At 43.8% G+C, this 144,179-nt stretch overlaps 3 protein-coding genes across 4 annotated transcripts in view; 1 reads left to right on the plus strand and 2 right to left on the minus strand.

Annotated features, from left to right (window-relative positions):
* Positions 1-1,794: 1,794 nt before the first annotated feature.
* Positions 1,795-24,271, minus strand: LOC110510930 (uncharacterized). Its single transcript, XM_021592081.3, has 3 exons — positions 24,082-24,271; positions 3,566-4,146; positions 1,795-2,490 (listed from the first exon to the last, which is right to left on the minus strand). Exons 1-3 carry the CDS (start codon positions 24,178-24,180, stop codon positions 2,034-2,036), a joined length of 1,137 nt encoding a protein of 378 aa, XP_021447756.2. The 5' UTR covers positions 24,181-24,271; the 3' UTR covers positions 1,795-2,033.
* A 10,092-nt stretch (positions 24,272-34,363) lies between these two features.
* LOC110516815 (synaptophysin) lies at positions 34,364-76,585 on the minus strand. Of its 2 annotated transcripts, XM_036947802.2 has the most exons (7): positions 76,443-76,585; positions 51,498-51,563; positions 41,447-41,571; positions 41,071-41,269; positions 38,422-38,613; positions 35,389-35,700; positions 34,364-34,803 (listed from the first exon to the last, which is right to left on the minus strand). In XM_036947802.2, the coding sequence occupies exons 1-6, from the start codon at positions 76,458-76,460 to the stop codon at positions 35,431-35,433; spliced, it is 870 nt and encodes a 289-aa protein (XP_036803697.2). In that variant the 5' UTR covers positions 76,461-76,585; the 3' UTR covers positions 34,364-34,803; positions 35,389-35,430. The 2 variants fall into 2 exon arrangements, with proteins under 2 accessions (XP_036803697.2, XP_090057789.1); XM_090201663.1 differs by lacking the exon at positions 76,443-76,585 and having other exon boundaries at positions 51,498-51,584.
* Positions 76,586-100,453: 23,868 nt separating this feature from the next.
* LOC110512152 (membrane-associated guanylate kinase, WW and PDZ domain-containing protein 3) overlaps positions 100,454-144,179 on the plus strand; it is a 153,043-nt gene continuing 109,317 nt past the window's right edge. The window contains exons 1-3 of the mRNA XM_036945804.2: positions 100,454-100,837; positions 136,045-136,334; positions 143,690-143,806. Of these exons, the coding sequence (XP_036801699.2) occupies positions 136,055-136,334; positions 143,690-143,806 (397 nt within the window). The 5' untranslated portion in view covers positions 100,454-100,837; positions 136,045-136,054. The remainder of the gene's footprint in view (positions 100,838-136,044; positions 136,335-143,689; positions 143,807-144,179) is intronic.

The following is a 144,179-nucleotide window of genomic DNA, read 5'->3' on the forward strand; positions in this document are numbered from 1 at the left end:
GGAGGAGGGGTTTCAGAGGGAGGGAAGGTTGGGGGGAGGCGGGGTTTCAGAGGGAGGGAAGGTTGGGGGGAGGCGGGGTGTGGAGTTGTCAGTTTCACATCCAGTATACAGTGTCTTTTTCATGGGCAGTACTGTACCTTAACCCACTGGCAAAGCAGAAGTGGGAGAGAAGTACATATGAAGAACGACTATCCGAAACAAGACACAGTAGCAAAGCTAGGATATGTTATTAGAGATGCTGTAGCCATGGTAGCGAGCCAAGAAGAGTTGCCAAAGCAACACAATCAGGATGAGTTAGCGATAACATATATCCATTACCATCAGTTCTGCAGACTTAAGACTGAACCTTTCCTATCGATCACAGAAAAATTCACAGAGAGAGAGAGAGAGAGAGAGAGAGAGTCATCTCATTAGCAACCATACCTCAAACAACAAGTGCCATGGTGAGTGTACCGTTGTCTTGACGATTGACAGGCAATGACGCGATACAGCTATTCAACGTGTTGGGTCAGGCGTGACCCTTGTGCATACCTCTTCCTGTCTCTACTGTACAAAACAGAGAGGATAAATCAGAGGAGCCTATCTCTACTGTGCCAAACAGAGAGGATAAATCAGAGGAGCCTATCTCTACTGTGCCAAACAGAGAGGATAAATCAGAGGAGCCTGTCTCTACTGTGCCAAACAGAGAGGATAAATCGGGAAAGGAGCCTATCTCTACTGTGCCAAACAGAGAGGATAAATCAGAGGAGCCTATCTCTACTGTGACAAACAGAGAGGATAAATCGGGAAAGGAGCCTATCTCTACTGTGCCAAACAGAGAGGATAAATCGGGAAAGGAGCCTATCTCTACTGTGCCAAACAGAGAGAATAAATCGGGAAAGGAGCCTATCTCTACTGTGCCAAACAGAGAGGATAAATCGGGAAAGGAGCCTATCTCTACTGTGCCAAACAGAGAGGATAAATCAGAGGAGCCTATCTCTACTGTGCCAAACAGAGAGAATAAATCGGGAAAGGAGCCTATCTCTACTGTGCCAAACAGAGAGGATAAATCGGTAAAGGAGCCTAACATCTGCAGCACAACAATTAAAATACACATTTTGAATGAAATCACAACATTTCTTGTCGGAGTGCCTAGTCCGTTTCCGATCTCTTGTCAACTCCTTATAGTTATGCCAAACAGGCTTGACAACACACAAAACAGATATGGGACCTGTTGTTCAACAGTTCTTCTCTGTCAAAATCTCCCGTGTTTTTTTTCCCTTTCTTCTTCTCAGCGCTAAACGGTCGTGTGGACTCTGGGTCTGGAAGGAGACCAATAACGAAGCTGTTAGCTGAGTACTGCTGGACTATGAGGTGATTTAAACCGTGGGGATTTACGGTGTGCGAACAGTGATTTGCGACCTGTGCGACAGAACATTTAACACCAGATATTTTCACTGCAAATTATATTAGAAAAATAAATGATATTAGCACTACTGAGCTGCATTATTTCTTATTAGAGGGCCTGCCATAAACCTTTATATTTCACACATTTACGCATCACTATAACCAATTCTTGTCACCGTAGAAACGTAGCCATGTCTGACGCCTGGTGTCGTGGTATTCCACGAATACAACAGGGAAAGATTACTTTGTGTTGTGACACTTCTTATTTGGTCTATTCTATTCTTCACTTTCCAAACAACTCAAGTCAAATAATGATATCAGAACACTTTGATTGAAGCTACATGTTTTATACACTGTTTATGAGCATTAGGTTATTCATCTCTCTCTCTCTCTCTCTCTGTCTCTCTCTCTCTCTGTCTCTTTCTCTCTCTCTCTCTCTGTCTCTCTCTCTCTCTCTCTGTCTCTCTCTCTCCCTCTCTCCCTCTCTCTCTCTCTCTCTCTCTCTCTCTCTCTCTCTCTCTCTCTCGCTCTCTCTCTCTCTCTCTCTCTCTCTCTCTCTCGGTCTCTCTCTCTCTCTCTCTCTCTGTCTCTCTCTCTGTCTCTCCATCTGTCTCCCTCTCCATCTCTCCCTCTCCATCTCTCCCTCTCTACTGTGGCAGGTAGTGTAGAATGTGTTGGATTAGCAGCTCGGGGTCATAGGTTATGGGGTCGTAGTTCAGGGCTCGTCTCCTGCGGCTGGGTCTCCCACCAGGCTGGGGCTGCAGTTCGTTGTCGATCCTCTTCATTCTCTGAAGCTCCACCATGTGGTCGGGGGTCCTGTGGCCCTCCCTCTCTCCCCCCGGCCCACCAGGCCCCTCTACCACCACCCCTTCCATGTCCCCCAGCCTCTTGACCCTCAGCAGCCCCACAGAGTGCTCCCGGTTTAAGGAAGGGGAAGGAGGGGAGTCGAGGGAGCGACGGGACCTGTGGAGGACTGGGCTGGAGGAAGCTCGGACCCTTCCACCACCTCCAGACACAGACACCAGGTCTCTCCTTGCCCTGCGGCCTGATGAACCCTGGGGCTTGGTGGGACTGATGTTGGAAAGGACCTTAGATACCAGGTATCTAGAGCAGGGAGCATGAAGAACACATGAACAACGTTTTACATTTACAACGCAAACATTATACCCTGCTAGCTACTCTATATTCACTAACTACATATGTCGTTTTCTTTCTTTACGCTCCCCTCTCTCTCTGCCCCATCTCTCTCCTCTCCTCACTCTCTGCCCCCCTCTCTCTGTCCTCTTCCTCTCTCTCTGCCCCCCCTCTCCTCTTCCTCTCTCTCTCTGCCCCCCCTCTCCTCTTCTCCTCTCTCTCTGCCCCCCCTCCCCTCTCTCCTCACTCTCTGCCCCATCTCTCTCCTCTCTCTCTCTGCCCCCCCTCCCCTCTCTCCTCACTCTCTGCCCCATCTCTCTCCTCTTTCTCACTCTGCCCCCCCTCCCCTCTCTCTCTGCCCCTCCTCCCCTCTCTCTCTGACCCCCCCCCCCTCTCTCCTCACTCTCTGCCCCATCTCTCTCCTCTCTCTCTGTCCCCCTCCCCTCTCTCCTCACTCTCTGCCCCATCTCTCTCCTCTCTCTCTCTGCCCTCTCTCCTCACTCTCTGCCCCATCTCTCTCCTCTCTCTCTCTCTGTCCCCCTCTCTCTGTCCTCTTCCTCTCTCTCTCTGCCCCCCCTCTCCTCTTCATCTCTCTCTCTGCCCCCCCTCCCCTCTCTCTCTGCCCCCCCTCTCTCCTCACTCTCTGCCCCATCTCTCTCCTCTCTCTCTGTCCCCCTTCCCCTCTCTCCTCACTCTCTGCCCCATCTCTCTCCTCTCTCTTTCTGCCCCCCTCACCTCTCTCCTCACTCTCTGCCCCATCTCTCTCCCCTCTCTCTCTCTCTCTGCCCCCCTCTCTCTGTCCTCTTCCTCTCTCTCTCTCTCTCTCTGACCCCTCACCCCTCTCTCCTCCTTCTCTGCCCCCATCTCCCTCCTCTCTCTCTCTGCCCCCCACCCCTCACTCCTCACTCTCTGCCCCCATCTCTCTCCTCTCTCTCTCTGCCCCCCTTTCTCTCCTCTCTTCCTCTCTCTCTGCCCCCCACCCCTCTCTTCTCACTCTCTGCCCCCATCTCTATCTCCATTCACTCTCCGTTCTCTCTCTCCTTACCTCAGAGCCTCCTCGTCTCGGTCCTGGCTGCCTGTTTCAAGCCTGTTGATGGCGGTTGGTAGTCCTGGTAACCCGGCCTGCTGCTGCAGCCTCTCCTGCCTGTATCTGTTGAGCAGAGCCTGGGTGAGCTGGGGGTCCAGTAGGCCCTGCCATGGAGCTGCAGCCTGGGGCTTTCCCATTCTCATCCCCTGCTCTGTCTCATCGTAGTCTGGGGGATAGGGCACCTGGAAGTCCCCTGGCCCCTGGATCTCCTCACCGCCCTCCTCTCCGGGCCCCTGGACATCGACTTCACTGAGGAGGCGGAGCAACCCGGCCAAGTATGCTGTTTCTTGCTCCCGCCTCTGGTCGTTCTCCACCAATTGCTGCAGAGCCTGTCCTAAGCCCTGCCCCCTCCACTCCTCTGGTTGGTAGATCAGCTCGTTACCCCCCCGCCGGGTCAGGACGTCAGCCGACTCCCCAGGATAGGACATCATCCCGGCCTCGTACGGCAGCGAATCACGGAGGTCTCTGCGGAGACGCCTGACCCCGCCTCCTGTGGCGTCCAGACCTTGTCCCTCCACGCCACGGGCAGCAGACAATGACTGAGAGAGTAAGAGAGAGTGAGAGAGAGAGAGAGATTAGGATTTGGCTAAAAATACTTGAATCAGTCATAGAGCCCATTGCCCTTTATGGTTGTGAGGTCTGGGGTCCGCTCACCAACCAAGACTTCACAAAATGGGACAAACACCAAATTGAAACTCTGCACGCAGAATTCTGCAAAAATATCCTCCGTGTACAACGTAGAACACCAAATAATGCATGCAGAGCAGAATTAGGCCGATACCCACTAATTATCAAAATCCAGAAAAGAGCCGTTAAATTCTACAACCACCTAAAAGGAAGCGATTCACAAACCTTCCATAAAGCCATCACCTACAGAGAGATGAACCTGGAGAAGAGTCCCCTAAGCAAGCTGGTCCTGGGGCTCTGTTCACAAACACAAACACACCCTACAGAGCCCCAGGACAGCAGCACAATTAGACCCAACCAAATCATGAGAAAACAAAAAGATAATTACTTAACACATTGGAAAGAATTAACAAAAAAACAGAGCAAACTAGAATGCTATTTGGCCCTACACAGAGAGTACACAGCGGCAGAATACCTGACCACTGTGACTGACCCAAAATTAAGGAAAGCTTTGACTATGTACAGACTCAGTGAGCATAGCCTTGCTATTGAGAAAGGCCACCGTAGTCAGACATGGCTCTCAAGAGAAGACAGGCTATGTGCTCACTGCCCACAAAATGAGGTGGAAACTGAGCTGCACTTCCTAACCTCCTGCCCAAATATATGACCATATTAGAGAGACATATTTCCCTCAGATTACACAGATCCACAAAGAATTCGAAAACAAATCCAATTTTGAAAAACTCCCATATCTACTGGGTGAAATACCACAGTGTGACATCACAGCAGCAAGATTTGTGACCTGTTGCCACAAGAAAAGGGCAACCAGTGAAGAACAAACACCATTGTAAATACAACCCATATTTGTGCTTATTTATTTTATCTTGTGTCCTTTAACCATTTGTAAATTGTTAAAACACTGTATATATACATAATATGATATTTGTAATGTCTTTACTGTTTTGAAACCTCTGTATGTGTAATGTTTACTGTTAATTTAATTGTTTTTCACTTTATATATTCACTTTGTATGTTGTCTACCTCACTTGCTTTGGCAATGTTAACACATGTTTCCCATGCCAATAAAGCCCTTGAATAGAGAGAGAGAGAGAGAGAGCAAGAAGGGCCTTCTATGCCATCAAAAGGAACATAAAATTCGACAGGATCTGGGTAAAAATACTTGAATCAGTTGTAGAACTCATTGCCCTTTATGGTTGTGAGGTCTGGTCCTGGATCTCTGTTCACGAACAAACAGACCCCAACAGAGCCCCATGACAGTCACAAAATTAGACCAAACCGAATCATGAGAAAACAAAAAGATAATTACTTGTCTAATATGCCCAATGTATGACCATATTAGAGACACATATTTCCCTCAGATTACACAGATCCACAAAGAATTCCAAAACAATTTTGATAAACTAACGAATTTGCAAAACGTATGATATGTTACGAATTCCAATTTGTTCTGGCTAACGTTAGCTAGGTGGCTAATGCTAACGCTAATATATATACTTTTGTCGTTAAACGTAATCATATATGTTGACAATAAGACAGTGACATATAGCATTGCTCAGTAGCTTTTTTATTTAACCTTTATTTAACCAGGAACGACCCTTGAGGTTAGAAACCTTTTGAGAGTTCAACCTACGTGTGGAAGAAGAGCTCTCACTTTAATGACAGGCTTTAAACTAGTTTTTCCCATCGCTCCTCCCTTCCTCTCCTCTTTTCCTATCGAACTCTCCACCCCCCGTCCCCCCTCCTCTCTTCCTCCCCTCCTCCTCCTTTACCCTCATCTCCTCTCTTCCTCGCCTCCTCCTGTCTTCCCCTCCTATACTCTTCTCCACTCCTCTTTTCCATCCCTCTTCCTCCTTTACCCTCACCTCCTCTCCTCCTCCTCATCTCCTCTCTTCCTCCCCTCCTCCTTCTTTACCCTCCTTTCCTCTCCTCCTCTCCTCTCTTCCTCCCTTCCCCCCATCTTCCACTCCTCTACTCTCCTCCCCTCCTCCCCCACTCCTTTACCCTCCTCTCATCATCTGCTCATCTCCTCCCGTCCTCATCTCTCTTCCACCCCTCCTTCTTCTTTACCCTCCTGTCCCCTCCTTCTCTCCTCTTATTGCTTGTCCTGTCCCCTCCTCCTCTCCTCCACCCCTCCTTCTCTCCTCTTATTGCCTGTCCTGTCCCCTCCTCCTCTCCTCTCCTCCTTCTCTCCTCTTATTGCCTGTCCTGTCCCCTCCTCCTCTCATTACCCCTCCTTTTCTCCTCTTATTGCCTGTCCCCTCCTCCTCTCCTCCTCTCCTTCACCCCTCCTTCTCTCCTCTTATTGCCTGTCCTGTCCTCCCCTCCTCCTCTCCTCCACCCCCCCTTCTCTCCTCTTATTGCCTGTCCTGTCCCCTCCTCCTCTCCTCCACCCCTCCTTCTCTCCTCTTATTGCCTGTCCTGTCCTTCCCTCCTCCTCTCCTCCACCCCTCCTCTTATTGCCTGTCCTGTCCCCTCCTCCTCTCCTCCTCTCCTCCACCCCTCCTTCTCTCCTCTTATTGCCTGTCCTGTCCTCCTCCTCTCCTCCACCCCTCCTTCTCTCCTCTTATTGCCTGTCCTGTCCCCTCCTCCTCTCCTCCACCCCTCCTCTTATTGCCTGTCCTGTCCCCTCCTCCTCTCCTCCTCTCCTCCACCCCTCCTTCTCTCCTCTTATTGCCTGTCCTGTCCCCTCCTCCTCTCCTCCTGTACAATCCTCACTTCTCCCACACACATCCTTTCATTTGTAGAGTGAGTCAGAGGAGTGTGGGGTCAGTGCTGCTCAACAAACAGTGTGCCCTTATTCACATACACACACACACACACACGGGTGAGGCTGGATCGGGGTCTCAGAAGTTCCCACCTCCCCAACCTCTATCTATCTATCATCCTCTCCTCTCTTCCTTAGGGGAAACTGCCAGCCAGGACTGTTTTCACAACTCAGGATCTGCTGACTACAGCACTAGGGCTCCAGCCAGAACGTTATCCTGTGATTTATAAAACCTTACCTATCATCCTTGATCTCGCACAGAATGTTCTTCTGTAGACAAATAATCACGCTATTTCTTCTTAAAAGTGTTTAGAATGCTGCTACTTCTGTTGGTTGTAAAGCAGGTGGTATGATCTATGTTAGGGATGTCGGTGGCTACACTAGTATAGATTTTCATTGAATTATTTATGAGTACAGATTTGTTAGAATTGAGGTGAGTCACCCCTATAAAATGTAAAGCGGACTTCTGAGACCTGATGGAAAGTGCTGTATGTGTTAATAACATCCATTACGTTGTCCAGTGATTATGGATTCAACCTATGGTTACCTATGACTCCGAGGAGATTTGATTGGCTAGCTAGGTGGTTAATAATGAATAAAGGCTTGACGTGGCTTGATTGGTTGGCTGGGAGAAGACGTAGTTTGATTGGCCAGCTAGGTGGTTAAAGGTCTGACCAGATTGGTTCGGTGTGTTTCATCCAGCCAGGGCCCTGGGGTCTGTATGTACTGAATGAGTCAGAGAGTGTTGCCAGAAATACGACTGTGATGGCGTTAGTGTTATGACTCACAGAGTTAGTGTTATGACTCACAGAGTTTGTGTTATGACTCACAGTGCTGCTGCTGCATTGTGAGGTCTGTGAGTGTTGATGGTGCTGAAGTTTTTTGTGTGTTTTTTAAGGCGAAGGGATGAATCTGGTTGAGAGAATTCCAAGAGTGTGCAAATCCGTCATCAAGGCAAAGGGTGGCTACATTTTAAGAAGCTCAAATATAAAATATATTTTGATTTGTTTAACACTTTTTTTTGGTTACTACATGATTCCATATGTGTTATTTCATAGTGTTGATGTCTTCACTATTATACTACAATGTAGAAAATAGTAAAAATAAAGAAAAACCCTGGAATGAGAAGGTGTGTCCAAACTGTTGACTGGTGCTGTATAATCTGGTGGGCTTCTCCATGCATCGTCGAGACCAGATGGTTTAAGGGAGGAGGTGTTTTAAGGGAGGAGGTGTTTTAAGGGAGGAGGTGTTTTAAGGGAGGAGGTGTTTTAGTTTTTTTAACAGAAGCTGGTGCACGATCTCTAATGTTAAGGAAGTGTCACACTGAGTTAGGATACCTCATGATACGCTGCAGACCATACCTCATGATACGCTGCAGACCATACCTCATGATACACTGCAGACCATACCTCATGATACACTGCAGACCATACCTCATGATACGCTGCAGACCATACTGCAGACCATACCTCATGATACGCTGCAGACCATACCTCATGATACGCTGCAGACCACACTGCAGACCATACCTCATGATACGCTGCAGACCATACTGCAGACCATACCTCATGATACACTGCAGACCATACCTCATGATACACTGCAGACCATACCTCATGATACGCTGCAGACCATACTGCAGACCACACCTCATGATACGCTGCAGACCATACCTCATGATACGCTGCAGACCATACCTCATGATAAGCTGCAGACCACACCTCATGATACGCTGCAGACCATACCTCATGATACGCTGCAGACCATACCTCATGATAAGCTGCAGACCATACCTCATGATACACTGCAAACCATACTGCAGACCATACCTCATGATACGCTGCAGACCATACTGCAGACCATACCTCATGATACGCTGCAGACCATACCTCATGATAAGCTGCAGACCATACCTCATGATACACTGCAAACCATACTGCAGACCATACCTCATGATAAGCTGCAGACCATACTGCAGACCATACCTCATGATACGCTGCAGACCATACCTCATGATACGCTGCAGACCATACTGCAGACCATACCTCATGATACACTGCAGACCATACCTCATGATACACTGCAGACCATACCTCATGATACACTGCAGACCATACCTCATGATAAGCTGCAGACCACACCTCATGATACGCTGCAGACCATACCTCATGATACGCTGCAGACCATACTGCAGACCATACCTCATGATACACTGCAGACCATACCTCATGATAAGCTGCAGACCACACCTCATGATACGCTGCAAACCATACCTCATGATACGCTGCAGACCATACTGCAGACCACAACTCATGATACGCTGCAAACCATACCTCATGATAAGCTGCAGACCACACCTCATGATACGCTGCAGACCATACCTCATGATAAGCTGCAGACCACACCTCATGATATGCTGCAGACCATACCTCATGATACGCTGCAGACCATACCTCATGATACACTGCAAACCATACCTCATGATAAGCTGCAGACCATACCTCATGATACACTGCAAACCATACCTCATGATAAGCTGCAGACCACACCTCATGATACGCTGCAGACCATACCTCATGATAAGCTGCAGACCATACCTCATGATACACTGCAGACCATACCTCATGATACGCTGCAGACCATACCTCATGATAAGCTGCAGACCATACCTCATGATACACTGCAGACCATACCTCATGATACGCTGCAGACCATACCTCATGATAAGCTGCAGACCATACCTCATGATACACTGCAGACCATACCTCATGATACGCTGCAGACCATACCTCATGATACACTGCAGACCATACCTCATGATAAGCTGCAGACCATACTGCAGACCACACCTCATGATACGCTGCAGACCATACCTCATGATACGCTGCAGACCATACCTCATGATACGCTGCAGACCATACCTCATGATACACTGCAAACCATACTGCAGACCATACCTCATGATACGCTGCAGACCATACCTCATGATACGCTGCAGACCATACCTCATGATAAGCTGCAGACCATACCTCATGATACACTGCAAACCATACTGCAGACCATACCTCATGATACGCTGCAGACCATACTGCAGACCATACCTCATGATACGCTGCAGACCATACCTCATGATACGCTGCAGACCATACCTCATGATACGCTGCAGACCATACCTCATGATACGCTGCAGACCATACCTCATGATACGCTGCAGATCATACTGCAGACCATACCTCATGATACACTGCAGACCATACCTCATGATACACTGCAGACCATACCTCATGATACACTGCAGACCATACCTCATGATAAGCTGCAGACCACACCTCATGATACGCTGCAGACCATACCTCATGATACGCTGCAGACCATACTGCAGACCATACCTCATGATACACTGCAGACCATACCTCATGATACGCTGCAAACCATACCTAATGATACGCTGCAGACCATACTACAGACCATACCTCATGATAAGCTGCAGACCACACCTCATGATACGCTGCAGACCATACCTCATGATACGCTGCAGACCATATCTCATGATATGCTGCAGACCATACCTCATGATAAGCTGCAGACCACACCTCATGATATGCTGCAGACCATACCTCATGATACGCTGCAGACCATACCTCATGATACACTGCAAACCATACCTCATGATAAGCTGCAGACCATACCTCATGATACACTGCAAACCATACCTCATGATAAGCTGCAGACCACACCTCATGATACGCTGCAGACCATACCTCATGATATACTGCAGACCATACCTCATGATACGCTGCAGACCATACCTCATGATAAGCTGCAGACCACACCTCATGATACGCTGCAGACCATACCTCATGATACGCTGCAGACCATACTGCAGACCATACCTCATGATACACTGCAGACCATACCTCATGATACGCTGCAGACCATACCTCATGATACGCTGCAGACCATACCTCATGATATGCTGCAGACCATACTGCAGACCATACCTCATGATAAGCTGCAGACCACACCTCATGATACGCTGCAGACCATACCTCATGATACGCTGCAGACCATACTGCAGACCATACCTCATGATATGCTGCAGACCATACTGCAGACCATACCTCATGATAAGCTGCAGACCATACCTCATGATAAGCTGCAGACCATACCTCATGATAAGCTGCAGACCATACCTCATGATATGCTGCAGACCATACCTCATGATACACTGCAGACCATACCTCATGATACGCTGCAGACCATACCTCATGATACACTGCAGACCATACCTCATGATACGCTGCAGACCATACCTCATGATACACTGCAGACCATACCTCATGATACGCTGCAGACCATACCTCATGATACACTGCAGACCATACCTCATGATACGCTGCAGACCACACCTCATGATACGCTGCAGACCATACCTCATGATACGCTGCAGACCATACCTCATGATACACTGCAGACCATACCTCATGATACGCTGCAGACCACACCTCATGATACGCTGCCTACCATACCTCATGATATACTGCAGACCATACCTCATGATGCGCTGCAGACCACACCTCATGATGCGCTGCAGACCATACTGCAGACCATACCTCATGATGCGCTGCAGACCATACCTCATGATGCGCTGCAGACCATACCTCATGATACACTGCAGAACCATACCTCATGATAAGCTGCAGACCACACCTCATGATACGCTGCAGACCATACCTCATGATGCGCTGCAGACCATACTGCAGACCATACCTCATGATACGCTGCAGACCATACCTCATGATACGCTGCAGACCATACCTCATGATACGCTGCAGACCATACTGCAGACCATACCTCATGATACGCTGCAGACCATACCTCATGATACGCTGCAGACCATACCTCATGATACGCTGCAGACCATACTGCAGACCATACCTCATGATGCGCTGCAGACCACACCTCATGATGCGCTGCAGACCATACTGCAGACCATACCTCATGATACGCTGCAGACCATACTGCAGACCATACCTCATGATGCGCTGCAGACCACACCTCATGATGCGCTGCAGACCATACTGCAGACCATACCTCATGATACGCTGCAGACCATACCTCATGATACGCTGCAGACCATACCTCATGATACGCTGCAGACCATACTGCAGACCATACCTCATGATGCGCTGCAGACCACACCTCATGATGCGCTGCAGACCATACTGCAGACCATACCTCATGATATGCTGCAGACCACACCTCATGATACGCTGCAGACCATACCTCATGATACGCTGCAGACCATACTGCAGACCATACCTCATGATGCGCTGCAGACCACACCTCATGATGCGCTGCAGACCATACTGCAGACCATACCTCATGATACGCTGCAGACCATACCTCATGATACGCTGCAGACCATACCTCATGATAAGCTGCAGACCATACTGCAGACCATACCTCAGGATGCGCTGCAGACCACACCTCATGATGCGCTGCAGACCATACTGCAGACCATACCTCATGATGCGCTGCAGACCACACCTCATGATGCGCTGCAGACCATACTGCAGACCATACCTCATGATATGCTGCAGACCACACCTCATGATACGCTGCAGACCATACTGCAGACCACACCTCATGATACGCTGCAGACCATACTGCAGACCACACCTCATGATGCGCTGCAGACCATACTGCAGACCATACCTCATGATACGCTGCAGACCATACCTCATGATACGCTGCAGACCATACCTCATGATAAGCTGCAGACCATACTGCAGACCATACCTCAGGATGCGCTGCAGACCACACCTCATGATGCGCTGCAGACCATACTGCAGACCATACCTCATGATACGCTGCAGACCATACCTCATGATACGCTGCAGACCATACCTCATGATAAGCTGCAGACCATACTGCAGACCATACCTCAGGATGCGCTGCAGACCACACCTCATGATGCGCTGCAGACCATACTGCAGACCATACCTCATGATACGCTGCAGACCACACCTCATGATACGCTGCAGACCACACCTCATGATACGCTGCAGACCATACCTCATGATACGCTGCAGACCATACCTCATGATACGCTGCAGACCATACCTCATGATACGCTGCAGACCATACCTCATGATACGCTGCAGACCAACACTGTACTGACTTCTCTCTATCCGTTATAATCCTAACACTGTATATATGTCTCATCTGATTTGTCTCTAGTCGTATCTTTACTGTACTATGTGTTGTTTAGTGATTTGATGTTTTATTCTTGTGGCACTTTTAAAAAAAATACACAATACAAATAAAACATATTATTATGATTATTATTATTATTATTATTATGATTATTATGACTTCTACATCATGCTGACTCACGCTACAAAAACATTCTGCACTACGGGCTGTTCTGGTTACATCTTATACAGCAGTACTTCCCTTCCAATAGCATCTCCTTCATATTACACCCTCCTTCAAAATGTCCCCGGCTACTAGCCAATCAATCTCTTGGGTGACTCAAATTCATGAAAAATGTCCCCCACTTGTCTTTTCGCCACATAATATATTATTTTAAAGACATCTACACATCTTTAAAGACATCTACACAACTTTAAAGACATCTACACATCTTTGAAGACATCTACACATCTTTGAATGGAACACGTTAGTCTAAGATGAACAGTTTCCCTGCCAAATGTGTAGAAACTGTCATTAATAAAGGCAGACTAGAGAGAGAGAGGGACAGAGAGCCAGAGAAAGAGAGAGGGACAGAGAGCCAGAGAAAGAGAGAGGGACAGAGAGCCAGAGAAAGAGAGAGGGACAGAGAGCCAGAGAAACGCTATACAGCAAAGGCTCTGGAAAACAACAGAAACCTGAAAACACCGTCCAACCTGGAACTGAGTGAGTAATGTTCAGTCTGAAGCTATATTTTATTTCCAACAGCCAAGAAGAAAAATACATTACATTATGACCGAATGCTAAATGAAGGCTGCTAAAGCTTGATACAACTTCAATTAGCACTGACGTGTCAGGTAAGAATGTCGAAGCCCTTTAGCCCAACAATGGCAGGAGAGTCGCACAGTCTACTCCAACCAAATGGAGAGGCCTTAGAAGCTCCCTCCCGCTGTTCAGAGGTAATTAAAATACAGTACCTTGTGTATGTAATGAATGATAACACACGAAAAGATCACAAAATAAAGCTCATTATGCGAAATCAAGAGACACTTTTTGCTGACTATTATAAAAATGGGAACATCAGCAACCTTATCTTCCACACAAACCATCCCCTGGCATGGCACAGTGCTATATTAGCACACTACCCCTCTGTTAATTAGAGCTCTAGGGGCGCTATTTCATTTTTGGATAAAAAACGTTCCCGTTTTAAGCGCGATATTTTGTCACGAAAAGATGCTCGACTATGCATATTCTTGACAGTTTTGGAAAGAAAACACTCTGAAGTTTCAGAATCTGCAAAGATTTTGTCTGTAAGTGCCCCAGAACTCATTCTACAGGCGAAACCAAGATGATGCATCACCCAGGAATTAGCAGAATTTCTGAAGCTCTGTTTTCCATTCTCTCCTTATATGGCTGTGATTGCGCAACGAATGAGCCTACACTTTCTGTCGTTCGCCCAAGGTCTTAGCAGCATTGTGACGTATTTGTAGGCATATCATTGGAAGATTGACCATAAGAGACTACATTTTCCAAGTGTCCGCCTGGTGTCCTACGTCGAATTCGGTGCGCAATTGCCAGCTGCTTCCACTTTACCATTTGATTCAGGGGAGAAAGCATGTGTCCAAGAACGATGTATCAATGAAGAGATATGTGAAAAACACCTTGATGATTGATTCTAAACAACGTTTGCCATGTTTTCAGTCGATATTATGGAGTTAATTTGGAAAAAAGTTTGCGTTTTGAGGACTGAATTTATGGATTTTTTTTGGTAGCCAAATGTGATGTATAAAACGGAGCTATTTCTAATACACAAGGAATCTTTTTGGAAAAACTGAGCATCTGCTATCTAACTGAGAGTATCCTCATTGAAAACATCAGAAGTTCTTCAAAGGTAAATGATTTTATTTGAAGGCTTTTATGTTTTTGTTAATGTTGCGTGCTGGATGCTAACGCTAATGCTAACGCTAAATGCTAACGCGAAATGCTAACTCTAGCTAGCTACTTTTACACAAATGATTGTTTTCCTATGGTTGAGAAGCATATTTTGAAAATCTGAGATGACAGTGTTGTTTACAAAAGGCTAAGCTTGAGAGATGGCATATTTATTTCATTTCATTTGCGATTTTCATAAATAGTTAACGTTGTGTTATGCTAATGAGCTTGCTGATAGATTTACACAATCCTGGATACAGGGGTTTTTTCATAGCTAAACGTGACGCAGAAAACGGAGCGATTTGTCCTAAACAAATAATCTTTCAGGAAAAACTGAACATTTGCTATCTGAGAGTCTCCTCATTGAAAACATCTGAAGTTCTTCAAAGGTAAATGATTTTTTTGAATGCTTTTCTGTTTTTTTGTGTAAATGTTGCCAGCTGAATGCTAATGCTAAATGCTACGTTAGCCATCAATACTGTTACACAAATGCTTGTTTTGCTATGGTTGAGAAGCATATTTTGAAAATCTGAGATGACAGTGTTGTTAACAAAAGGCTAAGCTTGAGAGCTAGCATATTTATTTCATTTCATTTGCGATTTTCATGAATAGTTAACGTTGCGTTATGGTAATGAGCTTGAGTCTGTATTCACGATCCCGGATCCGGGATGGGGAGATCAGAAAGGTTAAGAGGTGGGGTGTCACCGAGGGGTGGCAACTCAGGATACTAGACAACGAGGACTCTGAGTCAGCTAATATAAACCTCTATAAGTCTGGAACAGTATTGGTACAGGGTAACCCCAAACAGTTTCAGCTGGACTTTCACCTTATTAAAGAATTAGCCCAACAGGAGAAGCTCTCCCTTGAGAAAGATACCCCCACCCCGAGCGGGTCAGACCAAACCTCTTAATTATATAACCCCACAAACAAGCAACCCCAAGCGGAAAGTCAACCTCCCAGCACAGATTACTACTCCCTCATTGAAATGAAGGATACATTCACCCAGCTGGTGGTAAGGCAGGTGGAGCTGGAACAGCAGGTGATTACATTCTAGTCAGCACAGACCTAGACAACAGTCCAGCACAACAACACCCCCTTAACCAGACCCGGAGAGCTGGAGGTGGAGAGAGACATAGCTGCACTCTGGACTGTGGTGAGACAACATCTACAAGAGAAAGAGCTGGAGCAGGAGAAGAACCGAGCACTAGAGGAGAGGATCAGACTGCTGGAAGAGAGGGTGATGGGGATGGCGTGTGACAGAGAACAACCCATTAGAGAGGTGGCCACCCCCCGCAGAGAAGCACGCAGAACAGCCCACCCCAGACCCTGAACACATCGATATCACAGCGGGACAGACATATTAAGAACCCCAAGCCCAGGGGATCTCACCCCCTCTGAGCACCCCCCCTGTCAGCCACCCTGATAGACAAGAACAACCCCCCCCCTCACACCCACTGAGGACATACACAAGACACAGACACTCCTTATGGACTCAAACGGGAAATATCCACAAGAAAGACCCTTTTCCCCAAACACAGTGTGTCTAAACTCTGGTGTCCATACACCCATAGCGCCCTAGACCTTCTGTCTGAGGACCAACTAGGGTCACCCAGTCACATAATAATACACACAGACACGAACGACCTGAAAACACAGCAGGAAAGGGTGGCCACAGCACTGAAGGGAGTGATTGAAAAAGCTTCTTCTACTTTCCCCAACAAGTGGTTATCTCCACCCTGCTACCACAAAAGCAACCCAACGTACATGTGGTTATTTCCACCCTGCTACCACAAAAGCAACCCAACGCACATGTGGTTTTCTCCACCCTGCTACCACAAAAGACTTCCACCCTGCTACCTACCATACTGCGGGTAAACGCAAGTATTTCCCATGACTGTGCCTCAGAACCAAATGTTTTCCTGGCCCACCACTCCACCCCGGACAGCCTTTATGACCAGGTCCACCTCTACAAGGCAGCAGTGCCCACCTTCGCTCGGACCCTAAAGGACATCGCTCTCAAACGCAGCCCCAACACTTCACACAGGAGCAACAGATCAATAGCCACCCCGCCCAGACCAGCGAGACACTCTCCCAGACCTGCTGGACGCCCCCCTCCCCAGACCCACGCCGAAAGGACCTACATCCAGACCACAACACCACCAGCCACATCCGCACCCCAACCAATCAACACCCCCCCCAAGTCAACCATGCCCACACGCCATTTAGGCCCCCTCAGATCAGACCTATGCCCCTCCTGCCCACCCCATGCACCCCACCCCCGCAAAGAGGGCCCCAACATGGAAGTCACACATATGCCCAGGTAGTGAGAGGCTTTGAGGGGACTCCTATGGTAGGTACACCTATAGCTCATCTCTTGGCAGTAGTACTGTAGACTACTTTATCACTGACCTCAACCCAGAGTCTCTCAGAGCGGTCACAGTCAGCCCACTGACACCCCTATCAGACCCCAGCAAAATCACACTCTACTTGAACAGAGCAATACTCAATCATGAGGCATCAAAGCCAAAGGAACTGAGTAATATTAAGAAATGCTATAGATGGAAGGAATGCAGTTTGGAAACCTACCAAAAAACTATTAGGCAGCAACAAATTCAATCCCTATTAGACAACTTCCTGGACAAAACGTTCCACTGTAATAGTGAAGGTGTAAACTTGGCAGTAGAAAACCTAAACAGTATATTTGACCTCTCAGCTTCCCTATCAAATCTAAAAATCTCAAATAGAAAACCGAAGAAAATTAACAATAATGACAAATGGTTTGATGAAGAATGCAAAAACATAAGAAAGAAGTTGAGAAACCTGTCCAACCAAAAACATAGAGACCCAGAAAACCTGAGTCTACGCCTTCACTATGATGAATCACTAAAACAATACAGAAATACACTATGGGAAAAGAAGGAACAGCATGTTAGAAATCAGCTGAATGTAATTGAAGAATCCATAGACTCTAACCACTTCTGGGAAAATTGGAAAACACTAAACAAACAACAACACAAAGAATTATCTATCCAAAATGGAGATGTATGGGTAAACCACTTCTCCAATCTTTGTGGCTCTATAACAAAGAACAAACAGCAAAAACATATACATATACAAGTCTGCTAAAATATCCTCCATGTACAATTTAAAACATCAAATAATGCATGCTGAGCTAAATTAGGCCGATACCCGCTAATTATCCAAATCCACAAAAGAGCCGTTAAATTCTACAACCACCTAAAAGGAAGTGATTCCCAAACCTTCCATAACAAAGCCATCACCTACAGAGAGATGAACCTGGAGAAGAGTCCCCTAAGCAAGCTGGTCCTGGGGCTCTGTTCACAAATTCAAACACACCCCACAGAGCCCCAGGACAGCAGCACAATTAGACCCAACCAAATCATGAGAAAACAAAAAGATAATTACTTGACACATTGGAAAGAATTAACAAAAAAACAGAGCAAACTAGAATGCTATTTGGCCCTAAACAGGGAGTACACAGTGCCAGAATACCTGACCACTGTGACTGACCCAAACTTAAGGAAAGCTTTGACTCAGTGAGCATAGCCTTGCTATTGAGAAAGGCCATCGTAGGCAGACCTGGCTCTCAAGAGAAGACAGGCTATGTGCACACTGCCCACAAAATGAGGTGGAAACTGAGCTGCACTTCCTAACCTCCTGCCCAATGTATGACCATAATTAGAGAGACATATTTCCCTCAGATTGCACAGATCCACAAAGAATTCCAAGAAACCCCATTTTGATAAACTCCCATATCTACTGGGTGAAATTCCACAGTGTGCCATCACAGCAGCAAGATTTGGGACCTGTTGCCACAAGACAAGGGCAACCAGTGAAGAACAAACACCATTGTTCATTTTTATTGTTTATTTCACTTTGTATATTATCTACTTCACTTGCTTTGGCAATGTTAACATGTGTTTCCCATGCCAATAAATTGAATTGAATTGTGAGAGAGAGGAACAGAAAGCCAGAGAGAGAGCCAGAGAGAGGGAGAGAGAGAGACAGAGAGCCAGAGAGAGAGATGGAGAGAGAGCCAGAGAGAGAAAGGGAGAGACAGAGAGCCAGAGAGAGAGAGAGAGGGATGGAGGGCCAAAGAGAGAGAGAGGGATGGAGAGCCAGAGAGAGAAAGGGAAAGACAGAGAGCCAGAGAGAGAGAGAGGGATGGAGAGACAGAAAGAGAGAGAGAGAGAGAGAGAGCGCGACAGAGAGAGAGAGAGCGCCAGAGAGAGAGCGACAGAGCCAGAGAGAGAGAGACAGAGAGCCAGAGATAATGTGTGAGTGTGTGTGTGTGTGTGTGTGTGTGTGTTGTATTTTACAGTGATGGACATAGCCTGCGCCCTCAGAAGCCTGTTGCCATAGCAGCTAGCTCCTCTTCCCAGCAGCAGTAGGTTCTGCTAATTAGATTGTGTGCCGCACCATCTATTGATTCTATTGAACCACGTATTACCAAGCTGAGGTAGCGTAGCTAACGTTACCTAGCTAACTATCTAGCTAGAGAACTACATTTGTTTATGGAAACCAAGCACCTTTCATAATACACTGCCTTAATCATCAGCATCCGGGGAGCAGTTGTTTGGGGTTTAACCTCTTAGAGCTCTAAGGGCGCTATTTCATTTTTGGATAAAAAACGTTCCCGTTTTAAGCGCGATATTTTGTCACGAAAAGATGCTCGACTATGCATATTCTTGACAGTTTTGGAAAGAAAACACTCTGAAGTTTCAGAATCTGCAAAGATTTTGTCTGTAAGTGCCCCAGAACTCATTCTACAGGTGAAACCAAGATGATGCATCACCCAGGAATTAGCAGAATTTCTGAAGCTCTGTTTTCCATTCTCTCCTTATATGGCTGTGATTGCGCAAGGAATGAGCCTACACTTTCTGTCGTTCGCCCAAGGTCTTAGCAGCATTGTGACGTATTTGTAGGCATATCATTGGAAGATTGGCCATAAGAGACTACATTTTCCAGAGGTCCGCCCGGTGTCCTTTGTCTAAATTTGTGCGTAATCTTCAGGTGCGGTCATTTTCTCCTGGGATTCAGGAGAGAAAGCATGTGTCCAAGAACGATGTATCAATGAAGAGATATGTGAAAAACACCTTGAGGATTGATTCTAAACAACGTTTGCCATGTTTTCAGTCGATATTATGGAGTTAATTTGGAAAAAAGTTTGCGTTTTGAGGACTGAATTTATGGATTTTTTTTGGTAGCCAAATGTGATGTATAAAACGGAGCTATTTCTAATACACAAGGAATCTTTTTGGAAAAACTGAGCATCTGCTATCTAACTGAGAGTATCCTCATTGAAAACATCAGAAGTTCTTCAAAGGTAAATGATTTTATTTGAAGGCTTTTATGTTTTTGTTAATGTTGCGTGCTGGATGCTAACGCTAATGCTAACGCTAAATGCTAACGCGAAATGCTAACTCTAGCTAGCTACTTTTACACAAATGATTGTTTTCCTATGGTTGAGAAGCATATTTTGAAAATCTGAGATGACAGTGTTGTTTACAAAAGGCTAAGCTTGAGAGATGGCATATTTATTTCATTTCATTTGCGATTTTCATAAATAGTTAACGTTGTGTTATGCTAATGAGCTTGCTGATAGATTTACACAATCCTGGATACAGGGGTTTTTTCATAGCTAAACGTGACGCAGAAAACGGAGCGATTTGTCCTAAACAAATAATCTTTCAGGAAAAACTGAACATTTGCTATCTGAGAGTCTCCTCATTGAAAACATCTGAAGTTCTTCAAAGGTAAATGATTTTTTTGAATGCTTTTCTGTTTTTTTGTGTAAATGTTGCCAGCTGAATGCTAATGCTAAATGCTACGTTAGCCATCAATACTGTTACACAAATGCTTGTTTTGCAATGGTTGAGAAGCATATTTTGAAAATCTGAGATGACAGTGTTGTTAACAAAAGGCTAAGCTTGAGAGCTAGCATATTTATTTCATTTCATTTGCGATTTTCATGAATAGTTAACGTTGCGTTATGGTAATGAGCTTGAGTCTGTATTCACGAACCCGGATCCGGGATGGGGAGATCAGAAAGGTTAACTGCATTGCTGAAGAGAAGAACAGCAGATTTTTCCACCTTGCGGGCTCAGGGATTCAAACTGGTGACCTTTCGGCTACTGGCTCAACGCTCTTAACCGCTGGGCTACCTGCCGCATGATTATGTAGTTGATGGGAGATGGTCTTCTAGAATCTACATGATGATGTAGTTGGTGGGAGATGGTCTTCTAGAATCTACATGATGATGTAGTTGGTGGGAGATGGTCTTCTAGAATCTGCACGATGATGTAGTTGGTGGGAGATGGTGTTCTAGAATCTACACGATGATGTAGTTGGTGGGAGATGGTGTTCTAGAATCTACACGATGATGTATTTAACAAGTGTGCAAGACCCTAAATAAGGCAATGTAATGTCAATAACCTGAAAAGCCAGGATCCTAACTAGCAGTCGTAACTGAATGATGCATGTTTATGCGATGCAAGCCAAATAGGTCACATTTTGTGCCAACTCGGATTCATGCCACTTGGAAAACATGAATAGTTGTCTGGTTTGTGCGCCTCTCATCCCCCACCACCAGTGTTTTACCCCCATAAAGACAGGGCCATGTCCAGTAAAACCTGGACGTGTTTCTCTCATTGAGAATGGTGCACGTCCCTCACTGGAGGCAGAAACTAAAAGGCATCTGCATTTCCTGTGCATCATTTTCAAGAGGCTTCGGTGTTAACAGGAGCAATGACGCACTCTCATCCCTGCGTTAGGCAGGTGGACATCTTGTGTGATGAACATCTTGTGTGATGAACATCTTGTGTGATGAACATCTTGTGTGATGAACATCTTGCGTGATGAACATCTTGCGTGATGAACATCTTGCGTGATGAACATCTTGCGTGATGAACATCTTGTGTGATGAACATCTTGTGTGATGAACATCTTGTGTGATGAACATCTTGCGTGATGAACATCTTGCGTGATGAACATCTTGCGTGATGAACATCTTGCGTGATGAACATCTTGCGTGATGAACATCTTGCGTGATGAACATCTTGCGTGATGAACATCTTGTGTGATGAACATCTTGTGTGACATCTTGTGTGACATCTTGTGTGATGAACATCTTGTGTGATGAACATCTTGTGTGATGAACATCTTGCGTGATGAACATCTTGCGTGATGAACATCTTGCGTGATGAACATCTTGCGTGATGAACATCTTGTGTGATGAACATCTTGTGTGACATCTTGTGTGATGAACATCTTGTGTGATGAACATCTTGCGTGATGAACATCTTGCGTGATGAACATCTTGCGTGATGAACATCTTGCGTGATGAACATCTTGCGTGATGAACATCTTGCGTGATGAACATCTTGTGTGATGAACATCTTGTGTGATGAACATCTTGCGTGATGAACATCTTGTGTGATGAACATCTTGCGTGATGAACAACTTGCGTGACGTAGTCAACCAGGCACAGATAGATGGTTTAAAGTGGTTCTGGCTCTATTTTCATAACAAATAAATTACATTTTGCGTTGACAATACGTTCACCTAGAAATTATAGAATTGCCAGTAATAATCACAATTTTAAGCATTTCATTAACTAAATATAATTACATTCAGGCTGCAATGTTATTGGTCAAGCGGGTCTGTAATGGTAGCCTAGATAAGGAGAAGAGAGGACCCAATCAAAAATCTGAGGGAACGGATAAACAAACTGGGGGAACGGAGAAACAAACTGAGGGAACGGATAAACAAACTGGGGGAACGGAGAAACAAACTGAGGGAACGGATAAACAAACTGAGGGAACGGATAAACACACTGAGGGAACGGATAAACAAACTGGGGGAACGGAGAAACAAACTGAGGGAACGGATAAACAAACTGGGGGAACGGAGAAACAAACTGAGGGAACGGATAAACAAACTGAGGGAACGGATAAACACACTGAGGGAACGGATAAACAAACTGGGGGAACGGATAAACAAACTGGGGGAACGGATAAACAAACTGGGGGAACGGATAAACAAACTGGGGGAACGGATAAACAAACTGGAGGAACGGATAAACAAACTGGGGGAACGGATAAACAAACTGGGGGAACGGATAAACAAACTGAGGGAACGGATAAACAAACTGGGGGAACGGATAAACAAACTGGGGGAACGGATAAACACACTGAGGGAACGGATAAACAAACTGAGAGAACGGATAAACACACTGGGGGAACGGATAAACAAACTGGGGGAACGGATAAACACACTGGGGGAACGGATAAACCTGACTGTTTTTTCTTCTTCGCCATCACCCCTAAGGGGCTAATTAGCAAAAAAAATAAAGTAGGTTAGCAAAAAAAAAATACTAAAAAAATGCAACAACAAAACACTTAAAAGTTAAAAACATGTAGCAATGTCTGCAATATTTACAGAGCTCTGTGTCAAGGATTCCTCACGGCACCATGGCAACTACAGAATAATCAGTTAGCTTATTGATGACTCATCATCCCTGACACGCAACAAACGGAGAAAAACATGCCTCCAAGGATCAACAGCGCATTCAAACAACATAACCCAGCCACAGGAGGCTGGTGAAGGGAGGACTGCTCATCATAACGTCCGGAACGGAGCGAATGGAATGGTATCAAACACATGAAAACCATGTTTTTTTTTAATGTATTTGATACCATTCCACTAATTTCGCTCCAGCCATTACCACGAGCCCGTCCTCCTCAATTCAGGTGCCACCAGTCTCCTGTGAACCCAACAATACATAAATATATGTGTCAAGGGTGGTAACGCTGATTCCAACAGAATCTAATAGAATTATGTGATGTGATTATGAGCTGTTAGTGATGCTAGCGTGTCTCGGACTGTCTCTGTGAGTCCATCTCTCTTTTCTTACCTTAGCGTCCAGCCGCAGCGGTGGGAGGAGGACCACGGAGAGAGACAGCAGGAAGAGCACAGAGCTAAAGCTGCAGCTGTTAGTCAGAGGGCCCGACATCCTTCAGGAGAGATGAGGCTGCCCCAACGAGGAGAAAACCAACACTGACTGTCACCCTGTGAGCAAGGAGAGATGAACACAGGAGGGAGGGAGGACACGAGAAAGAGAGGGCGGGGGGAGGAGCTTAGCATACAGAGAGAAGGGGAGGGACATGAGAAAGAGAGGGCGGCGGGAGGAGAGAAAAGGAGAGAGGGATAATGAGAGCACAGAGATGGTGAAGAATACGTGAGGAATATAATAAATGAGTGTCTGAAGAAACACAGATGCTGGATGCCCTATTTGTGTAGGATGGAAACACCATGACAATGCTGTTCCACAGCAGGCAGTGAAATCCATTACGTAGAATCATCGTCTAGACAACCACGAGTCAATCTAATATGTGTACAAGGAGACATACAGCAGATAGGGGAGTGCATGACATCGATAAACGATGAGGAAATGTATGGTTTCGGCGTGCGTGAAAGCTATATTACGGTTTTGACGCCAGGCCTTTGTGAAACTAACAACCACATGTTAAACCACAAACGAGACAGGCACTTCTCTCATGGTTCTGTAAAGGTTCTATAATGGTTCTGTAAAGGTTCTGTGATGTTCTGTAAAGGTTATGTTATGGTTCTGTAAAGGTTCTGTGATGTTCTGTAAAGGTTCTGTGATGTTCTGTAAAGGTTATGTTATGGTTCTGTAAAGGTTCTGTGATGTTCTGTAAAGGTTCTGTGATGTTCTGTAAAGGTTATGTTATGGTTCTGTAAAGGTTCTGTGATATTCTGTAAAGGTTATGTGATGTTCTGTAAAGGTTCTGTGATGTTCTGTAAAAGGTTCTGTGATGTTCTGTAAAGGTTCTGTTATGGTTCTGTAAAGGTTCTGTGATGTTCTGTAAAGGTTCTGTTATGGTTCTGTAAAGGTTATATAATGGTTCTGTAAAGGTTCTATGATGGTTCTGTAAAGGTTCTGTTATGGTTCTGTAAAGGTTCTGTGATGTTCTGTAAAGGTTCTGTGATGTTCTGTAAAGGTTCTGTAAAGGTTATGTGATGTTCTGTAAAGGTTCTGTGATGGTTCTGTAAAGGTTCTGTGATGGTTGATGATTCTGTGAAGATGATGATAAAACTCAACTGAGCCACTACTGCCACCATGTGTCACTATAATATCCAACTGCATACTGCATACTGCATACAAACAGCAAATAACCACAACGTGATTATTAATATTTTATAATTAAGGGCCAATTACATACATTACACCAAATATGCTATAGCTAAAAATAGAGAAAGAGATGGAGAGAAAGAGAGACTGTCATATATATATATATATATACAGTGGGGCAAAAAAGTATTTAGTCAGCCACCAATTGTGCAAGTTCTCCCACTTGAAAAGATGAGGGAGGCCTGTAATTTTCATCATAGGTACACTTCAACTATGACAGACAAAATGAGAAAAAAAATCCAGAAAATCACATTGTAGGATTTTTAATGAATTTATTTGCAATTTATGGTGGAACACAAGTATTTGGTCACCTACAAACAAGCAAGATTTCTGGCTCTCACAGACCTGTAACTTCTTTAAGAGGCTCCTCTGTCCTCCACTCGTTACCTGTATTAATGGCACCTGTTTGAACTTGTTATCAGTATAAAAGACACCTGTCCACAACCTCAAACAGTCACACTCCAAACTCCACTACTAGTTTTTTCCCCTCATCAATCTTCACACAATACCACATAATACGCCATAATGACATCACAATACACCATAATGACATCACAATACGCCATTATGACATCACAATACACCATAATGACATCACAATACTCCATAATGAAACAGTTTAGTTAGATTTTAGAAATGTTTGCAAATATATAAAAAAAAAAGAAATATTACATTTACATTAGTATTCAGACCCTTTACTCAGTACTTTGTTGAAGCACCTTTGGCAGCGATTACAGCCTTGAGTCTTCTTGGGTATGATGCTACAAGTTTGGCACACCTGTATTTGGGGAGTTTCTCTCAAGCTCTGTCAGGTTGGATGGGGAGCGTCACTTCATAGCTATTTTCAGGTCTCCAGAGATTTTCGATCGGGTTCAAGTCCGTGCTCTGACTGGGCCACTCAAGGACATTCAGAGACTTGTCCTGAAGCCATTCATGTGTTGTCTTGGCTGTGTGCTTAGGGTTGTTGTCCTGTTGGAAGGTGAACCTTCTCCCCAGTCTGAGGTCCTGAGCGTTTTTCATCAAGGATCTCTCTGTACTTTGCTCTGTTCATCTTTCCCTCGATCCTGACTAGTCTCCCAGTCCCTGCCGCTGAAAAACATCCCCACAGCATGATGCTGCAGCACCACCATGATGCTGCCACCACCACAGCATGATGCTGCCACCACCACAGCATGATGCTGCCACCAGCGCCAGGTTTCCTTCAAACATTACGCTTGGCATTCATCAGACAAGATAATCTTGTTTCTCATAGTCTGAGTCCTTTAGGTGCCTTTTGGCAAACTCCAAGCTGGCTGTCATGTGCCTTTTACTGAGGAGTGGCTTCTGTCTGGCCACTCTAGCATAAAGGCCTGATTGGTGGAGTGCTGCAGAGAGATTTGGGTTGGCAGGGTAGCCTAGTGGTTAGAGCATTGGACAAGCAGCCGAAAGGTTGCAAGTTCAAATCCCCGAGCTGACACCAATCTACCAATCTGTCATTCTGCTCCTGAACAAGGCAGTTAACCCACATTCCTAAGCCATCATTGAAAATAAGAATTTGTTGTTAAATATATATATGTTTTTTTGAAGAGTGTCCTTCTGGAAGATTCTCCCATCTCCACAGAGAAACTCTGAACGCTTGGCCGGGCTGCCAGCTCGAGGAAGCGTCTTGGTTGTTTCAAACTTCTTCAATTTAAGAATGATGGAGGCCACTGTGTTCTTGGGGACCTTCAATGTAGCAGAAATGTGCCTCGACACAATCCTGTCTCTGAGCTCTATTCCTTAAACCTCATGACTTGGTTTTTGCTCTGACATGCACTGTCAACTGTGGGACCTTATATAGACAGGTGTGTACCTTTCCAAATCATGTCCAATCAATTGAATTTACCACAGGTGGACTCCAATTAAGTTGTAGAAACATCTCAAGGATGATAAATGGAAACAGGATGCACCTGAACTCAATTTTGAGTCTCATAGCAAAGGGTCTGAATACAAATATGAACATTTGTAGAAACCTGTTTTCGCTTGTGTGTAGATTGATGAAGAAATGTCTTAATTTGATCACTTTTAGAATAAGGTTGTGACGTAACAAAAGGTCAAAAGGTCAAAGGCTTTGAATACTTTCCGGATTCACTGTTATTATCACTGTAAGGTAGTAGTTTCCAGATGTACCGGTTTGTGTCAGGGAATAGGAAACGAGTCTAGAACTAGAAATATTGGGTATTCTGAGAACATTGTAACCGTGTTCGACATTTAGGGAATGTTTTCCTAACTCTTAACACAAAAAAAACACGCAAAATAAGTTCTCAATATGTTTTAAAAAAAAAACAGAACAGTACCAGTCAAAAGTTTGGACACATCTACTCATTCAAGGACAGGTTTCTCAGGGACATATAGAGCGGCAGGTAGCCTCGCGGTTAGAGGTCGCTAGTTCAAATCACTGAGCCGACAAGGTGAAAAGAAATCTGTCGATGTGCCCCTGAGCAAGGCACTTAACCCTAATTGTTCCAAGGTTTCTGTTGATAGAGAGGACTGCAGTGTGAAGGTAAGAGGACAGGACGGAGAGAGGAGGAGAGAGGAGAGGACTGGCCAGATGAGAGTGGAGAGGATGGTAAAGGGGAGAAGAGGAAAGAGGAGGGGAGAGGACTGGAGAGAGAGGACTGGAGAGAGGAATGGATAGGAGGGGACTGGGGAGAGGAGGGGAGAGAACTGGATAAAGGAGGGGACTGGAGAGAGGAGGGGAGAGGAGAGGACTGGAGTGAGGAGGGGAAAGGAGAAGACGGGAGAGAGGACAGAGAGAGGAGAGGACTGGAGAGAAATGAGGAGAGAGGAGAGGACGGGAGAGGACTGGAGAGAGATGATGATGATGACTGCTAGCTAAGATTTTGAAAGTCTGATGTTGACATGATCAGTCCAATCAATGCTACGGCAGATATAACGTGATTTGACGTAATTCTATCTGTGGCCAATGACCTTGAGCCTTCTTGGATGGGCACTTATAATGTAACTCTAACCCACAGAGCTTGAATGTTAAAGCTCTCCCCGTAGATTTTGCAGTGACGCAGTGTCCCCATGAGTGACAGAACACTGAGCCAATCACGGAGCGACTAGAGAACATTACCAACCCCTTCGCTCTGTATTTCCCGATGGCTGCCCCTCCACCACAGAAAGCACTGAGCTGAAACACCTGCCTTTTGTAGCTGCTTTACTCAAGAAAACAAAACAAGAGACCATGTTTTTATGCCGCTTTATTAACTCAATGATTAAAAAACAACAACATTGTATATGCAAACGGTTATGTGACACGTATTAATGCTATATCTGGATCAGTATTGGTCTTTTAGGACATTTTTAGGAAATGGCTACTGTTGACATGGATACTGCAACTGTTATGACTGTTTCTATGGAAACGGTTATCGAAGAGCAAGGTCGGCCTCCCTTGGTGTCATGGCAACACATCCCTGGCGGAAACATCAAATCCACATCCATTTCTGGTTAGTACTATAGATTTTAGTTGTAAACCCAACATACCTTCAACTTGAAATAAACCAACCATAAAGTACATTACACTAACCAATGATCAAAGTTGATGAGATGTTGGCCTGTATGAGTGTCTGTATGTTTGTGCTATCATGCAGTCACTCATTGTCATGGCAAACTGGTTAGCTTAACATTGACAATGACAGCAAGAAATGGAGTTGTCAAGGGAACAACAGATTTAGGACCAGGTTAATAAGAGAACAACAGATTTAGGTCCAGGTTGATAAGAGAACAACAGATTTAGGACTAGGTTGATAAGAGAACAACAGATTTAGGTCCAGGTTGATAAGAGAACAACAGATTTAGGACCAGGTTGATAAGAGAACAACAGATTTAGGACCAGGACCAAGAGAACAACAGATTTAGGTCCAGGTTAATAAGAGAACAACAGATTTAGGACCAGGTTGATAAGAGAACAACAGATTTAGGTCCAGGTTAATAAGAGAACAACAGATTTAGGACCAGGTTGATAAGAGAACAACAGATTTAGGACCAGGTTAATAAGAGAACAACAGATTTAGGACCAGGTTAATAAGAGAACAACAGATTTAGGTCCAGGTTGATAAGAGAACAACAGATTTAGGTCCAGGTTGATAAGAGAACAACAGATTTAGGACCAGGTTAATAAGAGAACAACAGATTTAGGACCAGGTTAATAAGAGAACAACAGATTTAGGACCAGGTTAATAAGAGAACAACAGATTTAGGACCAGGTTAATAAGATAACAACAGATTTAGGACCAGGTTGATAAGAGAACAACAGATTTAGGACCAGGTTAATAAGAGAACAACAGATTTAGGTCCAGGTTAATAAGAGAACAACAGATTTAGGTCCAGGTTAATAAGAGAACAACAGATTTAGGTCCAGGTTAATAAGAGAACAACAGATTTAGGACCAGGTTAATAAGAGAACAACAGATTTAGGACCAGGTTGATAAGAGAACAACAGATTTAGGTCCAGGTTAATAAGAGAACAACAGATTTAGGACCAGGTTAATAAGAGAACAACAGATTTAGGACCAGGATAATAAGAGAACAACAGATTTAGGACCAAGTTAATAAGAGAACAACAGATTTAGGACCAGGTTAATAAGAGAACAGATTTAGGACCAGGTTGATAAGAGAACAACAGATTTAGGTCCAGGTTGATAAGAGAACAACAGATTTAGGACCAGGACCAATAGAACAACAGATTTAGGTCCAGGTTGATAAGAGAACAACAGATTTAGGACCAGGTTAATAAGAGAACAACAGATTTAGGTCCAGGTTGATAAGAGAACAACAGATTTAGGACCAGGTTAATAAGAGAACAACAGATTTAGGACCAGGTTAATAAGAGAACAACAGATTTAGGTCCAGGTTGATAAGAGAACAACAGATTTAGGACCAGGTTGATAAGAGAACAACAGATTTAGGACCAGGTTAATAAGAGAACAACAGATTTAGGTCCAGGTTGATAAGAGAACAACAGATTTAGGACCAGGTTAATAAGAGAACAACAGATTTAGGACCAGGTTAATAAGAGAACAACAGATTTAGGTCCAGGTTGATAAGAGAACAACAGATTTAGGACCAGGTTAATAAGAGAACAACAGATTTAGGACCAGGTTAATAAGAGAACAACAGATTTAGGACCAGGTTAATAAGAGAACAACAGATTTAGGACCAGGTTGATAAGAGAACAACAGATTTAGGTCCAGGTTGATAAGAGAACAACAGATTTAGGACCAGGTTGATAAGAGAACAACAGATTTAGGACCAGGTTGATAAGAGAACAACAGATTTAGGACCAGGTTGATAAGAGAACAACAGATTTAGGACCAGGTTGATAAGAGAACAACAGATTTAGGTCCAGGTTAATAAGAGAACAACAGATTTAGGACCAGGTTAATAAGAGAACAACAGATTTAGGTCCAGGTTAATAAGAGAACAACAGATTTAGGACCAGGTTGATAAGAGAACAACAGATTTAGGTCCAGGTTGATAAGAGAACAACAGATTTAGGACCAGGTTAATAAGAGAACAACAGATTTAGGTCCAGGTTAATAAGAGAACAACAGATTTAGGACCAGGACCAAGAGAACAACAGATTTAGGACCAGGTTAATAAGAGAACAACAGATTTAGGACCAGGTTAATAAGAGAACCACAGATTTAGGTCCAGGTTGATAAGAGAACAACAGATTTAGGACCAGGTTGATAAGAGAACAACAGATTTAGGACCAGGTTAATAAGAGAACAACAGATTTAGGACCAGGTTAATAAGAGAACAACAGATTTAAGACCAGGTTAATAAGAGAACAACAGATTTAGGACCAGGTTAATAAGAGAACAACAGATTTAGGACCAGGTTGATAAGAGAACAACAGATTTAGGTCCAGGTTGATAAGAGAACAACAGATTTAGGACCAGGTTGATAAGAGAACAACAGATTTAGGACCAGGTTGATAAGAGAACAACAGATTTAGGACCAGGTTGATAAGAGAACAACAGATTTAGGACCAGGTTGATAAGAGAACAACAGATTTAGGTCCAGGTTAATAAGAGAACAACAGATTTAGGACCAGGTTAATAAGAGAACAACAGATTTAGGTCCAGGTTAATAAGAGAACAACAGATTTAGGACCAGGTTGATAAGAGAACAACAGATTTAGGTCCAGGTTGATAAGAGAACAACAGATTTACGACCAGGTTAATAAGAGAACAACAGATTTAGGTCCAGGTTAATAAGAGAACAACAGATTTAGGACCAGGTTAATAAGAGAACAACAGATTTAGGACCAGGTTAATAAGAGAACCACAGATTTAGGTCCAGGTTAATAAGAGAACAACAGATTTAGGACCAGGTTGATAAGAGAACAACAGATTTAGGACCAGGTTAATAAGAGAACAACAGATTTAGGACCAGGTTGATAAGAGAACAACAGATTTAGGACCAGGTTGATAAGAGAACAACAGATTTAGGACCAGGTTGATAAGAGAACAACAGATTTAGGACCAGGTTAATAAGAGAACAACAGATTTAGGACCAGGTTGATAAGAGAACAACAGATTTAGGACCAGGTTAATAAGAGAACAACAGATTTAGGACCAGGTTAATAAGAGAACAACAGATTTAGGACCAGGTTGATAAGAGAACAACAGATTTAGGACCAGGTTAATAAGAGAACAACAGATTTAGGACCAGGTTGATAAGAGAACAACAGATTAAGGACCAGGTTGATAAGAGAACAACAGATTTAGGACCAGGTTAATAAGAGAACAACAGATTTAGGACCAGGTTAATAAGAGAACAACAGATTTAGGACCAGGTTGATAAGAGAACAACAGATTTAGGACCAGGTTGATAAGAGAACAACAGATTTAGGACCAGGTTGATAAGAGAACAACAGATTTAGGACCAGGTTAATAAGAGAACAACAGATTTAGGACCAGGTTAATAAGATGTCACTGGATTGTTATTTTAAGGCTCAAAACAAAAATACTCATGACAGGGATCAATCCGATCACGTGTTGTAGACAATTTATTTTAAAGGTTCCTGCGTTCGCCGAGATCACATTTACGGTAAACGCTGCATAAGTCCGCTCAATTAGAAATGACCTGTAAAATGACAACGGTGGCTACAACGTGCAACGGGATTGAATAACGACCCCATAGTCTGGAGGACTCAGGAGACTGAGAAGAGGAAGGGGAAAGAAGAATGACAACCGTTCCCATGACAACATCCTCTTTATTGAAAGTTTGATTCCATAGAAGAAAACAACAACATTTGAATGATTATTTTTGGTCAACCTGTTGTTTTCTCCATTGTCATCTTCATCATCATCATCATACAAGAAATACAGCACAACCCAAAGGCATTGAGAGTAACACAGGACACATCAAACACCAACAACAGAGTGTCAGAATAGCATATTTAAGAAAAGAGACACTTACATGGGGCAGAACATTGTGTGAGAGAGAGATAGAGAGAGAGAGAGAGAGAGAGAGAGAGAGAGAGAAAGATAAAGAGAGAGGAAGAGAGAGAGAGAGAAAGAGAGAGAGAGAGAGAGAGAGAGAGATGGAGGGAGGGAGAGGGAGAGGGGGAGGGAGAGAGAGAGAGAGAGGGTGGAGAGACAGAGAGAGAGAGAGGAGTCAGGGAGAGAGAGAGACAGCGAGAGAGAGAGAGAGAGAGAGAGAGAGAGAGAGAGAGAGAGACAGCGAGAGAGACAAAGAGAGAGAGAGAGAGAGAGAGATAGAGAGAGAGGTGTACTGTATTGCTATGGGATAGAAATTAACATAACCATCTGCCCAAACATCATCTCAACGCACAGCTGATTATCTCAGTCTGGGTCACACTCATAACCAACCAACTTGCATAAAATACCAATTTAACATGAACAGGAGGGGCATAGTACTAGATGGAACATTCAACCATGCTTCTCTAGTAGCTCATACTGTATTCCTACTGGGATGCATGGAATTTACTGTATTCCTAGTGGGATGCATGGAATTTACTGTATTCCTACTGGGATGCATGGATTTTACTGTATTCCTACTGGGATGCATGGAATTGACTGTATTCCTAGTGGGATGCATGGAATTGACTGTATTCCTACTGGGATGCATGGAATTTACTGTATTCCTACTGGGATGCATGGATTTTACTGTATTCCTACTGGGATGCATGGAATTGACTGTATTCCTACTGGGATGCATGAAATTTACTGTATTCCTAGTGGGATGCATGGATTTTACTGTATTCCTAGTGGGATGCATGGAATTTACTGTATTCCTACTGGGATGCATGGAATTTACTGTATTCCTAGTGGGATGCATGGAATTTACTGTATTCCTACTGGGATGCATGGAATTTACTGTATTCCTACTGGGATGCATGGAATTTACTGTATTCCTACTGGGATGTATGGAATTTACTGTATTCCTACTGGAATGTATGGACTTTACTGTATTCCTACTGGGATGCATGGACTTTACGTGTTCAACACAGTTCTCATAGCTTTAGACTGAGGAAAGAAACCTATTGGTCTACTGTTCGATTTATTTCACTGTGAGAGATAGAGTGAGAGATAGAGTGAGAGATAGAGTGAGAGATAGAGTGAGCGATAGAGTGAGAGATAGAGTGAGAGATAGAGTGAGAGATAGAGTGAGCGATAGAGTGAGAGATAGAGTGAGAGATAGAGTGAGAGATAGAGTGAGAGATGGAGTGAGAGATAGAGTGAGAGATAGAGTGAGAGATGGAGTGAGAGATAGAGTGAGAGATGGAGTGAGAGATAGAGTGAGAGATAGAGTGAGAGATAGAGTGAGAGATAGAGTGAGAGATAGAGTGAGAGATAGAGTGAGAGATAGAGTGACAAAACCAAGCGAGAACACAACAGAACAAGCAGATGAATAAAATACAATTGTAACGAAACATATATTTTTAAGTTGTTGCACGGAGGAGGAATTGGAGTTTGTCAGAATTATTGTTTACGAATGATTTATTTACTAAACTCTGAATCTGAACATTAGAATAGTTCCATACATAACATTACAAAATGTTTGTCTATTTAGTTGTTCATAGTGATATCTATACAGCACATACGTTCTCTCAACAATCTAATATTACTATTGTCAACATTATAATCCATTTTTAAATAGATGTGTTTTTTATAATAACATTTTCCATATGGTACTATGTTCAAGTTTATATTCATATGTACTCTTTTTTTTCACCACAATAACTAACATCTAATCTCTCCCCCTCCCTGTTCCCTCACTTCTTTTTGTTTAGGTAACTCTCCCCCCGTCCCCCATTTACTCAGCACACAGATAGATGCGCAAACAGACACACAGGAAGGAGTGCGGCATTGTGGGTACTGTAGTTTCCAGGCACCACACTCCTCCCCCCGTCACTCTGCTGACTCTCTGTGGAGAGGAAAAGAAGACAGGAAACATTAAGAGAGAGGGGTGTTTTAAATCTGACCCTACGAGGTCCGCTGTACTGTTCTACCTGATAACTAATTGCATCCACCGGTGTCCCAGGTCTAAATCAGTGTCTGATTACAGGAGAACAATGGGAGAGAGAGAAAAAAGCAGTGGCACTGGCTTGTAGGTCCAGATTGTGAATTTGAGAGTTAAAGGAGATGAGCTGCAACGCCACCAACACTCCATTCTAACCTCCTGTTGCTCCTGACTGAGTGGAACTAAACACGTGGAGGTAGTGAACAAAACTAAATAATGGAGAATCCTATTTGGGTTCACATACAGTATATATTTATTATGCTAAAGCTTTAAATGAAAACCAAATCAACTGAGTTTAAAGTAAAAAAAATAAATCAATATATATATATATGAATATATAATAATATAATATATAAAATAAATATAAAATATTCTTCATAACATCTCATAATAATTCCTCATAATATCAGTAAGGCTGTCTAATAAAATATATTAAAGTAAAATAATTATAATAAAATAACAATGTGAAAACAATATAATGTGACTCGCCAGCCGTCAGCCGCCTCCACACTTCCTATTTCCTCCTCCCCCTCACATCTGATTGGCGAAGGAGGTGGGTGTGTGTCCATACTCTCCGCCCTCCTGGTTGTAGCCCTGCTGCTGGTTGTATTCTGGCTTGTAGTCCCCCTGGGCGCTGGCGTAAGGGTCCTGCTCGTACCCCGCCTGCTGGCCGTACGAGTCTGGGGCGGGCTGCTTCTCCTGGGGAGGAGGGGCGCGCATGAAGGGGGCGATGATGCCGGTCTCCTTAAAGACGAACCACAGGTTTCCTCCCCACAAGACCAGGTTCATGAAGCCAAAACACTTGTGGGAGAGAGAGAGAGAGAGAGAGGCAGAGAGCGATAGGCAGAGAGAGAGAGACAGAGAGAGAAAGAGAGAGAGAGAGAGAGAGAGAGAGAGAGAGAGAGGTAGAGAGAGAGAGGCAGAGAGAGAGAGAGGCAAAGACAGAAAGAAGTAGAGAGAGACAGAAAGAAAGGGAGGCAGAGAGAGAGAGAGAGAGAGAGAGAGAAAGAAAGAGTGAGAGCGGGGGTCAGTTATATTACTATTAGATATATAAGACTAGATATGTGGGGGACGGGGACATTCTGAAATTGCATTTTTGTGCCCCCCAGTTTTATAATTGGAATGCGATACACAACGAGGCAACGGTGTGCTTTAGGACCATGCGGACGCCTCCAAGCAGTCGGGGAAGCTGTTTGGAGTGTTTATCCGACTGGATAAAAATAATAATAAAAATAAGTTACGTCCCCCCCAATTCTAAAACCAATGTTGCGACCCTGGGTCTAGATACTGGATGGGAAGGAGAGGAAGGGAGGAGAGGAAGGGAGGAGAGGAAGAGAGGAGAGGAAGGGAGGAGAGGAAGGGAGAGAGAGGAAGGGAGAGAGAAAGAGGAAGGGAGAGAGAGAGGAAGGGAGGAGAGGAAGAGAGAGAGAGGAAGGGAGGAGAGGACAGGAGGAGAGGAAGAGAGAGAGGAAGGGAGAGAGAGGAAGGGAGGAGAAGATGGGAGGAGAGGAAGAGAGGAGAGGACGGGAGGAGAGGAAGGGAGGAGAGGAAGAGAGGAGAGGAAGGGAGGAGAGGAAGAGAGGATAGGAAGGGAGGAGAGGAAGAGAGAGAGGAAGGAAGAGAGAGAGGAAGGGAGGAGAGGAAGAGAGGAAACGTAGGGAGGAGAGGAAGGTAGTAGAGGAAGGGAGGAGAGGAAGAGAGGAGTGGAAGAGAGAGAGGAAGGGAGAGAGAGGAAGGGAGAGAGAGAGGAAGGGAGGAGAGGAAGCGAGGAAACGTAGGGAGGAGAGGAAGAGAGGAGAGGAAGAGACATAGGAAGGGAGGAGAGGAAGGGAGGGGAGGAGAGGCAAGGACAAGGGGAGATCTCTCATGACATTAACAGGGATCCAGGGAGATCTCTCATGACATTAACAGGGATCCAGGGAGATCTCTCAGGACATTAACAAGGATCCAGGGAGATCTCTCAGGACATTAACAAGGATCCAGGGAGATCTCTCAGGACATTAACAAGGATCCAGGGAGATCTCTCATGACATTAACAAGGATCCAGGGAGATCTCTCAGGACATTAACAAGGATCCAGGGAGATCTCTCAGGACATTAACAAGGATCCAGGGAGATCTCTCATGACGTTAATAAGGCTCCAGGGAGATCTCTCAGGACATTAACAAGGATCCAGGGAGATCTCTCATGACGTTAACAAGGATCCAGGGAGATCTCTCATGACGTTAACAAGGCTCCAGGGAGATCTCTCAGGACATTAACAAGGATCCAGGGAGATCTCTCATGACGTTAACAAGGATCCAGGGAGATCTCTCATGACGTTAACAAGGATCCAGGGAGATCTCTCAGGACATTAACAAGGATCCAGGGAGATCTCTCAGGACATTAACAAGGATCCAGGGAGATCTCTCATGACGTTAACAGGGATCCAGGGAGATCTCTCAGGACATTAACAAGGCTCCAGGATCCAGGGAGATCTCTCATTACGTTAACAAGGATCCAGGGAGATCTCTCAGGACATTAAGAAGGATCCAGGGAGATCTCTCATGACGTTAACAGGGATCCAGGGAGATCTCTCAGGACATTAACAGGGATCCAGGATCCAGGGAGATCTCTCATGATGTTAACAAGGATCCAGGGAGATCTTTCAGGACATTAACAACGATCCAGGATCCAGGGAGATCTCTCATGACGTTAACAAGGATCCAGGGAGATCTCTCAGGACATTAACAGGGATCCAGGATCCAGGGAGATCTCTCATGACGTTAACAAGGATCCAGGGAGATCTCTCAGGACATTAACAAGGATCCAGGATCCAGGGAGATCTCTCATGACGTTAACAAGGATCCAGGGATATCTCAAAGGACATTAACAGGGATCCAGGGAGATCTCTCAGGACATTAACAAGGATCCAGGGAGATCTCTCAGGACATTAACAGGGATCCAGGGAGATCTCTCATGACATTAACAAGGATCCAGGGAGATCTCCCAGGAAATTAACAGGGATCCAGGATCCAGGGAGATCTCTCAGGACATTAACAAGGATCCAGGGAGATCTCTCAGGACATTAACAGGGATCCAGGATCCATGGAGATCTCTCAGGACATTAACAAGGATCCAGGGAGATCTCTCAGGACATTAACAAGGATCCAGGGAGAGCTCTCATGACGTTAACAAGGATCCAGGATCCAGGGAGATCTCTCATGACATTAACAAGGATCCAGGATCCAGGGAGATCTCTCATGACATTAACAAGGATCCAGGGAGATCAAAAAGACATGGGAGAAGTCAACAGTGATTGATTGCAGATCAATCATTAATATCTCACTTCAATTAATATAATGTAAGATCTCTGTTACAATGAATGCCTATGGAAAGGTATTGCTTTGACAGAGTGATCGCCCACCGGAACTATTAATAAGTAGACAATATTATTGTAATGCAACCGAACACAGCAGAGACACTCACATTGTAAAATCCCTGCTACAATAAACTGTTATAGTGAGCCAAAGCAGACACTCACAACGGAGGTGTTGAGTCCAGACATGACAGGGTCGTGAACTTCACGACAGAGGTTCCCCTCCTCATCGCAGGCTGAGATCATATCCACCACCTTCTCAGGGTCCGTGGATGCCTTGACATCCGACAGGCCCTTAGCCCACGCAGCGGAGCTGACCAACCACATGAAGGTGAACACACACGTCACGCCAAAATCCTGCGGTAAACGGGGAATGAGAGATCAAACTCATAGAATGACATATTGAACACCTGACCAAGATGGCCACCGTTATCCTTCTAGAGCTATGCAGTTCTATGACATCAGACCCTTTATAGAACACCTGACCAAGATGGCCACCGTTATCCTTCTAGAGCTATGCAAGTCTATGACATCCTTCCCTTTATAGAACACCTGACCAAGATGGCCACCGTTATCCTTCTAGAGCTATGCGGGCTATGACATCAGATCCTCAAGAGAACACCTGACCAAGATGGGTGGGGTAGGGGTAGGGGGTGGGGTAGGGGACGGGGTGGGGTGGGGTAGGGGGTGGGGTAGGGGTGGGGTGGGGTAGGGGTAGGGGGTGGGGTGGGGTAGGGGTAGGGGGCGGGGTAGGGGGTGGCGAACTTGACGATGTTACCACGACTTGCGGGCAGAACAATAACGACAAAGACGGTATAGACACTGAACACAAACATTTGCAACAATTACAGTTCATATGAGGAAATCTATTGAAATACATTCATTAAGCCCTAATCCATGGATTTCACATGACTGAGAATACAGATATACATCTGTTAGTCGCTGATACCTTTTAAAAAAGGTAGGGGCGTGGATCACAAAACCAGTCAGTATCTGGTGTGACCACCGTTTGCCTCATGCAGCGTGACACATCTCCTTCGCATACAGTTGATCAGGCTGTTGATTGTGGCCTGTGGAAACTTGTGGAATGTTGTCCCACTCCTCTTCAATGGTTGTGTGAAGTTGCTGGGAACTGGAACACCCTGTGTTACACGTTGATCCAGAGCATCCCAAACATGCTCAATGGGTGACATATCTTATGGGTATACAGGCCATGGAAGAACGGAGACATTTTCAGCATCCAGGAATTGTGTACAGATCCTTGCGACATGGGGCCGTGCATTATCATGCTGAAACATGAGGTGATGGCGGCGGATGAATGGCACGACAATGGGCCTCAGGATCTCGTCATGATTTCTCTGTGCATTAAAAATTGCCATCGATAAAATGCAATTGTGTGAATTTTCCGTAGCTTATGCCAGTCCATAGCACAGGAGGCTGAGAAAGGCTCATAATAATATCCGGAACGGAGCAAATGGAATGGTAGCAAACACCTGGAAACCATGGAAACCATGTGTTTGATGTATTTGATACCATTCCACCTATTCCGCTCCAGGCATTACCACGAGCCCGCTCTCCCCAATTAAGATGCCACCAACCTCCTGTGGCCCATACCATAAACCCACCATGGGGCTCTCTGTTCACAACACTGACATCAGCAAACCGCTCGCCCACACAACGCCATACACGCTGTCTGCCATCTGCCCGGCACAGTTGAAACAGGGATTCATCCGTGAAGAGTACACTTCTCCAGTGTGCCAGTGGCCATCGAAGGTGAGCATTTGCCCTCTGAATTTGGTTACAACACCGAGCTGCGGTCAGGTCACGACCCTGGTGAGGATGACAAGCACACAGATGAGAGTCCCAGTGACTGTTTCTGGAAGTTTCTGCAGAAATTCTTTGATTGTGAAAACCCACAGTTTCAACAGCTGTCCGGGAAGCTGGTTTCAGATGATCCGCAGGTGAAGAAGCCGGATGTGAAGGTCCTGGGCCAAATTCTCTAAACTGACATTGGAGGCGGCTTATGGTAGAGAAATTAACATTAAGTTCTCTGGCAACAGCTCTGTTGGACATTCCTGCAGTGAACATGCCAATTGCAATCTCCCTCAACTTGAGACTTCTGTGGCATTGTGTTGTGTGACAAAACTGCACATTTTAGAGTGGCCCAGCACAAGGTTTACTTGTGTAATGATCACGCTGTTTAATCAGCTTCCTGATATGCCACACCTGTCAGGTGGTTGGATTATCTTGGCAAAGGAGAAATACTCAGTAACAGGGATGTAAACACATTTTTGCACAACATTTTAGAGAAATAAGTTTTTTTTAAAACTTTTTCTTCCCAACTTCATGGTATCCAATTGTTAGTAGTTACTATCTCATCGCTACAACTCCAATACCGGCTCAGGAGAGACGAAGGTCTGGTTAACCTTGGTTAGCGTGCACTGCGCCCGGCACGCCACAGGAGTCGCTAGTGCGCGATGAGACAAGGATAACCCTCCCTAGCCCGGACGATGCTAGGCCAATTGTCCTCCCGGTCGTGGCCGGCTGCGACAGAGCCTGGGCGAGCGCCTCAGTGCAGTGCCTTAGACCACTGCGCCACCCGGGAGGCCAAATAAGCTTTTTTTTTGTGCTTATTTCAAACATGGGACCAACACTGTTGCGTTTATATATTTTTTCAGTATATATATTTAAAAACAAATTCATTCACCACCCAAAGGGCACCTGGTGAATGGGAGTGCAAGGGGCAGCAGCTCTTATCTGTCTTGTCTTATCATGCCTGTACACACTATTCCCTTGGGACTCTCCCCCACTCACGATGAGTGGTCCCTTGTTGTTCTCTCGGTACTTCTCCAGGGCGAAGACGTAGACGCTGAGCGCAGCCATGGAGTAGAGGAAGGCAAACACACCGATGGTGACGAAGAACTCTGCTGAGGAAGAGTAGTCACCAACCAGGAAGAGACGCTCGGGTGGACCCCCTTTACAGGTTGGGGCGTCAAAGTATACTTGATGAAGCCTGAAGAAAGAGAGGAGCAGGAGGATAGTCACGGACCTTGTGATATGGAATAGTGTTTTGGAGGAAGTTCCATCATTAACCATACTCGCATGATGAACAATCCTTGAGTCTATAAGTCAGCAGGCCATAACAGTCCTGTTCCTGATCAACAGAGAGAACAGAGAAACCTTGACTAACCTGAAAGGATACTCAAATTCCACCCATATACTCAGGTCGCTCTCGGTCCTGTTTTTACACTCCACACTCATCTTGAACATCCCGGAGTAACTCCCACATGTTGAGAATGCAAAGATGGCAAAGATCTGCAGGAAAGGAGAGAATAGAAGAGATAAGAGGATAGGAGAGGAGGAGTGAAGAAAATAGAGAAGGAAAGGAGAGGCGACGCGAGGAGAGGAGAGGAGAGGCGAGGCGAGGAGAGGAGAGGAGAGGAGAGGAGAGGAGAGGAGAGATAAGAAGAGGATAGGAGAAGAGAGGAGAGAAGAGAGAAGAAGAGGATAGGAGAGGAGAGAAGAGAGAAGAAGAGGATAGGAGAGGAGAGAAGAGAGAAGAAGAGGATAGGAGAGGAGAGAAGAGAGAAGGGAAGAGAGAAGAAGAGGATAGGAGAGGAGAGAAGAGAGAAGAAGAGAATAGGAGAGGAGAGAGAAGAAGCGGATAGGAGAGGAGAGGAGAAAGAAGAAGAGGATAGGAGGAGAGAGAAGAAGAGGATAGGAGAGGAAAGAGAAGAAGAGGATAGAAGAGGAGAGGAGAGGAGAGAAGAGAGAAGAAGAGGAGGGAAGAGAAAAGAGAAGAAGAGGAGAGGAGAGGAGGAAAGAGAGAAGAAGATGAGGAGAGGGGAAGAGAAGAAAAACTCAGGGCCAGGAGAATAAAGAATAACAGTGTGATTTCAACACTCAGAGACACTGAGGGACTGATATGTGCAGTGTGAAAGCCAAGTTAACACTCTCCAAGTTCAACACACTTCAATTCATTTGAAAGTTATGGTTGACTAATTGACAATAAAACTCACAAACAAGGGATCAACAACACCACACAACACAAAAAAACATGCCTTCACAAGTACAACTGTCTCTTTCACTTTTGATTCTAACATAAACTCAGCAAAAAAAGAAATGTCCTCTCACTGTCAACTGCGTTTATTTTCAGCAAACTTTAATTAACATCTGTAAATGTTTGTATGAACATAACAAGATTCAACAACTGGGACATAAACTGAACAAGTTCCACAGACATGTGACTAACAGAAATGTAATAATGTATCCCTGAAAAAAGGGGGGGTTCAAAATTAAAAGTAACAGTCAGTATCTGCTGTGGCCACCAGCTGCATTAAGTACTGCAGTGCATCTTCTCCCCATGGACTGCACCAGATTTGCCAGTTCTTGCTGTGAGATGTTACCCCACTCTTCCACCAAGGCACCTGCAAGTTCACGGACATTTCTGGGGGGAATGGCCCTAGCCCTCACCCTCCGATTCAACAGGTCCCAGACGTGCTCAATGGGATTGAGATCCGGGCTCTTCTCTGTCCATGGCAGAACACTGACATTCCTGTCTTGTAGGAAATCGCGCACAGAACAAGCAGTATGGCTGGTGGCATTGTCATGCTGGAGGGTCATGTCAGCATGAGCCTGTAGGATACCACATGAGGGAGGAGGAAGTCTTCCCTGTAACGCACAGCGTTGAGATTGCCTGCAATGACAACAGGCTCAGTGTGATGATGCTGTGACACACCGCCCCAGACCATGACGGACCCTGCACCTCCAAATCGATCCCGCTCCAGAGTACAGGCCTCGGTGTAACGTGCAATCCAAGATGGCGTAGCAGTGCAGACGTGTTTTGTCGTTGTCCTGTGTAAATATTTTTTTGTTGTTTTTGTATATATTTCAATATTTTTCAATATCTTTTCCATTTTAAAATTCAATATACCTTCCGGCAACCCGCCTCACCCAATGTGCTATTTTTAGACCTTATAGCTAGAACCTCCATCAGAAGCTAGCCACCAGATGCTAACCAGCTAATTAGCTACTAGCTATTTAGTCATTGTTAGCCACTCTTAGCGGCCTTTACCTTTAGCTCAGACACCAGCCGCTTTTAGCCTGGATAATACCCGCCAGTCTGCACAGAGCGATATCAACGGGACGGCTTTTCTCCACTACATCACCAGATTCCTGCCGTAAGCGCTGGACCATTACTCCAGATCATCGCAGCTAGCTAGCTGCCCCGAAGCTAGCCTTCAGCCAGGCCCATTCTCCCAGCCTGCTCAGTGGACACTATGATCACTCGGCTACACAGCTGATGCCTCCCAGACTCTTCACTAACACGACTAGAAGCCACTACATCACCGGATTCCTGCCGTAAGCTCTGGGCCTTTGCATCGGATCATCGCAGCTAGCTAGCTGCTACCGAGTGGCTATAGTGGCTAACACCCTTTTCCGAAGCTAGCACCAGTTAGCCTCGAGCCAGGCGCATCTCCCGGCTAGCAAACAAAATGACTCCAGCTACAATACCTCTTTTGCCAATTGGCCTGGACCCTTTGTCGACACGGAGCCCTGCCGATCCGTCACGACTAGTCTGCCAACGTAACTCCGTCTGATGTGTCCTCAACCGGCCTTTGTCGGACGTCGGTGAAGTAGCTTCTGCTAGCCCCAGCCTGCTAACTTTATGAACACTGTGTCTCCCACATGCCTAGCGTAGTAACGACTACCCAGCGGCTTCCCTGTTTCATCTACTGCTGACCCCTGGACCCTATGATCACTTGGCCACATAGCTGATGCCTGCTGGACTGTTCATTAATCACAGTACTCCATTTTTGTTTATTTTGTTTATCTGTCGGCCGCAGCCTCGAACTCAGGCCCTGTGTGTAGTTAACCAACCCTCTCTGTCCATTCATCACCATTTTACCTGTGTGTTGTCTTAGCTGATTAGCTGTTGTTGTCTTTCCCATTGTTGTCTTAGCTAGCTCTCCCAATCAACACCTGTGATTGCTTTATGCCTCGCTTTATGTCTCTCTCTAATGTCAATATGCCTTGAATACTGTTGTTTAGGGTAGTTATCATTGTTTTATTTTACTGGGGAGCCCCTAGTCCCACTCAACATGGCTCAGAGGGCTCTTTTGTCCCACCTCCCACACATGCAGTGACCTCACCCAGCATAACTACTGCCTCCAGAGATGCAACCTCTCTTATCGCCACTCAATGCCTAGGTTTACCTCCACTGTACCTGCACCCCACCATACCCCTGTCTGCACATTATGCTCTGAATCGATTCTACCATGTCCAGAAATCTGCTCCTTTTATTCTCTGCCCCAACGCACTAGACGACCAGTTTCGATAGCCTTTAGCCGTACCCTCATCCTACTCCTCCTCTGTTCCTCTAGTGATGTAGAGGTTAACCCAGGCCCTGTGTGTCCCCAGGCGCTCTCATTGGTTGACTTCTGTAACCGTAAAAGCCTTGGGTTCACGCATGTTAACATCAGAAGCCTACTCCCTAAGTTTGTTTTACTCACTGCTTTAGCACACTCTGCCAACCCTGATGTCCTTGCCGTGTCTGAATCCTGGCTTAGGAAGGCCACCAAATATTCTGAGATTTCCATCCCCAACTACAAAGAGAGGAGTTGCAATCTACTGCAGAGATGGCCTGCAAAGTTCTGTCATACTTTCCAGGTCTATGCCGAAACAGTTTGAGCTTCTATTTAAAAAAATGAATCTCTCCAGAAATAAGTCTCTCACTGATGTCGCCTGTTATAGGCCCCCCTCAGTTCCCAGCTGTGCCCTGGACACCATATGTTAATTGATTGCCCCCCCATCTATCTTCAGAGTTCGTTCTGTTAGGTGACCTAAACTGGGATAACCGGCCATCCTACAATCTAAGCTAGATGCCCTCAATCTCACACAAACCCACCAGGTACAACCCTAAGTCCGTAATCAAGGAACCTACCAGGTAAAACCCTAAATCCGTAAACATGGGCACCCTCATAGATATTATCCTGACCAACTTGCCCTCTAAATACACCTCTGCTGTCTTCAACCAGGATTTCAGCGATCACTGACTCATTGCCTGCATCCATTATGGGTCCGCGGTCAAATGACCAGCCCTCATCACTGTCAAACACTCCCTAAAACACTTCTGTGAGAGGGCCTTTCTAATCAACCTGGCCCGGGTATCCTGGAAGGATATTGACCTCATCCCGTCAGTAGAGGATGCCTGGTTGTTCTTTAAAAGCGATTTCCTCACCATCTTAAATAAGCATGCCCCATTAAAAAAAAATTGAACTAAGAACAGATATAGCCCGTGGTTCACTCCAGATGTGACTGCCCTCGACCAGCACAAAAACATCCTGTGGCAGACTGCAATAGCATCAAATAGTCCCCGCGATATGCAACTTTTTAGGGAAGTCAGGAACCAATATACACAGTCAGAAAACTTAAGGCTAGCTTTTTCAAACATAAATTTGCATCCTGCAGCACTAATTCCATAAAGTTCTGGGTACTGTAAAGTCCATGGAGAATAAGAGCACCTCCTTCTGTGACACTGTAAAGTCCATGGAGAATAAGAGCACCTCCTTCTGGGACACTGTAAAGTCCATGGAAAATAAGAGCACCTCCTCCTGGGACACTGTAAAGTCCATGCTAGCTCTGAGGCTAGGAAACAATGTCACCACTGATAAATCCACGATAATCGAAAGTTTCAAGAAGCATTTCTCTACGGCTGGCCATGCTTTACTCCTGGCTACCCCAAACCCGGCCAACAGCTCCGCACCCCCTGCAGCTACTTGCCCAAGCCTCCCCAGCTTCTCCTTCACCTAAATCCAGATAGCAGATGTTCTGAAAGAGCTGCAAAACCTGGACCCGTACAAATCAGCTGGGCTAGACAATCTGGACCCTCTCTTTCTAAAATTATCCGCTGCCATTGTTGCCACCCCTATTATTAGTCTGTTCAACCTCTCTTTCGTATCGTCCGATATTCATAAAGATGGGAAAGCTGCCGCGGTCGTCCCCCTCTTCAAAGGGGGGACACTTTAGACCCAAACTGTTACCGACCTATATCTATCCTAGCCTGTCTTTCTAAAGTCTTCGAAAGCCAAGTTAAAAAACAGATCACTGACCATTTCAAATCCCACCGTACCTTCTCCGCTGTGCAATCTGGTTTCCGAGCTGGTCACGGGTGCACCTCAGCTACACTCAATGTACTAAACAATATCATAACCGCCATCGATAAAAGACAATACTGTGCAGCCGTCTTCATCGACCTGGCCAAGGCTTTTGACTCTGTCAATCACAACATTCTTATCGGCAGACTCGACAGCCTTGGTTTCTCAAATGACTGCCTCGCCTGGATCACCAACTACTTCTCAGATAGAGTTCAGTGTGTCAAATCGGAGGGCCTGTTGTCCGGACCAACAATTATCGGGCCGACTCTCTTCTTTGTACACATCAATGATGTCGCTCTTCCTGCGGGTGATTCCTTGATCCACCTCTACGCAGACGAGACCATTCTGTACACATCTGGCCCTTCTTTCTCTATACTTCTGGCCATTCTTTGGACACTGTGTTAACTAACCTCCAAACGAGCTTCAATGCCATACAACTCTCCTTCCGTGGCCTCCAACTGCTCTTAAATACGAGTAAAACTAAATGCATGCTCTTCAACCGATCGCTGCCCGCATCCACCCGCCCGACTAGCATCACTACTCTGGAAGGTTCTGACTTAGAATATGTGGACAACTACAAATACCTAGGTGTCTGGCTAGACTGTAAACTCTCCTTCCAGACTCATATTAGGCATCTCCAATCCAAAATTAAATCTAGAATTGGCTTCCTATTTCGCAACAAAGCATCCTTCACTAACGCTGCCAAACATACCCTCGTAAAACTGACTATCCTACCAATCCTCGACTTCGGCGATGTCATTTACAAAATAGCCTCCAACACTCTACTCAGCAAACTGGATGCAGTCTATCACAGTGCCATCCATTTTGTCACCAAAGCCCCATATACCACCCACCACTGCGACCTGTATGCTCTCATCGGCTGGCCCTCACTACATATTCGTCGCCAGACCCACTGGCTCGAGGTCCTCTATAAGTCTTTGCTAGGTAAAGCTCCGCCTTATCTCAGCTCACTGGTCACTATAACAACACCCACCCGTAGCACGTGCTCCAACAGGTATATTGCGCTGGTCATCCCCAAAGCCAACACTTACTTTGTCCGCCTTTCCTTCCAGTTCTCTGCGGCCAATGGCTGGAACGAATTGCAAAAATCGCTGAAGTTGGAGACTTATATCTCCCTCACTAACTTTAAGCATCAGCTGTCTGAGCAGCTTACCGATCGCTGTACCTGTACATAGCCCATCTGTAAATAGCCCATCCAACTATCTACCACATATTGTTTTTATTAACTTTGCTGCTCTTTTGCACACCAGTATTTCTACTTGCACATCATCATCTGCTCATCTATCACTCCAGTGTTAATTTGCTAAATTGTAATTACTTCGCTCCTATGGCCTATTTATTGCCTTACCTCCTTACTCCATTTGCACACACTGTATATAGATTTTTCTATTGTGTTATTGACTGTACTTTATCCCACGTGTAACTCTGTGTTGTTGTTTTTTGTCGCACTGCTTTGCTTTATCTTGGCCAGGTTGCAGTTGTAAATGAGAACTTGTTCTCAACTGGCCTACCTGGTTAAATAAAGGTGAAATAAATGTTGTTTTTTAATCCTTTGACGATAAATGCGAATCTAACCATCACCCCTGGTGAGACAAAACCGTGACTCATCAGTGAAGAGCACTTTTTGCCAATCCTGTCTGGTCCAGCGACGGTGGGTTTGTGCCCATAGGCGAAGTTGTTGCTGGTGATTTCTGGTGAGGACCTGCCTTACAACAGGCCTACAAGCCCTCAGTCCAGTCTCTCTCAGCCTATTGCGGACAGTCTGAGCACTGATGGAGGGATTGTGCGTTCCTAGTGTAACTCGGGCAGTTGTTGTTGCCATCCTGTACCTGTCCCGCAGGTGTGATGTTTGGATGTACCGATCCTGTGCAGGTGTTGTTACACGTGGTCTGCCACTGCGAGGACGATCAGCTGTCCGTCCTGTCTCCCTGTAGCGCTGTCTTAGGCGTCTCACAGTACGGTCATTGAAATGTATTGCCCTGGCCACATCTGCAGTAATCCACCTCATGGTAAAGTATTCAACCGTGTAGTAAAGTAATCAACCTAGTAGTAAAGTAATCAACCCTGTAGTAAAGTAATCAACCCTGTAGTAAAGTAATCAACCTTGTAGTAAAGTAATCAACCCTGTAGTAAAGTAATCAACCCTGTGGTAAAGTAATCAACCTTGCAGTAAAGTAATCAACCTTGTAGCAAAGTAATCAACCTTGTAGTAAAGTAATCAACATTGTAGTAAAGTAATCAACCTTGCAGTAAAGTAATCCACCTTGTAGTAAAGTAATCAAGTAGTAAAGTAATCAACCTTGCAGTAAAGTAATCAACATTGTAGTAAAGTAATCAACCTTGTAGTAAAGTAATCAACCTTGCAGTAAAGTAATCAACCTTGCAGTAAAGTAATCAACCTTGCAGTAAAGTAATCAGCCTTGTAGTAAAGTAATCAAGTAGTAAAGCAATCAACCCTGCAGTAAAGTAATCAACCTTGCAGTAAAGTAATCAACCTTGTAGTAAAGTAGTAAAGTAATCAACCTTGCAGTAAAGTAATCAACCCTGTAGTAAAGTAATCAACCTTGCAGTGAAGTAATCAACCTTGCAGTAAAGTAATCAACCCTGTAGTAAAGTAATCAACCTTGCAGTGAAGTAATCAACATTGTAGTAAAGTAGTAAAGTAATCAACCTTGCAGTAAAGTAATCAACCTTGTAAAGTAATCAACCTTGAAGTAAAGTAATCAACCTTGAAGTAAAGTAATCAACCTTGTAGTAAAGTAATCAACCCTGTAGTAAAGTAATCAACCTTGCAGTAAAGTAATCAACCTTGTAGTAAAGTGATCAACCTTGTAGTAAAGTAATCAACCTTGTAGTAAAGTAATCAACCTTGTAGTAAAGTAATCAACCCTGTAGTAAAGTAATCAACCTTGTAGTAAAGTGATCAACCTTGCAGTAAAGTAATCAACCTTGAAGTAAAGTAATCAACCTTGTAGTAAAGTGATCAACCTTGTAGTAAAGTGATCAACCTTGTAGTAAAGTAATCAACCCTGTAGTAAAGTAATCAACCTTGTAGTAAAGTAATCAACCCTGTAGTAAAGTAATCAACCTTGTAGTAAAGTGATCAACCTTGCAGTAAAGTAATTAACCTTGTAGTAAAGTAATCAACCTTGTAGTAAAGTAATCAACCTTGTAGTAAAGTAATCAACCCTGTAGTAAAGTAATCAACCTTGTAGTAAAGTAATCAACCCTGTAGTAAAGTAATCAACCTTGTAGTAAAGTGATCAACCTTGCAGTAAAGTAATCAACCTTGTAGTAAAGTAATCAACCTTGTAGTAAAGTAATCAACCTTGTAGTAAAGTAATCAACCCTGTAGTAAAGTAATCAACCTTGTAGTAAAGTAATTAACCTTGTAGTAAAGTAATCAACCCTGTAGTAAAGTAATCAACCTTGTAGTAAAGTAATTAACCTTGTAGTAAAGTAATCAACCTTGTAGTAAAGTGATCAACCTTGCAGTAAAGTAATCAACCTTGTACTGTAATAGGAGGAAGAAATGTATTCATGAAAACAAACCCACTGGGCACCTCAAACCCACTGGGCACCTCAAACCCACTGGGCACACAATGGTTGAATCAATTATGTTTCCACCTCATTTCAATGCCATCTGTCTGTCTACTGGTGTGTGTGTGTGTGTGTGTGTGTGTGTGTCTGTGTGTGTGTGTGTGTGTGTGTGTGTGTGTGTGTGTGCGTGCGTGCGTGTGTGTGTCTGTGTGTACATGCTTGTGTGGGAGGGGCAACAGCCTGGGGGCCACTCACGACTCCAAGCGACAACAAACACAATAATCTACTTCTGCTACTCTAGAATACCACTGAAATAGTGCTGTCTGCTACTCTAGAATACCACTGAAATAGTGCTGTCTGCTACTCTAGAATACCACTGAAATAGTGCTGTCTGCTACTCTAGAATACCACTGAAATAGTTATGTTTGCTACTCTAGAATACCACTGAAATAGTGCTGTCTGCTACTCTAGAATACCACTGAAATCGTGCTGTTTGCTACTCTAGAATACCACTGAAATAGTGTTGTCTGCTACTCTAGAATACCACTGAAATAGTGCTGTTTGCTACTCTAGAAAACCACTGAAATAGTTATGTTTGCTACTCTAGAATACCACTGAAATAGTGCTGTCTGCTACTCTAGAATACCACTGAAATAGTGCTGTTTGCTACTCTAGAATACCACTGAAATAGTGCTGTTTGCTACTCTAGAATACCACTGAAATAGTGCTGTCTGCTACTCTAGAATACCACTGAAATAGTGCTGTCTGCTACTCTAGAATACCACTGAAATAGTGCTGTTTGCTACTCTAGAATACCACTGAAATAGTGCTGTTTGCCACTCTAGAGATAGACACATGACATTTGATATAACTAAGTAGTCTTGGCTTGTGCAAACTGCAACAGCAGCAACAGCACATACTAGCAGGAGCCTGTCTCCTGTTTCTGTACACCTCCTGGATAGTGTCATGACGTTGGCCTGTTGGGGATGTTTATGACCCTCATAAATACCTTTCCCCCCGTTTCTCTCTCTCTCTACTCTAGAGTTGACTTTTGAAAAGCCCTTTGTTAACATAGCGATTCTGGTGACATCAAAAGGTGTGAAACGGAACCATATTTAATTAATCCAACCAGTTGAAAATATGCGTTGGTACTTAATGAATATGATGTCAGATCAGTTGGTTACTGATGATAGGATGACATAAACGATATCTTGGAAAGTCTACACATTCTAGTTATCAGACAATTGTTGTACATTTTGAATGTTTAAATATGAAACTAACTGACTAACTCTGGGCCTAGTGTTGTTCCTGGTCAGAGACCAACTCTGGGCCTATTGTTGTTCCTGGTCAGAGACTAACTCTGAACCTAGTGTTGTTCCTAGTTAGAGACTAACTCTGGACCTATTGTTGTTCCTAGTTAGAGACTAACTCTGAACCTAGTGTTGTTCCTGGTCAGAGACTAACTAGAGAGAGAGAGAGAGAGAGAGAGAGAGAGAGAGAGAGAGAGAGAGAGAGATTACTTACCCATTCTAGAGCTTTGATGAAGCCCAGGGGAACTTTGAGGACTCTGAACTGTCCGCCGGCAACCAACTGGAAAATAAAATAAATCATATAAACAGACCCATCATCCTATCAACAGACCCATCATCCTATCAACAGACCTATCATCCTATCAACAGACCCATCACCCTATCAACAGACCCATCCTAATATCAACAGACCCATCATCCTATCAACAGACCCATCATCCTATCAACAGACCCATCATCCTATCAACAGACCCATCATCCTCATATCAACAGACCCATCATCCTCCTATCAACAGACCCATCATCCTATCAACAGACCCATCATCATATCAACAGACCCATCATCATATCAACAGACACATCACCCTATCAACAGACCCATCGTCCTCATATCAACAGACCCATCACCCTATCAACAGACCCATCATCCTATCAACAGACCCATCACCCTATCAACAGACCCATCATCCTATCAACAGACCCATCATCCTCATATCAACAGACCCATCATCCTATCAACAGACCCATCACCCTATCAACAGACCCATCATCCTATCAACAGGCCCATCATCCTATCAACAGACCCATCATCCTATCAACAGACCCATCATCCTATCAACAGACCCATCATCCTATCAACAGACCCATCATCATATCAACAGACCCATCACCCTATCAACATACCCATCATCCTATCAACAGACCCATCACCCTATCAACAGACCCATCATCCTATCAACAGACCCATCCTCCTATCAACAGCTCCATCATCTTCCTATCAACAGACCCGTCATCCTATCAACAGACCCGTCATCCTATCAACAGACCCATCATCCTATCAACAGACCCATCATCCTATCAACAGACCCATCACCCTATCAACAGACCCATCATCCTATCAACAGGCCCATCATCCTATCAACAGACCCATCATCCTATCAACAGACCCATCATCCTATCAACAGACCCATCATCCTATCAACAGACCCATCATCATATCAACAGACCCATCACCCTATCAACATACCCATCATCCTATCAACAGACCCATCATCCTATCAACAGACCCATCATCCTATCAACAGACCCATCACCCTATCAACAGACCCATCATCCTATCAACAGACCCATCCTCCTATCAACAGCTCCATCATCTTCCTATCAACAGACCCGTCATCGTATCAACAGACCCGTCATCCTATCAACAGACCCATCATCCTATCAACAGACCCATCATCCTATCAACAGACCCATCATCCTATCAACAGACCCATCATCCTATCAACAGACCCATCACCCTATCAACAGACCCATCATCCTATCAACAGCTCCATCATCTTCCTATCAACAGACCCGTCATCCTATCAACAGACCCGTCATCCTATCAACAGACCCATCATCCTATCAACAGACCCATCATCCTATCAACAGACCCATCATCCTATCAAAAGACCCATCATCCTATCAACAGACCCATCATCCTATCAACAGGCCCATAATCCTACCAACAGACCCATCATCCTATCAACAGACCCATTCTCATATCAACAGACCCATCACCCTATCAACAGACCCATCATCCTATCAACAGACCCATCATCCTCATATCAACAGACCCATCATCCTATCAACAGACCCATCACCCTTTTACAGACCCATCATCCTATCAACAGACCCATCATCCTCATATCAACAGACCCATCATCCTATCAACAGACCCATCATCCTATCAACAGACCCATTATCATATCAACAGACCCATCACCCTATCAACAGACCCATCACCCTATCAACAGACCCATCATCAGACCCATCATCCTCATATCAACAGACCCATCATCCTATCAACAGACCCATCACCCTATCAACAGACTCATCATCATATCAACAGACCCATTCATATCAACAGAACCATCATCCTATCAACAGACCCATCATCCTCATATCAACAGACCCATCATCCTCATATCAACAGACCCATCATCATATCAACAGACACATCATCCTATCAACAGACCCATCGTCCTCATATCAACAGACCCATCATCATATCAACAGACACATCATCCTATCAACAGACCCATCGTCCTCATATCAACAGACCCATCATCATATCAACAGACCCATCATCCTATCAACAGACCCATCATCCTCATATCAACAGACCCATCATACTCATATCAACAGACCCATCATCCTCATATCAACAGACCCATCATTCTTATATCAACAGACCCATTATCCTCATATCAACAGACCCATCATCCTCATATCAACAGACCCATCATCCTATCAACAGACCCATCACCCTATCAACAGACCAATCATCCTATCAACAGACCCATCCTCATATCAACAGACCCATCATCCTATCAACGGACCCATCATCCTATCAACAGACCCATCATCCTCATATCAACAGACCCATCATCATATCAACAGACCCATCACCCTCATATCAACAGACCCATCATCCTATCAACAGACCCATCAACCTATCAACAGACCCATCATCCTATCAACAGACCCATCCTCATATCAACAGACCCATCATCCTATCAACGGACCCATCATCCTATCAACAGACCCATCATCCTATCAACAGACCAATCATCCTCATATCAACAGACCCATCATCCTCATATCAACAGACCCATCACCCTATCAACAGACCCATCATCCTATCAACAGACCCATCACCCTATCAACAGACCCATCATCCTATCAACAGACCCATCATCCTCATATCAACAGACCCATCATCCTATCAACAGACCCATCACCCTATCAACAGACCCATCATCCTATCAACAGGCCCATCATCCTATCAACAGACCCATCATCCTATCAACAGACCCATCATCCTCATATCAACAGACCCATCATCCTATCAACAGACCCATCATCATATCAACAGACCCATCACCCTATCAACATACCCATCATCCTATCAACATACCCTTCATCCTATCAACAGACCCATCATCCTATCAACAGCTCCATCATCTTCCCATCAACAGACCCATCACCCTATCAACAGACCCATCACCCTATCAAGAGACCCATCATCCTATCAACAGACCCATCACCCTATCAACAGACCCATCATCCTATCAACAGACCCATCATCCGCATATCAACAGACCCATCACCCTATCAACAGACCCATCATCCTATCAACAGACCCATCATCCTATCAACAGGCCCATCATCCTATCAACAGACCCATCATCCTATCAACAGACCCATCATCCTCATATCAACAGACCCATCATCCTATCAACAGACCCATCATCATATCAACAGACCCATCACCCTATCAACATACCCATCATCCTATCAACAGACCCTTCATCCTATCAACAGACCCATCATCCTATCAACAGACCCATCACCCTATCAACAGACCCATCATCCTATCAACAGACCCATCATCCTATCAACAGCTCCATCATCTTCCTATCAACAGACCCATCATCCTATCAACAGGCCCATAATCCTACCAACAGACCTATCATCCTATCAACAGACCCATTCTCATATCAACAGACCCATCACCCTATCAACAGACCCATCACCCTATCAACAGACCCATCATCCTATCAACAGACCCATCATCATCATATCAACAGACACATCATCCTATCAACAGACCCATCGTCCTCATATCAACAGACCCATCATCATATCAACAGACCCATCATCCTATCAACAGACCCATCATCCTCATATCAACAGACCCATCATCCTCATATCAACAGACCCATCATCCTCATATCAACAGACCCATCATTCTTATATCAACAGACCCATTATCCTCATATCAACAGACCCATCATCCTCATATCAACAGACCCATCATCCTATCAACAGACCCATCACCCTATCAACAGACCCATCATCCTATCAACAGACCCATCCTCATATCAACAGACCCATCATCCTATCAACGGACCCATCATCCTATCAACAGACCCATCATCCTATCAACAGACCCATCATCCTCATATCAACAGACCCATCATCATATCAACAGACCCATCACCCTCATATCAACAGACCCATCATCCTATCAACAGACCCATCACCCTATCAACAGACCCATCATCCTATCAACAGACCCATCCTCATATCAACAGACCCATCATCCTATCAACGGACCCATCATCCTATCAACAGACCCATCATCCTATCAACAGACCAATCATCCTCATATCAACAGACCCATCATCATATCAACAGACCCATCATCCTCATATCAACAGACCCATCACCCTATCAACAGACCCATCATCCTATCAACAGACCCATCACCCTATCAACAGACCCATCATCCTATCAACAGACCCATCATCCTCATATCAACAGACCCATCATCCTATCAACAGACCCATCACCCTATCAACAGACCCATCATCCTATCAACAGGCCCATCATCCTATCAACAGACCCATCATCCTATCAACAGACCCATCATCCTCATATCAACAGACCCATCATCCTATCAACAGACCCATCATCCTATCAACAGACCCATCATCCTCATATCAACAGACCCATCATCCTATCAACATACCCATCATCCTATCAACATACCCTTCATCCTATCAACAGACCCATCATCCTATCAACAGCTCCATCATCTTCCCATCAACAGACCCATCATCCTATCAACAGACCCATCACCCTATCAACAGACCCATCATCCTATCAACAGGCCCATCTTCCTATCAACAGACCCATCATCCTATCAACAGACCCATCATCCTCATATCAACAGACCCATCATCCTATCAACAGACCCATCATCATATCAACAGACCCATCACCCTATCAACATACCCATCATCCTATCAACATACCCTTCATCCTATCAACAGACCCATCATCCTATCAACAGCTCCATCATCTTCCCATCAACAGACCCATCATCCTATCAACAGACCCATCACCCTATCAACAGACCCATCACCCTATCAACAGACCCATCATCCTATCAACAGCTCCATCATCTTCCTATCAACAGACCCATCACCCTATCAACAGACCCGCCATCCTATCAACAGACCCATCATCCTATCAACAGACCCATCATCCTATCAACAGACCCATCATCCTATCAACAGACCCATCATCCTATCAACAGGCCCATCATCCTATCAACAGACCCATCATCCTCCTATCAACAGACCCATCATCCTATCAACAGGCCCATAATCCTACCAACAGACCTATCATCCTATCAACAGACCCATTCTCATATCAACAGACCCATCACCCTATCAACAGACCCATCACCCTATCAACAGACCCATCATCCTATCAACAGACCCATCATCATCATATCAACAGACACATCATCCTATCAACAGACCCATCGTCCTCATATCAACAGACCCATCATCATATCAACAGACCCATCATCCTATCAACAGACCCATCATCCTCATATCAACAGACCCATCATTCTCATATCAACAGACCCATCATCCTCATATCAACAGACCCATCATTCTTATATCAACAGACCCATTATCCTCATATCAACAGACCCATCATCCTCATATCAACAGACCCATCATCCTATCAACAGACCCATCACCCTATCAACAGACCCATCATCCTATCAACAGACCCATCCTCATATCAACAGACCCATCATCCTATCAACAGACCCATCATCCTATCAACAGACCCATCATCATATCAACAGACCCATCACCCTATCAACATACCCATCATCCTATCAACAGACCCATCATCCTATCAACAGACCCATCATCCTATCAACAGACCCATCACCCTATCAACAGACCCATCATCCTATCAACAGACCCATCCTCCTATCAACAGCTCCATCATCTTCCTATCAACAGACCCGTCATCCTATCAACAGACCCGTCATCCTATCAACAGACCCATCATCCTATCAACAGACCCATCATCCTATCAACAGACCCATCATCCTATCAACAGACCCATCATCCTATCAACAGGCCCATCATCCTATCAACAGACCCATCATCCTATCAACAGACCCATCATCCTATCAACAGACCCATCATCCTATCAACAGACCCATCATCATATCAACAGACCCATCACCCTATCAACATACCCATCATCCTATCAACAGACCCATCATCCTATCAACAGACCCATCATCCTATCAACAGACCCATCACCCTATCAACAGACCCATCATCCTATCAACAGACCCATCCTCCTATCAACTGCTCCATCATCTTCCTATCAACAGACCCGTCATCGTATCAACAGACCCGTCATCCTATCAACAGACCCATCATCCTATCAACAGACCCATCATCCTATCAACAGACCCATCATCCTATCAACAGACCCATCATCCTATCAACAGACCCATCACCCTATCAACAGACCCATCATCCTATCAACAGCTCCATCATCTTCCTATCAACAGACCCGTCATCCTATCAACAGACCCGTCATCCTATCAACAGACCCATCATCCTATCAACAGACCCATCATCCTATCAACAGACCCATCATCCTATCAAAAGACCCATCATCCTATCAACAGACCCATCATCCTATCAACAGGCCCATAATCCTACCAACAGACCCATCATCCTATCAACAGACCCATTCTCATATCAACAGACCCATCACCCTATCAACAGACCCATCATCCTATCAACAGACCCATCATCCTCATATCAACAGACCCATCATCCTATCAACAGACCCATCACCCTATCAACAGACCCATCATCCTATCAACAGACCCATCATCCTCATATCAACAGACCCATCATCCTATCAACAGACCCATCATCCTATCAACAGACCCATCATCCTATCAACAGGCCCATCATCCTATCAACAGACCCATCATCCTCATATCAACAGACCCATCATCCTATCAACAGACCCATCACCCTATCAACAGACCCATCATCCTATCAACAGACCCATCATCCTCATATCAACAGACCCATCATCCTATCAACAGACCCATCATCCTATCAACAGACCCATCATCCTATCAACAGGCCCATCATCCTATCAACAGCTCCATCATCCTATCAACAGACCCATCATCCTCATATCAACAGACCATCATCCTATCAACAGGCCCATAATCCTACCAACAGACCCATTATCATATCAACAGACCCATCACCCTATCAACAGACCCATCACCCTATCAACAGACCCATCATCAGACCCATCATCCTCATATCAACAGACCCATCATCCTATCAACAGACCCATCACCCTATCAACAGACTCATCATCATATCAACAGACCCATTCATATCAACAGACCCATCATCCTCATATCAACAGACCCATCATCATATCAACAGACACATCATCCTATCAACAGACCCATCGTCCTCATATCAACAGACCCATCATCATATCAACAGACACATCATCCTATCAACAGACCCATCGTCCTCATATCAACAGACCCATCATCATATCAACAGACCCATCATCCTATCAACAGACCCATCCTCCTCATATCAACAGACCCATCATTCTCATATCAACAGACCCATCATCCTCATATCAACAGACCCATCATTCTTATATCAACAGACCCATTATCCTCATATCAACAGACCCATCATCCTCATATCAACAGACCCATCATCCTATCAACAGACCCATCACCCTATCAACAGACCCATCATCCTATCAACAGACCCATCCTCATATCAACAGACCCATCATCCTATCAACGGACCCATCATCCTATCAACAGACCCATCATCCTATCAACAGACCCATCATCCTCATATCAACAGACCCATCATCATATCAACAGACCCATCACCCTCATATCAACAGACCCATCATCCTATCAACAGACCCATCACCCTATCAACAGACCCATCATCCTATCAACAGACCCATCCTCATATCAACAGACCCATCATCCTATCAACGGACCCATCATCCTATCAACAGACCCATCATCCTATCAACAGACCAATCATCCTCATATCAACAGACCCATCATCCTCATATTAACAGACCCATCACCCTATCAACAGACCCATCATCCTATCAACAGACCCATCACCCTATCAACAGACCCATCATCCTATCAACAGACCCATCATCCTCATATCAACAGACCCATCATCCTATCAACAGACCCATCACCCTATCAACAGACCCATCATCCTATCAACAGGCCCATCATCCTATCAACAGACCCATCATCCTATCAACAGACCCATCATCCTCATATCAACAGACCCATCATCCTATCAACAGACCCATCATCATATCAACAGACCCATCACCCTATCAACATACCCATCATCCTATCAACATACCCTTCATCCTATCAACAGACCCATCATCCTATCAACAGCTCCATCATCTTCCCATCAACAGACCCATCACCCTATCAACAGACCCATCACCCTATCAAGAGACCCATCATCCTATCAACAGACCCATCACCCTATCAACAGACCCATCATCCTATCAACAGACCCATCATCCGCATATCAACAGACCCATCACCCTATCAACAGACCCATCATCCTATCAACAGACCCATCATCCTATCAACAGGCCCATCATCCTATCAACAGACCCATCATCCTATCAACAGACCCATCATCCTCATATCAACAGACCCATCATCCTATCAACAGACCCATCATCATATCAACAGACCCATCACCCTATCAACATACCCATCATCCTATCAACAGACCCTTCATCCTATCAACAGACCCATCATCCTATCAACAGACCCATCACCCTATCAACAGACCCATCATCCTATCAACAGACCCATCATCCTATCAACAGCTCCATCATCTTCCTATCAACAGACCCATCACCCTATCAACAGACCCGCCATCCTATCAACAGACCCATCATCCTATCAACAGACCCATCATCCTATCAACAGACCCATCATCCTATCAACAGACCCATCATCCTATCAACAGGCCCATCATCCTATCAACAGACCCATCATCCTCCTATCAACAGACCCATCATCCTATCAACAGGCCCATAATCCTACCAACAGACCTATCATCCTATCAACAGACCCATTCTCATATCAACAGACCCATCACCCTATCAACAGACCCATCACCCTATCAACAGACCCATCATCCTATCAACAGACCCATCATCATCATATCAACAGACACATCATCCTATCAACAGACCCATCGTCCTCATATCAACAGACCCATCATCATATCAACAGACCCATCATCCTATCAACAGACCCATCATCCTCATATCAACAGACCCATCATTCTCATATCAACAGACCCATCATCCTCATATCAACAGACCCATCATTCTTATATCAACAGACCCATTATCCTCATATCAACAGACCCATCATCCTCATATCAACAGACCCATCATCCTATCAACAGACCCATCACCCTATCAACAGACCCATCATCCTATCAACAGACCCATCCTCATATCAACAGACCCATCATCCTATCAACGGACCCATCATCCTATCAACAGACCCATCATCCTATCAACAGACCCATCATCCTCATATCAACAGACCCATCATCATATCAACAGACCCATCACCCTCATATCAACAGACCCATCATCCTATCAACAGACCCATCACCCTATCAACAGACACATCATCCTATCAACAGACCCATCCTCATATCAACAGACCCATCATCCTATCAACGGACCCATCATCCTATCAACAGACCCATCATCCTATCAACAGACCAATCATCCTCATATCAACAGACCCATCATCATATCAACAGACCCATCATCCTCATATCAACAGACCCATCACACTATCAACAGACCCATCATCCTATCAACAGACCCATCACCCTATCAACAGACCCATCATCCTATCAACAGACCCATCATCCTCATATCAACAGACCCATCATCCTATCAACAGACCCATCACCCTATCAACAGACCCATCATCCTATCAACAGGCCCATCATCCTATCAACAGACCCATCATCCTATCAACAGACCCATCATCCTCATATCAACAGACCCATCATCCTATCAACAGACCCATCATCCTATCAACAGACCCATCATCCTCATATCAACAGACCCATCATCCTATCAACATACCCATCATCCTATCAACATACCCTTCATCCTATCAACAGACCCATCATCCTATCAACAGCTCCATCATCTTCCCATCAACAGACCCATCATCCTATCAACAGACCCATCACCCTATCAACAGACCCATCATCCTATCAACAGACCCATCATCCTATCAACAGACCCATCATCCTATCAACAGACCCATCATCCTCATATCAACAGACCCATCATCCTATCAACAGACCCATCATCATATCAACAGACCCATCACCCTATCAACATACCCATCATCCTATCAACATACCCTTCATCCTATCAACAGACCCATCATCCTATCAACAGCTCCATCATCTTCCCATCAACAGACCCATCATCCTATCAACAGACCCATCACCCTATCAACAGACCCATCATCCTATCAACAGGCCCATCATCCTATCAACAGACCCATCAACCTATCAACAGACCCATCATCCTCATATCAACAGACCCATCATCCTATCAACAGACCCATCATCATATCAACAGACCCATCACCCTATCAACATACCCATCATCCTATCAACAGACCCTTCATCCTATCAACAGACCCATCATCCTATCAACAGACCCATCACCCTATCAACAGACCCATCACCCTATCAACAGACCCATCATCCTATCAACAGCTCCATCATCTTCCTATCAACAGACCCATCACCCTATCAACAGACCCGCCATCCTATCAACAGACCCATCATCCTATCAACAGACCCATCATCCTATCAACAGACCCATCATCCTATCAACAGACCCATCATCCTATCAACAGGCCCATCATCCTATCAACAGACCCATCATCCTCCTATCAACAGACCCATCATCCTATCAACAGGCCCATAATCCTACCAACAGACCTATCATCCTATCAACAGACCCATTCTCATATCAACAGACCCATCAACCTATCAACAGACCCATCACCCTATCAACAGACCCATCATCCTATCAACAGACCCATCATCATCATATCAACAGACACATCATCCTATCAACAGACCCATCGTCCTCATATCAACAGACCCATCATCATATCAACAGACCCATCATCCTATCAACAGACCCATCATCCTCATATCAACAGACCCATCATTCTCATATCAACAGACCCATCATCCTCATATCAACAGACCCATCATTCTTATATCAACAGACCCATTATCCTCATATCAACAGACCCATCATCCTCATATCAACAGACCCATCATCCTATCAACAGACCCATCACCCTATCAACAGACCCATCATCCTATCAACAGACCCATCCTCATATCAACAGACCCATCATCCTATCAACGGACCCATCATCCTATCAACAGACCCATCATCCTATCAACAGACCCATCATCCTCATATCAACAGACCCATCATCATATCAACAGACCCATCACCCTCATATCAACAGACCCATCATCCTATCAACAGACCCATCACCCTATCAACAGACCCATCATCCTATCAACAGACCCATCCTCATATCAACAGACCCATCATCCTATCAACGGACCCATCATCCTATCAACAGACCCATCATCCTATCAACAGACCAATCATCCTCATATCAACAGACCCATCATCATATCAACAGACCCATCATCCTCATATCAACAGACCCATCACCCTATCAACAGACCCATCATCCTATCAACAGACCCATCACCCTATCAACAGACCCATCATCCTATCAACAGACCCATCATCCTCATATCAACAGACCCATCATCCTATCAACAGACCCATCACCCTATCAACAGACCCATCATGCTATCAACAGGCCCATCATCCTATCAACAGACCCATCATCCTATCAACAGACCCATCATCCTCATATCAACAGACCCATCATCCTATCAACAGACCCATCATCCTATCAACAGACCCATCATCCTCATATCAACAGACCCATCATCCTATCAACATACCCATCATCCTATCAACATACCCTTCATCCTATCAACAGACCCATCATCCTATCAACAGCTCCATCATCTTCCCATCAACAGACCCATCATCCTATCAACAGACCCATCACCCTATCAACAGACCCATCATCCTATCAACAGGCCCATCATCCTATCAACAGACCCATCATCCTATCAACAGACCCATCATCCTCATATCAACAGACCCATCATCCTATCAACAGACCCATCATCATATCAACAGACCCATCACCCTATCAACATACCCATCATCCTATCAACATACCCTTCATCCTATCAACAGACCCATCATCCTATCAACAGCTCCATCATCTTCCCATCAACAGACCCATCACCCTATCAACAGACCCATCACCCTATCAAGAGACCCATCATCCTATCAACAGACCCATCACCCTATCAACAGACCCATCATCCTATCAACAGACCCATCATCCGCATATCAACAGACCCATCACCCTATCAACAGACCCATCATCCTATCAACAGACCCATCATCCTATCAACAGGCCCATCATCCTATCAACAGACCCATCATCCTATCAACAGACCCATCATCCTCATATCAACAGACCCATCATCCTATCAACAGACCCATCATCATATCAACAGACCCATCACCCTATCAACATACCCATCATCCTATCAACAGACCCTTCATCCTATCAACAGACCCATCATCCTATCAACAGACCCATCACCCTATCAACAGACCCATCATCCTATCAACAGACCCATCATCCTATCAACAGCTCCATCATCTTCCTATCAACAGACCCATCACCCTATCAACAGACCCGCCATCCTATCAACAGACCCATCATCCTATCAACAGACCCATCATCCTATCAACAGACCCATCATCCTATCAACAGACCCATCATCCTATCAACAGGCCCATCATCCTATCAACAGACCCATCATCCTCCTATCAACAGACCCATCATCCTATCAACAGGCCCATAATCCTACCAACAGACCTATCATCCTATCAACAGACCCATTCTCATATCAACAGACCCATCACCCTATCAACAGACCCATCACCCTATCAACAGACCCATCATCCTATCAACAGACCCATCATCCTCATATCAACAGACCCATCATTCTCATATCAACAGACCCATCATCCTATCAACAGGCCCATCATCCTATCAACAGACCCATCATCCTCCTATCAACAGACCCATCATCCTATCAACAGGCCCATAATCCTACCAACAGACCTATCATCATATCAACAGACACATCATCCTATCAACAGACCCATCGTCCTCATATCAACAGACCCATCATCATATCAACAGACCCATCATCCTATCAACAGACCCATCATCCTCATATCAACAGACCCATCATTCTTATATCAACAGACCCATCATCCTCATATCAACAGACCCATCATTCTTATATCAACAGACCCATTATCCTCATATCAACAGACCCATCATCCTCATATCAACAGACCCATCATCCTATCAACAGACCCATCACCCTATCAACAGACCCATCATCCTATCAACAGACCCATCCTCATATCAACAGACCCATCATCCTATCAACGGACCCATCATCCTATCAACAGACCCATCATCCTATCAACAGACCCATCATCCTCATATCAACAGACCCATCATCATATCAACAGACCCATCACCCTCATATCAACAGACCCATCATCCTATCAACAGACCCATCACCCTATCAACAGACCCATCATCCTATCAACAGACCCATCCTCATATCAACAGACCCATCATCCTATCAACGGACCCATCATCCTATCAACAGACCCATCATCCTATCAACAGACCAATCATCCTCATATCAACAGACCCATCATCATATCAACAGACCCATCATCCTCATATCAACAGACCCATCACCCTATCAACAGACCCATCATCCTATCAACAGACCCATCACCCTATCAACAGACCCATCATCCTATCAACAGACCCATCATCCTCATATCAACAGACCCATCATCCTATCAACAGACCCATCACCCTATCAACAGACCCATCATCCTATCAACAGGCCCATCATCCTATCAACAGACCCATCATCCTATCAACAGACCCATCATCCTCATATCAACAGACCCATCATCCTATCAACAGACCCATCATCCTATCAACAGACCCATCATCCTCATATCAACAGACCCATCATCCTATCAACATACCCATCATCCTATCAACATACCCTTCATCCTATCAACAGACCCATCATCCTATCAACAGCTCCATCATCTTCCCATCAACAGACCCATCACCCTATCAACAGACCCATCACCCTATCAAGAGACCCATCATCCTATCAACAGACCCATCACCCTATCAACAGACCCATCATCCTATCAACAGACCCATCATCCGCATATCAACAGACCCATCACCCTATCAACAGACCCATCATCCTATCAACAGACCCATCATCCTATCAACAGGCCCATCATCCTATCAACAGACCCATCATCCTATCAACAGACCCATCATCCTCATATCAACAGACCCATCATCCTATCAACAGACCCATCATCATATCAACAGACCCATCACCCTATCAACATACCCATCATCCTATCAACAGACCCTTCATCCTATCAACAGACCCATCATCCTATCAACAGACCCATCACCCTATCAACAGACCCATCATCCTATCAACAGACCCATCATCCTATCAACAGCTCCATCATCTTCCTATCAACAGACCCATCATCCTATCAACAGACCCATCATCCTATCAACAGACCCATCATCCTATCAACAGACCCATCATCCTCCTATCAACAGACCCATCATCCTATCAACAGGCCCATAATCCTACCAACAGACCTATCATCCTATCAACAGACCCATTCTCATATCAACAGACCCATCACCCTATCAACAGACCCATCACCCTATCAACAGACCCATCATCCTATCAACAGACCCATCATCCTCATATCAACAGACCCATCATCCTATCAACAGACCCATCACCCTATCAACAGACTCATCATCATATCAACAGACCCATCATCATATCAACAGAACCATCATCCTATCAACAGACCCATCACCCTATCAACAGACTCATCATCATATCAACAGACCCATCATCATATCAACAGAACCATCATCCTATCAACAGACCCATCACCCTATCAACAGACTCATCATCATATCAACAGACCCATCATCATAACAGAACCATCATCCTATCAACAGACCCATCATCGTATCAACAGACCCATCATCCTATCAACAGACCCATCATCATATCAACAGACCCATCATCATATCAACAGACACATCACCCTGTCAACAGACCCATCGTCCTCATATCAACAGACCCATCATCATATCAACAGACCCATCATCCTATCAACAGACCCATCATCCTCATATGAACAGACCCATCATCCTATCAACAGACCCATCATCCTATCAACAGACTCATCATCATATCAACAGACCCATCATCATAATAGAACCATCATCCTATCAACAGACCCATCTTTCACCTAAAGAAAACCGTGAACAGAATCACCCACCACAACACGACCAAGCGGCGTGGTGACAGGCAGCAGCAGCAGGAGCTACAAAGTCTGGAGTATACGACTTGGGAGGAAATAGACAGGTGGGCGGTCGACCCAGGGAGAGTGCCGGAGCCCGCCTGGGATTCGCTGGAGCAGTGCGAGGAGGGGTATAGGAGAATGGAGTTGGAGAAACAAGCACGGCGGCGCGGAAGGAAGCCCGAGAGTCAGCCCCAAAAATGTATTGGGGGGGGGCTCAGGGAGAGTGTGGCAGAGTCAGGGTTCAGACCTGAGCCAACTCCCCCTGTTTATCGTGAGGAGCCAAGGAGGAGCTCAGAACCAGAGCTGGTGTTGGAGGTGAGCGAAGCAGAGACTGTGAAGGAGTTAATGGGGAAATTGGAGGAGAGAGTTATGAGGGAGTTGCTGTGTTGGTGCTTTAGGTACGGAATTCGCCCGACGGAGCGTGTCGGGATTTGATGGCACCTGGGTCAGCGCTCCATACTCGTCCTGAGGTGCGTGTTAGTCGGCTGGTGAAGATTGTGCCAGCCTCACGCACTAGGCCTCCTGTGCACCTCCCTAGCCTTGCACGTCCTGTGCCAGCCCTGCTCTCAAGATCTCCAGTACGCCTTCACGGTCCGGTCCATCCTGTGCCACCTCCACACACCAGCCCTCCGGTGGCAGCTCCCCGCACCAGGCTTCCTGTGCGTGTTCTCGGCCCAGTACCACCAGTACCGGCACCACGCATCAGGCCTACAGTGCGCCTGTCCAGCACTGCCAGAGCCTTCCTCCTCTCCAGCTCTGCCGGAGTCTCCTGCCTATCTAGCGCTGCCAGAGCCTTCCTCCTCTACAGCGCTGCCGGAGTCTCCCGCCTGTTCAGCGCAGTCAGAGCCTTCCTCCTCTCCAGCGTGGTCTGAGTCTCCCGCCTGTTTAGCGCTGCCAGAGCCTTCCTCCTCTCCAGCGCTGCCGGAGTCTCCTGCCTGTTCAGCGCAGTCAGAGCCTTCCTCCTCTCCAGCGCTGTCGGAGTCTCCCGCCTGTTTAGCGCTGCCAGAGCCTTCCTCCTCTCCAGCGCTGTCGGAGTCTCCCGCCTGTTCAGCGCAGTCAGAGCCTTCCTCCTCTCCAGCGCTGTCGGAGTCTCCCGCCTGTTCAGCGCAGTCAGAGCCTTCCTCCTCTCCAGCGCTGTCGGAGTCTCCCGCCTGTTTAGCGCTGCCAGAGCCTTCCTCCTCTCCAGCGCTGTCGGAGTCTCCCGCCTGTTTAGCGCAGTCAGAGCCTTCCTCCTCTCCAGCGCTGTCGGAGTCTCCCGCCTGTTTAGCGCAGTCAGAGCCTTCCTCCTCTCCAGCGCTGTCGGAGTCTCCCGCCTGTTTAGCGCAGTCAGAGCCTTCCTCCTCTCCAGCGCTGTCGGAGTCTCCCGCCTGTTTAGCGCAGTCAGAGCCTTCCTCCTCTCCAGCGCTGTCGGAGTCTCCCGCCTGTTTAGCGCAGTCAGAGCCTTCCTCCTCTCCAGCGCTGTCGGAGTCTCCCGCCTGTTTAGCGCTGCCAGAGCCTTCCTCCTCTCCAGCGCTGTCGGAGTCTCCCGCCTGTTTAACGCTGCCAGAGTCTTCCTCCTCTCCAGCGCTGTCGGAGTCTTCCGCCTGTTTAGCGCTGCCAGAGCCTTCCTCCTCTCCAGCGCTGCCGGAGTCTCCTGCCTGTTCAGCGCAGTCAGAGCTGCCAGTCTGCATGGATCAGCCAGAGCTGCCAGTCTGCATGGATCAGCCAGAGCTGCCAGACTGCATGGAGCAGCCAGAGCCGCCAGTCAGCCAGAATCTTCCAGATCCGCCATTCAGCCAGGATCCGCCAGTCAGCCAGAATCTTCCAGATCCGCCATTCAGCCAGGATCCGCCAGTCAGCCAGAATCTTCCAGATCTGCCATTGTGATGTCATTATGGGGTATTGTGATGTCATTATGGGGTATTGTGATGTCATTATGGGGTATTGTGATGTCATTATGGGGTGTGTAGATTGATGAGAAACATGTTTTATTTAATCCAGTTTAGAATAAGGCTGTAACGTAACAAGATGTGGAAAAACTCAAGGGGCCTGAATCCTTTCCGAACGCTCTGTATGTATATACAATATATCTTTCTAGGCTGAATGACTCTGGTGTTTCTACAGGCTGATTACATGGTATATCCTACATAAAACACATCGCTTTTCACACACAGGTAGTCATTGTTTTCCTGTGATGATTTATTCACCATCATAATAATTATTTTCCTGAGATGATATAATCACTCATATCATCATCCACAGTAAAGACATGGTACTAATGAAATGGCTATTATCATTACAACATATTAGCAACCGGTCAGAGTGTCAGAGTGTCAGAGGGTCAGAGTGGAGATGGAGGCCATATTTGCGTTCTAATGCATACCTTTTCCACTAGGGGGAGAGTAGCTTACCAAGCAAGAGGAGGCTTGTGTAGTGTATATCCACTAGGGGGAGCCAGAGTAGCTTACCAAACAAGAGGAGCCTTGAGTAGTGTATATCCACTAGGGGGAGCCAGAGTAGCTTACCAAACAAGAGGGGCCTTGTGTAGTGTATATCCACTAGGGGGAGCCAGAGTAGCTTACCAAACAAGAGGGGCCTTGTGTAGTGTATATCCACTAGGGGGAGCCAGAGTAGCTTACCAAACAAGAGGAGTCTTGTGTAGTGCATATCCACTAGGGGGAGCCAGAGTAGCTTACCAAACAAGAGTAGTCTTGAGTAGTGCATATCCACTAGGGGGAGCCAGAGTTGACAAATGCTAGCTACATGTCAGGCTAGTCTTGTGTTATATGCCTGTTGACAAATGCTAGCTATATGTCAGGCCAGTCTGGTGTTATATGCCTGTTGACAAATGCTAGCTACGTGTCAGGCTAGTCTGGTGTTATATGCCTGTTTACAAATGCTAGCTACGTGTCAGGCCAGTCTGGTGTTATATGCCTGTTGACAAATGCTAGCTACATGTCAGGCCAGTCTGGTGTTATATGCCTGTTGACAAATGCTAGCTACATGTCAGGCTAGTCTGGTGTTATATGCCTGTTGACAAATGCTAGCTACGTGTCAGGCTAGTCTGGTGTTATATGCCTGTTGACAAATGCTAGCTACATGTCAGGCTAGTCTGGTGTTATATGCCCGTTGACAAATGCTAGCTACATGTCAGGCTAGTCTGGTGTTATATGCCTGTTGGCAAATGCTAGCTACGTGTCAGGCTAGTCTGGTGTTATATGCCTGTTGACAAATGCTAGCTACATGTCAGGCTAGTCTGGTGTTATATGCCTGTTTACAAATGCTAGCTACATGTCATGCCAGTCTGGTGTTATATGCCTGTTGATAAATGCTAGCTACATGTCAGGCTAGTCTGGTGTTATATGCCTGTTTACAAATGCTAGCTACGTGTCAGGCTAGTCTGGTGTTATATGCCTGTTTACAAATGCTAGCTACGTGTCAGGCTAGTCTGGTGTTATATGCCTGTTTACAAATGCTAGCTACGTGTCAGGCTAGTCTGGTGTTATATGCCTGTTGACAAATGCTAGCTACATGTCAGGCTAGTCTGGTGTTAAATGCCTGTTTACAAATGCTAGCTACGTGTCAGGCTAGTCTGGTGTTATATGCCTGTTGACAAATGCTAGCTACATGTCAGGCTAGTCTGGTGTTATATGCCTGTTGACAAATGCTAGCTACATGTCAGGCTAGTCTGGTGTTATATGCCTGTTGACAAATGCTAGCTACGTGTCAGGCCAGTCTGGTGTTATATGCCTGTTGACAAATGCTAGCTACATGTCAGGCCAGTCTGGTGTTATATGCCTGTTGACAAATGCTAGCTACATGTCAGGCCAGTCTGGTGTTATATGCCTGTTGACAAATGCTAGCTACATGTCAGGCCAGTCTGGTGTTATATGCCTGTTGACAAATGCTAGCTACATGTCAGGCCAGTCTGGTGTTATATGCCTGTTGACAAATGCTAGCTACATGTCAGGCTAGTCTGGTGTTATATGCCTGTTTACAAATGCTAGCTACATGTCAGGCTAGTCTGGTGTTATATGCCTGTTGACAAATGCTAGCTACATGTCAGGCTAGTCTAGTGTTATATGCCTGTTGACAAATGCTAGCTACATGTCAGGCTAGTCTGGTGTTATATGCTTTACGACACATATTTTTATATCCATATGATGTGAAAATGATACCAATATAGACGTTGTAATGGTATACCTCAATAAAATTGATCTGGGATCCCAACAAAATAATGGGGTCCTATTGATCTGGGATCCCAACAAAATAATGGGGTCCTATTGATCTGGGATCCCAACAAAATAATGGGGTCCTATTGATCTGGGATCCCAACAAAATAATGGGGTCCTATTGATCTGGGATCCCAACAAAATAATGGGGTCCTATTGATCTGGGATCCCAACAAAATAATGGGGTCCTATTTATCTGGGATCCCAACAAAATAATGGGGTCCTACATCCAAAGCATAAACTACACCGTTGTTACAGTAGTTGACAGATTTGATAGCCTTCATGTTCCTGTTCAATACTAATGGAAACACTTATTTTCCTCAAAAGGTTATTCTGGCCTTGATGACGGCAAGAAGATATCCACCTACCGCCACGCAAAGAGCCATAACGTCGGTTCTGACCAGCACAAGCTGGCTCGAGAAAAGCAGGGGGAAACTCCCGAGCGCCAGATATACCGTTAGGAGCTTTGTGTAATTGAAATGCAGTGTGCTCTGCACCATTGTCCATACCCCCCGAAAAAAAAATCATTTCTAATACAACTAAGCCCATGGCAGCCCCCTGACAATAGCAGCGGGTCCCTCCACTGGGCCATGGCCAGTAGCCTTGACAGGGACACCTGAAGCTACCAGCTTAGGCTGCGAGATGTGTCCAGGTTAGTGGCTAGAAGGGCCCTGTTGTCCCAGGTCCCCAGAGGCAGGTTTTTGCAAGTGATGATGGAGATTTGTTTCCTATGGGCCTGGCCCCTGGGAGGGCCAATCAGATAGCTAGAGATTTACCTCTGAATGTTTTTGCTAGAATTCAGCCTGCAAGTTCTCCCTCCATGACTGGGCTGTTTGAGGATAAGTGGCAAGATAAAGGACTCGTTCCTTTTCAGTTCTCTGCAAGGGACATCCTTACAGGAGCTTGTGAAGCAGGGGAGGACGTTGTTAAACTATCCCTGGAAGGTGTCCCTCCCTGCGTGTCATTTGGGAATTGTAGGGAGCCTCACCGGGGACCCCGGTTGTGCTGTTTCTAGAAAAGTATATGTCGTCTCAGACCGGGTCTCTAAACCACATGGGACTCGAAGGTGAGCTTGCGTCCAAATGTGTCCCTCGCCCCGAAAGTCCTACGGGTCCGTCTCCTCTGAGTTGTTTCCACTACCTCCTTCTGCTTCTGAAGAGCAACAGAGGTCCTGGCCTGTGTTCGGTGCTTTATGAGACAGGGGAGGGTCACTAGGTACTGCTGCTAGTATAACACACAGGGTGATGAGACAGGGGAGGGTCACTAGGCACTGCTGCTAGTATAACACACAGGGTGATGGGACAGGGGAGGGTCACTAGGCACTGCTGCTAGTATAACACACAGGGTGATGAGACAGGCGAGGGTCACTAGGTACTGCTGCTAGTATAACACACAGGGTGATGAGACAGGGGTAGTATAACACACAGGGTGATGAGACAGGGGTAGTATAACACACAGGGTGATGAGACAGGGGTAGTATAACACACATGGTGATGAGACAGGGGAGGGTCACTAGGCACTGCTGCTAGTATATCACACAGGGTGATGAGACAGGGGAGGGTCACTAGGCACTGCTGCTCGTATATCACACAGGGTGATGAGACAGGGGAGAGTCACTAGGTAGCGCCCCGTGTTCGCAATTACAAGACTGCTGCATCTGGCAGAGTCAGTTCTGGATGGTCTGCCATGTACTGTTTCATTTAGTGTCTGTTGGGGTCGGCTTGGGGTGTGATTATATTTCCCTATTGGCCATGTATAGGAGCCATGCATAGGAGCCATGTATAGGAGCCATGCATAGGAGCCATGCATAGGAGCCATGTATAGGAGCCATGTATAGGAGCCATGTATAGGAGCCATGCATAGGAGCCATGTATAGGAGCCATGTATAGGAGCCATGTATAGGAGCCATGCATAGGAGCCATGTATAGGAGCCATGTATAGGAGCCATGTATAGGAGCCATGCATAGGAGCCATGTATAGGAGCCATGTATAGGAGCCATGTATAGGAGCCATGTATAGGAGCCATGTATAGGAGCCATGCATAGGAGCCATGTATAGGAGCCATGTATAGGAGCCATGTATAGGAGCCATGCATAGGAGCCATGTATAGGAGCCATGTATAGGAGCCATGTATAGAAGCCATGCATAGGAGCCATGTATAGGAGCCATGTATAGGGCAGTGCCGTGTATTCATTGTTGTTGTCCCCCCCCCCACACACACAAATAATGTATGCTTGTATCTTTCGTCTCTCTGTGTTTAATAATTTTCCTTCAATTCGCAAGAAGCAGAATGTACAGCACCTCCACGGAGAAAGCATCTGTGTGAGCGAAACAGCGCCTCTGTCTCTGTATGTGAAGGCCATTTATCTGATGCCGTCTGGTCAAAAAGAGTATGACATTGTTGCTGCCCATAGCATTGAGTGCAAGGGAAGCCAGAGAGCATTTTGGCCTCCCTTGATTAAAAAAAATATATAAAAAAATAATAGCCAATCAGCATTGAGCTAACTGAGTAAAGAAACGTATCAAGGGAAGCCAGCTTGGATTTGGCTTCATTCCGATCACATCGCATTGAGAGCAATATGTCATTGACAGAAACAACTTGAATTGTTGCATCCCATTGTGCTGTTGTCCGCCGGTGGCTAGCTAGCTAGCGAAAATTATCCCTTCCCTAAATTAGTCACGGATGGAGATAGGAATTTGGACTTGGGGTTTTACTTAAAAGAAAATTCCACCCCGAAACTTTCAAGACATGTAACTTTCAAAATACAGAAATCATCCAGTATGATGCATCATGTGATGGAAACACCACTTCATATGATTAAAAGGATCATTTCTGTATTCTTAAAGTTACACATCTTGCAAACTTGACTGCAGACAAGGGAAAAAAAATGTGGGACTATGACAACAATGGACTAATAACCAAAATATAGTTTTTGGGTGGAGTTTCCCTTTAATTCTCAGTACTGCCCAATGCTTTTAACTGTGATTCTGATCCAAACATTCATTCATACATTGTTGTACCCATGGCCTGAGAGGATGGAAGTTCAACATGTAGCTAGACGTAGAAGGATAATGTTATCTAGATAACGTTACCCTTGAAAGGAAGTAAAACTAGCGAGCAAGCATTTTAGCCTGGTAGCCTAGGACAACAAAAGATAAAAGCATGTACTGTATGACAGAGTCATAGACTGTTTCGTCAACATGAAAGAGAGGAGGATGTCATTGGTGTTTCTCTACAAGTAGGGCGGGTCAACATGTTTTTCTACTTGCACAAACGCACGCACGCACACAGAAATCAGAACCATGGACAGTCACGTCCTATTTAGCTTACCTTGATTGGGCTAAATAGTTTTTGATATCTTTTAGTTGTCCCTGCGTTAGAATAAGCATAAGTAATTTGATGATGTTGACATGTTAAAAGTTGAAATAGTGATGAACTAATGGAGGCAGCTCCTGTTTCTGACTTGTGGTAACTCTCTGTCGTTCTAATCGAATTTTAGTAGTCCGAACATGTTATAAACATTCAGTTGCTTGGCCATGCTGTAGGTCATGTAACTGTTTGTTACATACAATATGCTTTGAGGACTTCGGGGTTTTGTGATGAAACAAAGATGTGGTTGAATTTATCCTGCCACTGTGTCTTCTTATTGTCTCTGCCTTTAGGACTACAGTATATATCAGGGTGTCAGTGGAACGGATGTGAAACGGCTAGCTTAGTTAGCGGTGCACGCTAAATAGCGTTTCAATCGGTGACGTCACTCGCTCTGAGACCTTGAAGTAGTGGTTCCCTTTTGCTCTGCAAGGGCCGCGGCTTTTGTGGAGCGATGGGTAACGATGCTTCGTGGGTGACTGTTGTTGATGTGTGCAGAGGGTCCCTGGTTCGCGCCCGGGTATGGGCGAGGGGACGGTTATACTGTTACAGTGGTGCCGTGACCGTTCTTCTGGATCGGATCATCCTTCGCTGGATTTCCATTTCAGAACTTCGCCGTGGTTGCTGTTGAAGAATCAGATAAGACGTTGCTGGTGCAGTTTATGGCGATATCGCATTTCGCCACAAGAGGGCGCCACTAGAACGTTTTATTATCGACATTTATGATTTCTCTGGCTGAGGCTCTTCACAGATAAACGATAACTTTTGTGTTACCTGTTTAATTGCAATTCTAATGTATATCTGATATAAGTAGGGTGAGTTTTACCAGTGAACAAGCAGCGTGCGTGAGTGCAGAGTTGGATGGTGAGACGTGCATTGCATGACGTGCAATTTTGTGCCGTTCCTAACAGAATAAATCTACATGACTGGTGCTACATGTTGGAGTTCCGTGTCGATGACTGATTGTACACAACGCAAGAAGACTACTGTTACATCACGACATATGAACTAACAGGTTATAGAGCAAACAACGCAATTATCACAACACATAGGTTGTAAAATGGGCTTTTATTTTCTGTCTTGTCTTCCCCGGTGATGCTATCCATGGATCACTATTAATATAGGGAATGAAATTGAGCTGACATTTTACAACGCAATCTCAGAAATGACAACTGCACAGAGCCGCTTTATTAGAAGATCGTGTAATTCCAGGATTGCAGGAAAAATGTGTTGTTTTTTTCACCCGTATGAGCCAATACATATTTGGACCATGGATAAACAAACATATTTCGTTCCATAATTTATATGGTCCACATTTGTGCGTACATTTATATTATGGGCAAACAGCTCATATCACCGTCTTTCATAGACCACGAATGGGTGTATTTGTCATAATATATTTTGTTGAGGGGGAAATATGTTGTCTTCTAATAATTTAACCGGTATAATCACAAGATACATTTCCCCCCTGATTTAACACAGGCATGCATAACCATCCATCCCCTCAGTAATCATGGATGTCAGGTATATCATTCAACATATCGCGGCGCAGCATAACGGGGCTTTCCTCGGTTTTACCAGACAAATCTAATATCCCAGATAAGGATCTAGGAACGCCCCTCACCGCCTATTCATCATACGTGTAACAGTTGGAATTTAAACAGAGTAGATGTCAGTTATTTTTCTAGATGTTCAGAGCCCCTACCTGATTCACAATGTCCATCTTGGCTGCCTTGCTCGTTGGTATGAGGAATTGCGGAACGGGAGGGGAGGGGGGGGGGGGGGGGGGGGGGGGGGGATCGTCAGAACGTCAGAACCGACCGTCCTCGGTGGAGGAAGGAGAAGGATACGGGAACTGCTCAAGATGGAATGTGATAAGCAAAAGACACACAACACGAGTTGCCACGACCATCAGACTGGATCATACATAGACTTGTAGATAAATACAAATAATCAAATAAATGTATTTGTTTATGGTTCTTAGACGTGGAGGAGAGCCAGATGATACACATTTGTTTTTGGGAAACTATTTTCTGCCTTTACTAAGCTGGTATCTTTCTGATATTTGTTTTCGTTTAATAATGAATTTCCCCACTGCCTGACCAGGGTGCTGCTGTCCATGGTTCTGAATTGTTTATGTGTGAGCCAATAGTGGGAAGTCATATTTTTAAAGGGTAGGAAGTCTGAGTTTTAAAATCATCAACATAACAACAACACAGTGTTGTCAAAGACTTAGTAACTTAGTTGTAAGTCACGATCTGGTTACCTATAACTGCAAACAGTCCAGGGGGCGACAAGGCCTGTAAGGACCTGCCTTGTTGCTAGTGTTGTTAAGAAAGTAGAAACTAGGGCCTGTAAGGACCTACCTTGTTGCTAGTGTTGTTAAGAAGGTAGGAACTAGGGCCTGTAGGATCTGCCTTGTTGATAGTGCTGTTAAGAAGGTAGAAACTAGGGCCTGTAAGGACCTGCCTTGTTGATAGTGTTGTTAAGAAGGTAGAAACTAGGGCCTGTAGGACCTGCCTTGTTGATAGTGTTGTTAAGAAGGTAGAAACTAGGGCCTGTAGGACCTGCCTTGTTGATAGTGTTGTTAAGAAGGTAGAAACTAGGGCCTGTAGGACCTGCCTTGTTGATAGTGTTGTTAAGAAGGTAGAAACTAGGGCCTGTAGGACCTGCCTTGTTGATAGTGTTGTTAAGAAGGTAGAAACTAGGGCCTGTAAGGACCTGCCTTGTTGATAGTGTTGTTAAGAAGGTAGAAACTAGGGCCTGTAGGACCTGCCTTGTTGATAGTGTTGTTAAGAAGGTAGGAACTAGGGCCTGTAGGATCTGCCTTGTTGATAGTGCTGTTAAGAAGGTAGAAACTAGGGCCTGTAAGGACCTGCCTTGTTGATAGTGTTGTTAAGAAGGTAGAAACTAGGGCCTGTAGGACCTGCCTTGTTGATAGTGTTGTTAAGAAGGTAGAAACTAGGGCCTGTAGAACCTGCCTTGTTGATAGAGTTGTTAAGAAGGTAGAAACTAGGGCCTGTAGGACCTGCCTTGTTGATAGTGTTGTTAAGAAGGCAGAAACTAGGGCCTGTAGGACCTGCCTTGTTGATAGTGTTGTTAAGAAAGTAGAAACTAGGGCCTGTAGGACCTGCCTTGTTGATAGTGTTGTTAAGAAGGTAGAGACTAGGGCCTGTAGGATCTGCCTTGTTGATAGTGTTGTTAAGAAAGTAGAAACTAGGGCCTGTAGGACCTGCCTTGTTGATAGTGTTGTTAAGAAAGTAGAAACTAGGGCCTGTAGGACCTGCCTTGTTGATAGTGTTGTTAAGAAGGTAGAGACTAGGGCCTGTAGGATCTGCCTTGTTGATAGTGTTGTTAAGAAGGTAGAAACTAGGGCCTGTAGGACCTGCCTTGTTGATAGTGTTGTTAAGATGGTAGAAACTATGGCCTGTAGAACCTGCCTTGTTGATAATGTTGTTAAGAAGGTAGAAACTATGGCCTGTAGAACCTGCCTTGTTGATAGTGTTGTTAAGAAGGTAGAAACTAGGGCCTGTAGGACCTGTCTTGTTGATAGTGTTGTTAAGAAGGTAGAAACTAGGGCCTGTAGGACCTGTCTTGTTGATAGTGTTGTTAAGAAGGTAGAAACTAGGGCCTGTAGGACCTGCCTTGTTGATAGTGTTGTTAAGAAGGTAGAGACTAGGGCCTGTAGGACCTGCCTTGTTGATAGTGTTGTTAAGAAGGTAGAGACTAGGGCCTGTAGGACCTGCCTTGTTGATAGTGTTGTTAAGAAGGTAGAGACTAGGGCCTGTAGGACCTGCCTTGTTGATAGTGTTGTTAAGAAGGTAGAGACTAGGGCCTGTAGGACCTGCCTTGTTGATAGTGTTGTTAAGAAGGTAGAGACTAGGGCCTGTAGGACCTGGCTTGTTGATAGTATTGTTAAGAAGGTAGAAACTAGGGCCTGTAGGACCTGCCTTGTTGATAGTGTTGTTAAGAAGGTAGAAACTAGGGCCTGTAGGACCTGCCTTGTTGATAGTGTTGTTAAGAAGGCAGAGCAGCGCTTTATTATGGACAGACTTCTCCCCATTTTAGCTACTCTTGTATCATGCCGGATTCCTCTCTCTGCCCAGCACTGCGCACTCCTGCCATCATCATTATGCATCAGCAAATTATTGGCCTCACCTGGACTCAATCACCTGTTTCATTACCTCTCCTATATTGTCAGTTCCCCAGTCTCTGTTCCCGCTGCTGTATTGATTGTCGTATGTCCTTATGTTACCCGGCGCTGACGCTGTTGCTATTCTCTTCTATGTCCGTTCCAATTTAAATGTTGACCTTGTTTCTCAGGCTGCGTATGTTCACATGGGCTATTTCTTTTTAGCACTTTTCTGGGTTGCTTGATTGTTTTTAATGCTTTACTGGGAAGCTTACCAGAGGTAGACTTACTCATGTTATTTACATTGGAGCTGATAGTGCAGGGTGAGCTGCATAAAGTGGTCTTCCTACTATTGTACACCGCCTCAGTGCGAACAGTGTAACTAACAGTGTAACTCTGGTTTATAGGCGCATGATTACTGCTTACAATAGCTGTAGGATAAACAGATGTTTTCGGTGCAATTAGGGGTACATAAATTAAGTTACTTACATTGTGTTTGACAACGCTCCTAGGATCATGAAGCCTCATTGTCACAATGGTAGGGATTAGCGGAGCTGGTCTTGGGTCATTGTTTTAATGAAGTCTTGAAATGTGTGGACAGGAGTCCAGGAGCCAAGCTGATTTGACTCCGTCATTCCTGTAGAGAAGGTATTCCCAAACTGGGGTACGTACAATGCCGTTGAGGGTACGCCAAACCAAAAAATGTGATTCACATTTTCAAACAGTCCAATTATATTTTCCAACAGGGCTATACAATTGGGATTTTTTTTTTCTCTTCTCGCCTGAGTAGCCCCGTTTCACTGCCTAAAATAAAACCATCTAGTGTTCAGCGGAATAACAACACAATGTCAAATACAGGTAGCCTAGTCAAATAATTAACATCCAATCACATTAACCTGTTACTCTCTCACGGGACTTCCACTAATGGTCTGTAGCCAAACGTAGCTGCTGCTCATGTTGGAATCTGTACTGATGCCGGAAAAGCCATGACAGGGAGACATAGTGGAGTGGTAACGCACGTGCAAGCAGTTGCTCCGACACCACTTGGGTACACTGCAGCATCCACCCAGAGGCTCTTGGGTACACTGCAGCATCCACAGAGAGGCTCTTGGGTACACTGCAGCATCCACAGAGAGGCTCTTGGGTACACTGCAGCATCCACAGAGAGGCTCTTGGGTACACTGCAGCATCCACCGAGAGGCTCTTGGGTACACTGCAGCATCCACCGAGAGGCTCTTGGGTACACTGCAGCATCCACCGAGAGGCTCTTGGGTACACTGCAGCATCCACCGAGAGGCTCTTGGGTACACTGCAGCATCCACCGAGAGGCTCTTGGGTACACTGCAGCATCCACCGAGAGGCTCTTGGGTACACTGCAGCATCCACAGAGAGGCTCTTGGGTACACTGCAGCATCCACCCAGAGGCTCTTGGGTACACTGCAGCATCCACAGAGAGGCTCTTGGGTACACTGCAGCATCCACAGAGAGGCTCTTGGGTACACTGCAGCATCCACCGAGAGGCTCTTGGGAACACTGCAGCATCCACCCAGAGGCTCTTGGGTACACTGCAGAATCCACCTAGAGGCTCTTGGGTACGAGAGGCTCTTGCTGGGAATGTCTGACAGCTGGAAAGACGTTTTGGACACTAGAGTGAAAATGGTTAACTTTGTTAATTTAAAACAAGGCCCCTGAACTCTCGTGTATTTTCTGCACTATGCAATGATGTGGGTTTGATGAGGGTGGGAGCTCTGAGGATCTGAACCCGAGGTAGAAGCCAATGGAGAGGGAGTCAGGACAGAGGATGAATGGGAAGCCCCCGAGGAAAAAGGTGCCGGAACCTCTGGTTCCAGGGTGTTTCTGGTCTGTGTCAGGTCCGGGCTCAACATCTCCAAGGAGACTCCCGTTGCCAGAGAACAGCTCCATCCTCCAGGGAATGGGGAGACCCCTTCGGGGATGAAACTCTGCTGAGCACCGGTCAGTCGGTTGTGGAGAGCCGACGCGGCAGCAACACTTCCATCAGACCAGAGCGGAATCTGGCTACTGAGGTGAAAGAAAAATAAAAAGTAAGCGGGTGTGGATTCCCTGGTAGCTTGTGTAGGTTTGCTACTTGCTTGCTAAGAGTAGCCAGGAACGTTAGCAGGAAGGTAGGGACAACGTTAGCAGAATGGTAGGGATAACATTAGCAGGGCAGTAGGGATAACGTTAGCAGAATGGTAGGGATGACATTAGCAGGATGGTAGGGCTAACATTAGCAGGGTAGTAGGGCGAACATTAGCAGGATGGTAGAGCTAACATTAGCAGGATGGTAGAGCTAACGTTAGCAGGATGGTAGTGCTAACGTTAGCAGGATGGTAATGCTAACGTTAGCAGGATGGTAGGGCTAACATTAGCAGGGTAGTAGGGCTAACGTTAGCAGGATGGAACGTTAGCAGGATGGTAGAGCTAACATAAGCAGGATGGTAGGGATAATGTTAGCAGAATGGTAGGGATAACATTAGCAGTATGGTAGGGCTAACATTAGCAGGGTAGTAGGGCGAACGTTAGCAGGATGGTAGAGCTAACGTTAGCAGGATGGAAGAGCTAACGTTAGCAGGATGGTAAGAGCTAACGTAAGCAGGATGGAACGTTAGTAGAATGGTAGGGCTAACGTTAGCAGGATGGTAGGGCTAGCGTTAGCAGGATGGTAATGCTAACGTTAGCAGGATGGTAGGACTAACGTTAGCAGGATGATAGGGCTAACGTTAGCAGGATGGAAGAGCTAACATAAGCAGGGTAGTAGGGCTAACGTTAGCAGGATGGTAGAGCTAACATTAGCAGGATGGTAGAGCTAACGTTAGCAGGATGGTAGGGCTAACGTTAGCAGGGTAGTAGTGCTAACGTTAGCAGGATGGAAGAGCTAACATAAGCAGGGTAGTAGGGCTAACGTTAGCAGGATGGTAGAGCTAACGTTAGCAGGATGGTAGAGCTAACGTTAGCAGGATGGTAGGGCTAACGTTAGCAGGATGGTAGAGCTAACGTTAGCAGGATGGAAGAGCTAACATAAGCAGGGTAGTAGGGCTAACGTTAGCAGGATGGTAGAGCTAACATTAGCAGGATGGTAGAGCTAACGTTAGCAGGATGGTAGAGCTAACATTAGCAGGATGGTAGAGCTAACATTAGCAGGATGGTAGGGCTAACAACCTTGCAAGTTGATGATGATGACCAGTTGTGATGAGTGCAAACAATTTGGTTGACTTTGAAGTTACACATTTAAAGTTATTAGTGTTGGTGCTTACATTATCAGGGAATAGACTGGCTTGCCAGGTCCTACATATTACATCACCCCCTGGATTTTTCCCCGACATAACTTTGGCATTCTTCGGAATTCTAATCAGTTTTATGTAATAACTCAAAAATAGAAATGGGAGGTGTAACTTTGCATTGGGAATTTTGATGTTTATGCTAATGCAGATCCATATGTGTATTGATTCTGTGGTCATGCTACTACATTCTATATATCATGCTTCTATGTTCTATATATCATGTTTCTATATTCTCTCTCTCTCACTAGGGGACATAGGGCACTACTTTAGACCAGGGTCTCACACACCTTTGTGTGTGTAGTGGTTATGATGTCCTTTATCTCCCTTTATTATCAGAGTCATAGGGTCACTCTCATGGCCCTGGGGTGTCCTGAATCTCCCTTTATTATCAGAGTCATAGGGTCACTCTCATGGCCCTGGGGTGTCCTGAATCTCCCTTTATTATCAGAGTTATAGGGTCACTCTCATGGCCCTGGGGTGTCCTGAATCTCCCTTTATTATCAGAGTTATAGGGTCACTCTCATGGCCCTGGGGTGTCCTGAATCTCCCTTTATTATCAGAGTCATAGGGTCACTCTCATGGCCCTGGGGTGTCCTGAATCTCCCTTTATTATCAGAGTTATAGGGTCACTCTCATGGCCCTGGGGTGTCCTGAATCTCCCTTTATTATCAGAGTCATAGGGTCACTCTCATGGCCCTGGGGTGTCCTGAATCTCCCTTTATTATCAGAGTCATAGGGTCACTCTCATGGTCCTGGGGTGTCCTGAATCTCCCTTTATTATCAGAATCATAGGGTCACTCTCATGGCCCTGGGGTGTCCTGAATCTCCCTTTATTATCAGAATCATAGGGTCACTCTCATGGCCCTGGGGTGTCCTGAATCTCTCTTTATTATCAGAGTCATAGGGTCACTCTCATGGCCCTGGGGTGTCCAGAATTCTCATAATGTCATTCCTCTCAAATGCGCGAAGAGTCTGGTGAACCAATGTTTCAAACGTGGCCTTCATTAGCCAATAAGGAAAGACTGGGAGAAACTGGAGAAACTAACCAATCCCCACAACACCTTCCCTCTAACCCAAGACTTGCAGTTTTTTGACTCGCTGAAATTCAATTATGATAAATACTTTACTAAGTAGGTCACTCCCACATAATGCTATGGTCACTTCAACTAAGGCCAAGTTTGAATGGTTGATATTCCAGGCAGGCATATATGCGCTGTGCGCAATAGCTTGGGGAGGAGGTTAACTGAAAACACTACTCAGTCCCTCAGGCCCTCTCCCCAGGTCAGGCAGCAGCAGACGGCTCCATGGTGAGAGTTGACTATCCCCTTCCACTTGAGGATCTTTGCTGTGACTTCACATGGAACCGTAAACAGTGGGTGTCTCAGTGTGCTGAAGTCAGCAGAAACACAACCATTAGTGCAGCAAAAGGATGTTACTGCAGAGAGAGTATGTAGTTAGTAGGTAGTTAGAGGGATTGTCATTGGTCTTTAGTGATTGGGAATGGGACACCCAATAGCCTAATGAAAGATCCTTAGAAGAAGAGAAGGAGATGAGAGATGTTATTATTACATATGATTTAACAAACTCAACAGTGTGAAACTGTGATATACTGTAAAGGACTACTACAGGTGTACAGGACTACTACAGGTGTACAGGACTACTACAGGTGTACAGACTACTACAGGTGTACAGAGTACTACAGGTGTACAGGACTACTACAGGTGTACAGGACTACTACAGGTGTACAGGACTACTACAGGTGTACAGAGTACTACAGGTGTACAGACTACTACAGGTGTATAGACTACTACAGGTGTACAGGACTACTACAGGTGTATAGACTACTACAGGTGTACAGGACTACTACAGGTGTATAGACTACTACAGGTGTACAGGACTACTACAGGTGTATAGACTACTACAGGTGTACAGGACTACTACAGGTGTACAGACTACTACAGGTGTACAGGACTACTACAGGTGTATAGACTACTACAGGTGTACAGAGTACTACAGGTGTATAGACTACTACAGGTGTACAGAGTACTACAGGTGTATAGACTACTACAGGTGTACAGACTACTACAGGTGTACAGGACTACTACAGGTGTATAGACTACTACAGGTGTACAGGACTACTACAGGTGTACAGAGTACTACAGGTGTACAGGACTACTACAGGTGTATAGACTACTACAGGTGTACAGAGTACTACAGGTGTATAGACTACTACAGGTGTACAGGACTACTACAGGTGTACAGACTACTACAGGTGTACAGGACTACTACAGGTGTATAGACTACTACAGGTGTACAGAGTACTACAGGTGTATAGACTACTACAGGTGTACAGACTACTACAGGTGTACAGGACTACTACAGGTGTATAGACTACTACAGGTGTACAGGACTACTACAGGTGTACAGACTACTACAGGTGTACAGGACTACTACAGGTGTATAGACTACTACAGGTGTACAGAGTACTACAGGTGTATAGACTACTACAGGTGTACAGAGTACTACAGGTGTACAGAGTACTACAGGTGTACAGGACTACTACAGGTGTATAGACTACTACAGGTGTACAGGACTACTACAGGTGTATAGACTACTACAGGTGTACAGGACTACTACAGGTGTATAGACTACTACAGGTGTACAGGACTACTACAGGTGTATAGACTACTACAGGTGTACAGGACTACTACAGGTGTATAGACTACTACAGGTGTACAGAGTACTACAGGTGTACAGAGTACTACAGGTGTACAGGACTACTACAGGTGTATAGACTACTACAGGTGTACAGGACTACTACAGGTGTATAGACTACTACAGGTGTATATACTACTACAGGTGTACAGACTACTACAGGTGTACAGGACTACTACAGGTGTATAGACTACTACAGGTGTATAGACTACTACAGGTGTATATACTACTACAGGTGTACAGGACTACTACAGGTGTACAGGACTACTACAGGTGTACAGAGTACTACAGGTGTACAGACTACTACAGGTGTATAGACTACTACAGGTGTACAGGACTACTACAGGTGTATAGACTACTACAGGTGTACAGGACTACTACAGGTGTATAGACTACTACAGGTGTACAGGACTACTACAGGTGTATAGACTACTACAGGTGTACAGGACTACTACAGGTGTACAGACTACTACAGGTGTACAGGACTACTACAGGTGTATAGACTACTACAGGTGTACAGAGTACTACAGGTGTATAGACTACTACAGGTGTACAGAGTACTACAGGTGTATAGACTACTACAGGTGTACAGACTACTACAGGTGTACAGGACTACTACAGGTGTATAGACTACTACAGGTGTACAGGACTACTACAGGTGTACAGAGTACTACAGGTGTACAGGACTACTACAGGTGTATAGACTACTACAGGTGTACAGGACTACTACAGGTGTACAGACTACTACAGGTGTACAGGACTACTACAGGTGTATAGACTACTACAGGTGTACAGAGTACTACAGGTGTATAGACTACTACAGGTGTACAGACTACTACAGGTGTACAGGACTACTACAGGTGTATAGACTACTACAGGTGTACAGGACTACTACAGGTGTACAGACTACTACAGGTGTACAGGACTACTACAGGTGTATAGACTACTACAGGTGTACAGAGTACTACAGGTGTATAGACTACTACAGGTGTACAGAGTACTACAGGTGTACAGAGTACTACAGGTGTACAGGACTACTACAGGTGTATAGACTACTACAGGTGTACAGGACTACTACAGGTGTATAGACTACTACAGGTGTACAGGACTACTACAGGTGTATAGACTACTACAGGTGTACAGGACTACTACAGGTGTATAGACTACTACAGGTGTACAGGACTACTACAGGTGTATAGACTACTACAGGTGTACAGAGTACTACAGGTGTACAGAGTACTACAGGTGTACAGGACTACTACAGGTGTATAGACTACTACAGGTGTACAGGACTACTACAGGTGTATAGACTACTACAGGTGTATATACTACTACAGGTGTACAGACTACTACAGGTGTACAGGACTACTACAGGTGTATAGACTACTACAGGTGTATATACTACTACAGGTGTACAGAGTACTACAGGTGTACAGGACTACTACAGGTGTACAGGACTACTACAGGTGTACAGGACTACTACAGGTGTACAGACTACTACAGGTGTACAGGACTACTACAGGTGTACAGAGTACTACAGGTGTACAGGACTACTACAGGTGTATAGACTACTACAGGTGTACAGGACTACTACAGGTGTATAGACTACTACAGGTGTACAGGACTACTACAGGTGTACAGAGTACTACAGGTGTACAGAGTACTACAGGTGTACAGGACTACTACAGGTGTATAGACTACTACAGGTGTACAGGACTACTACAGGTGTACAGAGTACTACAGGTGTACAGAGTACTACAGGTGTACAGGACTACTACAGGTGTACAGGACTACTACAGGTGTACAGACTACTACAGGTGTACAGGACTACTACAGGTGTATAGACTACTACAGGTGTACAGGACTACTACAGGTGTACAGAGTACTACAGGTGTACAGAGTACTACAGGTGTACAGGACTACTACAGGTGTACAGGACTACTACAGGTGTACAGAGTACTACAGGTGTATAGACTACTACAGGTGTACAGACTACTACAGGTGTACAGAGTACTACAGGTGTATAGACTACTACAGGTGTATATACTACTACAGGTGTACAGGACTACTACAGGTGTACAGAGTACTACAGGTGTATAGACTACTACAGGTGTACAGACTACTACAGGTGTACAGACTACTACAGGTGTATAGACTACTACAGGTGTACAGGACTACTACAGGTGTACAGAGTACTACAGGTGTATAGACTACTACAGGTGTACAGAATACTACAGGTGTACAGACTACTACAGGTGTACAGGACTACTACAGGTGTACAGAGTACTACAGGTGTATAGACTACTACAGGTGTACAGACTACTACAGGTGTACAGACTACTACAGGTGTATAGACTACTACAGGTGTACAGGACTACTACAGGTGTACAGAGTACTACAGGTGTATAGACTACTACAGGTGTACAGACTACTACAGGTGTACAGGACTACTACAGGTGTACAGAGTACTACAGGTGTATAGACTACTACAGGTGTATAGACTACTACAGGTGTATATACTACTACAGGTGTATAGACTACTACAGGTGTACAGGACTACTACAGGTGTATATACTACTACAGGTGTATAGAGTACTACAGGTGTATAGACTACTACAGGTGTACAGGACTACTACAGGTGTACAGAGTACTACAGGTGTATAGACTACTACAGGTGTACAGACTACTACAGGTGTACAGACTACTACAGGTGTATATACTAATACAGGTGTATATACTAATACAGGTGTATAGACTACTACAGGTGTATATACTACTACAGGTGTACAGAGTACTACAGGTGTATAGACTACTACAGGTGTATAGACTACTACAGGTGTACAGAGTACTACAGGTGTATAGACTACTACAGCTGTATAGACTACTACAGGTGTATAGACTACTACAGGTGTACAGAGTACTACAGGTGTATAGACTACTACAGGTGTATAGACTACTACAGGTGTATAGACTACTACAGGTGTATAGACTACTACAGGTGTATAGACTACTACAGGTGTATATACTACTACAGGTGTATAGACTACTACAGGTGTATAGACTACTACAGGTGTACAGACTACTACAGGTGTACAGACTACTACAGGTGTATATACTAATACAGGTGTATATACTAATACAGGTGTATAGACTACTACAGGTGTATATACTACTACAGGTGTATAGACTACTACAGGTGTATAGACTACTACAGGTGTACAGACTACTACAGGTTTACAGACTACTACAGGTGTATATACTACTACAGGTGTATAGACTACTACAGGTGTACAGACTACTACAGGTGTATATACTACTACAGGTGTACAGACTACTACAGGTGTATAGACTACTACAGGTGTATATACTAATACAGGTCTATATACTAATACAGGTGTATATACTAATACAGGTGTATTGACTACTACAGGTGTATATACTAATACAGGTGTATATACTAATACAGGTGTATTGACTACTACAGGTGTATATACTACTACAGGTGTATATACTAATACAGGTGTATTGACTACTACAGGTGTATATACTACTACAGGTGTATATACTAATACAGGTGTATTGACTACTACAGGTGTATATACTAATACAGGTGTATTGACTACTACAGGTGTATATACTAATACAGGTGTATAGACTACTACAGGTGTATTGACTAATACAGGTGTATATACTAAAACAGGTGTATTTTCTAATACAGGAGTATAGACTACTACAGGTGTATTGACTAATACAGGTGTATTGACTACTACAGGTGTATATACTAATACAGGTGTATTGACTACTACAGGTGTATATACTACTACAGGTGTATATACTAATACAGGTGTATTGACTACTACAGGTGTATATACTAATACAGGTGTATTGACTACTACAGGTGTATATACTAATACAGGTGTATTGACTACTACAGGTGTATATACTAATACAGGTGTATTGACTACTACAGGTGTATATACTAATACAGGTGTATAGACTACTACAGGTGTATTGACTAATACAGGTGTATATACTAAAACAGGTGTATTTTCTAATACAGGAGTATAGACTACTACAGGTGTATTGACTAATACAGGTGTATTGACTACTACAGGTGTATATACTAATACAGGTGTATTGACTACTACAGGTGTATATACTAATACAGGTGTATTGACTACTACAGGTGTATTGACTACTACAGGTGTATTGACTAATACACATACAACCACATGACAGCCCAGAGTCATCAGTCAGCCTGCATGACCTTATCAGACCAGAGAGCTGTGGCTTTTACCTGTCCGATTCAGAAGGAAACCTGTCTTCAATGCCATTCAGAACAATACTCCTCTTAATCATAATAAGATAAATACAATTTTCAGAAAAGGTGTTTTTAACCATAATACACGGTGCTACCCTATCACTAGTCAATAATACACGGTGTTATACTATCACTAGTCAATAATATACGGTGCTATACTATCACTAGTCAATAATACACGGTGTTATACTATCACTAGTCAATAATACACGGTGCTACCCTATCACTAGTCAATAATACACGGTGTTATACTATCACTAGTCAATAATATACGGTGCTATACTATCACTAGTAAATAATACACGGTGCTACACTATCACTAGTCAATAATACACGGTGCTACACTATCACTAGTCAATAATACACGGTGATACACTATCACTAGTCAATAATACACGGTGTTATACTATCACTAGTCAATAATATACGGTGCTATACTATCACTAGTCAATAATACACGGTGTTATACTATCACTAGTCAATAATACACGGTGTTATACTATCACTAGTCAATAATACACGGTGCTACCCTATCACTAGTCAATAATACACAGTGTTATACTATCACTAGTCAATAATACACAGTGCTACACTATCACTAGTCAATAATACACAGTGTTATACTATCACTAGTCAATAATACACAGTGCTACACTATCACTAGTCAATAATACACAGTGTTATACTATCACTAGTCAATAATACACAGTGCTACACTATCACTAGTCAATAATACACAGTGTTATACTATCACTAGTCAATAATACACAGTGCTACACTATCACTAGTCAATAATACACAGTGTTATACTATCACTAGTCAATAATACACAGTGCTACACTATCACTAGTCAATAATACACAGTGTTATACTATCACTAGTCAATAATACACAGTGCTACACTATCACTAGTCAATAATACACAGTGTTATACTATCACTAGTCAATAATACACGGTGCTACACTATCACTAGTCAATAATACACGGTGATACACTATCACTAGTCAATAATACACCGTGCTACACTATCACTAGTCAATAATACACGGTGTTATACTATCACTAGTCAATAATACACGGTGCCAATAATACACAGTGCTACACTATCACTAGTCAATAATACACGGTGCTACCCTATCACTAGTCAATAATACACAGTGCCAATAATACACAGTGCTACACTATCACTAGTCAATAATACACGGTGTTATACTATCACTAGTCAATAATATACGGTGCTATACTATCACTAGTCAATAATACACGGTGCTACACTATCACTAGTCAATAATACACAGTGTTATACTATCACTAGTCAATAATACACGGTGTTATACTATCACTAGTCAATAATACACGGTGCTACACTATCACTAGTCAATAATACACGGTGGTATACTATCACTAGTCAATAATACACGGTGTTATACTATCACTAGTCAATAATACACGGTGTTATACTATCACTAGTCAATAATACACGGTGCTACCCTATCACTAGTCAATAATACACAGTGCCAATAATACACAGTGCTACACTATCACTAGTCAATAATACACGGTGTTATACTATCACTAGTCAATAATATACGGTGCTATACTATCACTAGTCAATAATACACGGTGCTACACTATCACTAGTCAATAATACACAGTGTTATACTATCACTAGTCAATAATACACAATGTTATACTATCACTAGTCAATAATACACGGTGCTACCCTATCACTAGTCAATAATACACGGTGCTACACTATCACTAGTCAATAATACACGCTGCTACCCTATCACTAGTCAATAATACACAGTGTTATACTATCACTAGTCAATAATACACGGTGCTATACTATCACTAGTCAATAATACACGGTGCTACACTATCACTAGTCAATAATACACGGTGCTATACTATCACTAGTCAATAATACACGGTGCTACACTATCACTAGTCAATAATACACAGTGTTATACTATCACTAGTCAATAATACACAGTGCTACACTATCACTAGTCAATAATACACAGTGCTACACTATCACTAGTCAATAATACACGGTGCTACACTATCACTAGTCAATAATACACAGTGCTACCCTATCACTAGTCAATAATACACAGTGCTACCCTATCACTAGTCAATAATACACAGTGTTATACTATCACTAGTCAATAATACACGGTGCTACACTATCACTAGTCAATAATACACAGTGCTACCCTATCACTAGTCAATAATACACAGTGCTACCCTATCACTAGTCAATAATACACAGTGTTATACTATCACTAGTCAATAATACACGGTGCTACCCTATCACTAGTCAATAATACACGGTGCTACACTATCACTAGTCAATAATACACAGTGCTACCCTATCACTAGTCAATAATACACGGTGTTATACTATCACTAGTCAATAATATACGGTGTTATACTATCACTAGTCAATAATACACCGTGCTACACTATCACTAGTCAATAATACACAGTGCTATACTATTACTAGTCAATAATACACGGTGCTACACTATCACTAGTCAATAATACACAGTGCTATACTATTACTAGTCAATAATACACGGTGCTACACTATCACTAGTCAATAATACACCGTGCTACACTATCATTAGCCCATTATACACCGTGCTACACTATCATTAGCCCATTATACACCGTGCTACACTATCATTAGCCCATTATACACCGTGCTACACTATCATTAGCCCATTATACACCGTGCTACACTATCATTAGCCCATTATACACCGTGCTACACTATCATTAGCCCATTATACACCGTGCTACACTATCATTAGCCCATTATACACCGTGCTACACTATCATTAGCCCATTATACACCGTGCTACACTATCATTAGCCCATTATACACCGTGCTACACTATCATTAGCCAATCGTCAGAATGCGGTCTCTTCTCTTTCTTTGACTTTTTAATCCATGTTCCTTCCCTTACATGCTCCCCTCCCTCCATTCCCCCGTTCGTTCCTCTTATCACCGTTTCCTTATTGCCTTCGCCTATGAGGAAAGAGAGAGCAGAGGAAGTAACACCGTAGTGAATACATGACCCGTGTTCCACTATTAGTTCCACTAGTCTATTACAGCCCGCAGCCGTAGAGCCGCTTCACCACTGTCGCGCCGCAGATCAGACCAGAGAGCTGTGGCTTTTACCTGTCCGATTCAGAAGGAAACCTGTCTTCAATGCCATTCAGAACAATACTCCTCTTAATCATAATAAGATGAATACAATTTTCAGAAAAGGTGTTTTTAACCATAATACACGGTGCTACCCTATCACTAGTCAATAATACACGGTGTTATACTATCACTAGTCAATAATATACGGTGCTATACTATCACTAGTCAATAATACACGGTGTTATACTATCACTAGTCAATAATATACGGTGCTATACTATCACTAGTCAATAATACACGGTGCTACACTATCACTAGTCAATAATACACGGTGTTATACTATCACTAGTCAATAATACACGGTGTTATACTATCACTAGTCAATAATATACGGTGCTATACTATCACTAGTCAATAATACACGGTGTTATACTATCACTAGTCAATAATACACGGTGCTACACTATCACTAGTCAATAATATACGGTGCTATACTATCACTAGTCAATAATACACGGTGTTATACTATCACTAGTCAATAATATACGGTGCTATACTATCACTAGTCAATAATACACGGTGTTATACTATCACTAGTCAATAATACACGGTGCTACCCTATCACTAGTCAATAATACACGGTGTTATACTATCACTAGTCAATAATATACGGTGCTATACTATCACTAGTAAATAATACACGGTGCTACACTATCACTAGTCAATAATACACGGTGCTACACTATCACTAGTCAATAATACACGGTGATACACTATCACTAGTCAATAATACACGGTGTTATACTATCACTAGTCAATAATATACGGTGCTATACTATCACTAGTCAATAATACACGGTGTTATACTATCACTAGTCAATAATACACGGTGTTATACTATCACTAGTCAATAATACACGGTGCTACCCTATCACTAGTCAATAATACACAGTGTTATACTATCACTAGTCAATAATACACAGTGCTACACTATCACTAGTCAATAATACACAGTGTTATACTATCACTAGTCAATAATACACAGTGCTACACTATCACTAGTCAATAATACACAGTGTTATACTATCACTAGTCAATAATACACAGTGCTACACTATCACTAGTCAATAATACACAGTGTTATACTATCACTAGTCAATAATACACAGTGCTACACTATCACTAGTCAATAATACACAGTGTTATACTATCACTAGTCAATAATACACAGTGCTACACTATCACTAGTCAATAATACACAGTGTTATACTATCACTAGTCAATAATACACAGTGCTACACTATCACTAGTCAATAATACACAGTGTTATACTATCACTAGTCAATAATACACGGTGCTACACTATCACTAGTCAATAATACACGGTGATACACTATCACTAGTCAATAATACACCGTGCTACACTATCACTAGTCAATAATACACGGTGTTATACTATCACTAGTCAATAATACACGGTGCCAATAATACACAGTGCTACACTATCACTAGTCAATAATACACGGTGCTACCCTATCACTAGTCAATAATACACAGTGCCAATAATACACAGTGCTACACTATCACTAGTCAATAATACACGGTGTTATACTATCACTAGTCAATAATATACGGTGCTATACTATCACTAGTCAATAATACACGGTGCTACACTATCACTAGTCAATAATACACAGTGTTATACTATCACTAGTCAATAATACACGGTGTTATACTATCACTAGTCAATAATACACGGTGCTACACTATCACTAGTCAATAATACACGGTGGTATACTATCACTAGTCAATAATACACGGTGTTATACTATCACTAGTCAATAATACACGGTGTTATACTATCACTAGTCAATAATACACGGTGCTACCCTATCACTAGTCAATAATACACAGTGCCAATAATACACAGTGCTACACTATCACTAGTCAATAATACACGGTGTTATACTATCACTAGTCAATAATATACGGTGCTATACTATCACTAGTCAATAATACACGGTGCTACACTATCACTAGTCAATAATACACAGTGTTATACTATCACTAGTCAATAATACACAATGTTATACTATCACTAGTCAATAATACACGGTGCTACCCTATCACTAGTCAATAATACACGGTGCTACACTATCACTAGTCAATAATACACGCTGCTACCCTATCACTAGTCAATAATACACAGTGTTATACTATCACTAGTCAATAATACACGGTGCTATACTATCACTAGTCAATAATACACGGTGCTACACTATCACTAGTCAATAATACACGGTGCTATACTATCACTAGTCAATAATACACGGTGCTACACTATCACTAGTCAATAATACACAGTGTTATACTATCACTAGTCAATAATACACAGTGCTACACTATCACTAGTCAATAATACACAGTGCTACACTATCACTAGTCAATAATACACGGTGCTACACTATCACTAGTCAATAATACACAGTGCTACCCTATCACTAGTCAATAATACACAGTGCTACCCTATCACTAGTCAATAATACACAGTGTTATACTATCACTAGTCAATAATACACAGTGCTACACTATCACTAGTCAATAATACACAGTGCTACCCTATCACTAGTCAATAATACACAGTGCTACCCTATCACTAGTCAATAATACACAGTGCTATACTATTACTAGTCAATAATACACGGTGCTACACTATCACTAGTCAATAATACACCGTGCTACACTATCATTAGCCCATTATACACCGTGCTACACTATCATTAGCCCATTATACACCGTGCTACACTATCATTAGCCCATTATACACCGTGCTACACTATCATTAGCCCATTATACACCGTGCTACACTATCATTAGCCCATTATACACCGTGCTACACTATCATTAGCCCATTATACACCGTGCTACACTATCATTAGCCCATTATACACCGTGCTACACTATCATTAGCCCATTATACACCGTGCTACACTATCACTAGCCCATAATACACCGTGCTACACTATCATTAGCCAATCGTCAGAATGCGGTCTCTTCTCTTTCTTTGACTTTTTAATCCATGTTCCTTCCCTTACATGCTCCCCTCCCTCCATTCCCCCGTTCGTTCCTCTTATCACCGTTTCCTTATTGCCTTCGCCTATGAGGAAAGAGAGAGCAGAGGAAGTAACACCGTAGTGAATACATGACCCGTGTTCCACTATTAGTTCCACTAGTCTATTACAGCCCGCAGCCGTAGAGCCGCTTCACCACTGTCGCGCCGCAGATCAGACCAGAGAGCTGTGGCTTTTACCTGTCCGATTCAGAAGGAAACCTGTCTTCAATGCCATTCAGAACAATACTCCTCTTAATCATAATAAGATAAATACAATTTTCAGAAAAGGTGTTTTTAACCATAATACACGGTGCTACCCTATCACTAGTCAATAATACACGGTGTTATACTATCACTAGTCAATAATATACGGTGCTATACTATCACTAGTCAATAATACACGGTGTTATACTATCACTAGTCAATAATATACGGTGCTATACTATCACTAGTCAATAATACACGGTGCTACACTATCACTAGTCAATAATACACGGTGTTATACTATCACTAGTCAATAATACACGGTGTTATACTATCACTAGTCAATAATATACGGTGCTATACTATCACTAGTCAATAATACACGGTGTTATACTATCACTAGTCAATAATACACGGTGCTACACTATCACTAGTCAATAATATACGGTGCTATACTATCACTAGTCAATAATACACGGTGTTATACTATCACTAGTCAATAATAAACGGTGCTACCCTATCACTAGTCAATAATACACTGTGTTATACTATCACTAGTCAATAATACACGGTGCTACACTATCACTAGTCAATAATACACGGTGCTACACTATCACTAGTCAATAATACACGGTGCTACACTATCACTAGTCAATAATACACGGTGCTACCCTATCACTAGTCAATAATACACGGTGTTATACTATCACTAGTCAATAATACACGGTGCTACACTATCACTAGTCAATAATACACGGTGCTACACTATCACTAGTCAATAATACACGGTGTTATACTATCACTAGTCAATAATACACGGTGCTACACTATCACTAGTCAATAATACACGGTGCTACCCTATCACTAGTCAATAATACACGGTGTTATACTATCACTAGTCAATAATACACGGTGCTACACTATCACTAGTCAATAATACACGGTGCTACCCTATCACTAGTCAATAATACACAGTGCTACACTATCACTAGTCAATAATACACGGTGTTATACTATCACTAGTCAATAATACACGGTGCTACACTATCACTAGTCAATAATACACAGTGCTACACTATCACTAGTCAATAATACACGGTGTTATACTATCACTAGTCAATAATACACGGTGCTACCCTATCACTAGTCAATAATACACGGTGTTATACTATCACTAGTCAATAATACACGGTGCTACACTATCACTAGTCAATAATACACGGTGCTACCCTATCACTAGTCAATAATACACAGTGTTATACTATCACTAGTCAATAACACACGGTGTTATACTATCACTAGTCAATAATACACAGTGCTACACTATCACTAGTCAATAATACACAGTGCTACACTATCACTAGTCAATAATACACAGTGTTATACTATCACTAGTCAATAATACACAGTGCTACACTATCACTAGTCAATAATACACGGTGTTATACTATCACTAGTCAATAATACACGGTGCTACACTATCACTAGTCAATAATACACGGTGATACACTATCACTAGTCAATAATACACCGTGCTACACTATCACTAGTCAATAATACACAGTGCTATACTATTACTAGTCAATAATACACGGTGCTACACTATCACTAGTCAATAATACACAGTGCTACACTATCATTGGCCCATTATACACCGTGCTACACTATCATTAGCCCATTATACACCGTGCTACACTATCATTAGCCCATTATACACCGTGCTACACTATCATTAGCCCATAATACACCGTGCTACACTATCATTAGCCCATTATACACCGTGCTACACTATCATTAGCCCATTATACACCGTGCTACACTATCATTAGCCCATTATACACCGTGCTACACTATCATTAGCCCATAATACACCGTGCTACACTATCATTAGCCCATTATACACCGTGCTACACTATCATTAGCCCATTATACACCGTGCTACACTATCATTAGCCCATAATACACCGTGCTACACTATCATTAGCCCATTATACACCGTGCTACACTATCATTAGCCCATTATACACCGTGCTACACTATCATTAGCCCATTATACACCGTGCTACACTATCATTAGCCCATTATACACCGTGCTACACTATCATTAGCCCATTATACACCGTGCTACACTATCATTAGCCCATTATACACCGTGCTACACTATCATTAGCCCATTATACACCGTGCTACACTATCATTAGCCCATTATACACCGTGCTACACTATCATTAGCCCATTATACACCGTGCTACACTATCACTAGCCCATAATACACCGTGCTACACTATCATTAGCCAATCGTCAGAATGCGGTCTCTTCTCTTTCTTTGACTTTTTAATCCATGTTCCTTCCCTTACATGCTCCCCTCCCTCCATTCCCCCGTTCGTTCCTCTTATCACCGTTTCCTTATTGCCTTCGCCTATGAGGAAAGAGAGAGCAGAGGAAGTAACACCGTAGTGAATACATGACCCGTGTTCCACTATTAGTTCCACTAGTCTATTACAGCCCGCAGCCGTAGAGCCGCTTCACCACTGTCGCGCCGCAGATCAGACCAGAGAGCTGTGGCTTTTACCTGTCCGATTCAGAAGGAAACCTGTCTTCAATGCCATTCAGAACAATACTCCTCTTAATCATAATAAGATAAATACAATTTTCAGAAAAGGTGTTTTTAACCATAATACACGGTGCTACCCTATCACTAGTCAATAATACACGGTGTTATACTATCACTAGTCAATAATATACGGTGCTATACTATCACTAGTCAATAATACACGGTGTTATACTATCACTAGTCAATAATATACGGTGCTATACTATCACTAGTCAATAATACACGGTGCTACACTATCACTAGTCAATAATACACGGTGTTATACTATCACTAGTCAATAATACACGGTGTTATACTATCACTAGTCAATAATATACGGTGCTATACTATCACTAGTCAATAATACACGGTGTTATACTATCACTAGTCAATAATACACGGTGCTACACTATCACTAGTCAATAATATACGGTGCTATACTATCACTAGTCAATAATACACGGTGTTATACTATCACTAGTCAATAATAAACGGTGCTACCCTATCACTAGTCAATAATACACTGTGTTATACTATCACTAGTCAATAATACACGGTGCTACACTATCACTAGTCAATAATACACGGTGCTACACTATCACTAGTCAATAATACACGGTGCTACACTATCACTAGTCAATAATACACGGTGCTACCCTATCACTAGTCAATAATACACGGTGTTATACTATCACTAGTCAATAATACACGGTGCTACACTATCACTAGTCAATAATACACGGTGCTACACTATCACTAGTCAATAATACACGGTGTTATACTATCACTAGTCAATAATACACGGTGCTACACTATCACTAGTCAATAATACACGGTGCTACCCTATCACTAGTCAATAATACACGGTGTTATACTATCACTAGTCAATAATACACGGTGCTACACTATCACTAGTCAATAATACACGGTGCTACCCTATCACTAGTCAATAATACACAGTGCTACACTATCACTAGTCAATAATACACGGTGTTATACTATCACTAGTCAATAATACACGGTGCTACACTATCACTAGTCAATAATACACAGTGCTACACTATCACTAGTCAATAATACACAGTGTTATACTATCACTAGTCAATAATACACGGTGCTACCCTATCACTAGTCAATAATACACGGTGTTATACTATCACTAGTCAATAATACACGGTGCTACACTATCACTAGTCAATAATACACGGTGCTACCCTATCACTAGTCAATAATACACAGTGTTATACTATCACTAGTCAATAATACACGGTGTTATACTATCACTAGTCAATAATACACAGTGCTACACTATCACTAGTCAATAATACACAGTGCTACACTATCACTAGTCAATAATACACAGTGTTATACTATCACTAGTCAATAATACACAGTGCTACACTATCACTAGTCAATAATACACGGTGTTATACTATCACTAGTCAATAATACACGGTGCTACACTATCACTAGTCAATAATACACGGTGATACACTATCACTAGTCAATAATACACCGTGCTACACTATCACTAGTCAATAATACACAGTGCTATACTATTACTAGTCAATAATACACGGTGCTACACTATCACTAGTCAATAATACACAGTGCTACACTATCATTAGCCCATTATACACCGTGCTACACTATCATTAGCCCATTATACACCGTGCTACACTATCATTAGCCCATTATACACCGTGCTACACTATCATTAGCCCATAATACACCGTGCTACACTATCATTAGCCCATTATACACCGTGCTACACTATCATTAGCCCATTATACACCGTGCTACACTATCATTAGCCCATTATACACCGTGCTACACTATCATTAGCCCATAATACACCGTGCTACACTATCATTAGCCCATTATACACCGTGCTACACTATCATTAGCCCATTATACACCGTGCTACACTATCATTAGCCCATAATACACCGTGCTACACTATCATTAGCCCATTATACACCGTGCTACACTATCATTAGCCCATTATACACCGTGCTACACTATCATTAGCCCATTATACACCGTGCTACACTATCATTAGCCAATCGTCAGAATGCGGTCTCTTCTCTTTCTTTGACTTTTTAATCCATGTTCCTTCCCTTACATGCTCCCCTCCCTCCATTCCCCCGTTCGTTCCTCTTATCACCGTTTCCTTATTGCCTTCGCCTATGAGGAAAGAGAGAGCAGAGGAAGTAACACCGTAGTGAATACATGACCCGTGTTCCACTATTAGTTCCACTAGTCTATTACAGCCCGCAGCCGTAGAGCCGCTTCACCACTGTCGCGCCGCAGATACACTCTCTTTTCAAATCTTACCAGCAACATTCATTATCTATTTGCCTGCGCAGTGCAATGGATTTTTAACCGGGGTTTCTACCTATCTAATATCATAGAGCAGCAGAGCCTGCAGTGACCGGTCAGGCAGCGGTACACCAAGGTACCAATCAATACGACTGGAGACTTCAGAGAAAGGATATATATATAGCTGCCTATAGCTGCTACGAGGAAAAACGTCGCGGAGAAGGAGGCTGGAATTATGAAGGTATGCCGTTGAAACAAATGTGCATTTTTTTGCGACGTTTTTTAGTTTGAGGCTATTTTGTAATCTATTTGCCGTAGTTACCATTTCACCAACAAGACGCGTTCTGCTCTATCCAGAACATGCCTACTAGGTTACTTACTCTGTTATTGCTCTACTGCCATAATAAAGAAAGCAAGGTTAGACTATTATGTGATCCATTTATGTCAGAGGCTATTGTGCTCCACAACGCTGCATTTGCCCAGGTCCGATCAATCTCGCCGTTTACTAGCTATTTAACCATATAGATGTAGAGTCCCTACGCTCTCTGCTGCTAAAACGCTCCCCTGTGTCACTAGGTCCTCAGAAGGCTATCCAAATTAACCAGCTGGTGTCTTCAACACATCTGGCCAAGGATTACCAAGCATTTATTTACACTACTGAAATACACCACAGCCAACATAACTCCGTGTTGGATTAGCCCGCAGCAGTGTATGTGGGCATAGTATTATTGCTAATCTGTTTGGCCCAGAGGCCCTGTGATAGTACATAGTCTGCCTGTCCTGTGATAGTACAGTCTGCCTGCCCTGTGATAGTACATAGTCTGACGGCCCTGTGATAGTACAGTCTGCCAGCCCTGTGATAGTACAGTCTGCCTGCCCTGTGATAGTACAGTCTGCCTGCCGTGTGATAGTAACTAGTCTGCCTGCCGTGTGATAGTAACTAGTCTGCCTGCAGTGTGATAGTCACTAGTTGCCTGCCATGTGATAGTCACTAGTCTGCCTGCCGTGTGATAGTCACTAGTCTGCCTGCCGTGTGATAGTCACTAGTCTGCCTGCCGTGTGATATTCACTAGTCTGCCTGCCGTGTGATAGTCACTAGTCTGCCTGCCATGTGATAGTCACTAGTCTGCCTGCCGTGTGATAGTCACTAGTCTGCCTGCCGTGTGATAGTCACTAGTCTGCCTGCCGTGTGATAGTCACTAGTCTGCCTGCCGTGTGATAGTCACTAGTCTGCTTGCCGTGTGATAGTCACTAGTCTGCCTGCCGTGTGATAGTCACTAGTCTGCCTGCCGTGTGATAGTCACTAGTCTGCTTGCCGTGTGATAGTCACTAGTCTGCCTGCCGTGTGATAGTCACTAGTCTGCCTGCCATGTGATAGTCACTAGTCTGCCTGCCGTGTGATAGTCACTAGTCTGCCTGCCGTGTGATAGTCACTAGTCTGCCTGCCGTGTGATATTCACTAGTCTGCCTGCCATGTGATAGTCACTAGTCTGCCTGCCATGTGATAGTCACTAGTCTGCCTGCCGTGTGATAGTAACTAGTCTGCCTGCCGTGTGATAGTCACTAGTCTAGCTGCCGTGTGATAGTCACTAGTCTGCCTGCCCTGTAATAGTAACTAGTTGCCTGCCGTGTGATAGTCACTAGTCTGCCTGCCGTGTGATAGTCACTAGTCTGCCTGCCGTGTGATAGTCACTAGTCTGCTTGCCGTGTGATAGTCACTAGTTGCCTGCCGTGTGATAGTCACTAGTCTAGCTGCCGTGTGATAGTCACTAGTCTGCCTGCCCTGTAATAGTAACTAGTTGCCTGCCGTGTGATAGTCACTAGTCTGCCTGCCGTGTGATAGTCACTAGTCTGCTTGCCGTGTGATAGTCACTAGTTGCCTGCCGTGTGATAGTCACTAGTCTGCTTGCCGTGTGATAGTCACTAGTTGCCTGCCGTGTGATAGTCACTAGCCTGCCTGCCGTGTGATAGTACAGTCTGCCCTGTGATAGTACAGTCTCCCTGCCGTGTGATAGTAACTAGTCTGTCTGCCGTGTGATAGTCACTAGTCTGCCTGCCCTGTAATAGTAACTAGTCTGTCTGCCGTGTGATAGTCACTAGTCTGCCTGCCCTGTAATAGTAACTAGTCTGCCTGCCGTGTGATAGTCACTAGTCTGCCTGCCGTGTGATAGTCACTAGTCTGCCTGCCCTGTGATAGTACAGTCTGCCTGCCCTGTGATAGTACAGTCTGCCTGCCCTGTGATAGTCACTAGTCTGCCTGCCCTGTGATAGTACAGTCTGCCTGCCCTGTGATAGTACATAGTCTGCCTGCCGTGTGATAGTAACTAGTCTGCCTGCCCTGTGATAGTAACTAGTCTGCCTGCCGTGTGATAGTACAGTCTGCCTGCCCTGTGATAGTACAGTCTGCCTGCCCTGTGATAGTACATAGTCTGCCTGCCGTGTGATAGTCACTAGTCTGCCTGCCGTGTGATAGTCACTAGTCTGCCTGCCATGTAATAGTAACTAGTCTGCCTGCCGTGTGATAGTCACTAGTCTGCCTGCCCTGTAATAGTAACTAGTCTGCTTGCCGTGTGATAGTCACTAGTCTGCCTGCCGTGTGATAGTCACTAGTCTGCCTGCCCTGTGATAGTACAGTCTGCCTGCCCTGTGATAGTACAGTCTGCCTGCCCTGTGATAGTCACTAGTCTGCCTGCCCTGTGATAGTACAGTCTGCCTGCTCTGTGATAGTACATAGTCTGCCTGCCGTGTGATAGTAACTAGTCTGCCTGCCCTGTGATAGTACAGTCTGCCTGCCCTGTGATAGTACAGTCTGCCTGCCGTGTAATAGTACAGTCTGCCTGCCCTGTGATAGTACAGTCTGCCTGCCCTGTGATAGTACATAGTCTGCCTGCCGTGTGATAGTCACTAGTCTGCCTGCCGTGTGATAGTCACTAGTCTGCCTGCCCTGTGATAGTACAGTCTGCCTGCCCTGTGATAGTACAGTCTGCCTGCCCTGTGATAGTCACTAGTCTGCCTGCCCTGTGATAGTACAGTCTGCCTGCCCTGTGATAGTACATAGTCTGCCTGCCGTGTGATAGTAACTAGTCTGCCTGCCCTGTGATAGTACAGTCTGCCTGCCGTGTGATAGTAACTAGTCTGCCTGCCCTGTGATAGTAACTAGTCTGCCCTGTGATAGTACAGTCTGCCTGCCGTGTGATAGTCACTAGTCTGCCTGCCCTGTGATAGTAACTAGTCTGCCCTGTGATAGTACATAGTCTGCCTGCCGTGTGATAGTCACTAGTCTGCCTGCCGTGTGATAGTCACTTGTCTGCCTGCCCTGTGATAGTACAGTCTGCCTGCCCTGTGATAGTACATAGTCTGCCTGCCCTGTGATAGTACAGTCTGCCTGCCCTGTGATAGTACAGTCTGCCTGCCCTGTTATAGTGGATAGTCTGCCCTGTGTGATAGTAACTAGTCTGCCTGCCCTGTGATAGTGGATAGTCTGCCCTGTGATAGTGGATAGTCTGCCCTGTGATAGTGGATAGTCTGCCCTGTGATAGTAACTAGTCTGCCTGCCCTGTTATAGTGGATAGTCTGCCCTGTGTGATAGTAACTAGTCTGCCTGCCCTGTAATAGTGGATAGTCTGCCTGCCCTGTGATAGTGGATAGTCTGCCTGCCCTGTGATAGTGGATAGTCTGCCTGCCCTGTGATAGTGGATAGTCTGCCCTGTGATAGTGGATAGTCTGCCCTGTGATAGTGGATAGTCTGCCCTGTGATAGTGGATAGTCTGCCCTGTGATAGTGGATAGTCTGCCCTGTGATAGTCACTAGTCTGCCTGCCATGTAATAGTAACTAGTCTGCCTGCCGTGTGATAGTCACTAGTCTGCCTGCCCTGTAATAGTAACTAGTCTGCTTGCCGTGTGATAGTCACTAGTCTGCCTGCCGTGTGATAGTCACTAGTCTGCCTGCCCTGTGATAGTACAGTCTGCCTGCCCTGTGATAGTACAGTCTGCCTGCCCTGTGATAGTCACTAGTCTGCCTGCCCTGTGATAGTACAGTCTGCCTGCTCTGTGATAGTACATAGTCTGCCTGCCGTGTGATAGTAACTAGTCTGCCTGCCCTGTGATAGTACAGTCTGCCTGCCCTGTGATAGTACAGTCTGCCTGCCGTGTAATAGTACAGTCTGCCTGCCCTGTGATAGTACAGTCTGCCTGCCCTGTGATAGTACATAGTCTGCCTGCCGTGTGATAGTCACTAGTCTGCCTGCCGTGTGATAGTCACTAGTCTGCCTGCCCTGTGATAGTACAGTCTGCCTGCCCTGTGATAGTACAGTCTGCCTGCCCTGTGATAGTCACTAGTCTGCCTGCCCTGTGATAGTACAGTCTGCCTGCCCTGTGATAGTACATAGTCTGCCTGCCGTGTGATAGTAACTAGTCTGCCTGCCCTGTGATAGTACAGTCTGCCTGCCGTGTGATAGTAACTAGTCTGCCTGCCCTGTGATAGTAACTAGTCTGCCCTGTGATAGTACAGTCTGCCTGCCGTGTGATAGTACAGTCTGCCTGCCGTGTGATAGTCACTAGTCTGCCTGCCATGTGATAGTCACTAGTCTGCCTGCCGTGTGATAGTACAGTCTGCCTGCCGTGTGATAGTAACTAGTCTGCCTGCCCTGTGATAGTAACTAGTCTGCCCTGTGATAGTACAGTCTGCCTGCCGTGTGATAGTCACTAGTCTGCCTGCCCTGTGATAGTAACTAGTCTGCCCTGTGATAGTACATAGTCTGCCTGCCGTGTGATAGTCACTAGTCTGCCTGCCGTGTGATAGTCACTTGTCTGCCTGCCCTGTGATAGTACAGTCTGCCTGCCCTGTGATAGTACATAGTCTGCCTGCCCTGTGATAGTACAGTCTGCCTGCCCTGTGATAGTACAGTCTGCCTGCCCTGTTATAGTGGATAGTCTGCCCTGTGTGATAGTAACTAGTCTGCCTGCCCTGTGATAGTGGATAGTCTGCCCTGTGATAGTGGATAGTCTGCCCTGTGATAGTGGATAGTCTGCCCTGTGATAGTAACTAGTCTGCCTGCCCTGTTATAGTGGATAGTCTGCCCTGTGTGATAGTAACTAGTCTGCCTGCCCTGTGATAGTGGATAGTCTGCCTGCCCTGTGATAGTGGATAGTCTGCCTGCCCTGTGATAGTGGATAGTCTGCCTGCCCTGTGATAGTGGATAGTCTGCCCTGTGATAGTGGATAGTCTGCCCTGTGATAGTGGATAGTCTGCCCTGTGATAGTGGATAGTCTGCCCTGTGATAGTGGATAGTCTGCCCTGTGATAGTAACTAGTCTGCCTGCCCTGTTATAGTGGATAGTCTGCCCTGTGTGATAGTAACTAGTCTGCCTGCCCTGTGATAGTGGATAGTCTGCCCTGTGATAGTGGATAGTCTGCCCTGTGATAGTGGATAGTCTGCCTGCCCTGTGATAGTGGATAGTCTGCCCTGTGATAGTGGATAGTCTGCCCTGTGATAGTGGATAGTCTGCCCTGTGATAGTGGATAGTCTGCCTGCCCTGTGATAGTGGATAGTCTGCCCTGTGTGATAGTAACTAGTCTGCCTGCCCTGTGATAGTGGATAGTCTGCCCTGTGATAGTGGATAGTCTGCCTGCCCTGTGATAGTGGATAGTCTGCCCTGTGATAGTGGATAGTCTGCCCTGTGATAGTGGATAGTCTGCCTGCCCTGTTATAGTGGATAGTCTGCCCTGTGTGATAGTAACTAGTCTGCCTGCCCTGTGATAGTGGATAGTCTGCCCTGTGATAGTGGATAGTCTGCCCTGTGATAGTGGATAGTCTGCCCTGTGACAGTGGATAGTCTGCCTGCCCTGTGATAGTGGATAGTCTGCCTGCCCTGTGATAGTGGATAGTCTGCCTGCCCTGTGATAGTGGATAGTCTGCCCTGTGATAGTGGATAGTCTGCCCTGTGATAGTGGATAGTCTGCCCTGTGATAGTGGATAGTCTGCCCTGTGATAGTGGATAGTCTGCCCTGTGATAGTGGATAGTCTGCCCTGTGATAGTGGATAGTCTGCCCTGTGATAGTGGATAGTCTGCCCTGTGATAGTGGATAGTCTGCCCTGTGATAGTGGATAGTCTGCCCTGTGATAGTGGATAGTCTGCCCTGTGATAGTGGATAGTCTGTGTATGAGCAGTGGATTATAGGCTGGAAAAGGCTCAGCCATCGCAGAAGAGTGTTTCTTTCAAATATCTGTGAATGTGCTCTAGGCGTGCTCTGTGTGTGTGTATGCGAAAGGGAGAGTGTATGTGGGCTGAATGCTTGTGTTTTGTGTATGAGCAACCTATCTCCTGCCGTTGTGTCCTTGAGCAAGGCACCCCCCCCCCCCCACACACACACAAAGTAAAATACTGCACTGAAAGGCTACTGGGTGGTCGGTCAACCCTCCCATCTGGAGAGCTACTGGGTGGTCGGTCAACCCTCCCATCAACCCTGCTCAAACACACCGGAGTCAGTTTATTAAGGTCCTGTTGAGCAGCTGATTTTGTACAATGTGTTGTGTTCGAGCAGGGTTGGAGCAATAACCTGCACCCTCAGTGTCTCTCCTGGAGGATGGTTGGCCCACCCTGCAACATTACAACTACAACCAAATACTTTTTATGTTTACAAAAAAAAAAATCCCTCATTCAATGAACATGGGATTCAATGACTAAGATGGTGAACTATTTGGAAGGTAAAATACTCAGTGTTCAGGAGAGATCTTGACAACATAGGAGTTAAGCTACTTGTCAATACATTATTTATTTTTTTACAACTTTGTCAGAATTAGATGGCCAGTATTGAATAGAGGAGAATCCTAGCCAATGTGGCTTCATCGACGGTGGTGCTTCCGGTATCAACTGTGTGTCGGACATTTGCAGTTATTTAAAAAAATATATATATTTCACCTTTATTTAACCAGGTAGGATAGTTGAGAACAAGTTCTCATTTACAATTGCGACCTGGCCAAGAGAAAGCAAAGCAGTTCGACACAAACAACGACACAGAGTTACACATGGAGTAAAACAAACATACAGTCAATAATACAGTAGAAACAAGTCTATATACGATGTGAGCAAATGAGGTGAGATAAGGGAGGTAAAGGCAAATAAAAGGCCATGGTGGCAAAGTAAATACAATATAGCAAGTAAAACACTGGAATGGTAGTTTTGCAATGGAAGAATGTGCAAAGAAGAAATAAAAATAATGGGGTGCAAAGGAGCAAAATAAATAAATAAATAAATAAATACAGTAGGGAAAGAGGTAGTTGTTTGGGCTAAATTATAGGTGGGCTATGTACAGGTGCAGTAATCTGTGAGCTGCTCTGACAGTTGGTGCTTAAAGCTAGTGAGGGAGATAAGTGTTTCCAGTTTCAGAGATTTTTGTAGTTCGTTCCAGTCATTGGCAGCAGAGAACTGGAAGGAGAGGCGGCCAAAGTAAGAATTGGTTTTGGGGGTGAACAGAGAGATATACCTGCTGGAGCGTGTGCTACAGGTGGGTGATGCTATGGTGACCAGCGAGCTGAGATAAGGGGGGACTTTACCTAGCAGGGTCTTGTAGATGACCTGGAGCCAGTGGGTTTGGCGACGAGTATGAAGCGAGGGCCAGCCAACGAGAGCGTACAGGTCGCAATGGTGGGTAGTAAATGGGGCTTTGTTCACAGAATTTGATGGCACTGTGATAGACTGCATCCAATTTATTGAGTTTGGTATTGGAGGCTATTTTGTAAATGACATCGCCCGAAGTCGAGGATCGGTAGGATGATCAGTTTTACAAGGGTATGTTTGGCAGCATGAGTGGATGCTTTGTTGTGAAATAGGAAGCCAATTCTAGATTTAACTTTGGATTTGAGATGTTTGATGTGAGTCTGGAAGGAGAGTTTACAGTCTAACCAGACACCTAGGTATTTGTAGTTGTCCAAGTATTCTAAGTCAGAGCCGTCCAGAGTAGTGATGTTGGACAGGCGGGCAGGTGCGGGCAGTGATCGATTGAAGTATACAGAATGGTGTCGTCTGCGTCAGGTATTTGAGACTCGCAATCTTTGGGTTGTTAGACGTCCGCATTATACGCCCACCCATCGACCCTGACTAACCACCCTCCTTTCGTTTTTGCCGTAAGTAAACCATCTGTCTTATGTAACCAGACCAAATGTAACATATCATACTAAACAGAGTGTTCTTTCGGATTTACGTACAGAATAATACAAACTGCTCTGAGACCAGGTTGCAACGAGCCGTGTAAAAGTCGCTCTGGACTGAAGGTCTACTGGTTCATTTGCACCCAACATGGTAACACTGAAAGTGTCGGTAAAGCTTTGTCAGAGCAGAGAAGTGTCTGCAGTAAGTCGTAATCTGCCCTGCAGTCTAATCATCCACAGAACGTGTATTAACCTATAATACACAGGCATTTAACAATTTATTTATCTTTTTCTGTTGTTGAATTTTACACAATGATGTATAATTTTGAGTACATTATTTTCCTAGAGTTCATCATACCAACCATCAGTATATACAGTGTCTTCGCAAAGTATTCAGACCCCTTTACTTTTTCCACATTTTGTTAAGTTACAGCCTTATTCTAAAATTGATTAAATTAATGTTTTTTTTTCATCAATCTACACACAATACCCCATAATGACAAAGCAAAAACAGGTTTTATGGTCAAAGGAATTGTCTGTAGAGACCTGAGACAGGATTGTGTCAAGGCACAGATCTGGGGAAGGGTACTAACAAAATTGTGCAGCATTGAAGGTCCCCAAGAACACAGTGGCCTCCATCATCAGTTCCTCTGTGGAGATGGGAGAACCTTCCAGAAGGACAACTATCTCTGCAGCACTCCACCAATCAGGCCTTTATGGTAGAGTGGCCAGACGGAAGCCCGCTTGGAGTTTGCCAAAAGGCACCTAAAGACTCTCAGACCACGAGAAACAAGATTCTCTGGTCTGATGAAACCAAGATTAAACTCTTTGGCCTGAATGCAAAGCATCATGTTTAGAGAAAACCTGGCACCATCCCTATGGTGAAGCATGATGGTGGCAGCATCATGCTGTTGGGGGATGTTTTTCAGCGACAGGGACTGGGACACTAGTCAGGATCGAGAGAAAGATGAACGGAGCAAAGAACAGAGAGTTCCTTGATGAAAACCTTCTCAAGAGCGCTCAGGACCTCTGACTGGGGCGAAGGTTCACCTTCCAATAGGACAACGACCCTAAGCACACAGCCAAGACAACACTGGAATGGCTTCAGGACAAGTCTCTGAATGTCCTTGAGTGGCCCAGTCAGAGCCCGGACTTGAACCCGATCGAATATCTCTGGAGAGACCTGAAAATAGCTATGAATTGACGCTCCCCATCCAACCTGGCAGAGCTTGAGAGGATCTGCAGAGAAGAATGGGAGAAACTCCCCAAATACAGGTGTGCCAAGTTTATAGCATCATACCCAAGAAGATTCGAGGCTGTAATCACTGCCAAAGGTACTTAAACAAAGTACTGAGTAAAGGGTCAGAATACTAATGTAAATGTGATATTTCAATTATTATTTTTATATACATTTGAAAATAAATCTAAAACCTATTTTTGCTTTGTCATTATGGGGTATTGTGATGTCATTATGGGGTATTGTGATGTCATTATGGGGTATTGTGATGTCATTATGGGGTATTGTGATGTCATTATGGGGTATTGTCATGTCATTATGGGGTATTGTGATGTCATTATGGGGTATTGTGATGTCATTATGGGGTATTGTCATGTCATTATGGGGTATTGTGATGTCATTATGGGGTATTGTCATGTCATTATGGGGTATTGTGATGTCATTATGGGGTATTGTGATGTCATTATGGGGTGTGTAGATTGATGAGGAAAAAAACAATTTAATCCATTTTAGAATAAGGCTGTAATGTGACAAAATGTGGAAAAGTCAAGGGGTCTGAATACATTCCGAATGCTCTGTACATTATATATGTGTGTACACATATACACATATATATATATATATATATACACACAAGTATGTGGACACCTCTTCAAATGAGTGAATTCGGCTATTTTATCCACACCTGTTACTGACAGGTGTATAATTTCGAGCACACAGCCATGCAATCTCCATAGACAAATATCGGCAGTAGAATGAAGAGCTCAGTGACTTTCAACGTGGCACCATAATAAGATGCCACCTTTCCAACAAGTCAGTTCATCAAATCTCTGCTCTGCTAAAGCTTTCCCGGTCAACTGTGGGTGCTGTTATTGTGAAGTGGAAACGTCTAGGAGCAACAACTACTGGTTCACCAACTACTTCTCTGATAGAGTTCAGTGTGTCAAATCGGAGGGTCTGCTGTCCGGACCTCTGGCAGTCTCTATGGGGGTGCCACAGGGTTCAATTCTTGGACCGACTCTCTTCTCTGTATACATCAATGAGGTCGCTCTTGCTGCTGGTGAGTCTCTGATCCACCTCTATGCAGACGACACCATTCTGTATACTTCTGGCCCTTCTTTGGATACTGTGTTAACAACCCTCCAGGCAAGCTTCAATGCCATACAACTCTCCTTCCGTGGCCTCCAATTGCTCTTAAATACAAGTAAAACTAAATGCATGCTCTTCAACCGATCGCTACCTGTACCTTCCCGCCTGTCCAACATTACTACTCTGGACGGCTCCGACTTAGAATACGTGGACAACTACAAATACTTAGGTGTCTGGTTAGACTGTAAACTCTCCTTCCAGACCCATATCAAACATCTCCAATCCAAAGTTAAATCTAGAATTGGCTTCCTATTTCGCAACAAAGCATCCTTCACTCATGCTGCCAAACATACCCTTGTAAAACTGACCATCCTACCAATCCTCGACTTTGGCGATGTCATTTACAAAATAGCCTCCAATACCCTACTCAACGAATTGGATGCAGTCTATCACAGTGCAATCCGTTTTGTCACCAAAGCCCCATATACTACCCACCATTGCGACCTGTACGCTCTCGTTGGCTGGCCCTCGCTTCATACTCGTCGCCAAACCCACTGGCTCCATGTCATCTACAAGACCCTGCTAGGTAAAGTCCCCCCTTATCTCCCACCTGTAGCACACGCTCCAGCAGGTATATCTCTCTAGTCACCCCCAAAACCAATTCTTTCTTTGGACGCCTCTCCTTCCAGTTCTCTGCTGCCAATGACTGGAACGAACTACAAAAATCTCTGAAACTGGAAACACTTATCTCCCTCACTAGCTTTAAGCACCAGCTGTCAGAGCAGCTCACAGATTACTGCACCTGTACATAGCCCACCTATAATTTAGCCCAAACAACTACCTCTTTCCCTTCTGTATTTTATTTATTTATTTATTTTGCTCCTTTGCACCCCCATTATTTTTATTTCTACTTTGCACATTCTCCCATTGCAAATCTACCATTCCAGTGTTTTACTTGCTATATTGTATTTACTTTGCCACCATGGCCTTTTATTTGCCTTTACCTCCCTGATCTCACCTCATTTGCTCACATCGTATATAGACTTGTTTATACTGTATTATTGACTGTATGTTTGTTTTACTCCATGTGTAACTCTGTGTCGTTGTATGTGTCGAACTGCTTTGCTTTATCTTGGCCAGGTCGCAATTGTAAATGAGAACTTGTTCTCAACTTGCCTACCTGGTTAAATAAAGGTGAAATAAAATAAATAAATAAATAAAACAACGGCTCAGCCGTGAAGTGGTAGGCCACACAATCTCACAAAGAACTTGACTGAGCTGCACAGAGCCCTGACTTCAACAACATCGAACACCTTTTGAGATGAATTGTAACGCCGACTGCGAGCCAGGCCTAATCACTTGTGGCTGAATGGAAGCAAATCCCAGCAGCAATGTCCCAACATCTAGTGGAAAGCCTTCCCAGAAGAGTGGAGGTTGTTATAGCAGCAATGTTCCAACATCTAGTGGAAAGCCTTCCCAGAAGAGTGGAGGCTGTTATAGCAGCAATGTTCCTACATCTAGTGGAAAGCCTTCCCAGAAGAGTGGAGGCTGTTATAGCAGCAATGTTCCAACATCTAGTGGAAAGCCTTCCCAGAAGAGTGGAGGCTGTTATAGCAGCAATGTTCCTACATCTAGTGGAAAGCCTTCCCAGAAGAGTGGAGGCTGTTATAGCAGCAATGTTCCAACATCTAGTGGAAATCCTTCCCAGAAGAGTGGAGGCTGTTATAGCAGCAATGTTCCAACATCTAGTGGAAAGCCTTCCCAGAAGAGTGGAATCCTTCCCAGAAGAGTGGAGGCTGTAATAGCAGCAAAGGGGGGGACCAACTCCATATTAATGCCCATGATTTTGCAATGAGATGTTGGATGAGCAGCTGTCCACGTACTTTTGGTCATGTAGTGTATGTGTCTGAAAGACAGGTCTATGTTTCTGGGTTATCTAACGATGTGATGTCCAATCAGATGTGAGGACAGTAGAGGGTCGTCCTTTATTATCCCTGCTTACACTGTCAGCATTTACCTGACCTATAGTCCTCCCTTCACGCTTCCTGTCCTCTCCTCTCCTCTCCTCTCCTCTCCTCTCCTCTCCTCTCCTCTCCTCTCCTCTCCTCTCCTCTCCTCTCCTCTCCTCTCCTCTCCCCTCCTCTCCTCTCCCCTCCTTTCTTCTCCTCTCCTCTCCTCTCCTCTCCTCTCCTCTCCTCTCCTCTCCTCTCCTCTCCTCTCCTCTCCTCTCCTCTCCTCTCCTCTCCTCTCCCCTCCTCTCCTCTCCCCTCCTCTCCTCTCCTCTCCTCTCCTCTCCTCTCCTCTCCTCTCCCCTCCTCTCCTCTCCCCTCCTTTCTTCTCCTCTCCTCTCCTCTCCTCTCCTCTCCTCTCCTCTCCTCTCATCTCCTCTCCTCTCCTCTCCTCTCTTCTCCTCTCCTCTCCTCTCCTCTCCCCTCCTTTCTTCTCCTCTCCTCTCCTCTCCTATTCTATTCTGTACTGTCCTCTTCTCCTCTCTTTCAATACCATACCAACTCTGCTTTTCCTGACTAACAACCAATAATCTTTCCCCTCCATTCTGTTGTGTTCTTTTGTTTTCTACAGCACCAAGCCCATACTAAATGGCTCTACATGACCTTACCTCTCGATCACACAAGCAGCTCTCTCCTAAGTTTCCCTACTATCTGATTGTTTTATTTGTCTTTGATAAGTCCGGACCGGTGACCTAGTTATTGTCCCAACGTCTGCTTTATGAGTGTTCCTAGAAGGGTGTTGCCACATGGAAGGCAACGTAGTCTGGTTCAGTTCTCCATGTGAACAGCTGACTTAGATTGGCTTATGATTATGCAACCCTCAAACCGTAACAAAATGTTTGTTTCCATGAATCTATATGGATATGTGCTGCTTTATTGGGGGAAAGTTTTAGTTACAGTACTACGACTCTGATACTTTACAGTACTACGACTCTGATACTTTACAGTACTACGACTCTGATACTTTACAGTACTAGGACTCTGATACTTTACAGTACTACGACTGTGATACTTTGATACTTTACAGTACTTTACAGTACTACGACCCTGTAGTACTGCACTCTACTTTACTATACTGCGCTCTACTCTACTGTACTACGCTCTGCTTTACTGTACTGCGCTCTACTTTACTGTCCTGCGCTCTACTTTACTGTACTGTGCTCTACTGTGCTCTACTGTACTGTGTTCTACTGTACTGTGTTCTACTGTGTTCTACTGTACTGTGCTGTACTGTGTTCTACTGTACTGTGTTCTACTGCGCTCTACTCTACTGTGCTCTACTGTACTGTGCTCTACTGTGCTATACTGTACTGTGTTCTACTGTGCTGTGTTCTACTGTGTTCTACTGTACTCTACTGTGCTGTGTTCTACGGTGCTCTACTGTGCTCTACTGTGTTCTACTGTGCTCTACTTTACTGTGTTCTACTGTGCTCTACTTTACTGTGTTCTACTGTGCTGTGTTTTACTGTGTTCTACTGTGCTCTACTGTGCTGTGTTCTACTGTGTTCTACTGTGCTCTACTGTGTTCTATTGTGCTCTACTTTACTGTGTTCTACTGTGCTGTGTTCTACTGTGCTCTACTGTGCTCTACTGTGCTCTACTGTACTGTGCTCTAATGTGCTGTGTTCTACTGTGCTCTACTGTACTGTGCTCTACTGTGCTGTGTTCTACTGTGTTCTACTATACTGTGTTCTATTGTATTCTACTGTGTTCTACTGTGCTCTACTGTGTTCTACTGTACTGTGCTCTACTGTGCTCTACTGTGCTAATGAACTTTCATTAGCCCCCTCCTCATGAAGGAGATAAATTAGACACTATCTTGAAGATATGGGGGTTTTGGTAACAGAATGACAAGTTACTAGGCAATGTTTCTTAAACTTACAGAAAGCAAATAATTTCTCCAAAACTGAACATAAATGTTGTCAGGAGTCGTTGCTTCAACATTATTATGTTTTATGTATTTCTAATACATTTCAAAACTGTTTCTAGTTGATGGTTATTTACAGACCCCTTATCCATCTGCGTGACCAGAAATCAAATTATTTATAATTTTTAGGATGGAAAACATGTCAACTGAATGCCAGAATTTCCCCAAAAATATAGACTCTTAGCTTTTATTTGACAGACTACTTTATTAGATAGACTCTGTTACATACCTGATGAAGGTGTAGACTCTGTTACATACCTGATGAAGGTGTAGACTCTGTTACATACCTGATGAAGGTGTAGAATAGATCGACTCTGTTACATACCTGATGAAGGTGTAGACTGTGTTACATACCTGATGAAGGTGTAGAATACATAGACTCTGTTACATACCTGATGAAGGTGTAGAATAGATAGACTCTGTTACATACCTGATGAAGGTGTAGACTGTGTTACATACCTGATGAAGGTGTAGAATACATAGACTCTGTTACATACCTGATGAAGGTGTAGACTCTGTTACATACCTGATGAAGGTGTAGAATAGATCGACTCTGTTACATACCTGATGAAGGTGTAGACTGTGTTACATACCTGATGAAGGTGTAGAATACATAGACTCTGTTACATACCTGATGAAGGTGTAGACTCTGTTACATACCTGATGAAGGTGTAGAATACATAGACTCTGTTACATACCTGATGAAGGTGTAGAATAGATAGACTCTGTTACATACCTGATGAAGGTGTAGACTCTGTTACATACCTGATGAAGGTGTAGACTAGATAGACTCTGTTACATACCTGATGAAGGTGTAGAATACATAGACTCTGTTACATACCTGATGAAGGTGTAGAATAGATAGACTCTGTTACATACCTGATGAAGGTGTAGAATAGATAGACTCTGTTACATACCTGATGAAGGTGTAGACTCTGTTACATACCTGATGAAGGTGTAGAATAGATAGACTCTGTTACATACCTGATGAAGGTGTCGAATAGATAGACTGTTACATACCTGATGAAGGTGTAGACTCTGTTACATACCTGATGAAGGTGTAGAATAGATAGACTCTGTTACATACCTGATGAAGGTGTAGAATAGATAGACTCTGTTACATACCTGATGAAGGTGTAGAATACATAGACTCTGTTACATACCTGATGAAGGTGTAGAATAGATAGACTCTGTTACATACCTGATGAAGGTGTAGAATAGATAGACTCTGTTACATACCTGATGAAGGTGTAGACTAGATAGACTCTGTTACATACCTGATGAAGGTGTAGAATAGATAGACTCTGTTACATACCTGATGAAGGTGTAGAATACATAGATTCTGTTACATACCTGATGAAGGTGTAGAATAGATAGACTCTGTTACATACCTGATGAAGGTGTAGACTCTGTTACATACCTGATGAAGGTGTAGACTAGATAGACTCTGTTACATACCTGATGAAGGTGTAGAATACATAGACTCTGTTACATACCTGATGAAGGTGTAGAATAGATAGACTATGTTACATACCTGATGAAGGTGTAGAATAGATAGACTCTGTTACATACCTGATGAAGGTGTAGAATAGATAGACTCTGTTACATACCTGATGAAGGTGTAGAATACATAGACTCTGTTACATACCTGATGAAGGTGTAGAATAGATAGACTCTGTTACATACCTGATGAAGGTGTAGAATAGATAGACTCTGTTACATACCTGATGAAGGTGTAGACTAGATAGACTCTGTTACATACCTGATGAAGGTGTAGAATAGATAGACTCTGTTACATACCTGATGAAGGTGTAGAATACATAGATTCTGTTACATACCTGATGAAGGTGTAGAATAGATAGACTCTGTTACATACCTGATGAAGGTGTAGACTCTGTTACATACCTGATGAAGGTGTAGACTAGATAGACTCTGTTACATACCTGATGAAGGTGTAGAATACATAGACTCTGTTACATACCTGATGAAGGTGTAGAATAGATAGACTATGTTACATACCTGATGAAGGTGTAGAATAGATAGACTCTGTTACATACCTGATGAAGGTGCAGACTGTTACATACCTGATGAAGGTGTAGAATAGATAGACTCTGTTACATACCTGATGAAGGTGTAGAATAGATAGACTGTTACATACCTGATGAAGGTGTAGACTCTGTTACATACCTGATGAAGGTGTAGAATAGATAGACTCTGTTACATACCTGATGAAGGTGTAGAATAGATAGACTCTGTTACATACCTGATGAATGTGTAGAATACATAGACTCTGTTACATACCTGATGAAGGTGTAGAATAGATAGACTCTGTTACATACCCGATGAAGGTGTAGAATAGATAGACTCTGTTACATACCTGATGAAGGTGTAGACTAGATAGACTCTGTTACATACCTGATGAAGGTGTAGAATAGATAGACTCTGTTTCATACCTGATGAAGGTGTAGAATAGATAGACTCTGTTACATACCTGATGAAGGTGTAGACTCTGTTACATACCTGATGAAGGTGTAGACTCTGTTACATACCTGATGAAGGTGTAGAATACATAGACTCTGTTACATACCTGATGAAGGTGTAGACTCTGTTACATACCTGATGAAGGTGTAGACCGTGTTACATACCTGATGAAGGTGTAGAATAGATAGACTCTGTTTCATACCTGATGAAGGTGTAGAATACATAGACTCTGTTACATACCTGATGAAGGTGTAGAATAGATACTCTGTTATTTACCTGATGAAGGTGTAGAATAGATCGACTCTGTTACATACCTGATGAAGGTGTAGACTCTGTTACATACCTGATGAAGGTGTAGAATAGATAGACTCTGTTACATACCTGATGAAGGTGTAGAATAGATAGAATCTGTTACATACCTGATGAAGGTGTAGACTCTGTTACATACCTGATGAAGGTGTAGACTCTGTTACATACCTGATGAAGGTATAGACTCTGTTATATACCTGATGAAGGTGTAGAATACATAGAGTCTGTTACATACCTGATGAAGGTGTAGACTGTTACATACCTGATGAAGGTGTAGAATAGATAGACTCTGTTACATACCTGATGAAGGTGTAGAATAGATAGACTGTTACATACCTGATGAAGGTGTAGACTCTGTTACATACCTGATGAAGGTGTAGAATAGATAGACTCTGTTACATACCTGATGAAGGTGTAGAATAGATAGACTCTGTTACATACCTGATGAAGGTGTAGAATACATAGACTCTGTTACATACCTGATGAAGGTGTAGAATAGATAGACTCTGTTACATACCTGATGAAGGTGTAGAATAGATAGACTCTGTTACATACCTGATGAAGGTGTAGACTAGATAGACTCTGTTACATACCTGATGAAGGTGTAGAATAGATAGACTCTGTTTCATACCTGATGAAGGTGTAGAATAGATAGACTCTGTTACATACCTGATGAAGGTGTAGACTCTGTTACATACCTGATGAAGGTGTAGACTCTGTTACATACCTGATGAAGGTGTAGAATACATAGACTCTGTTACATACCTGATGAAGGTGTAGACTCTGTTACATACCTGATGAAGGTGTAGACCGTGTTACATACCTGATGAAGGTGTAGAATAGATAGACTCTGTTTCATACCTGATGAAGGTGTAGAATACATAGACTCTGTTACATACCTGATGAAGGTGTAGAATAGATAGACTCTGTTACATACCTGATGAAGGTGTAGAATAGATAGACTCTGTTACATACCTGATGAAGGTGTAGAATAGATAGACTCTGTTACATACCTGATGAAGGTGTAGAGTACATAGACTCTGTTACATACCTGATGAAGGTGTAGAATACATAGACTCTGTTACATACCTGATGAAGGTGTAGACTCTGTTACATACCTGATGAAGGTGTAGAATAGATAGACTCTGTTACATACCTGATGAAGGTGTAGAATAGATAGAATCTGTTACATACCTGATGAAGGTGTAGACTCTGTTACATACCTGATGAAGGTGTAGACTCTGTTACATACCTGATGAAGGTGTAGACTCTGTTATATACCTGATGAAGGTGTAGAATACATAGAGTCTGTTACATACCTGATGAAGGTGTAGAATAGATAGACTCTGTTACATACCTGATGAAGGTGTAGAATAGATCGACTCTGTTACATACCTGATGAAGGTGTAGACTCTGTTACATACCTGATGAAGGTGTAGACAGTGTTATATACCTGATGAGGGTGTAGAATAGATAGACTCTGTTACATACCTGATGAAGGTGTAGACTCTGTTACATACCTGATGAAGGTGTAGACCGTGTTACATACCTGATGAAGGTGTAGAATAGATAGACTCTGTTACATACCTGATGAAGGTGTAGAATAGATAGACTCTGTTACATACCTGATGAAGGTGTAGAATAGATAGACTCTGTTACATACCTGATGAAGGTGTAGAATAGATAGACTCTGTTACATACCTGATGAAGGTGTAGACTCTGTTACATACCTGATGAAGGTGTAGAATAGATAGACTCTGTTACATACCTGTTGAAGGTGTAGAATAGATAAACTCTGTTACATACCTGATGAAGGTGTAGAATAGATAGACTCTGTTACATACCTGATGAAGGTGTAGACTCTGTTACATACCTGATGAAGGTGTAGAATAGATAAACTCTGTTACATACCTGATGAAGGTGTAGAATAGATAGACTCTGTTACATACCTGATGAAGGTGTAGAATAGATAGACTCTGTTACATACCTGATGAAGGTGTAGAATAGATAGACTCTGTTACATACCTGATGAAGGTGTAGACTCTGTTACATACCTGATGAAGGTGTAGAATACATAGACTCTGTTACATACCTGATGAAGGTGTAGACTCTGTTACATACCTGATGAAGGTGTAGAATACATAGACTCTGTTACATACCTGATGAAGGTGTAGAATAGATAGACTCTGTTACATACCTGATGAAGGTGTAGAATAGATAGACTCTGTTACATACCTGATGAAGGTGTAGAATAGATAGACTCTGTTACATACCTGATGAAGGTGTAGAATAGATAGACTCTGTTACATACCTGATGAAGGTGTAGAATAGATAGACTCTGTTACATACCTGATGAAGGTGTAGACCGTGTTACATACCTGATGAAGGTGTAGACCGTGTTACATACCTGATGAAGGTGTAGACTCTGTTACATACCTGATGAAGGTGTAGACTCTGTTATATACCTGATGAAGGTGTAGAATACATAGAGTCTGTTACATACCTGATGAAGGTGTAGAATAGATAGACTCTGTTACATACCTGATGAAGGTGTAGAATAGATCGACTCTGTTACATACCTGATGAAGGTGTAGACTCTGTTACATACCTGATGAAGGTGTAGACAGTGTTATATACCTGATGAGGGTGTAGAATAGATAGACTCTGTTACATACCTGATGAAGGTGTAGACTCTGTTACATACCTGATGAAGGTGTAGACCGTGTTACATACCTGATGAAGGTGTAGAATAGATAGACTCTGTTACATACCTGATGAAGGTGTAGAATAGATAGACTCTGTTACATACCTGATGAAGGTGTAGAATAGATAGACTCTGTTACATACCTGATGAAGGTGTAGAATAGATAGACTCTGTTACATACCTGATGAAGGTGTAGACTCTGTTACATACCTGATGAAGGTGTAGAATAGATAGACTCTGTTACATACCTGTTGAAGGTGTAGAATAGATAAACTCTGTTACATACCTGATGAAGGTGTAGAATAGATAGACTCTGTTACATACCTGATGAAGGTGTAGACTCTGTTACATACCTGATGAAGGTGTAGAATAGATAAACTCTGTTACATACCTGATGAAGGTGTAGAATAGATAGACTCTGTTACATACCTGATGAAGGTGTAGAATAGATAGACTCTGTTACATACCTGATGAAGGTGTAGAATAGATAGACTCTGTTACATACCTGATGAAGGTGTAGACTCTGTTACATACCTGATGAAGGTGTAGAATACATAGACTCTGTTACATACCTGATGAAGGTGTAGACTCTGTTACATACCTGATGAAGGTGTAGAATACATAGACTCTGTTACATACCTGATGAAGGTGTAGAATAGATAGACTCTGTTACATACCTGATGAAGGTGTAGAATAGATAGACTCTGTTACATACCTGATGAAGGTGTAGAATAGATAGACTCTGTTACATACCTGATGAAGGTGTAGAATAGATAGACTCTGTTACATACCTGATGAAGGTGTAGAATAGATAGACTCTGTTACATACCTGATGAAGGTGTAGACCGTGTTACATACCTGATGAAGGTGTAGACCGTGTTACATACCTGATGAAGGTGTAGAATACATAGACTCTGTTACATACCTGATGAAGGTGTAGACCGTGTTACATACCTGATGAAGGTGTAGAATAGATAGACTCTGTTACATACCTGATGAAGGTGTAGAATAGATAGACTCTGTTACATACCTGATGAAGGTGTAGAAAATAGATAGACTCTGTTACATACCTGATGAAGGTGTAGAATAGATAGACTCTGTTACATACCTGATGAAGGTGTAGAATAGATAGACTCTGTTACATACCTGATGAAGGTGTAGAATAGATAGACTCTGTTACATACCTGATGAAGGTGTAGAATAGATAGACTCTGTTACATACCTGATGAAGGTGTAGAATAGATAGACTCTGTTACATACCTGATGAAGGTGTAGAATAGATAGACTCTGTTACATACCTGATGAAGGTGTAGACCGTGTTACATACCTGATGAAGGTGTAGAATAGATAGACTCTGTTACATACCTGATGAAGGTGTAGACTGTGTTACATACCTGATGAAGGTGTAGAATAGATAGACTCTGTTACATACCTGATGAAGGTGTAGAATAGATAGACTCTGTTACATACCTGATGAAGGTGTAGACTGTGTTACATACCTGATGAAGGTGTAGAATAGATAGACTCTGTTACATACCTGATGAAGGTGTAGACTGTGTTACATACCTGATGAAGGTGTAGAATAGATAGACCGTGTTACATACCTGATGAAGGTGTAGACTGTGTTACATACCTGATGAAGGTGTAGAGTAGATAGACTCTGTTGCATACCTGATGAAGGTGTAGAATACATAGACTCTGTTACATACCTGATGAAGCTGTAGAATACATAGACTCTGTTACATACCTGATGAAGGTGTAGAATAGATAGACTCTGTTACATACCTGATGAAGGTGTAGAATAGATAGACTCTGTTACATACCTGATGAAGGTGTAGAATAGATAGACTCTGTTACATACCTGATGAAGGTGTAGAATAGATAGACCGTGTTACATACCTGATGAAGGTGTAGACTGTGTTACATACCTGATGAAGGTGTAGAATAGATAGACTCTGTTACATACCTGATGAAGGTGTAGAATACATACACTCTGTTACATACCTGATGAAGGTGTAGAATAGATAGACTCTGTTACATACCTGATGAAGGTGTAGAATAGATAGACTCTGTTACATACCTGATGAAGGTGTAGAATAGATAGACTCTGTTACATACCTGATGAAGGTGTAGACTCTGTTACATACCTGATGAAGGTGTAGAATAGATAGACTCTGTTACATACCTGATGAAGGTGTAGACTCTGTTACATACCTGATGAAGGTGTAGAATAGATAGACTCTGTTACATACCTGATGAAGGTGTAGACTCTGTTACATACCTGATGAAGGTGTAGAATAGATAGACTCTGTTACATACCTGATGAAGGTGTAGAATAGATAGACTCTGTTACATACCTGATGAAGGTGTAGACTGTGTTACATACCTGATGAAGGTGTAGAATAGATAGACTCTGTTACATACCTGATGAAGGTGTAGAATAGATAGACTCTGTTACATACCTGATGAAGGTGTAGAATAGATAGACTCTGTTACATACCTGATGAAGGTGTAGACTCTGGTACATACCTGATGAAGGTGTAGAATAGATAGACTCTGTTACATACCTGATGAAGGTGTAGAATAGATAGACTCTGTTACATACCTGATGAAGGTGTAGAATAGATAGACTCTGTTACATACCTGATGAAGGTGTAGACCGTGTTACATACCTGATGAAGGTGTAGAATAGATAGACTCTGTTACATACCTGATGAAGGTGTAGACTGTGTTACATACCTGATGAAGGTGTAGAATAGATAGACTCTGTTACATACCTGATGAAGGTGTAGAATAGATAGACTCTGTTACATACCTGATGAAGGTGTAGACTGTGTTACATACCTGATGAAGGTGTAGAATAGATAGACTCTGTTACATACCTGATGAAGGTGTAGAATAGATAGACTCTGTTACATACCTGATGAAGGTGTAGAATAGATAGACTCTGTTACATACCTGATGAAGGTGTAGACCGTGTTACATACCTGATGAAGGTGTAGAATAGATAGACTCTGTTACATACCTGATGAAGGTGTAGACTCTGTTACATACCTGATGAAGGTGTAGAATAGATAGACTCTGTTACATACCTGATGAAGGTGTAGAATAGATAGACTCTGTTACATACCTGATGAAGGTGTAGAATAGATAGACTCTGTTACATACCTGATGAAGGTGTAGACCGTGTTACATACCTGATGAAGGTGTAGAATAGATAGACTCTGTTACATACCTGATGAAGGTGTAGACTGTGTTACATACCTGATGAAGGTGTAGAATAGATAGACTATGTTACATACCTGATGAAGGTGTAGAATAGATAGACTCTGTTACATACCTGATGAAGGTGTAGACTGTGTTACATACCTGATGAAGGTGTAGAATAGATAGACTCTGTTACATACCTGATGAAGGTGTAGACTGTGTTACATACCTGATGAAGGTGTAGAATAGATAGACCGTGTTACATACCTGATGAAGGTGTAGACTGTGTTACATACCTGATGAAGGTGTAGAATAGATAGACTCTGTTACATACCTGATGAAGGTGTAGAATACATAGACTCTGTTACATACCTGATGAAGCTGTAGAATACATAGACTCTTTTACATACCTGATGAAGGTGTAGAATAGATAGACTCTGTTACATACCTGATGAAGGTGTAGAATAGATAGACTCTGTTACATACCTGATGAAGGTGTAGAATAGATAGACTCTGTTACATACCTGATGAAGGTGTAGACCGTGTTACATACCTGATGAAGGTGTAGAATAGATAGACCGTGTTACATACCTGATGAAGGTGTAGACTGTGTTACATACCTGATGAAGGTGTAGAATAGATAGACTCTGTTACATACCTGATGAAGGTGTAGAATACATAGACTCTGTTACATACCTGATGAAGGTGTAGAATAGATAGACTCTGTTACATACCTGATGAAGGTGTAGAATAGATAGACTCTGTTACATACCTGATGAAGGTGTAGAATAGATAGACTCTGTTACATACCTGATGAAGGTGTAGACTATGTTACATACCTGATGAAGGTGTAGAATAGATAGACTCTGTTACATACCTGATGAAGGTGTAGACTCTGTTACATACCTGATGAAGGTGTAGAATAGATAGACTCTGTTACATACCTGATGAAGGTGTAGACTCTGTTACATACCTGATGAAGGTGTAGAATAGATAGACTCTGTTACATACCTGATGAAGGTGTAGAATAGATAGACTCTGTTACATACCTGATGAAGGTGTAGACTGTGTTACATACCTGATGAAGGTGTAGAATAGATAGACTCTGTTACATACCTGATGAAGGTGTAGAATAGATAGACTCTGTTACATACCTGATGAAGGTGTAGAATAGATAGACTCTGTTACATACCTGATGAAGGTGTAGACTCTGTTACATACCTGATGAAGGTGTAGAATAGATAGACTCTGTTACATACCTGATGAAGGTGTAGAATAGATAGACTCTGTTACATACCTGATGAAGGTGTAGAATAGATAGACTCTGTTACATACCTGATGAAGGTGTAGACTCTGTTACATACCTGATGAAGGTGTAGAATAGATAGACTCTGTTACATACCTGATGAAGGTGTAGACTCTGTTACATACCTGATGAAGGTGTAGAATAGATAGACTCTGTTACATACCTGATGAAGGTGTAGACTCTGTTACATACCTGATGAAGGTGTAGAATAGATTGACTCTGTTACATACCTGATGAAGGTGTAGAATAGATAGACTCTGTTACATACCTGATGAAGGTGTAGACCGTGTTACATACCTGATGAAGGTGTAGAATAGATAGACCGTGTTACATACCTGATGAAGGTGTAGACTGTGTTACATACCTGATGAAGGTGTAGAATAGATAGACTCTGTTACATACCTGATGAAGGTGTAGAATACATAGACTCTGTTACATACCTGATGAAGGTGTAGAATAGATAGACTCTGTTACATACCTGATGAAGGTGTAGAATAGATAGACTCTGTTACATACCTGATGAAGGTGTAGAATAGATAGACTCTGTTACATACCTGATGAAGGTGTAGACTCTGTTACATACCTGATGAAGGTGTAGAATAGATAGACTCTGTTACATACCTGATGAAGGTGTAGACTCTGTTACATACCTGATGAAGGTGTAGAATAGATAGACTCTGTTACATACCTGATGAAGGTGTAGACTCTGTTACATACCTGATGAAGGTGTAGAATAGATAGACTCTGTTACATACCTGATGAAGGTGTAGACTGTGTTACATACCTGATGAAGGTGTAGAATAGATAGACTCTGTTACATACCTGATGAAGGTGTAGAATAGATAGACTCTGTTACATACCTGATGAAGGTGTAGACTGTGTTACATACCTGATGAAGGTGTAGAATAGATAGACTCTGTTACATACCTGATGAAGGTGTAGAATAGATAGACTCTGTTACATACCTAATGAAGGTGTAGACCGTGTTACATACCTGATGAAGGTGTAGAATACATAGACTCTGTTACATACCTGATGAAGGTGTAGACCGTGTTACATACCTGATGAAGGTGTAGAATAGATAGACTCTGTTACATACCTGATGAAGGAGTAGAATACATAGACTCTGTTACATACCTGATGAAGGTGTAGAATACATAGACTCTGTTACATACCTGATGAAGGTGTAGACCGTGTTACATACCTGATGAAGGTGTAGACCGTGTTACATACCTGATGAAGGTGTAGAATAGATAGACTCTGTTACATACCTGATGAAGGTGTAGAATAGATAGACTCTGTTACATACCTGATGAAGGTGTAGACCGTGTTACATACCTGATGAAGGTGTAGACCGTGTTACATACCTGATGAAGGTGTAGAATACATAGACTCTGTTACATACCAGATGAAGGTGTAGACCGTGTTACATACCTGATGAAGGTGTAGACTCTGTTACATACCTGATGAAGGAGTAGAATACATAGACTCTGTTACATACCTGATGAAGGTGTAGAATACATAGACTCTGTTACATACCTGATGAAGGTGTAGAATAGATAGACTCTGTTACATACCTGATGAAGGTGTAGAATAGATAGACCATGTTACATACCTGATGAAGGTGTAGACCGTGTTACATACCTGATGAAGGTGTAGAATAGATAGACTCTGTTACATACCTGATGAAGGTGTAGAATAGATAGACTCTGTTACATACCTGATGAAGGTGTAGAATAGATCGACTCTGTTACATACCTGATGAAGGTGTAGAATAGATAGACTCTGTTACATACCTGATGAAGGTGTAGAATAGATAGACCATGTTACATACCTGATGAAGGTGTAGAATAGATAGACTCTGTTACATACCTGATGAAGGTGTAGAATAGATAGACCATGTTACATACCTGATGAAGGTGTAGACCGTGTTACATACCTGATGAAGGTGTAGAATAGATAGACTCTGTTACATACCTGATGAAGGTGTAGAATAGATAGACTCTGTTACATACCTGATGAAGGTGTAGAATAGATAGACCATGTTACATACCTGATGAAGGTGTAGACCGTGTTACATACCTGATGAAGGTGTAGAATAGATAGACTCTGTTACATACCTGATGAAGGTGTAGAATAGATAGACTCTGTTACATACCTGATGAAGGTGTAGAATAGATAGACTCTGTTACATACCTGATGAAGGTGTAGAATAGATAGACTCTGTTACATACCTGATGAAGGTGTAGACTCTGTTACATACCTGATGAAGGTGTAGAATAGATAGACTCTGTTACATACCTGATGAAGGTGTAGAATAGATAGACTCTGTTACATACCTGATGAAGGTGTAGAATAGATAGACTCTGTTACATACCTGATGAAGGTGTAGAATAGATAGACTCTGTTACATACCTGATGAAGGTGTAGAATAGACTCTGTTACATACCTGATGAAGGTGTAGAATAGATAGACTCTGTTACATACCTGATGAAGGTGTAGAATAGATAGACTCTGTTACATACCTGATGAAGGTGTAGAATAGATAGACTCTGTTACATACCTGATGAAGGTGTAGAATAGATAGACTCTGTTACATACCTGATGAAGGTGTAGAATAGACTCTGTTACATACCTGATGAAGGTGTAGAATAGATAGACTCTGTTACATACCTGATGAAGGTGTAGAATAGATAGACTCTGTTACATACCTGATGAAGGTGTAGAATAGATAGACTCTGTTACATACCTGATGAAGGTGTAGAATAGATAGACTCTGTTACATACCTGATGAAGCTGTAGAATACATAGACTCTGTTACATACCTGATGAAGTTGTAGAATAGATAGACTCTGTTACATACCTGATGAAGGTGTAGAATAGATAGACTCTGTTACATACCTGATGAAGGTGTAGAATAGATAGACTCTGTTACATACCTGATGAAGGTGTAGAATAGATAGACTCTGTTACATACCTGATGAAGGTGTAGAATAGACTCTGTTACATACCTGATGAAGGTGTAGAATAGATAGACTCTGTTACATACCTGATGAAGGTGTAGAATAGATAGACTCTGTTACATACCTGATGAAGGTGTAGAATAGACTCTGTTACATACCTGATGAAGGTGTAGAATACATAGACTCTGTTACATACCTGATGAAGGTGTAGAATAGATAGACTCTGTTACATACCTGATGAAGGTGTAGAATAGATAGACTCTGTTACATACCTGATGAAGGTGTAGAATAGATAGACTCTGTTACATACCTGATGAAGGTGTAGAATAGATAGACTCTGTTACATACCTGATGAAGGTGTAGAATAGATAGACTCTGTTACATACCTGATGAAGGTGTAGACTCTGTTACATACCTGATGAAGGTGTAGACCGTGTTACATACCTGATGAAGGTGTAGAATACATAGACTCTGTTGGTGGTTGTTGAAGGAATTATATTCCTCTGTTTTAATACCCAATTCAAATTAAACACTCTGTCAATTCATAAGACCCTTATTTTATAGGAATTTTATTTAATTTTACCTTTATTTAACCAGGCAAGTCAGTTAAGAACAAATTCTTATTTTCAATGACGGCCTAGGAACAGCGAACACCCTGTTCAGGGGCAGAACGACAGAACGACCTTGTCGGCTCGGGGGTTTGAACTTGCAACCTTCCGGTTACTAGTCCAACGCTCTAACCACTAGGCCAACCTGCCGCCCCTGCCGGAATGGACAGAGTCCGGTCTTAAAAGTCAAGTTTTGTGGCTTTATGCCACAATACAGGTATCCACAGGTTATAAACTGAAAATGACGTCCTTAGTTCCAGCCCCAATCCGTGCCATATCCGTTCCAGTACAAAGGCTGTCTCTCCAGCCTTCCCACATCCGTCTCCCTACCAATTTAATATAATTTACGAGTCAAGGTTTTCTTGTGTGGATAAGCACTCTAGCCAGTCTGATTCATTTGTACCAAGGAACAGACAGTCATTGTTCTAACTTTTGCCCACGTTCACACACACATTATTTTCAGTACTGGGATCAAGAAAGAAAACTCATACATATACAGCAACATTTAGTATTCTGATTAGTACATATACAGTAACATAATAGTATTCTGATTAGTCAGTCCTGATTGAAATGTATACATAATTAGTCATCATTGATAAAAATTCCCTTAACAGTGGTTTCTATACTTTTATTACTGCAAGCCAGGTACTTTAAGGACCGTTTTCATTTTGAAAAGCTATTTAAAGTAGGATTTGAATTGTTATTTTTTGTTTTAAGGATATTGTTCTCAAAACACCTAGGCCTAAACTGATAGAAACATCCACCCCTCTCTCCTAAACTGTTAGAAACATCTCCTAAACTGTTAGAAACATCCACCCCTCTCTCCTAAACTGTTAGAAACATCCACCCCTCTCTCCTAAACTGATAGAAACATCCACCCCTCTCTCCTAAACTGATAGAAACATCCACCCCTCTCTCCTAAACTGATAGAAACATCCACCCCTCTCTCCTAAACTGATAGAAACATCCACCCCTCTCTCCTAAACTGATAGAAACATCCACCCCTCTCTCCTAAACTGATAGAAACATCCACCCCTCTCTCCTAAACTGATAGAAACATCCACCCCTCTCTCCTAAACTGATAGAAACATCTCCTAAACTAATAGAAACATCCACCCCTCTCTCCCAAACTGATAGAAACATCCACCCTCTCTCCCAAACTGATAGAAACATCTCCTAAACTGATAGAAACATCCACCCTCTCTCCCAAACTGATAGAAACATCCACCCCCTCTCTCCTAAACTGATAAAGATCCACCCCTCTCTCCTAAACTGTTAGAAACATCCACCCCTCTCTCCTAAACTGATAGAAACATCCACCCCTCTCTCCTAAACTGTTAGAAACATCTCCTAAACTGATAGAAACGTCCACCCCCTCTCTCCTAAACTGATAGAAACATCTCCTAAACTGATAGAAACATCCACCCCTCTCTCCTAAACTGATAGAAACATCCACCCCCTCTCTCCTAAACTGATAGAAAACATCTCCTAAACTGTTAGAAACATCCACCCCCTCTCTCCCAAACTGATAGACACATCCACCCCTCTCTCCTAAACTGATAGAAACATCCACCCCTCTCTCCTAAACTGATAGAAACATCCACCCCTCTCTCCTAAACTGATAGAAACATCTCCTAAACTGATAGAAACATCCACCCCTCTCTCCTAAACTGATAGAAACATATCCTAAACTGATAGAAACATCCACCCCCTCTCTTCTAAACTGATAGAAACATCCACCCCATCTCTTCTAAACTGATAGAAACATCTCCTAAACTGATAGAAACATCCACCCCTCTCTCCTAAACTGATAGAAACATCTCCTAAACTGATAGAAACATCCACCCCTCTCTCCTAAACTGATAGAAACATCCACCCCTCTCTCTTAAACTGATAGAAACAGCCACCCCCTCTCTCCCAGACTATCAGGAATAGGCCTGTTCAGGGCCCTGATTGGTCAGTGGCAGTTTGTGAACTTTGCACTTTTGAGATATGCACACCTTCCCCTGTTTTCTTTTCAGCAGTTTGTTTGTTCACATGTAAGGCCACTCCTTAGGATGACTGGACTCTGACACCACTGGTCTCCTTAGGATTACTGGTATCTGACACCACTGTTCTCCTTAGGATGACTGGTATCTGACACCCTGGTCTCCTTAGGATGACTGGTATCTGACACCACTATTCTCCTTAGGATGACTGGAGTCTGACACCACTGGTCTCCTTAGGATGACTGGTATCTGACACCACTGTTCTCCTTAGGATGACTGGTATCTGACACCACTGTTCTCCTTAGGATGACTGGTATCTGACACCACTGGCCTCCTTAGGATGACTGGTATCTGACACCACTGTTCTCCTTAGGATGACTGGACTCTGACACCACTGTTCTCTTTAGGATGACTGGTATCTGACACCACTGTTCTCCTTAGGATGACTGGTATCTGACACCACTGGTCTCCTTAGGATGACTGGTATCTGACACCACTGTTCTCCTTAGGATGACTGGTATCTGACACCACTGTTCTCCTTAGGATGACTGGTATCTGACACCACTGTTCTCCTTAGGGTGACTGGTATCTGACACCACTGTTCTCCTTAGGGTGACTGGTATCTGACACCACTGTTCTCCTTAGGGTGACTGGTATCTGACACCACTGTTCTCCTTAGGATAACTGGTATCTGACACCACTGTTCTCCTTAGGATGACTGGGTCTCTGACACCACACAACACTGTTCGTTGCCCTCCTCTCCGATCAGAGAGAGAGACATTCCTGTTGCTAGATGAGTCCAAATAGCTGGTCAGGAAGAATAGGGAGATTTTACCTCAGAAAGACTAACCATTCAGGGTAGGAGTCCTTGACGCAGCATAAGCCTAGTCCTGAAGTGACAATCAAAAATAATATATTTAGTGTGTAGTGTTCACTATATAGGGGTTTAGTTCTGTTCCTATTGGTTTAGTGTGTAATGTTGTCTATATAGGGGTTTAGTTCTGTTCCTATTGGTTTAGTGTGTAATGTTCACTATATAGGGGTTTAGTTCTGTTCCTATTGGTTTAGTGTGTAATGTTCACTATATAGGGGTTTAGTTCTGTTCCTATTGGTTTAGTGTGTAATGTTCACTATATAGGGGTTTAGTTCTGTTCCTATTGGTTTAGTGTGTAGTGTTCACTATATAGGGGTTTAGTTCTGTTCCTATTGGTTTAGTGGGTAATGTTCACTATATAGGGGTTTAGTTCTGTTCCTATTGGTTTAGTGGGTAATGTTGTCTATATAGGGGTTTAGTTCTGTTCCTATTGGTTTAGTGGGTAATGTTCACTATATAGGGGTTTAGTTCTGTTCCTATTGGTTTAGTGGGTAATGTTCACTATATAGGGGTTTAGTTCTGTTCCTATTGGTTTAGTGTGTAATGTTCACTATATAGGGGTTTAGTTCTGTTCCTATTGGTTTAGTGGGTAATGTTCACTATATAGGGGTTTAGTTCTGTTCCTATTGGTTTAGTGGGTAATGTTGTCTATATAGGGGTTTAGTTCTGTTCCTATTGGTTTAGTGTGTAATGTTCACTATATAGGGGTTTAGTTCTGTTCCTATTGGTTTAGTGTGTAATGTTCACTATATAGGGGTTTAGTTCTGTTCCTATTGGTTTAGTGTGTAATGTTCACTATATAGGGGTTTAGTTCTGTTCCTATTGGTTTAGTGTGTAATGTTCACTATATAGGGGTTTAGTTCTGTTCCTATTGGTTTAGTGTGTAATGTTCACTATATAGGGGTTTAGTTCTGTTCCTATTGGTTTAGTGTGTAATGTTCACTATATAGGGGTTTAGTTCTGTTCCTATTGGTTTAGTGTGTAATGTTCACTATATAGGGGTTTAGTTCTGTTCCTATTGGTTTAGTGTGTAATGTTCACTATATAGGGGTTTAGTTCTGTTCCTATTGGTTTAGTGTGTAATGTTCACTATATAGGGGTTTAGTTCTGTTCCTATTGGTTTAGTGTGTAATGTTCACTATATAGGGGTTTAGTTCTGTTCCTATTGGTTTAGTGTGTAATGTTCACTATATAGGGGTTTAGTTCTGTTCCTATTGGTTTAGTGTGTAATGTTCACTATATAGGGGTTTAGTTCTGTTCCTATTGGTTTAGTGTGTAATGTTCACTATATAGGGGTTTAGTTCTGTTCCTATTGGTTTAGTGTGTAATGTTCACTATATAGGGGTTTAGTTCTGTTCCTATTGGTTTAGTGTGTAATGTTCACTATATAGGGGTTTAGTTCTGTTCCTATTGGTTTAGTGTGTAATGTTCACTATATAGGGGTTTAGTTCTGTTCCTATTGGTTTAGTGTGTAATGTTCACTATATAGGGGTTTAGTTCTGTTCCTATTGGTTTAGTGTGTAATGTTCACTATATAGGGGTTTAGTTCTGTTCCTATTGGTTTAGTGTGTAATGTTCACTATATAGGGGTTTAGTTCTGTTCCTATTGGTTTAGTGTGTAATGTTCACTATATAGGGGTTTAGTTCTGTTCCTATTGGTTTAGTGTGTAATGTTCACTATATAGGGGTTTAGTTCTGTTCCTATTGGTTTAGTGTGTAATGTTCACTATATAGGGGTTTAGTTCTGTTCCTATTGGTTTAGTGTGTAATGTTCACTATATAGGGGTTTAGTTCTGTTCCTATTGGTTTAGTGTGTAATGTTCACTATATAGGGGTTTAGTTCTGTTCCTATTGGTTTAGTGTGTAATGTTCACTATATAGGGGTTTAGTTCTGTTCCTATTGGTTTAGTGTGTAATGTTCACTATATAGGGGTTTAGTTCTGTTCCTATTGGTTTAGTGGGTAATGTTCACTATATAGGGGTTTAGTTCTGTTCCTATTGGTTTAGTGTGTAATGTTGTCTATATAGGGGTTTAGTTCTGTTCCTATTGGTTTAGTGGGTAATGTTCACTATATAGGGGTTTAGTTCTGTTCCTATTGGTTTAGTGGGTAATGTTGTCTATATAGGGGTTTAGTTCTGTTCCTATTGGTTTAGTGTGTAATGTTGTCTATATAGGGGTTTAGTTCTGTTCCTATTGGTTTAGTGTGTAATGTTGTCTATATAGGGGTTTAGTTCTGTTCCTATTGGTTTAGTGGGTAATGTTGTCTATATAGGGGTTTAGTTCTGTTCCTATTGGTTTAGTGTGTAATGTTGTCTATATAGGGGTTTAGTTCTGTTCCTATTGGTTTAGTGTGTAATGTTGTCTATATAGGGGTTTAGTTCTGTTCCTATTGGTTTAGTGTGTAATGTTCACTATATAGGGGTTTAGTTCTGTTCCTATTGGTTTAGTGTGTAATGTTCACTATATAGGGGTTTAGTTCTGTTCCTATTGGTTTAGTGTGTAATGTTCACTATATAGGGGTTTAGTTCTGTTCCTATTGGTTTAGTGTGTAATGTTCACTATATAGGGGTTTAGTTCTGTTCCTATTGGTTTAGTGTGTAATGTTGTCTATATAGGGGTTTAGTTCTGTTCCTATTGGTTTAGTGTGTAATGTTCACTATATAGGGGTTTAGTTCTGTTCCTATTGGTTTAGTGTGTAATGTTCACTATATAGGGGTTTAGTTCTGTTCCTATTGGTTTAGTGTGTAATGTTCACTATATAGGGGTTTAGTTCTGTTCCTATTGGTTTAGTGTGTAATGTTCACTATATAGGGGTTTAGTTCTGTTCCTATTGGTTTAGTGTGTAATGTTCACTATATAGGGGTTTAGTTCTGTTCCTATTGGTTTAGTGTGTAATGTTCACTATATAGGGGTTTAGTTCTGTTCCTATTGGTTTAGTGTGTAATGTTCACTATATAGGGGTTTAGTTCTGTTCCTATTGGTTTAGTGTGTAATGTTCACTATATAGGGGTTTAGTTCTGTTCCTATTGGTTTAGTGTGTAATGTTCACTATATAGGGGTTTAGTTCTGTTCCTATTGGTTTAGTGTGTAATGTTCACTATATAGGGGTTTAGTTCTGTTCCTATTGGTTTAGTGTGTAATGTTCACTATATAGGGGTTTAGTTCTGTTCCTATTGGTTTAGTGTGTAATGTTCACTATATAGGGGTTTAGTTCTGTTCCTATTGGTTTAGTGTGTAATGTTCACTATATAGGGGTTTAGTTCTGTTCCTATTGGTTTAGTGTGTAATGTTCACTATATAGGGGTTTAGTTCTGTTCCTATTGGTTTAGTGTGTAATGTTCACTATATAGGGGTTTAGTTCTGTTCCTATTGGTTTAGTGGGTAATGTTCACTATATAGGGGTTTAGTTCTCCTATGTAAATACTTCATTTCACTTATTCAATAGCTAGCATACGTTCATTCATATTTAATTCAGTTTGAATATCCCTGTTTGTCTACCAGTTGAGGTCCTGCTGTGCTGCGCCCATCTGCTATTTGACATCCATTACAGCCTTGTTCACATTGCCAGTTTGATGTGAATCAAAAATCTGATTTAGTTTTTTGCATATCCGATTAGAATCTGTTAATTTTTTCCCTGCAGTCTGAACGGCCCCAAAAAAATCAACATTGTAACATAGTAATTGTAACATAGTTAATGTAACATAGTGTCGTGTCTTTGGCTATGCCGGATTAAGTGGTATTAGTTATTATCTGAACCATTCTGACATTGGACCGTCGTCCTCACATCCTCGGAAAAGGAGGTTACATTGTCGTCAAGGGCTTATATGGGAAGGGGGGTGGGGGGGGGGGGGGGTGGGGCGTGTTTGAAAAGTTTTATAGCCCTTGTCCCTTCACAGGGGAGGGCCACTGATTGAGCAGAGCCCTATCTTATGAAACCCCAATTCTCACATTTTAGAAGCTAAAATCACATTTCATCTCTTCACAAATAATTGTATATTCAAACATTTAAATTGAACAACAATTCCATGTGACTCCGATAACTACAATGTGTAGACTTTCCACTGTACAGTTTATGTCATTTTGTCATTGATGAGAATGTCTCAGATGACAACCGAACTGACGTCATATTCATGAAGTACCACGCATATGTTCCATTGGTCGGATTACCAGAATATAGTTAATTTCCCCCCACCTTCTGATGTTCCCAGAATCTCTATGTTAACCAAGGGGTTTGCAAATATAACATCAGTAGGGTAGAGAGAAAAAAAGGGAGGAAGAGGTATTCATAAACCTACCCCCAGGCCAACGTCATGACAAAAGTAATTTAACATTGTAATTGTAACATAGTAATTGTAACATAGTAATTGTAACATTGTAATTGTAACATTGTAATTGTTCTGTGATATAAGTCTCCGGAAACCTGTGCTATCTTGTTCCAGCTCTACTACCATGTCTAAGGCCACAGCTCCCTGTGCTGTCCTTTGTTTGATGTATTGACCATCTCTGTGCTGTCCTTTGTATGATGTATAGATCATCTCTGTGCTGTACTTTGTATGATGTATTGACCATCTCTGTGCTGTCTTGTGTCTCTTCCAGGTTTGCCACCATGTCTAAGGCCACAGCGAACAAGCTGCACTGGCGTTCCAAGGTGCAGGAGAGTTTTGTTCCCCTGGGAGACGGGTCTGGAGAGCTGGGTGTAGCCATCGGGGGCGGGGCTGACTACGGAGAGTTCCCTTTCGTCACCGCAGCACCGGGAGGCGGGACCACGGTGGGTGATGTCATACTGGAGATCGGGGGTACGCCCGTCCTGGGCATGACGCTAGGAGACGTGAGAGGGGTCCTCAACTCATGCCCCCATCCCATACGGATTAAAACTGTCTCTCCAGGTACCGGAATTAACTTACAAAACATCACTTTATAGCTCTCCAGAGCCCGTCTTCATAAAGTGTCTTTAGGTAGGAGAGCTGATCTATGGTCAGTTTTGTCTTTTTGATCATAATTGATCAGATTACATGGAGAGGGGTATCTGATCCTAGATCATAATGAATCAGATTACGTGGAGAGGGGGGCCTGATCCTAGATCATAATGAATCATATTACATGGAGAGGAGGACCTGATCCTAGATCATAATGAATCAGATTACATGGAGAGGGGGGGACCTGATCCTAGATCATAATGAATCAGATTACATGGAGAAGGGGGGGACCTGATCCTAGATCATAATGAATCAGATTACATGGAGAGGGGGGTCCTGATCCTAGATCATAATGAATCAGATTACATGGAGAGGGGGACCTGATCCTAGATCATAATGAATCAGATTACATGGAGAGAAGGGACCTGATCCTAGATCATAATGAATCAGATTACATGGAGAGGAGGGACCTGATCCTAGATCATAATGAATCAGATTACATGGAGAGGGGGACCTGATCCTAGATCATAATGAATCAGATTACATGGAGAGGAGGACCTGATCCTAGATCATAATGAATCAGATTACATGGAGAGGGGACCTGATCCTAGATCATAATGAATCAGATTACATGGAGAGGAGGGACCTGATCCTAGATCATAATGAATCAGATTACATGGAGAGGGGGACCTGATCCTAGATCATAATGAATCAGATTACATGGAGAGGGGGGACCTGATCCTAGATCATAATGAATCAGATTACATGGAGAGGGGGACCTGATCCTAGATCATAATGAATCAGATTACATGGAGAGGGGGACCTGATCCTAGATCATAATGAATCAGATTACATGGAGAAGGGGGGGACCTGATCCTAGATCATAATGAATCAGATTACATGGAGAGGGGGGGACCTGATCCTAGATCATAATGAATCAGATTACATGGAGAAGGGGGACCTGATCCTAGATCATAATGAATCAGATTACATGGAGAGGGGGGGACCTGATCCTAGATCATAATGAATCAGATTACATGGAGAGGGGGGGACCTGATCCTAGATCAGCACTTCTAGACCTACTCTGAGACGCGTTATGAATACAGACCTAGTTCTCTAGCAATTAAATTACAGACTATCTTTTCCCTTCTGAATCACCAACAACATACAGATGCAGGATCTTAATTTGATCACCCTGTTGCAGGAGAACTTTCCTGCAATGCAGGATCTTTAAAAACATTTTTTTCTTGTAGTTTATTTGAGGTTTTAAAAGGCTTCTCAAGTTTGTAATTTCCACTTTCCAGACTAGATGTTCCCTTATGAAAATGTGTCATCCATACACAACTGTCCGTTTTTTATAATTCACATTTTAATTCTAATGTCCTGTTGCTCCGGGATTATTTTCTTCCTGCTGTTGCAAACTGGCTCAATTTAAGATCCTACATGTGTAGTGATGTAGCTGTATGGGTGGTAAAGCTGACCCAGCAGTAAACTACACACTTCATTAACAACAGGATTCTCCGAGCAGACTCCTCTGATGGGATGTGTTTATTAGTTGGCTGACAGCCATTTCTTCCTAGCTGGCCTCTACATTCCATTAAAGAGGAAACTCTGCAGTTCAGACAATAACAAAGCAGCACCCCATCACTCATTTGGTAAATATCCGCGTTTGTTTACAAATTCATATATATTTCTTTACAAACAAAGGGGGTAAACAAGCTTGTATTTTGGGTTTTGATAAAGTTATGAAAATAAGATCATGGGAGATTTTTTTAAAATTATAATCATCTAGTTTTAGTGGGTATATATCATAAATATGAAAGTCCTAAAATTGATGTCTTAATCACAGATTGACCATTTAATGAAATGTGTGTGACAACTGTCCTGTTCTACTGTCCTGTACTACTGTCCTGTACTACTGTCCTGTACTACTGTCCTGTACTACTGTCCTGTACTACTGTACTACTGTCCTGTACTACTGTCCTGTACTACTGTCCTGTACTACTATCCTGTACTACTGTCCTGTACTACTGTCCTGTACTACTGTCCTGTACTACTATCCTGTACTACTGTCCTGTACTACTGTACTACTGTCCTGTACTACTGTCCTGTACTGCTGTCCTGTACTACTGTCCTGTACTACTGTCCTGTACTACTGTCCTGTACTACTGTTCTACTGTCCTGTACTACTGTCCTGTACTACTGTCCTGTACTACTGTCCTCTACTACTGTCCTGTACTACTGTCCTGTTCTACTGTCCTGTACTACTGTCCTGTACTACTGTTCTACTGTCCTGTACTACTGTCCTGTACTACTGTCCTGTACTACTGTCCTGTACTACTATCCTGTACTACTGTCCTGTACTACTATCCTGTACTACTGTCCTGTACTACTGTACTACTGTCCTGTACTACTGTCCTGTACTACTGTCCTGTACTACTGTCCTGTACTACTATCCTGTACTACTGTCCTGTACTACTGTCCTGTACTACTGTACTACTGTCCTGTACTACTGTACTACTGTCCTGTACTACTGTACTACTGTCCTGTACTACTGTCCTGTACTACTGTCCTGTACTACTATCCTGTACTACTGTCCTGTTCTACTGTCCTGTACTACTGTCCTGTACTACTGTCCTGTACTACTGTCCTGTACTACTGTACTACTGTCCTGTACTACTGTCCTGTACTACTATCCTGTACTACTGTCCTGTACTACTGTACTGTACTACTGTTCTACTGTCCTGTACTGCTGTCCTGTACTACTGTCCTGTACTACTGTATTGTACTACTGTTCTACTGTCCTGTACTACTGTCCTGTACTACTGTACTACTGTCCTGTACTACTGTCCTGTACTACTGTCCTGTACTACTGTCCTCTACTACTGTCCTGTACTACTGTCCTGTTCTACTGTCCTGTACTACTGTCCTGTACTACTGTTCTACTGTCCTGTACTACTGTCCTGTACTACTGTCCTGTACTGCTGTCCTGTACTACTGTCCTGTACTACTGTCCTGTACTGCTGTCCTGTACTACTGTCCTGTACTACTGTCCTGTACTGCTGTCCTGTACTACTGTCCTGTACTACTGTTCTACTGTCCTGTACTGCTGTCCTGTACTACTGTCCTGTACTACTGTCCTGTACTACTGTACTGCTGTCCTGTACTACTGTCCTGTACTACTGTTCTACTGTCCTGTACTACTGTCCTGTACTACTGTCCTGTACTACTGTTCTACTGTCCTGTACTACTGTCCTGTACTACTGTCCTGTACTATTGTCCTGTACTACTGTTCTACTGTCCTGTACTGCTGTCCTGTACTACTGTCCTGTACTACTGTACTACTGTCCTGTACTACTGTACTACTGTCCTGTACTACTGTCCTGTACTGCTGTCCTGTAATACTGTACTACTGTCCTGTACTACTGTCCTGTACTACTGTTCTACTGTCCTGTACTACTGTCCTGTACTACTGTCCTGTACTACTGTCCTGTACTACTGTACTACTGTCCTGTACTACTGCCCTGTACTACTGTTCTACTGTCCTGTACTACTGTCCTGTACTACTGTTCTACTGTCCTGTACTACTGTCCTGTACTACTGTCCTGTACTACTGTCCTGTACTACTGTTCTACTGTCCTGTACTACTGTCCTGTACTACTGTACTACTGTACTACTGTCCTGTACTACTGTCCTGTACTACTGTCCTGTACTACTGTCCTGTACTACTGTCCTGTACTACTGTACTACTGTCCTGTACTACTGTCCTGTACTACTGTCCTGTACTACTGTCCTGTACACATGTCCTCTACTGTATGCTTATTGTTATTGTCCAACGTTTGGTTATTTTTTACCCCTGGTTATTGTTGTTGCTGGTGTCCCGGTGACAATGTTGATTCTTATTATTTTCATATTGTAAATATCCAAAATAATCTTTGGCAAAATGTACATTGTTGCGTCATGCCAATAAAGCAAGTTGAATTGAGAGAGATTTTGTTATGTTTTTATTTTGTAGGAAGATGTTCCCGTGTTTCTCTGCCTCTTGTTTCTTCATGTTATGTCTGTGTGATGACATGGTACATGGAGGGAACAGCACACTAATTCAGCCCGCAGCGGTGTGGGTGGCATAAAGAGGTCACCACGGCGGTGTAGGCAGCATAAAGAGGTCACCACAGTGGTGTAGGGGGCATAAAGAGGTCACCACAGTGGTGTAGGGGGCATAAAGAGGTCACCGCAGCGGTGTAGGCAGCATTAAGAGGTCACCACAGTGGTGTAGGGGGCATAAAGAGGTCACCACGGCGGTGTAGGCAGCATAAAGAGGTCACCACAGTGGTGTAGGGGGCATAAAGAGGTCACCACAGCGGTGTAGGCAGCATAAAGAGGTCACCACAGTGGTGTAGGGGGCATAAAGAGGTCACCGCAGCGGTGTAGGCAGTATAAAGAGGTCACCGCAGTGGTGTAGGGGGCATAAAGAGGTCACCACGGCGGTGTAGGCAGCATAAAGAGGTCACCACAGCGGTGTAGGCAGCATAAAGAGGTCACCACTGTGGTGTAGGCAGCATAAAGAGGTCACCACAGTGGTGTAGGGGGCATAAAGAGGTCACCACGGCGGTGTAGGCAGCATAAAGAGGTCACCACAGTGGTGTAGGCAGCATAAAGAGGTCACCGGTCACCGCAGCGGTGTAGGTGGCATAAAGAGGTCACCACAGCGGTGTAGGCAGCATAAAGAGGTCACCACAGTGGTGTAGGCAGCATAAAGAGGTCACCGGTCACCGCAGCGGTGTAGGTGGCATAAAGAGGTCACCGCAGCGGTGTAGGCAGTATAAAGAGGTCACCGCAGTGGTGTAGGGGGCATAAAGAGGTCACCACGGCGGTGTAGGCAGCATAAAGAGGTCACCACAGCGGTGTAGGCAGCATAAAGAGGTCACCACAGTGGTGTAGGGGGCATAAAGAGGTCACCACAGCGGTGTAGGCAGCATAAAGAGGTCACCGGTCACCGCAGCGGTGTAGGTGGCATAAAGAGGTCACCGGTCACCGCAGCGGTGTAGGCATTATAAAGAGGTCACCGCAGTGGTGTATTCAGCATAAAGAGGTCACCGGTCACCACAGTGGTGTAGGGGGCATAAAGAGGTCACCACAGCGGTGTAGGCAGCATAAAGAGGTCACCGCAGCGGTGTAGGCAGCATAAAGAGGTCACTGCAGCGGTGTAGTCAGCATAAAGAGGTCACTGGTCACCACAGTGGTGTAGGGGGCATAAAGAGGTCACCACAGCGGTGTAGGCAGCATAAAGAGGTCACCACAGCGGTGTAGGCAGTATAAAGAGGTCACCACAGCGGTGTAGGCAGTATAAAGAGGTCACCACAGCGGTGTAGGCAGCATAAAGAGGTCACCACAGCGGTGTAGGCAGCATAAAGAGGTCACCGCAGCGGTGTAGGTGGCATAAAGAGGTCACCACAGCGGCATGGGCAGTATAAAGAGGTCACCGCAGCGGTGTAGGTGGCATAAAGAGGTCACCACAGCGGTGTTGGCAGCATAAAGAGGTCACCGCAGCGGTGTAGGCAGCATAAAGAGGTCACCGGTCGCCGCAGCGGTGTAGGTGGCATAAAGAGGTCACCGCAGTGGTGTGGGCGGCATAAAGAGGTCACCTCAGCGGTGTATGCAGTATAAAGAGGTCACCGCAGAGGTGTAGGCAGCATAAAGAGGTCACCGCAGCGGTGTAGGCAGTATAAAGAGGTCACCGCAGAGGTGTAGGCAGCATAAAGAGGTCACCGGTCACCGCAGCGGTGTAGGCAGCATAAAGAGGTCACCACAGCGGTGTAGGCAGTATAAAGAGGTCACCGCAGAGGTGTAGGCAGCATAAAGAGGTCACCGCAGCGGTGTAGTCAGCATAAAGAGGTCACCGCAGTGGTGTAGGCAGCATAAAGAGGTCACCGCAGCGGTGTGGGCAGCATAAAGAGGTCACCGCAGCGGTGTAGGTGGCATAAAGAGGTCACCACAGCGGTGTAGGCAGCATAAAGAGGTCACCGCAGCGGTGTAGGCAGCATAAAGAGGTCACCGCAGCGGTGTAGGCAGCATAAAGAGGTGACCAGTCACCGCAGCGGTGTAGGTGGCATAAAGAGGTCACCGCAGCGGTGTAGGCAGCATAAAGAGCTCACCTTAGTGGTGTAGGCAGCATAAAGAGCTCACCTTAGTGGTGTAGGCAGCATAAAGAGCTCACCGCAGTGGTGTAGGCAGCATAAAGAGCTCACCGCAGTGGTGTAGGCAGCATAAAGAGCTCACCTTAGTGGTGTAGGCAGCATAAAGAGCTCACCTTAGTGGTGTAGGCAGCATAAAGAGCTCACCTTAGTGGTGTAGGCAGCATAAAGAGCTCACCTTAGTGGTGTAGGCAGCATAAAGAGCTCACCTTAGTGGTGTAGGCAGCATAAAGAGCTCACCTTAGTGGTGTAGGCAGTATAAAGAGGTCACCACAGCGGTGTGGGCAGCATAAAGAGGTCACCGCAGCGGTGTGGGCAGCATAAAGAGGTCACCGCAGAGGTGTGGGCAGCATAAAGAGGTCACCGCAGTGGTGTGGGCAGCATAAAGAGGTCACCACAGCGGTGTGGGCAGCATAAAGAGGTCACCGCAGCGGTGTAGGCGGCATAAAGAGGTCACCGCAGCGGTGTAGGCAGCATAAAGAGGTCACCGCAGCGGTGTTGGCAGCATAAAGAGGTGACCAGTCACCTCAGCGGTGTAGGCGGCATAAAGAGGTCACCAGTCACCTCAGCGGTGTAGGCGGCATAAAGAGGTCACCGCAGCGGTGTAGGCAGCATAAAGAGGTGACCAGTCACCTCAGCGGTGTAGGCGGCATAAAGAGGTCACCAGTCACCTCAGCGGTGTAGGCGGCATAAAGAGGTCACCGCAGCGGTGTAGGCAGCATAAAGAGGTCACCACAGCGGTGTAGGCAGCATAAAGAGGTCACCACAGCGGTGTAGGTGGCATAAAGAGGTCACCGCAGAGGTGTAGGCAGCATAAAGAGGTCACCAGTCACCGCAGCGGTGTAGGTGGCATAAAGAGGTCACCACAGCGGTGTAGGCAGCATAAAGAGGTCACCACAGCGGTGTAGGTGGCATAAAGAGGTCACCGGTCACCGCAGCGGTGTGGGCGGCATAAAGAGGTCTCCGCAGGCGGCACCACTGTGACCGTAATGCCTTAAATGGCTCCTTCACAACGTCTTTGGGTGTATCCTTAACTACAGCTCGTCACTGGGTGGAGATCTGTTAGAGGTGACGGACACACTTAACTCGTGTTTTGTTGCTAACGTCTGATAACATGTCTCTCTCGTACAGGCTCTACTCTGTGTAAGGACCTGAGGCTGTACCTGAGCAAGTGTTTCACTCCAGGATCCATGGACAGCCAACTACAGCAGGTGATCAGGGAGAATTTGTACCTCAGAGCCGTCCCCTGTGAGTAGCAATGTGATAACTATAACTATAACTACACACACACACGCACGCACGCACACACACACACATGCAGGCACGCACGCACGCAGGCACACACACACACACACACACACACACACACACACACACACACACACACACACACAGGCACACATCTCTCGCACACATCTCTCTCTCACATCTCTCACATCTCTCTCATCTCTCTCTCTGTGTTCCTGTCTCACTCATCTCTCTCTCTGTGTTCCTGTCTCTCTCATCTCTCTCTCTGTTCCTGTCTCTCTCATCTCTCTCTGTGTTCCTGTCTCTCTCATCTCTCTCTCTGTGTTCCTGTCTCTCTCATCTCTCTCTCTGTTCCTGTCTCTCTCATCTCTCT

Source organism: Oncorhynchus mykiss, chromosome 16 (assembly GCF_057628025.1).
Source record: "Oncorhynchus mykiss isolate SJ-2025 chromosome 16, ASM5762802v1, whole genome shotgun sequence".
Classification (NCBI taxonomy): domain Eukaryota; kingdom Metazoa; phylum Chordata; class Actinopteri; order Salmoniformes; family Salmonidae; genus Oncorhynchus; species Oncorhynchus mykiss.

Coding starts and splice junctions, on each gene's coding strand:
- LOC110510930 (XM_021592081.3), bottom strand. CDS start 24,180: ATGTCGGGCCCTCTGACTAACAGCTGCAGCTTTAGCTCTGTGCTCTTC. Junction 4,147..24,081: donor CGCTGCGGCTGGACGCTAAG/GTAAGAAAAGAG, acceptor TTACTCTCTCAG/TCATTGTCTGCTGCCCGTGG. Junction 2,491..3,565: donor CGAGACGAGGAGGCTCTGAG/GTAAGGAGAGAG, acceptor TCCCTGCTCTAG/ATACCTGGTATCTAAGGTCC.
- LOC110516815 (XM_090201663.1), bottom strand. CDS start 51,584: ATGATTTATTTTATTTTCCAGTTGGTTGCCGGCGGACAGTTCAGAGTC. Junction 41,270..41,446: donor GAATTTGAGTATCCTTTCAG/GTTAGTCAAGGT, acceptor CTCTTTCTTCAG/GCTTCATCAAGTATACTTTG. Junction 35,701..38,421: donor CTGGACTCAACACCTCCGTT/GTGAGTGTCTGC, acceptor CTCTCCCACAAG/TGTTTTGGCTTCATGAACCT.